The sequence below is a fragment of the Panthera uncia genome, chromosome B1 (assembly GCF_023721935.1).
Source record: "Panthera uncia isolate 11264 chromosome B1, Puncia_PCG_1.0, whole genome shotgun sequence".
NCBI lineage: Eukaryota > Metazoa > Chordata > Mammalia > Carnivora > Felidae > Panthera > Panthera uncia.
In genome coordinates this window covers 54,142,722-54,286,900 of record NC_064811.1, presented here as the reverse complement: position 1 = coordinate 54,286,900, position 144,179 = coordinate 54,142,722, and the positions used below count along the sequence as shown (strand labels likewise).

Below are 144,179 nucleotides of genomic sequence, written 5' to 3'. Positions count from 1 at the left end.
CCTGGAAACTAATAGGATTGGGAGGTCCATAGCTACAGAGATACCTGCCTTCTCATAGAAATCCTAGGATTCCTGTGGGAAGAAGGGAACCAGGAGACCCAAACCTGTCTATTTCCTAAAACTCTCCCATTAAATACTAAAGAAAAAAAACTGAATTCTTTCATTTTATTTCCCAAAAGGGCATTTGCCACATGCAAAGGAGAGGAAAAAATAAGATTCCTTGGAATAACTTTATATGGAATTAAAACCATGATTTTAAACATCCATGATGACAATAATACTTCACGATTGCTTTGATTTATGCCACTTTCAAAGTATTTTTACATATGCCATTCATTTAATAGGACACCCTTGTGAGATCAGAATAGGTACTGTTAACTCCCTTTTTGAAATGAGGAATTTGAGGGAAACAGAAGTTAAGGGGCTTCTTTGGATCTATGGAGCTGTATGATGACAGAGTGCAAGAGCTGCCATCTACAACTTCCAAGTCCAGTATTCCCAGACTCCCGCAGCCTGTCTGGGTGGCAAGGATTCTACCTGGGAAATTTCAGAGAGGAGATCAGCCACTAAGGAAATCAGGAAATTCAGAGATCAGCTGCTGAGTTAGTGAACTCCACTGGGCTTCCTTCCCCACTAATAAAATACACATTTGTATCAGTCCTATAGTGAATTGCTAAAGGGTCTCGGAGATCCTTGGGCAGCGTCTACAAGGCTTCACACATAAGCAGCACTCCATAAATATTTGTTGAACAAATGAATGAGTACACAAATGGAAATGTCTAGCATAATATTTTGCTTATTCATTAAAATTCATTGAATTTGAAAATGCCTATTTCATGTTTGTGGAAGTCATGATATTGTAAAGCAGTAAGTAGTTCCAACCTTTCATATTGCACATCCCCAAAATTATTCTCTTTAAAATATCACGATTATAGACACCAAAAGTCCTCTTTTCTAATGAATATTTGTGGGTTTACAGAAAGTTTTTGGCTTCAGGGAAAAAAATTAGGAGTAATATTGGGGGTCAGTGCTATTGTTCGAGATAGCCATCACATTTGGTAAAGAAAGGAGAAGGTGGGAAACTGTATGTGTATGGTTTCTTTGAGATAACTTCATGGAACGCTCATCCGGGATTTGGAAGATTTTCAGGAGATGGCAGGTCACATTAATAGGCAGGCTTAAGGATTAAAGAAAAGCAAATGCTTAATTACTACTATGACACCCTACATTCCACGTACAGTACTTCTACAATATGTTTTATAGCCATGCTCACCATTCTTCTCTATTAACAAGAAATATAATGTGGACACCTTCTCAAAATATATTTGATCCATATCTTTGCTGTTTTTGCTACATTGAACTTTGGCTACTTCTCTATGTTTCATGACCATCTTCACTGTATTTCAGAGATAGTCCTTAGTGCTCAGACTTCACTGTGAATACCCATCTTCATTTGCCTTTAGCAATATCCATACCCCTACTCCTTCCTATACATGTATTAATTGGGTGATTCATTCACTTAAAAATCTCAATTATTTTTCATATAAAAGATAAAATATCAAATGGCTCATCATATCAACAAACAGGTTACTGTCTTGTTCCCAGAAGTCTGGCATCGTTCTCTTCTTACAGCTCATTGTTTTCAATATTGCTTATTAATAAATGTAAAAATTAGGTTCTTTCTCTTCATTATCATCCTTAAAATTTTTTTTAATGTTTATTTAATTTTGAGAGAGAGAGAGAGAGGGAGAAAGAGACAGAGTGCAAGCAGGGGAGGTGCAGAGAGAGAGAGGGAGACACAGAATCTAAAGCAGGCTCCAGGCTCTGAGCTGTCAGCACAGAGCCCAACACGAGGCTCAAACTCTCATGAACCCTAAGATTATGACCTGAGCTGAAGTCAGATGTTTAACTGACTGAGCCACCCAGGCGCCCCTTCATTATCATCTTTTAGAGAAAAAGGTAGTCCTGGGCAAATCTTTATAAATATTGATGATTTAAAGTTTAATTTCATTTTGAATACTCATGTCAATCAACTTGTTAATTTGCCAAATTTATTCTCTTATTTATTCAAAAACTATATCTTCAGGGTTAAAACCAAAATAACAAAACCTTCATGTTACTTACTGATTACTAAATTGTGTGTAAATTAGTAACTAAATTTTACTGTTTTGTTAGTTTTCAACTACTCATAGTGCCATATGCATGCTATATTATATTAGTTCATTCATTCTCACAATCCTACAATTAGATGCCATTATTATCTCCACTGTATAGATAAAAGTTAACTGGCCCTACATTACAGGCTAAGAGAGCCAGAATCTGAACTTAACTATTAGGATATCCTGCTTTTCTTTCTTTGATAACTTTCAAGAGAAAACAACTTTTTGTTTTTTCATACAAAAACTGAGTAAGAGGGGTGCCTGGGTGGCTCAGTTGGTTAAATGTCTGACTTCAGCTCAGGCCATGATCTCACAGTTCATGAGTTTGAGACCCTCATTGGGCTCTGTGCTGACAGCTCAGAGCCTGGAGCCTGCTTCAATTTCCCTGTGTGTATGTGTGTGTGTGTGTGTGTGTGTGTGTCTATCTCTGCCCCTCCCCCACTTGCTCTGTCTCTCTCAAAAAGAAACATTAAAAAAAATTTTTTTAAACTGAGTATGAAATTCATAGTGCTAAAAATGATTCACTGAGTTGGGTTTTTTCTGTAGTCAATAAATTGAAATATGTGTTCATATCATCAAGATTAAAGGCTAGTATCTTTGTTTTGCTTTCCTACTTTTACACTTGTGTGGCATATAGGGAATAATATACTTATGGATAAAAATAGGCATTCTGGCAGATATGTATATAAAGTACTTGGAAACCAAGATGTTAAGAATTTATGATCAGGTAAGTGTAGAAATCCTTACTGGGTGGTAGTTTATTTGTAATTATTATAATAACATCTGCCATTTAGTATCTATTTACAAAATGTGAATCATTTTGCATACATTGTCTCATTCATTATTTACAGTCCTCATACAAGTTAGCCTATTTTAAAGGAAAAAAAAAAAGCTACCCAAGATCAGAGTTAGTGACTTTAACTCAAGCTGTACACGCCATCCTATATTCCCAATTCATTAACAGCTGGGGCTGTGAAACATCTTGGGCAATGACAAGAAACTGACCTACTGGGGATATAGAAATAAGATAGGCAACATTTGAATAATATACTATGAAAGGCTTCACGTTCATTATCACAGTGGTCTGGTTACAAATGGGACAGACAGCCTTAAAGTCAGACAGTTAAGGACTTCCTTTCCCTTATCTCTGGTACCTGTGTTGTTTGCCTCTCTGATTCTTAGTTTCCTCATTAGTGAGTCGGTGATAAGGTAACAAGGCCTACTCCACAAAGCTGTGTCAACAATTACATGAGATAAGTCACATGAAAACTCCTGAGCCAGAGTAGGAATTTGATATGTGCTAGAGCCTTTCATTTACTCACTTTATTGCCTCACATCTCTGGGTGGTATTTATTATCACCACTTTACAAGTGGAAAAACTGAAATTCAGAGAGGTTTCAAAAACATCTCAAGATATATGTCAAAAAATTAAATGCAAGGACTGAGGCCAAAGTCTTCTGATCCTAAAAGGCAGAGGATGCCTGGAGAGGATTTGTCTGGGCAGGTAAAGACTTAAAGGAAATGTTTTAAATATTTTTCTCAGAAAAACTCCCTGTGTTTTCCTTTACTAAACCACTAAACTCCTTTCCTACGTCACTACTCATACTTATGATACCAGCTGTGTCGGTTTTTGTCAAAGCAATTCTCCAACATCAGCTGGGTATCAATTCAATTTTGACATTAACTGGAGTTAGCACAGACCCCACAGGTTAAGGGCTTGGTCCATAAGACTTCCCCTGGCCCCATTTCAGACAGAAATCCCAAGTCCAGGTTGTTGTTACCTGTGTTCTTAACGACTGGCTATAAATTGGAGCTTCCCACAACTCCCTCCTTTATTTTAATATGCTAGGGTGGCTCACAGAATTCAAGAAAACAGTTTACCTAGTAGATTATCAACTTATTCCAAATTATATTAAAGGATATGAATGAACAGCCAAATGAAGAGATACATATGATGAGGTTCAGAAGGGTCCCCAGTACAGGAGATTTTGTCCTTGTAGAGTTGGTGGTATACCACCCTCCCAGGACAGAGATGCCCAGCACCAACTCAGAAGCTCTCCGAACCCCATACTATTGGGATTTTCATGGAGGCTTCATTGCATAGACATGATAAATTCTGAATGCAATCTTCAGCTTCCAGAGGTTTATATGGAGGTTTATATGGAGGGGTTGGTTGGGGGGGAGAAGGGGAATGAAGCTGAAATTCCAAGCTTGTAACTATAGCTTGGTCTTTCTGGTGACTAGTCCCTATCCTGAAGCTATGTAGGAGCCCACCCAGAGTTACCCCATTGGAACAAAAGACATTGCTATCACCCAGGAAATTCCAAGGGATCTAAGAGCTCTGTGTCAGGAACCAAGGTTAAAGACCAAACAGAACAAATGATGTTCCTGGTGCTCTTATCACTTAGGAAATTATAAGGGATTTAGGAACTCTGTGCCAAGAACTGGGACCAGAGATCAATATATACTTTTTCTATTATATCAAAATTTTTAATGCTCATTTTTGTTACTTTAATGGAAATTTATTATTTGTGTAATTTTAAATATTTATAGAAAAGAAGTTTATAATACTTCATTATTTTCAATCACATGGCACAGATTGAGACAAAAACACTATGGGTTGTACCATGAACTACATAAGGGTAGAATCCATGTTTTATTCATCCATGCCTTTCTAAGCCTTGAATGATGCCTTAAAACAAAATAGAGGCTCAATAAAATATTGTGAAAAAAGAAAGATGGGTGGATAGGTGGACAGATGGACGGATAGTTGAATAGACAGACAAACAAAAGGACAAAGGAGGAATAACACTGTAATAGCTAATCAATTCTTAGAAGTAGTTTGTTAGGGCATATTTATGGTATACAGGCTCTGACCAAGGCATTTGAATACAACTTATTTTTCACACATGCATAGCATCCCAGTGTGGACCTTCACCTCTTATCTGATACACATTTTACAAACGTTAATACGTGGGACTGCATCTTATGCCAAAACATGTCAGGACTATACCAAACACACACATATAATGCACACAAACACACGTGCACATACACCACATAATGTTTGGTGCTATCTTTTCTATAAAGTATAACATTCCATAATAAGTTTCTGTTTTGTTACTCAATCCCTTGTTCCCACATTAATATTGTACTTATAAAACAGCATCTGCATTTTATTGTCACTCTTGGCCAGCCACAGTGGAACATATTTTTTGTGGATTAATACTGCATTAAAAATATCTGGGGTATTTACTAATACCCCTCGTATATAAGGTCTTTCCTGTAGGGCCACTCCAAGATGATCCTAAAATCTAAAATACTACTGGTCTCAATTACCTACCATAAAATTCTCATAGTAAAATGCCCATTGTCTCAGCATGGCTGATTTCTATCAAGTGTGTAATAATAATAACAACAACAATAGTGATACTAATTCACATTTATATAGTATTTACTATGGGCTGGTCACTTTACCTGAATTAATGTACTTAGTGCTTATATAAATCCAATGAGGTAGGTATTAATTTCATTTCCATTTTCCAAATGGGAAGACTAAAACACAAAAGGGCCAAATACCTTGCTTCATATTGCAGAGCCACCAAATGACAGAGCTAGGACGTGAGCTCAGGTAGTCTGGCTCCAGAGACTGGTTTCTTATCATTTAATGCTATACCACTCTCAATTAGAAGTTAGTTCAATGATGGTGCATTAATTTAAACTAACATGTGACTGTGCTCTGCCCCTAATCCAAAGTCTAAGTTCAAAACTATTTAAGAAAGGCTTTGCAGCTATAAGCTAGCACCATGAACCTTCATTTTGCTGTTATCTGAAGATGGAAGGGAGTTAAATGCCTAACCTCTCAGAATACAGCCAAGAAATCCCTCTTACTAAATCAAGACAGAACGATCTAGAAGGGACAAGAATCTGAAATTGATTTCACTCATTAGGGTTGGGTAGTTGCTAAAGACAGAGCTACAAGGCTTTAGAGTAAATCCAGCTTAGCAAGCCAGACATGACTAAGCAGTGAGTAACTGTGCAGGGAAGTGGCAGGAGGTGGGAGTTTCCCTCCATGGGGATGAAGTATCCTCGGGGAATCTAGGAAAGGTGTTCTCAATCCCCTTTAGCTTATGCTTTCCTCTTACAGCCTTAAAATTCTCATTCATGCTCCTTTTTTGCCCCTGTGCCCAATTTCCATCCCTGGGACCAGAGTAAAGACATTTCCTTAGATAGGTGAAGAAATAGTCTTCTCTTTTCTGGGTCCTAATTTTCCTTCCCTGAGACCTCTGAATTCAGCTCAGCTTGAATAATTTCAACATTTTCCACAAAAACTTTTCTTTGCTCTGGACTCACAATGGTATTTTATTCAATTCTGCCCCTCGCCCCATTGTCCCTCCCATATCTGGGAGTTAAACACTGAAGGAATATAAAAGGTTTTCTTCGTTTCTTCTTTTTTAACCTCCTGACAAGCATTCCATGGAGCATCACAGTGGCATAAATATATCTAGAGCTATGTTTTCAAAGCTGTGTTCTGTAGAACATCAGAATCCCACAGGATAGGAGTAGATATGGTGTTTTTTAAAAAAACGTGTATTTGAGGGGCACCTGGGTGACTCAGTCAGTTGAGTGGCCGACTTCAACTCAGGTCATGATATCCTGGTTTGTGAGTTTGAGCTCCACATCAGGCTCACTGCTGTCAGCCTGTCAGCTCATAGCCTGCTTAGGATCCTCTGTCCTCCTCTCTCTGTCCCTCCCCTACTTGCACCCTCCCAAAAATAAATATTGAAAAGGAAAGAAAGAAAGAAAGAAAGAAAGAAAGAAAGAAAGAAAGAAAGAAAATGTAATTTAAAAAACATTTATTTCAGTCCAATTCAATAAATAGTATTCAAGATTCTGCTAAGAATCAGATAATGTATGAGTCACTGGGGTTGTATCAGTGAAAAGAATATATACAAAACCAAGACAGAAATATTGTTCACATTTACTTCCACTTAAAACCAGATTTTGAGACTTCTAGAAGTGAGGATCCTCTCTAATTTTATTTAACCCATTTTTTCCAAACCTGTTTGAATATGGAAAACCTTTCCCCCACCACCTGGAACATTTTTGGAGAAATGTCTCAATGCTGTATATGATGTTTTCACTATCTTCAAGATCTTGCACACTTTGGGGTAAGAGGATATTTATACACATTTCAAGAAATAAAATATATAGAGAACTTGTAGCAGTATGAAACAAAGTGTCAAATTAGATAAAAGCCTTCAAAGTTTACAGATAACCCCCAATATGGTTATCATTCTATCAGCCCTACCTCCCCTCTGCCCACTCCAGGTGACCTCTGCCACTGTTATAGGAGATTCTACGGGGAGGGAGAGAAGCGAATCCTAACTTTTTCAGAGTTCATCAAAGTGTAAAGCCAATAGAAAGGAAAATGTGAAAGCAAAATTAATTTCAGACTTAACCACAATGAGGATGGGTGGCCTCTCTGATCAAACAACCTCTACTTTCACTTCCTAAAACTCTTCACTTGCCTTTCATGCTGCTTGAAATACCACCCATTATTCATCTGAGTTCATAGGAAGCCTGTTCTAAAAAAACGTAAAAATCACTCTCAGAAAGAAGTTTGATATCACAGAGAAAAATGGGCTTTTGAGTCACAGAAGTCCAAGTTAGGTTCTAGTTCTGCATACTGGCTTCATGAATGGAGCACGTTAGTCACCTGTGAAGCAAAGATACATAATTCTACTGACAAGCATGTTTGGAGGATTGGAGGATGAGATAAGACCATATACCAACCAACAACTCCTACAAAGTCAGCATTTACTACATAGTAGCTCTTATTGTCACTCTTAGTATTAAATGGTCACCCTAAAATAGCCACTGTGGAAGACAGTATGGAGGTTCCTTAAATACAAGCATCCTATGATCCAATAATTCCACTATAGGATATTTACCCAAAACATACAAAAACACTAAATTCAAAGGGATACATGCACCTCTATGTTTACTGCAGCATTATTTACAATAGACAAATTATGTAAGTGGCCCAAGTGTCCTTTGATAGATGAAAAGATAAAGAAGAGGTGGGGGTGCCTGGGTGGCTCTGCCAGTTAAGTGTCCAACTATTGATTTTGGCTCAGGTCATGATCTCACAGTTAGTGAAATTGAGCTCCATGTCAGGTTCCACACTGACAGCCTGGAGCCTGTTTGGGATTCTGTCTCCCTCTCTCTCTGCCCCTCCCTTGCTCTCTCTTTCTCTCTCTCTCTCTTTCTCTTTCTTTCAAAATAAATAAACTTTAAAAATAAAAAAAGAGGTGGTATACACACACACACACACACACACACACACACACACACACACACACAATGGTATATTATTCCACCATAGAAAAGAATGAAAACTTGCCATTTGCAACAAGTATGGAGCTAGAAAGTATCATGCTAAGCAAAATAAGTCAGAGAAGGACAAATACCATACAATTTCATTCATATGTGGAATTTAAGAAACGAAAGAGGAAAAAAGAGAGACAGATAAACCAAGAAACAGACTTTTAACTATAGAGAACAAACTGCTGGTTACCAGAGAGGAGATGGGTGGGGGATGGGTGAACAGGTGAAGGGGATTGAGCACATTTACCATGATAAGCACTTAGTAATGTGGAAGTGCTGAATTACTACATACTATGCCTGAAACTAATATACCACTATATGTTAATTATACTGGAACTATAATAAAACACTTAATTAAAAAATTAAATTAAATTAAATAATTAAACAAAAGAGTCCCAGAGTACCCAAACAGATATTCACATGTCAGAGTATATTAGGTTACCACAAAATGTTGCTCTTCTGTAGCAAACATCTGACTTGAGTGACTCAAAGGAAATGATGATTTTCATTGGTAGAAAGAGAATTTGGCACTTTGGCTCTAGAACAACTTTCCTCCAGGGATGGGCACCATGCTAGGGAAAGAAGAGCAAAGTTTTTTGCACCAAATGCCTTCTAGGAATTTGATGCACTTAACACCTTTGTTCAGTTACATTAGAAGTTCAGTAAACTTGTAGGTGGCCTGGGAAGCTAACCAATAATTTATTTTTAAATAAGATTGCATGTTTTAAACTTCAAGAAACTATCTTTATGAAGATTTATGGGAACATAATCTGTCTGCAAATTGGCATTTGAATACTATTCACATGCATTTACGTTTGTATAATGATAACATGCATCTACAAGAAAACAGAAGACTGATCCTGAAAATAGAAAAATTTAGAGTTTATAGATAAAACGATAATGGGCATGTGGTTGACTGTAGAGCAAGCCTAAGTTGCTGCCTTCAGGGAAGGCCTTTCTAGAAAAAGGAAAATCCATGTGGATAAAGAGGTCTATTATGTCTTTTGCTGACTCAAACCTCTTTGAACTCACACATATAAAAGTCCTCAGCTTAGAGTCTGGTTACTGAAGAATACCCCAACTCAGATCATTAACAGTTCAGACTGCCCTATATATTCCTCAAGATGTGTATTTTTCAGTCTGAAAAACTGCAGAAAGCAAAGTCACAAAATTATTCACATTATCACCATGTTTTCATTGACATCTTTGGAAAAATGATGTCATGCATATGCCCTTTTAAACACTGAATACTCAAACTTAATGAAAGTAAATGAATATGATAAATTGGATTTAATACAGATTATAAATTGTGTTACTCTGAATTAAGTATCATCTGTACTTGCCCTTTCCTTTAAGGAATGCAGAATGCCAAATAGGTCTTAAACAGGGATTACTTTTAGCTGCCTTCCCATTTCAAGTTCCAAGAGTTTATTTTGTATTCCCCCAAAATTTTAGTTGAATAAAATATACCTTAGTCTTCTCCTAATTGTACATTCAACATAGAAATTTCCTTTTAATGAAATAGTTTTCTACAACCTCCACAAAAATTAGAAATTTTAAATATCACATGCTTTCTCTGAAGGCTATAGAGATTTCTGTCCATTTTCATGAAAGTTATATTTCCAGCTATGATAAAAAAAATTTTAAATGACCTCTAAGATTCCCATCCCTCAGTGTGCACACTCCTGGACACTCAAACACTAATTTAGGTGCTGCCGTGAGGGAATTTTGCAGATATAATTAAGGTCTCAAATCAGTTGGCTTTAAGATAGGGAAATTGTCCTTGGTGGACCTACTCTAATCAGGTGACACCTTTGAAAAGGACTAGGCTCTACCTGGAGAGATATTCAGGATGTAAGAGATTTGTTGGGAGGGTGATTCTCCATTGCTGGCTGTAGAGATGGAATGGGCCACATGCAAAGAATGTGGTGGAATCTATGAGCTGAGAGAGAGAGGCTTGTGACAGCCAGCAAGAGAACAGGGACCCCAGTTCAACTTCAAAGAACTGAGCTATGCCTAGAACCTAAGTGAGCTTAGAAAATGATCACAAATGTCAGATGAGATAGCTGCCTCAATCAACACCTTGATTTCAACCTTGTGAGATCCTGAGCAGAAAACTCAGCCATGACATGTACAGAACCGTGAGCTAATAAGTTGGTATTGCTTTAAGCTGCTAACTTTGTGGTAATTTGTTGCACAGCAATAGAAAATTAATACATCAGTGTTTGTTTTCTGATGCAAGTAAAGCAGGAAAAAAAATGCATGGGCACAATGGTGCAGTGCATCTCTACTTACAATCAGGCTAGATTCCCAAGGCTTTACTGAGCCTATTTTTCTCCAAATCTGAAGTGATATTATGCAAATCACTAGCAGGACCTCTCCAGAATGGAAAGTCAATGATGCATATTGGCTTTCATGCATCTCTTCATATTATCATATTATTCATAAAAGTTGATACTGAGTTGACAGTTTATTCATACAGGATTAAATAGCTGCAGATTTAGACTATGGCTCCTGCAGCTTTTGTAATGTGGCATTGTACACCTGTTATTCCCAGAGGTTCTCACAAAAGGAGAACCTAACACACCTATTTGTTGGTCGTCATTCCCCCTGCCCAGATGTTCACAGCTCCTTGTATGGGATTTGTAGATATGACTGCCACGGCACTTGAAGCAGTGGGCTATTGGTTGTTGAACAACTCCTCTTCTGAGTCCTACCATTCAGTCTATAACAGTGATCTTCCTGTCATCTACTTTCTCCATTTGCCCTATTCAGAGAAACTCTGATGAGAAGACAGATTTGAAAGCCCTTAAGTCTCCTTAAGTTCTAGCCTTCCTTCTTTGGTTCTCTTATTGATTTTGAATGTCTTGGAAACATACTAAGATTCTCTGAGAAAATGAATGGTCAAATAAATGAAGAAGGAATGAATGAGTGAATAGATGAATATATAAATAATAAATCAATTTAAGAGAATGCACTCAATGGAGTGGAAGTGTGGCACTGCGGGAAAAACAATGGTGCCCTAGGAGTTAGAAGGCATGAGTCTGAGATGACCACTAGTTCTGTTACATCAGAGGTCGTTTAATCATCTCTGGGCATAATTTTCTCACCTGGAAAATGTGTTACATTTTACTAAATAGTTTCCAAGTTATCCTTAACTTCTGAATTTAGGTTTTATTTAAAAAAATTTTTTTTAATGTTTATTTGTTATTGAGAGACAGAGAGAAACAGAGCGTGAACAGGGGAGGGACAGAGAGAGAGGGAGACACAGAATCCAAAGGAGGCTCTGGGCTCTGAGCTGTCAGCACAGAGCCCGACACGGGGCTTGAACTCTCGAACCACGAGATCGTGACCTGAGCTGAAGTTGGTCGCCTAACCCACTGAGCCACTCAGGCACCCCTGAATTTAGGTTTTAAATCATTTAAGAGGCTAAATAATGTTACACTCCACAGAGCTTCTGTTTGTTGTTATATTCTGGCACCTTAATTCTTGTCCATTGGAAGACACACTGCCTCTCCACAGCCAGCTGTCTAGATTCTTTTTAATCAGCCAATGCATACATTGTCAATATTTTCTATACCCAACAGAATTCAAGCCTCTCAAGCTCCACTAGGTTTATTGGGTAAATGTATTGCTTATGCCAAAGCTATTATCTTCTTAATTATTTAGGTCCATATGACTTGTATCTTTTATGCTTTCATTTACATATAAAATATGTCTATATTCAAAAGAAAAATTTCTTGTAAATCAACCAATATTTATTAAAATTACACTCAGTGCAGGGGCGCCTGGGTGACTCTGTCAGTTAAGCATCTGACTTTTAATTTCAGTTCAGGCCATGACTCATTGTTTGTGAAATGGAGCTTCACATCAGGCTCTATGCTGATAGTGTGGAGCCTGCTTGGGATTTGCTCTTTCTCTCTCTCACTCACACTCTCTGTATACCTCAAAATAAATAAATAAACTTAAAAAAATTAATGAAATAAATAATATAAAAAATAAAATTACACTCAGTGCAAAGCATTGGACTAAATCTTGTAAAGGAAAAATACCTTCTGTCCCCAAAGAGGTTGGTTTAGCAACACACACCCACCCAAAGCTAAATTCTAATGAAAGAGGTAAATAAAGTTGATTATAATGGCAAGTTGTAGAGAAGGAGACTACAAAATGAGTTAGAAGACCAGGACCTTTTTAAACCATTTGACTCTAATCAAGTGTCCTCTCTCTCAGCCTCTGTTATTTCATATATAAAGCTGGCATAATATCTTCCTCTTACGGATTTGTAAAATTCCTACTCTTTACCAGGCACCTTATTAAATCTTAATGATAAAAAGATGAACAATACCAGTGTAGCTCATTGAGGAGTTCACAATTAAATTTAGATTAATATACATGCAAACAAATACTTGACACAATGTCGTTAGCACTATTGTTGATAAGAGATGTCAGGACTGACAGCACAGAGAGCCAGTGCCTCTAGAAATAGAAACCACAAGTAATATTGTACATTCCCAGATCCTGATCTTCTTAATACGTCCCTTCACCCCAAGATAACCTTGATGCATATCCAAGACAAATGTATTCTTGCTGGAAAAGGTAGACCAAAGAAACTTGCTGTTATCCAAAGGACAACCAGAAAGCTTGTAACTGTTACAATGTAAGAGTAACCTGCTGAGTTTTCCTTTTTACAGGACAGTAGGATTTGGCACCCAGAGCAGAAGTTTGAAACCATGGATGATTGCCCTTCTCATTGTGTTATTACTGACAGTGGTGGCAGTGACCATTGGTATTCTGGCCCACTTGTTAGTCTCTGGTAGGTAAAGATTGTGAATTTCACTCAGCTTGATTTCATTTTTCTGCAAACCTTCATTTGTATATATGTAAATGTAATTTTATCTAAAAGCATTTTTGTGCTTTTACCAGCATTTAGAATTTAATTTTTTTCAGTCATTTTATAAAAATAATTATTGAATGCCTATTGTATATGAGTACTTTTCTGGATGACTCAAGGTACAACATTATGTAAAGCAGAACAGTTTCCTATCTCCTTGGAGCTCACAAGCTAATATTCTTTTAAGACTACACAGACGATCAAAAATGGTAACTGAAAGAGGCGCCTGGGTGGCTCATTAGGTTGAGCAGCTGACTCCTGATTTCCCAGGGTCATGGGATCAAACCCCACGTTGAGCTCTGTGCTGAGCGTGGAGCCTGCTTAAGATTCTCCCCTCTTGGGGCAGCTGGGTGACTCAGTCGGTTATGTGTCTGACTTTAGCTCAAGTCATGATCTCACAGTTCATGGATTAGAGCCCTGCATCAGGCTCTGTGCTGACAGCTCACAGCCTGGAGCCTGTTTTGGATTCTGTGTCTCCCTCTCTCTCTGACACTCCCCTGTTTATGCTCCGTCTCTCTCTCTCTCTCTCAAAAACAAATACTTAAAAAAATTTTTAAAAAAGATTCTCCCTCTCTCTCTGCCCCTATCCCCCACTCACACACTTTCTCTCACTCTAAAAAGATTTAAAAACTAAAAAAAGTAGCAACTTAAATCTACTGGTAATCATAATAAACAACTCTAACCATTCAAGTGAGAAACTATGATAAATTAGTTATTATATTAGCTATTAAAACTGACTCATTTACTCATCATTATGTCCACCAACATTTCAAGGGCCAAAGAAAAATACATGTCCAACAAAATAATGAATTTTGAAATAATTGGTAAACTATAAATATGACAAATATTGTTACTTATTTTTAGAGAAAATTTTATCCTTTCCTAAATGATATTCACATATTTTTTAATTGCCTGATATATTTATAATCACACAAATAATGCATTTCAGAATTCTTTTTAAATATCATCTTTCTCTGCACAGACTGCAAAGCATTAACATTTGCTGACAAATCTCCACAGGGTCACTCACACAGATGTGTTTGATACAACAACTACCTCAGGCTTCTTACTTGAATGGCCTCACCTATTGTCATCTTCCTCAGACTTGGGGCGGTGGGGGGGGGGGGGGGGGGGGGGGGGGTGAAGACTCTATCATGATCATTAAAGGTTTTAAGAACACACTTCTGGGCTTTTTGTAACAACCCAGCCTGTAGTTTATGCTAATGGCAAAAGATTCTCAGGTCATCTCATTTGACTGCATACGAGCCCCTTTACTAGGAGTATAATGTTTGATAATAATATGGATTGTGCCGATGAGTATCAGGGGGACCAAAAAAAAGCACTACAAAGCCCAGAAACGTACCACCTATAAGATGTACCATTCTGAGATCCCTCTCTCTTTCCTAGGTCCATAGCTGGGAAACCCATTGTGCCCACTGTGTCCTTCCTAGGCCAGGCTCCCTAAGGAGAGATGCTATTCTGTGGCTGCTCCGTTTTTCTATTTTCAACTCTTTGTAGGGTCGCCTGGGTGGCTTAGTCAGTTAAGCATCGACTTCAGCTCAGGTCGCGATCTCATGGTTCATGGGTTTGAGCCCTGCCTTGGGCTGTGTGCTAACAGCTCAGAGCCTGGAGCCTGCTTCAGATTCTGTCTCCTTCTCCCTCTACCCCTCCCCTGCTCACGCTCTGTCTCTGTCTCTCAAAAATAAATAAATGTAAAAAAAAAATTAACTCTTCGTAAATTTCTTGCCCCCCACCCCCAGAAGGCCAGACTCCTAAGATTACTAGATTTCTTAGGAGCCCCCACTGCTCTGTTTTCTTATCTTTCCCAGCAGCCAAGCAGAGATCTGACTGATTCACCCCACTTACACACTGTTCTTATCTCCCACCTCTGACAGTTTGTTCCCTTTCTTTTCCTGTCTTTCTTACTTTGCCTGGCTCTCCCATTATAAATCAAAATTCACAAGGATGTTCATATACATCTACTTTTAGCAGAGTATAAGGTGGTATACATTTTACCTCAGCAAGACCTAATATAGGAATTAAATGTTTCAGCTTTAGAGCTAGTCTCTCTAGGTTTAAACTCAGGCCAACTCACTAGTTGTATCGCATAGAGCAAGTTACTTAACACCTCTGTGCCACACTTTCTTCACCTGTGAAATGGAGGTGACACCAATCTCAGGGAGCTAGAGTGAGAACCAAATGAATTAATACATGTAAAGTGCCCAGAACAGTGTTTGGCAATATAGTAGACACTCAATAAATTCCAGTTATTATTAACATAAAAATTAATTATCTTCATTATATTTATTAAGAAACTAAATTAGAAAAAAGTCTCAATAATAATTCAAGACTCTATACTAACGCCATTATATCTGTGCCTTAGATCCTGAAATCTAATCATGTAATTTCCTACTTTTCCTTTTTATCACAGGACAGAAAACAGAGTATTATCATGGAACATTTAAAATTTCAGATCTACAAGTCAATAGGAATTCTAGACAAAACAATACATACAACCTTAAGGACTTAAAGGAGATGAGTGAGAATTTGGTAAGTCAGATGTATTCTTTCTGTTTTAAAACAATGTTGAAGGAAGAGATTTGTGGATCATTTCCTTGAATATTTCTCAAAAGACTATTTTCAGACCACTTGCATTAAATCACCTTGAAAATTCCTAGGCCCCATCCCAGACGCACTGAATCAGTGTCTAATGGGATGGGTTGGCAGGGATGGGGGAACAAGGAAATCTCCATCCTAATAAACAGTGATTCTGATAAACCACCCTTTGTGGCTCAACCACCTTATCTAAAGGTAAGAGAATTGGGGCATCTAGGTGGCTCAGTTGGTTAAGTGTCTAACTGTTGATTTCAGCTCAAGTCATGGTCCCAAGGTCATGGTATCAAGCTGCATGTTGGGCTCTGCACTGAGCCTGGAGCCTACTTAAGATTTTCTCTCTTTCTCCCTCTGCCCCTCTCTCTTCCTTGCTCTCTCTCTCTAAAAAAAAAAATAAATAAATAATAAAAATAAATAAAATAATAAAAATCCATAAATGGAAGTGAACAAAGGCAGAGTGCATTTATGATAGTAATACTGTGTTTGAAAGTGGACTTTTAAATTTCAATAAATCATGTATTTCTCAGAGTGAAGGAGCTTCATGTGCAAAGACTGAGATAGGTAATGACAGATTACAATCATGAGCACATGCAAGGCCCTTCGCTGGCTGTCATTATTTATTACTCTCATTTTTTCACAAAACGTACTCCCATTCACCTCCCTCAGCAGGCAACCCTTCTTTGTGTCACATGTATTCTTTTGTTTGTATTCATTCTTGTAAAAATGTATTTTGTTGTTTTGTGTGCACATGCTTTTAATTTATTCTTTGTGTTATAAATCATTCATCTTAGTCATTTTGGGCCACTACATCAAACTACCAGATACTGAGTGGCTTGTAATATCAGATATTGATTTCTCAAAGTTCTGGAGGCTGGAGGTCTGAGATCAGGGAACAGCCAGGTCAGATTCTGATAAGGACCCTCTCTCAGGTTGCAGACTGCAGACTTCTCAGTGTATACCCACATAGTGGAGAACAGACCTAAAAAGCTCTCTGGGTCTCATTATAAGGGCACCACCAACCCCACTCATGACCTAATCACCTCTCAAAGGCCCCACCTCCTAACACCATTACATTGAGGGTTAGCGTTTCAACATATGAATTTGGGGGCAGGAGACAAATATTCAGTCCATGGCATCACTTTTTGTTTCATGCCTTTTTACTCAGAACTTTTTTTAAAGCTGTCCATGTTGCTAAATGTACACATAATTCACTGCTATTGGCTACTACAAAATGGTTTATAGTGTGTTTTGCCATATTTTACCTCCTACCTATCATCCCAAGAAATGCTGCACCAAATAGCCTCCTACTTGTCCCCTGTAGACCTGTGCAAGTTCTTCTGTGAGCAGAATTACTGGGTCACTGGGTGTGTACCCACTTAATTTAACTAATTAGTGTGGATTGCTCTTCAGAATGGCTGAACCAGTGTACACGCCCATCTGCAGTGCATAAGGATTCCTCTGTCCCCACATCTTTGCCAACACTTGGTATTATTTGGCTTGCTGACTTCTGCCAGCCTAATAGGCAATAAGTTATGTCTTTTTGTGATTTAATTTACATTTTTTCAATTACTGAGTTTGTGCATTATTAAATATGCTTGTTAGCCTTTTGAGTTTTCATTTTTATAAATTGCTTGTACCTATCCTTTATCGAGTTTTCATTTTTATAAATTGCTTGTACCTATCCTTTACTTGTTTTTCTGTTAGAGTTATTTTGTTTTATTAGTGTTATTTTCTAGAAGTTCCTTATATTTTCTAGATATGAACAGTTTGCTGGTTGAGGAAATTATAATCATCCATTCTATCTTCTATTAATTTGGACCATGTTCTTCATGAAATAGAAATCCATAATTTTGAAATGATGATCTTCATCAATTTTGTCTTATGTTTGTGTTTTTAAAGTTTTTTTAAGAAGGTATTCCCTCTTTCAAGTCATAAAAATATTTTACTTTATTTTCTTCTATTAAGTTCAAAATTTTACCTTTTATATTAAGCCTTCAATGTATCTAAAGTCCACCTTTGTGTGTGATGTTAGGTAGGAACCCAGGTTGTATTCTCCAAATAAATTTTGCCAGTTTAACTAAACAATCTTTCCTCCCAATGGCACGGTTGTTCAGCTCTTTACATTTCTTCGCACGTGAATCTTGCAGAAAAGGAAACATGATCTATCTCCTCAAATTGCTTCATATCTCTTTGGAGATATGAGAGTAATGAGCATGAAACTGAACACCATGACATAATTAAGGACTAAATTGTATGCTGAGGACCATAAGGGCAGAAGAACTTCAAAGAAAAGGAAATTCAGCTAGGTTTCCCATGGTCAGGAAAGGCTTTGTATTATTTAGCCTTGTTTAAATGAAACAAGTGTCCCTTTTCCTCCACTCACCACCCAGTTACCTTCAGAAGTAGTATGTGAATGGTTCATGCCTCATCCTGCCACTCCTGTTTATTGTTGCTGAATCCCAATGAATGAAACCAGATTCTTCTCTCTGCCCTATATGGGTGCTAATTAGACAGCCAAGAAAGACAGGTTGCAGGTCCTGCTCTTCCTCATAATTTGGGATTTACTGATTTGAATGCAAATGGAGATGCAAAAGTAAAATGAGCTCATGCTCAGATACTGCTAAAAAGACTTCAGTAACCAGACACCAGTAATTCATGACACTCCCAAATAGGTAGGTCACTTTCTTCATTATTATAAGTTCGGGTAGGATCACTGTCTGATGTAGTACTTCATTTGAAGAAACATATTTCAGAAATATCAGGAAATACTTTTAAATTACAGGGTCATTACAGATGTGAAAGTCATAACCTTGCAATTCCATAACAATAGCTAGCATGTACTGAGTGCCAAGCACTACGCTAAAGCACCTTACATGTATTTTAGTTAATCCTCAAAAACAACTTTATGAGGTAACTACAATTACTATCACAATTTTACAGATGAGAAAATCAAGGTACAGAAAAGTTAATTTACTCAAGATCATAGAGCTAGCAAATGTAGCTAGTAAATGATTACATATTCTTAATAAACTTCTGTCATCCATAAGAATAATCTGTGTGACTTTACTTCCCACCTACTATGGCACAAAATTCCAGAAATCAAGTAATTATCCCCGGTACATTAGTCTATTTCAATTACACTGTCAACATAGGCCAGTGACCATCATCTCATTAAAAATGGGAACAGTTGGGAATTTTCTTAGGGATGTCTCCCCATAAAAAAACACTCCCCCTGTGCCCAAGGAGCACTCAGGGACACCAGAAAAGGGCTTAAAATGATCCTCCAAATATCCTTAATGCTATGTCTCTAGAACTGTAGAAAAAAAGGAGCTTGGAAACAGAAAGAGATGCAGAGATAAACTAGTTAGAAACACTCTAAAGGAATTAGAAAACAAAAGTGAGAGATTGGGCTCTGATCAACACTGAAGCAGGAAGTGCTTCTACTGAGAAAAATTAGTCGAGATAAATTTAAACTTAGCAAAAGTATTAGTCCTAAAGTTTGGATTTGCAGAAGGTAAAAGAAGTAAAAGATGCTCCATGCTTGGTGTAGGATTGTGGCCCTATGCCTGGAGAGAAGATATTGGATTTGGAAGATTTAAGAAAAAACTAAGCAGACATTATCAAGAAACTTCATGTTCAGAGGTTAGAAAAATTGAATGGAGAGTATGGCCAAGTCCTTTCCTGAGAACACAGACCTACATTTATTTTGAAATTAAAGATTAGGCATGTTTAAAAGAGGAAGATGTGTAACACCTCTACCTTAATTTGAATCCTGGAAGAAAAAGATAATTGTTGTATATTTCATGTCTAATCTGCAATGTAACACTGCAAAGGAGGCATTATTATCCACACTTTAGGGATAAGGGAACTAAACCTCTGAAGTTAAGGTCCATAGCCAGTAAATGACAGCAGAGGGGAGATTTGAAGCCATATAGGTAATTTGAATATGTGCTCTTTCCACTAAATTGTTCAACTTGTCAGGAAGAAACTCAGCTAATATAGGAAGCTCAACTCTGTGTCAATTCTTCTCCCATTTAATATTTAAATTTATAAATCCCATATGCTGGGCTAGGTAATTTAAGCAACACATTGGGTTTACTTGTTATAAAAGTGTGTCCTCCTCCATAGTATCCTCACTTTCCTGTTCAGTTTTTGGTCCAGCTTTATTGAAACACAATTTACAGATAACATTGTGTCAGTTTACAGTGTAAAGCATGTTGATTTGATGTATTGCAAAATGATTATCACTGTAACACTTCCGTCATGTCACATAATTACTATTTTTTTGTGGTGAGAACATTTCAGATCTTATACTGTTAGCAACATTCAAGCAGCATTCAGTATTATTATCTATAATCACCGTGCTGTACATTAGATCCCTAGAACGTATTCATCTTATAATTGGAAGTTTGTACCCTTTGATCAACATCTCCGTGCTTCTCTCACCCCTCCCCCTCAGCCTTGGTAACCACCATTCTATTCTGTTTCTATGAATTCATCTTTTTAGACTCCACATATAAGTGATATCATACAGTATTTGTCTTTGTCTGATTTATTTCACTTAGCATGATGCCCTCAAGGTCCATTCATGTTGTCCTAAATAGCAGGATTTCCTTCTTTCTCATGGTTGAATAATATTCCATATGTATATATACATATATATATGACATATTATTGTATTGTATGATTGTGTGTATATATATATATATACATACATATATACATACATATATACATACACACACACACACACACACACACAACATCACATCTTCTTTATCCATTTATCAATTGACAGGCACTTAGGTTGTTTACATATCTTAACTACTGTGAATAATGATGCAATGAACATGGGAGTACAAATATCTCTTCTGTATGCTTGCTTTCATTTCCTTTGGATATATACCCAGAAGTATGATTACTGGGGCATATTATAGTTCTACTTTTAATTTTTTGAGAAACCTCTATACTATTTATGATAGTGGTTGTACCAATTTACATTCTTCAAAAGAGTGCACATTCTTCAAAAGAGTTGCATCCTCTCCAACACTTGTTATCTCTTGTGTTTTTGATGATAGCCATTCCAAAAGGTGTGAGATGATATTTCATTGGGTTTTAATTTGCATTCCCTGATTATTAGTGATGTTAAGCCCCTATTCATGTACCTGTTGACTATTTTGCTATGTCTTCTGTGGAGAAATGTCTATACAGATCTTATACCCATTTTTAATCAGATTTTTTTTGAGTTGTATAAGTTCTTTATATACTTTGGATATTAACCCTTTATCAGATGTATGATTTGCAAATATTTTCTCCCATTCCACAGGTTGCCTTTTCATTTTGTTGATGACTTCCTTTGACATGCAGAAGCTTTATAGTTTGATGGAGTTCCACTTAGCAATTTTTGCTTTTGTTGCTTATGCTTTTGGAATCATATTCAAATACTTGTTGCCCCAACCAATGTGAAGAAACATTTTGCTCTATTTTCTTCTAGAAGTTTTATGGTTTCAGGCCTCATGTTTAAATCTTTAATCTTTAATTTTGAATGAATTTTTAATTTAATTATTTTCAGTTTAATCTTTAATTTTGAATTATTTTTGAGAAGGAGTAAAGGGGCCCTATTTCATTCTTCTGCATGTGGTTATCCATTTTCCAACACTATGTATTGAAGAGATTATCCTTTCTCCATTGAATATTCTTGGCTGCCTTATTAAATATTAGCTGGTCATATATGTGAGCATTTATTTCTGGGCTCTTGATTCCTTTCCATTGTTCCATGTGCCTTTTTATGTCAATGCCATGCTGTTTTGATTATTATAACTTTGTATTAGACTTTGAAATCAGGAAGTGAAATCAAGAAGTGGCTTTGTTCTTCTTTCTCAAGACTATTTGGCTACTCAGGGTCTTTTGTGGCTCCATACAAATTTTAGGATTTTTTTCTATTTCTGTGAGAAATGCCACTACAATTTTAATAGAGAGTGCATTGTTCTATAGATGCTTTGGGTAGTATACGCATTTTAACAACATTAATTTTTCCAATCCATGAACATGGAATATCTTTCATTTATTTTTGTCTTCTTTGATTTCCTGCATTGAAGTGTTACAGTTTTCACTTCCTTGGTTAAATTTATTCCTAACTATTTTATAATTTTTGATGCTACTGTGAATGGGATTATTTACTTTCTTTTTCAGATATTTCATTGTTAATATATAGAAATGCAGCCATTTTCTGTATGATTTTGTATCTTGCAACTTTACTGAATTCATTGATTACTTATCCGCTTTTTTGTGGGAATCTTTAGGATTTTCTCTATATAAAATCATATATCTGCAAATAAAGACAATTTATTCCTTTTTGATTTAGATACCTTTTATTTCTTTTCCCTGCTTGATTGCTTTGGCTAGAACTTCACTACCATGTTGAATAGGAGTGGTGAGAGTGGGCATCCTAGATATCTTGTTCCTGATCTTAGGAAGATTTCAACATTTCCCTGAGGTATATTGTATAATCTGTGGACTTGCCATAGATGGCCTTTATTATACTGAGGTATGTTCTTTCTATTTACAACTTGCTGAACGTTTTTATCATGAAAGGGTGTTTCATTTGTCAAATGATCTTTCTGCACCTATTGAGATAATCATGTGATCTTTATCTTTCATTCTATTAATGTGTGTATTACATTTATTGATTTGTGTATGTTGAAGCATCCTTACACATCAGGAATAAATACTGCTTGATCATAGTGTGTGATCCTTTTAATATGTTGTTGAATTTGATTCACTAATTTTGTTGAGAATTTTTGCATCTATGTTCATCAGAGATTTTAGCCTATAGTTGTTTTTTTATAATTTTTAAATTTAATTTATTTTTTAAAATTTATATGCAAATTAGTTAGCATATAGTGCAACAATGATTTCAGGAGTAGATTCCTTAGTGCCCCTTACCCATTTAGCCTATCCCCTCTCCCACAACCCCTCCAGTAACCCTCAGTTTTTTCTCCATATTTATGAGTCTCTTCTGTTTTGTCCCCCTCCCTGTTTTTATATTATTTTTGTTTCCCTTCCCTTATGTTCATCTGTTTTGTCTCTTAAAGTCCTCATAGGAGTGAAGTCATATGATTTGTGTCTTTCTCTAACTTCACTTAGCATAATACCCTCCAGTTCCATCCACGTAGTTACAAATGGTAAGATTTCATTCTTTTTGATTGCCGAGTAATACTCCATTGTGTGTGTGTGTGTGTGTGTGTGTGTGTGTGTGTATACACCACATCTTCTTTATCCATTCATCCATCGATGGACATTTGGGCTCTTTCCATACTTTGGCTATTGTTGATAGGCTGCTATAAACACTGGGGTGCATGTGTCCCTTCAAAACAGCACACCTATATCCCGTGGATAAATGCCTAGTAGTGCAATTGCTAGGTAGTAGGGTAGTTCTATTTTTAGTTTTTTGAGGAACCTCCATACTGTTTTCCAGAGGTAGCCTGTAGTTTTCTTATAGTGTCCTTATCTGGCTTTGGTATGAGGATAATGTTTACCTTGTAAAATGAATGTGGGAGTGGTCATTCCTCTTCAATTTTTTGGAAGATTTTGGGAAGAATTGGTGTTAATTCTTTTTTAAATGTTTGGTAGAATTCATTAGTGAAACCATGTGGTCCCGGGGGTTTCTGTATTGAAGGGTTTTGATTACTGATTCAACCTCCTTACTCCTTACTGATGTATTCACATTTTTAATTTCTACATGATTTAGTCTTGGTAGGTGGTATATTTCCAAGAATTTAACCGTTTATTCCAGGTTATCCAATTTGTTAGTATATAAATTTTCACAGTCATCCCTTATCTGTATTTTTGTAGCATCATTTGTAATATTCTTTCATTTTCTGATTTTGAGTCTTCTCTTTTTTTTCCTTAGTTTGCCAAAGGTTTTGTCAATTTTCTTTAACTTTTCAAAAAAACAACTCTTAGGTTTTTTTTAATCTTTTCTGTCTTTTAGTCTCTATCTCATTTATTTCCACTCTGATCTTTGTTATTTCCTTCCTTCTGCTAATGCTAGTTTTTTCTTCTACTTCTTTCTTTAAGTTTTAATTCCAGTTGAGTTAACATAGTGGTATATTAGTTTCAGGTGAACAATAGTTTTTCCTTCTTTTTCTAGTTGCTTGAGGTGTGCAGTTAGATTGTTTATTTAACATCTTTTTTTCTTAATGTAGGCATTCATCACTATGGACTTCTATCTTAGAGCTCTTTTGCAGCATCCCATAGTTTTTGTATGCGTTTGCATTTTCACTTGTTTCAAGATATTTTTTTTTCTTTTGATTTCTCCTCTAACTCATTGGTTGTTGAGAAGTGCATTGCTTAATTTCCACATATTTGTGAATTTTCTAGCTTTCCTCAGTTCTTAACTTCTAGTTTCATACCATTGTGGTCACAGAAGATAGTATTATTTCAATCTTCTTAAATATTTGCTAAGACTTGTTTTGTATCCTATGATGATCTACCCTAAAGAATGTTCTGTGTGTGCTTGAGAAGAATGTGTATTCTCTTGTTGGGTGGACTGTTGTTTATATGTCTGTTAAGTCCATTTGATATAAAAAATGGTTAGGTCCAAGGGTTACTTGTTGCTTTCTGTCTGGATGATCTATCCACTGCTAAAAATGGGATATTAAAGTCCTCTATTATTATTGTATTATTGTCTATTTCTCTCTTCAGATCTGTCAGTTTTTGCTTAATTTATTTAGGTACTCTGATGTTAGGTACAATATTTATAACGGTTCTATCTTCTTGATGAATTGACTCCTTTATCATTATATAATGACATTCTTTGTCTCTTGTTACTAGTTTTGGCTTATGGTTTCTTGTTTGTACCAGTTTTTGAGGAGGAAGACAACAGAAAAACAACTATAATATGGGAAGGAGGTGGATGGAAATATCAGCATATATTTATTTAGCATAAATAATCTATGACTGGAGGGAAAATGTGGATGGTTGTTTTCTGAGAGAAGTTTTTTTGAGAAAGGAAGCAATATGAACCGTCTCAAAACTTCCTGATAAAGTTATGAATATAGCACAGTCTTCACTCTACTGGATAATCTATTTAGGTGATGGCTCATCATTCTGGAACTGTACAAGAGTCTAAGAGTAATAATTCATATCCTCTCTTTCTCACAGATTAATCAAATTTAGAGATTTCAAAGACAACACACCTGGAGAGGACAGGAACCTTCTAAAGAAATAACCTTTCCTTGCCTCAGGCATTCTGGTTTAACTATCTTTAGTGCAACTTTAAATACACACAAATTACATATTTTCCTCTTCTAAAATGGTAATTCAGAGATCTAAGCTTTTGTGGTATACTGAAAGTTAATAATTTATCCTTTATCACCCTTCATTGCAAACATTTTAATTTCTTGAATTTACTTTGCCTCTCAACCTCAGGAATACAAACCAATTTGGGATAAGGTTATCCAATATATTGCTACTTACTATGTGTGATTAAACAGTCAGAGATGTCCATCTGTTTCTCTCTGACATTCTACAAGGAAACACTGAGGAAGGACCAGTATAGTCAAATAAATAACTTTGATAATATCCTATAATGTCACAATCCATTTGCTGATACTATTATCTCATGGTTTAGAGTAATCATACTTCCATAGTACTCCAGTCACACACCCTTATTACACAGGATCCAACTGCCATCTCTAATAGACACAGCACTGGGTTCACAGCTGTGGGAGGTTTTGTTTTTTTTTTTAAAGGATTTTTGTGAACACAAAGTGACATGATACCCAGAAAGCCACCAAAGCTTCAGAATCCTGTAGATACCATCACTGCTCAGGTTGGCCATGCCATACATAGGTTTAGAAAAATTATTCATAGCTGACTTTTTGATTCTTGGGTTGTACCAAAGATCTAGAGTTTTAAATAGATAGAACTTTTAAAAATTGCAATAAGAACTATAAAGATTATAGTCCTAATTTTAATGGACAAAGAAAACAGACTGCCTTTGGAGGGGGATATAACAGTTTCTTGATCTCTTACATGCTGCCTGCTACACATCAGTGAGTAGGAGTTTTATTTATTTATTTATTTATTTATTTATTTATTTATTTATTTTAAGTTTACTTATTTAGTTTGAGAGAGAGAAAGAGAGCGTGTGCAAGTGGTGGGACAGCAGAGAGAGAGAAAGGGAGAGAGAGAATCCCAAGCAGGCTCCACATTGTTAGCACACACCCCAAAAAGGGGCTTCAACCCATGAACCACAAGATCATGACCTCAGCCAAAGTTAGATGCTTAATCGACTGAGCTGCCCAAATGCCCCAATAGGGGCTTTTACTAAAAACACACTTGTGTGCTCATCCCAAGGTCAACTGGCTCATTACTTTTTCACCTTGGGCAAGTCACTTCCTCATCTCTGTAATGCAGATAATAATAGTATTCACCTCAGAGGGTTGAGGAAAAAAGCAAAGGAGCTCATAAATACAGTGGAGTTTGTGCTTGCTGAATAGGTGATCCACAACAGTGATGACTATTCCTACTATAATCTCTATTGTAGTCTCACCTGGGAGGGGCTTTCCACAAGCAATGAAATTACCTGAAAATGTCCATAAGGCAAAAGACTTCCCATCAGTAATTCATAGTCAATTTGCTTTTTTCTCCAGAAGCATTGATCTAAATCTGATGAAAAGCGCATTAAAAACTCTTGCAAGTTTCCTGGCAATTGCAAGGCTTTCTGATAAATTCTCACTTTTTTTCATTCATTCATTCAACAAAAACATGCTACATTTCTACATAGTATGGAATGAGAAAAGATCAATCACCACACTTAACATCAAGGGTTTGCAGTTGAATAAAGGAGATAATATATTTGCATAAATAACTATATTAAGGGAATAGTAGTAAGTATAAGATGGATTAGAAAAATCACAACAGAAAGAGGAAAGATTAAGGAATAACCACAAAGAAGCTTCAAGGAATAACCACAAAGAAGGTATTATCTGTAATAGACATTGAAGGAGAGATATGATTCAGAAAAGCAGAGCCAGCAGAATGGGGGAGGGTGCTATAGTTTCAAGGAATAGCCTGAGAAGGGCAAGTATAAAGGAAACAAGGGCCAGGGCTGACAGGTACACATGGTTGAAGACTGGACAGGATGGAAAATGGGCAGAAGGGGAAGTCCTTGAATATCTGACTCTGTAACCAGAGGCCCAGATGAATTGTGCTTTACTCTTTGTACTTAGAGTTCAGCCCTTGTAGCAAGGCAATCTCAATTAAGACTTATTTAAAGCAAAACAAGTGTTGTTTTTCTAAAGCATCTCTTATACTGTTCTTTGTGTGCTAATCTTATTGTAATTAGGAGAAAGCAACAGGATAGGAAGTTTTCTTCATGGCACATTGGTGAGTCCTTTAATTCTCAGGGCTCATCTGCTGTGACAGTGGAAGAAACTGATTTTATATTCCATTGGCCAATCTTCAGTGGCATATCTATCTTAAGTTTACAGCGTCAACCCTGAAACACCTCCTACGTAACTACCAAGACTGCTGAGGGGAGCCCAGTTGTGGAGCATCTGACAGTGAAAGGCTGGCGACATGTGTAAACAGGGTTCTTTCCGGAATGAGAGCTGAATGGTTGGGCGAGGCTGTGTGTTGGAGTTAACAGCCTCTCCCTCACTCTTTTATTAAACACCCAACTAACCTTCAATTGCCCTTTTAGAACTTAATCTCAGTGCAACTTCCAGCATTACAAAATCATCAAGCATAACGAGGTACTAGCCTGAAAGGGGGAGGGTCTCTGTTAAATTAAGAGACTAATCCCAACTATCAGACTCTGCCAATGCCCCCAGAAGGGAGGTGGGATAAATTTATTAATCACTATCTCTATTAGCTTCTGTGAATAATAAATTTATAACAAACTGGCACGCAGTTAAAAAAAAAAGCGTCCTTTGAAACTTCTACAAATTTAGAATGCCAAATTATTGGCAGAATGTTTCTTATGAGGCAAGCCTTATCTTCTAGGAAAGATTAATCATTATTTTAGGGTCTAAGAAAGCTAGTTCATATGTAAAATCCACTCAGCAATAAAGTTTATGTTCATGTTTTCCCTGATTTTCCCCTGCTGAAAATCCCTTTTTGGTAGAAACCCATTTAGCCAGTCCCTGTGCCCTAGTATTTCTCAAAGTGTTTTCCTCAGGCTACCAGGATCACCCCAGGCTAATCAAAGAGGCTTTATAGGGGCAGGGTTTGAATTTGTATTAGAAAGAAGAAAACTTCTTTATTTCTATGATTACTAAAGTCACTTAAACCAAAGATGGAATTGATGCTGGGTGCAGATATTCTTCTCAGCAGGCATGTGGCCAGATGAATGATGTCATCTAAAGCCAAAAACTTAATCCAATATCTTCACCAACAAGTTATGAACAGCCAGCAGAACAATTGTGGGTGGAATTTCAGAGGATAATTACAAATCAAACTTCTATAAATACGCAACTGCTATTTGCTTTTCTTCCTTTTACTACTTGACACTCCTCTCCCTGTTTTTGTTGTTGTTGTTTTGTTTTGTTTTTACCTTTTCTTTGCTTTTGGATCTCCCCCCAGATACTGAGTAAAAGACTAGCTATGTGTTGTGTAACAAAAAAAGAAATTAAATTTAAAGAGTTCCATTTCTAGCATATGAACCGCACATTTCCTCAGTCCATTTAAGCTTTTCTTATGTAAATACAAATAAATGTATATTTTGGATACTGGCATTTTTTAAAAATTTCTAAATATTGCCTTTGATCTTCAGGTTTATAAATACATTACCAATTATAGCTTGATAAATGTTATACTTTCTTTTTTTTTTTAATTTTTTTTAACGTCTATTTATTTTTGAAACAGAGAGAGACAGAGCATGAATGGGGGAGGGTCAGAGAAAGGGAGACACAGAATCCGAAACAGGCTCCAGGCTCTGAGCTGTCAGCACAGAGCCCGACGCGGGGCTCAAACTCACGGACCGCGAGATCATGACCTGAGCCGAAGTCCGCCGCTTAACCAACTGAGCCACCCAGGCGCCCCTAAATGTTATACTTTCAATCAACCAACTGTTTATTTTATAACTTATTGTTATGGGTTCTGTGAAAGAACCTGAAGCAACATGTACATCATATTTATCAAGGAGGCTGTGTGATTGATAACAAGAGATGAAACTACAAGTAGAAGATCTAAACTTAAGTCCCAGTTTATTATCCACCTGATGCCAGTGAAATTTATATAATGTCTTCAAGTGTCAGCTTCCTCTTCAAATAAACTAAGAATCAAAATAATTTTTATTCCATACCATTATTGTAAGGGTTAAATGCGATTAGGAGTATTTTGTTTCCCAGGTAAGCACTTGTGAATGCCTGATAGTGCTAAGGAAGTCATGACTTGTTCCTTGATCTCTGAAACAGCTTTCCATTTATTCCATTTATTTTTTCCATTTATTCCATTTATTTCCATTTATTTTTCTATTTATATTTGTGTTTTTCAAAATGAGAGTTGGTCTTCTTGCGCCTTAGGGATTTGGGACATTGTTTTTACACATTTGGCTCATCACATTCATCAAACGTGAAATGGAATGCTCAAATTTAGATGACACTGTTGCCACCAAGTGGTCACCAGGAGATATTGCAATCCAGTATCCAGGTGTGCTAAGCCACAGCCACATGATGTCAGATCAGGCAATTAAAATTCTGTGCAATAAGGCTTATCTTCTTCTTCCTTCGTGATATGAAATGAGTGATAAAACTCTAATCTAAATCTTCAACACCATCTTACTCTTTATTCCTCTCTGATTTACCCTAGGGCCCACAATCAAAAACAATTAAAAAATCGTTGGCTCTCCCACATCCCTAATGCCTCTTTATACTTTCCACCAAAGACCTACAAAGAAATCTGAGACCTGAAACACCAGGATGGGGGCTAGGGAACCACCAGAAGTCCATTGCCAAAATATACTTAGCATTTTGTGTGTGTGTTTAATCTTTATAACCCTATGAGCAGTATATCAATATCTCAGTTTGGAAACTGAGGCTCAGGTTGGGTTCGGTAACTTACAAGGTTGCCCAGTTCATGAGCGGCAGGATAGGCTTCAAACCCAGTACTCAACCAAGGTTCTCTCCACCATCTCTCAAGGTTTCCCTGGATGTCCCACCTTGGCTCTATATCTTTTACTTTACCTTCTATATAATTTTAGGAAGATATCTTCTATTCTGGATATCTATGTCAGCACATTAGAATCACCTGGGGAGATTTTTAAAAATATGAATGCCTAGATTCCCTCCAGATCAATTATAACCAAGACTCTGAGATAAGGGCTCCAGCATCTATAATCTTAAGGAAAAAAAATGCCAATGATTCTGCTGCACTGTGAGAGTTAAGAACCACTGGTTTAAATAATATTACTCATGTTAAAACTTCTTTTTATTGTTTTAGCATTTAGTCAGGGGGATATCCTTACTATAAAATATTAACACAGAGTTTCTGTCTTGTAATAACAGGTGGATGAGATATTTATAGATTCGGCCTTGAACAAGCATTATATCAAGAACCAAGTAGTGAGACTGACGTATGTATATTTGGGCAAAGGTGGAGTCACAGCCTGGAGGGACATAGGGCAAAGGAGATAGGAATTCCTCACATATTGTTGCCTCTGTGAGCTTGGCTCTTGCCTAGGATTTCTCATGAATAGCATCTCTACAGTGGTTTGGAGATATACTGCTGGCCACCATTTTTAAAATGTAAAAACTAAGATGCAGGGAGGTTAAGTGATACATTCAAAGTTCCCCAAGTGACAGAACAAGGATTTAAACCCCATGAGCTGATTATAAGGTCTGGGACTAACAGAACCTGTGGCCTTGGGAAAACCCAGCAGCATGTCACTGCATACACCAAGTTCTTTCTTTCAGACATATCATTTCAAAAATAAGAAGGCCAAGTTGGCTACATAATGGGATCATAAGTTTTACTTGTAACAAAGTCCCAGTAACAGGAGGCATGCCCAAACAAAAAGATGTTCCTGTTTTAATAAGTTTTCTGTTTGTTATGGTAGAAGGGGGAAGTTCATATCAATTGCTGAAATAGCTCAGAGGTTTCAATTGTGTTATTTGGAAAGCATGTAGCAGAACACACACATAATAAATACAAATCTATGGACCTGTATGACTCATCTTCTTAAAAATGTATATATTCAAAGAGATTTATATTAAGAAATAATCACTTTTATCACCAATAGACTAATGCCTTATTGGAAGACTTATTCCACGTTCCTTATACCTTTACTAAATAGCCAGTGACCTCCAGAAGAATTTTATAATATTAATTGGATAAATTGTATAATATTTAGGAGATAAAAAGCACATATTTGTTGAAATTTTCTAGAGTTCACATCCTCTATTTTCAAATTCTGATTTGCCATACCATTCTAGCAATATTATTACAGTCTTGTGAACTCATTTGAATTTATAGTCATTATCATTATGTAAGTTTTTGTGTGTGTCCAGAGAAACTCCACCTTGTAAACAAGGTCTTCCCTTTGATTCAAGAGGGAATACATTTGACAATTGGACATAAAATTCTGGTTATTATATCTTCACATTCTAGAGCCTAAATGGACCACAATATATAAAAAGCCTCAAAATCAATATGATTTCCTCTTTTTTTAGTCAAAAGATTTGGGACAATAAGGCCTATAGTGCTTTTCAGAGCTTGGGTCTTTTTAGGTGTAAAAATATGAGATATAACAGATCAATACATAGATTTCAATTTTTTAAAGACCTTTAATTGTTTGGCTTTCCTAATTTAAGAGGAAAAACTGAATACTACAGGTAAAGGGACTTGAACTTGTTCATATGAAGAAAGTTCAAATAACTGGACATGTGTAATCTAGGGAAGACTCAAAACCAAGAATGCTGTTGTCTTCAAATACTTTATGTGGAAGAGAAAATTAAGGTTCTATATATGTCCCAAACTAGACCTAAGCTTAATGTAATGGAAGATATAGGAAGACATATTTCAACTCAAAATGAAGAACTCTCTTAAAATCAGAGCTGACCAAAGAGAAATAGCCTCTTGAGGGAAGTAAATTTCCCATCATTTTAATTACTGTACTGGGATTAGAGGGCCACTTATCACGAATGCTGTAGAGGTGGTTTAGGTATCAGATACATGAGCGATTGGCCAAAGAGACCACCAAAGTTTCTTCCAATTCTCAGACTTTATGATTCTGAGAAAAATATTTTCTGATATCTGAGTCTTACCCAACTGCTATAACAAGCCTTCAAATTAATGGGGGAAATTTACAAAAAACATAATGGAAACTCGAAGAGACAACATATGAAATGACCTTGGGTCAGAGAGTGACATACAGATGAATGTCAATGTGAGAGGATTAGTCCTTGACATTTGCAGCAATTAAGATATAATTTAGGAGCATTAAGTATAGGAAAGAGTATGATATCCAATATATTCTTGGAATAAATACCTTTCTCTTGTATGTTGTAGGCCAGAGGAAGATGGTGTGAAAGTAGATATCATTATGATATTCCAGTTCCCCTCTTCTGAGCAAAGAGCCATGATAAAGGAGAAAATCCATAGCATCTTAAATCAGAAGATAAGGACCACAAGAGCCTTGTCAATAAATGCCTCCTCAGTTCAAGTTAATGGTAAGTAGGTGCACCTTCTGTGGTATGTGAAGTTTTCTACTAGGTCCATTTTATGTCTAATCTTAACCTTACTTGCCATTATTTCCTTTCCAAATAATAGCTAGAATTTAGATGGAAAAAAATTTCAAGTTAAAAATATGACATTTCAAGGCTTTATTTTTCTCTGTTGAAAACATGTCTGAAGTTAGTTGTCAAGTGGTTTATCCTATAGGTATTGACTGGTACTCATCATAAAATAAGGAAACCTTACCACTAACAGAGAATTAATCTGACTCAGCCACTGCCTTCATGACTAAGCAAGTGAAAATACCAAGCATTTAGCAACTACTACTTTTCTAAGTGGGACCTTCCTAAAACATGAGGTCATTTGTTGCCTTTTAAAAATATGGATAGTTTCTGTATATAGTCAAGTTATGAAGTTTCTGTTTTTTCCTATGGGCATTTGGGAATATGATAAACCAACTTTGTAGCCACTAAAGCCATCTTTTAAGTGATGCTTTAAAAATCACTGAGCTGGAAAAAAATCATTAGAACCATTCTACTATACCGTTATCATTTCTCTGAACAGGAAAATCAGTCTTTATCAAGGCCTTCTCTATGCCCTTCACGTGCAGCATCTAATTTCTATATTCTTATGAAATAGGCAAATTTATCTTTTATAGATATAAAAGAGAGATAAAAAAAGTAAGGACTCTAATAATTAAAATGATATAAGATTCAAGTCTAGATCTCTAATTTCTTGAGAGACTCTATATAAAAAGGGTTCTGTGGTCAAACGCATCTTAGAAATTCTGTCTATGATATTCATCTCTTACGTTAGCATATTAAAGGCTCTGAGGAGTCCAGCCAGACAGAAACCTGTTCACCCTTGTACATTAAGCTGCTTCCACAAGCACCTACTTCTGGCAGACAAGTGCAAATTTCCCCTACAAATTCCAATGGACACCAGACTTAAGAGAAGCACAAAGGAAGTGATTAATATCAGAGGTGAAACAGGATGCCCTGCCCTTGTAAGGGTCTGGCTGACTCTTCAAGAGGAAACCTGACCAGGAAGTGAAAATCTGAGGGAATGGGATGGGCAGGAGTCTGCTGAAGTGACAAAGAGTCAGCTACTCCGGGAATAAAGCCTGGGACCTCTCCCAACCCAGGAGGGAAGGGCTTAATCCACCTTCTTTGTTAGGTGGGGAAACAAATGAATCAAGGTTGTGAAATAGTGGCAATTCTGATAAATTATATGATGTGTTACAATTATAATTTCCAATAACCAGTTAATTTGGCAGAAATTTAAAAGCCTGAGCTATCTGAAACCAGAAATGAAGCATGAAATGGTTATCAGTTGCCTACCTTTTGTTTTTTCACAGGATCAGTTTGTGTGCTATAGTTTATTTTAATGACTAAGAAATTATTAAAAGGCAGGGTGTGCTGATTGAGAACCTATTTTGATCCCACTGAGTCACTGCAAGACCACCCAAGTAATTGGCCCATGACTTTACCTCCATTCTCTCAACAGTAAAATTGCACTAATAATGTTTGTTCTTCCTACAACCATAGAAATAGCATGAGGATATATAAGAAAGTAGAACATATGCAACAAATAGGCCATTACCACTTAGAAAGCTAGTAAGTTGCACATGTGCTTTGTACACAATGCATGTGATTAGTAGTAGAATAAGCCAGAACCTTCATGGTTTCAAAATTTCCAAATGTAAAAGGATCAGTGTTTACTAGCACGTAGGAAAACCCATTTAGTGAAAAGCTCAGTATTATCCTCAAGGCAATTTTTACAGGCAAAATCATTGCTCTCTAGGAACACTCAATCTGGGGGATTCCCAATGAATGGAAAACTGCCAAAATTCTAAACCAAGTCTAGAAATAACCCTGCAGCCCAAGATTATCTGTCATTTGTCAAGAATCTGTGTTTTGTTTTGTTTTGTTTTGTTTTCAGGAAAAAACAAAACTACGTGGTGTGGGCCCTTTATGGGATGCAATGTGTCAAAGCAAAGCTAAAATCAACTTCTTTGCATTGCAAACACCATAGTTATGAAAGAGCAGCTCACTGTTCACATTTGGTTCATGTGTGCTCCAGTTCCTCTGATGTTACTTACAGCGTGTAGAGCCCTAATTACTAGATTACTCTCAACTCAAAGTATGTTAGAGGGTCACTCTCATGTCTAAGGTGTTAGTTTATTTCTCTCCTACACATGAAAAGTAAAATCCTTTGGTAAAAATTAGTTATGTTCACTGGTTGAAATAAATAAAATACTTTATCCTCATTCTGCTCATAAGCCTTTTTACCTTGAAAATCATAACAGTTTTCATATAACCTTCCATTGATTTCAATTTAAATGCTCATGTTTCCTTTGTCAGAATCCTAACTGTTGGAAATTGACAGAATTTAACTTTATATTCTCTCCAATAATTGGTCTTTACTAATACTTAGCAGATGTTGGATAAAAATACACAAGTTTATTCTTCAGAAAAAAAATCATTTTGATACTTTAGAAACTGTGTTTTAGAAGTATTATTCAATATAGTTTATTTGGGTGGTTTATTTTTTCATTCCTAAACCCTTTGACCAAAAAAAATGCTTATGCGAAAGCTTAAATAGAAGAAATAAAAGCAGAGTTGTTCTGACTGAGGCTGGATTTGAGCCTGGAGATCCTGTCTACTTGCTGCCTCTTTCCCCATTTCACTTCACCCCTGAAATGAAATCCAAAGAGGTTTTATCCTGCACAATTAGAAAACAACTGTTCTATATTAACACAAACTTTATGAATTTTAATCATCCACTGTTTGTGCCTTAATCACCCACTGCTTGAGGATTTATCCATCTAATTAGAGGTTGCCTACAAATATCTATAAAAATTATATACATATCCTGTTTTATTGGGTAGCCATTCTCCTGAATATTTGTTCAACTGTCTAGAATCCATACATAGTCAATATCCTCTGGCAATTTCTGGTTATTGAGACCAACTGAGAGAATATCATATTATCATTCTATGTTCTCTTTTGTTTTTCAGCAATGAGCTCATCAACAGGAAAGCTAACTGTCCAAGCATGTAAGTCTAGTTAGCTTATTAAGAAAAGTTCAATTTCCACATCAGAAGAGAAAATATCTTCAAATATTAGCTCATAATTTCCCATCCATGTCATACATTTTCTTTGGAAGAGAATAACAATTGGACAATAAACAAGTATTTTTTTTCTAGCTCTGAAACCAATCTTTACATCATGTTCAAGAAAAACATTTTACATGGTAGGAATTTGGGGGCAATTTGAATAAACTATGTATTTCTGGCTTGGAATAAATGGGCTTGCTTTTCTAATTTTGAAAAATGCTATGAAATGTTCTTTCTGTTGAGAAAGGAAGTAATGAGAAAGTGATAAATGGGGAGGAAATAGACTCCATTATTTGTGACTGAGCTATAAAATGTGCTTATTATGTTCATTTTCATGATTGACACCAGCTCCACTCACTCCCTTCATATCACTATGGCCTAAATTTTGAAAGATTTAATCAAAGTGGTGATGACTTTGAGCAAAAGCATTCATGCATTTGTTTCGGTGTCTTACAAACAAACTATATGTATGTATTCATTCATTCATTCATTCATTCATTTATTCGTTCAACAAATATCTTTTTCACATCTACCTAGTGCCAGAAAGTGAATACCACTATGAATAAGACAAGATCCCCCCTCTAAAATTAAGATTTCAAAGGTAGGGGAAAATATAAATAAATCAGGAAATGTTAAAATAGGGTGATAAATGCTACAACAGAGAAAGTGCACAGTGCTATGAGAGTGCAATCACAGAGTCAGCTTAACCTGGTCTCATAGAGTCAGAAAGTGATCCCTAAGACAGGAGAGACCATGAGTCAAGTGACAAGTGGGATGAGTGTCCTTGCCAGGGGGAGCAGTATGTAAAAATGTCATTAGAAACGCAGGAACATGGTCATTTATTGTAATTGAAAAATGTCAGTGTAACTGGAACATAGAATGGGGGGTGGGGAGCATGGGAAATGGATATGATTAATAGTGATCAAGGACCAGAATGATGCTGAAACATTTCAATTTCATTTGGAGGGCAGTGGGAAGTCACTCACTCAGATTTCAGTATAGAGAATGGATTAGAAGAGCAGGACTAGAGGCAGGGCGATGAGCTGGGAAGCTGTTGCAACCCTCCAGATGAGAAAAATGGTTGTCTACACTAGAGTAGTGGCAGAATGGTGGAGATTTCTACAATGACTGGCCACAATGGAGTGTAGTCAGTATCAGTAAAATGAGTTTTCTTTTGTGATACCCAATTAGTTGGAACAAGAATTGAATCTACTATATTTTCCTTATTAGCATCATGTTCTAAACAGGCTTAATTCTTAGGAACTTAAGCAGCAAAGTAATCTCTGATCTGATGCACATAATAGAGTACATATTTAGTCCCACCAATAGTGAATGGGATGTTTGTGTGGAAACATGGAACTCTTCACCCAGAAGAGTAAGAAACTGGTCATTATATGTTAACCCATGCACACCTTAGGAACTAGTCATACAGAAAAATGTATGGGAGAAGGAGTTTCAGCAAATGGGCAATTACTTGTCTGGTGAGTTCTACGGATAAAAACTTGTACTTTTACTGTGTAAAAATGTGTCAAAGTAACACGCTGGATCATCTGAAACTGGGAAGCAAAAATTATAGTAGGAGCTCCCAGGATATCTAGATAATTGATACCATAAGTCTTCAGGAAACATAACTTTGTGATATGTCAACCCTTTGTAGTTTAACATAACTTTAGTAGGCAATATATATATCCACATCTATAAATGCAGGGATGAGCAAAACATCAGCATATCAGGAAACACAGAGGATAGGTGTTAATATTGTACATGTTTACATAATGATAGATGCAAATATTGCATTCTAGTACTCTATTAGGTACTCTGAATCAAAGACTATGGAGATATTTCTTATAACTTAGTGATTTTATCTCTTACAGGTTGTGGTAAACGAGTTGTTCCATTAATAGTCAACAGAATAATGTCTGGAGACATTGCAGCCAAGGCTGCCTGGCCATGGCAAGCTTCCCTTCAGCGAAATAACATACATCAGTGTGGGGCCACCTTGATTAGTAATACATGGCTCATCACCGCAGCACACTGCTTTAAGAAGTAAGTTATTGACTGTAAGTTGGCCCTCACTACTGCTAAAAAACTGAGTGTTATGTTCTGATTAATAACCAACGTCCCCCAATATTACCGAGGTAAATGAGAAAATTTTCTTTCAGGCTTTTTTCTAATGTGTTATAGTTGCATACGTATTTGAAAGTCAGTGAGGGTAGTAGTCCTTATCCTAGCATTCATTTGTCATGTCCTCACAGGTTTTGGTGGTTTTTTTGGAGTATAGTTGACACAAATGTCACATTAATTTCAGGTGTATAACATGGTGATTCAACTTCTTTATGTTATGCTATGCTTACCACAAATGTGGCTACCATCTGGCACCATACAACGCTATTATAATACCATTGGCTATATTTCCTATGCTTGCTTTTATTCCTGTGACTTATTTATTCCATATTTTCTCCATCCCTCAATACCTCTCCCCTCTGGCAACCACCATGTATGCATATATATATATATATATATATATATATATATACACACACACACACATATGTATATATGCATGCATACACACACATACACACACATATATATAAACACACATATGTACATATATGTATATATCAATATATATCAAATCTTTCTTATCTATTCATTTATCAGTGGACACTTAAGTTGCTTCCATATCCTGGCTATTGTAAATAATGTTGCAATAAAACATAGGGGTGTATATACCTTTTTTGTTTTAGTTTCTTCTTTTAAAGTTTTTATTTAAATTCCTGTTAGTTCACATACAGTGTAACATTAGTTTTAACTGTAGAATTTAATGATTCAGCACTTACATACCACATCCAGAGCTCATCACAACAAGTGTACTCCTTAATCTCCATCACCTTTTAAGCACATCCTTCCACCCACCTCCACTCTGGTAACCATCAGTTTGTTCTCTATAGTGAAGAGTCTGTTTCTTGGTTTGCCTCTCTCTTTTTCCCTTTGTTCATTTGTTTTGTTTCTTAAATCCTTCAGATGAGTGAAAACACATGGTATTTGTCCTTCTCTGACTTATTTCACTTAGCATAATACCATCCAGCTCTGGGATGACTGGTGGCTCAGTTGGTTAAGCGTTGGACTCTTGATCTCAGCTTAGGTCTTGAGATCATTGTCATGAATTCAAGCCCAGCACTGGGCTCTGCACTGGGCTTGAAGCCTACTTAAAAAAAAAAAAAGTCTCTAGCTCCATCCATGTTGTTGCAAATGGCAAGATTTGGCTTGAAATTAGCTTGGAAATTGGCAAGATTGGCTTGAAATTTCTTTGGCAAGAAATGGCTAAGTAATATCCCATTACATATATACTATATCTTCTTTGTCCATTCAACAGCCAATGGACATTTGGGCTGTTTCTATAATTTAGCTATTGTAGATAATGCTGCCATAAACATCAGGGTACATGTGTCCCTTTGAATTCATATTTTTGTATCCTTTGGTAAATATCTAGTAGTATGATTGCTGGATCATAAGGTAGTTCTATTTTTAACTTTTTGAGGAAACTCCATACTGTTTTCCAGAGTGGCTGCACCAGTTTGCATTCCCACCAACAATGCAAGAGGGTTCTCCTTTCCTGGCAAGCTCACCAACACCTGCTGGTGCTTATGTTGTTGATTTTAGCCATACTAACAGGTGTGAGGTGATATCTCATTGTAGTTTTCATTTGGGGTGCATAGATCTTTTTGAATTAGTGTTTTTGTTTTCTTTGGATAAATACCCAGTAGTGGAATTACAGGGTCATATATGGTAATTCTGTTTTTATTTATTTATTTTTTTAAAGTTTATTTATTTTGAAAGAGAGAGCCCACACATGGGAGCAGGGGAAGGGCAGAGAGAGAGGGAGAGACAGAATCCCAAGCAGACTCCCCACCATCAGCACTAAGCCTGCCACAGGGCTCAAACTCACAAATTGTGAGATCACGCCCTGAGCCCAAATCAAGAGTCAGATGCTTAACTGATTGAGCCACCCAGGCATCCCAGTAATTCTATTTTTAATTTTTTGAGGAACCACCATATGATTTTTCAAAGTGGCTGTACCAATTTACATTCTCACCAATAGTGCCTAAGGGTTCCTTTTTATCCACAACCTGGCCAACACTTGTTGTTCCTTATCTTTTTAATTTTAGTCATTCTGACACGTATAAGGTGATGTCTCATTTGGTTTTGATTTGCATTTCTCTGATTACCAGTGATGTTGAGAATTTTTTCATGTGTCTGTTGGCCATCTGTATATCCCCTTTGGAAAAATGTCTATTTGGGCCTACTGCCCATTTTTCAATTAGATCACTTGTTTTTTTTGGTGTTGAGTTGTACAAGTTCTTTATATATTTTGATTATTAACCCTTATCAGGTATATCATTTGTAAATATACTCTTCCGTTCAGTAGGCTGCCTTTTTGTTTTGTTTACGGTTTCCTTCACTGTGCAGAAGCCTCCAAATAACCAAAGCCATCTTGAGAAAGAACAGGGCTGAAGGAACCACAATCCCAGATTTCAAGATACACTACAAAGTTGTGGTGATCAAGACAGTATGATATTGATACAAAAATAGACACATAAATCAATAGAACAGAATAAAGATCCCAGAAATAAACCAATAATTATATGGCCCATTAATCTACAACAAAGGAGGCAAGAATATACAATGGGACAAAAGACAGTCTCTTCAACAAATGGTGTTGGGAAAACTCGACAGCTACATGCAAAAGAATGAAACTGGACCACCATCTTACACCATACACAAAAATAAACTCAAAATGGATTAAAGACCTAAATGTGACACCTGAAACTACAAAATTCCTAGAAGAAAACACAGGCAGCAACCTCTTTGACATTAGCTGTAGACATTTTTCTAGACATGTCTCCTCAGGTAAGGGAAACAAAAGCAAAATTAAACTATACCAAAACTATACTACTATTCAAAAACTTTTTCACAGTGAAGGAAACCATCAACAAAATAAAACAAAAAGACAACCCACCAAATGGGAGAAGATATTTGCAAATAAAATTCCGACTTTTGATACCATGGTAATTCTGTCTACCGGAGTCTAAATCTGAATATAGAGACTTAGATTCTTAAAGTTTGAAAGACATCAGAGCTCAACAGGCCAATATGTTAGAATGCAAAGAAATCCCTAGTTTTCTAGTTGGGCATCGAATATCTCAAAGTAAGGAGAACTTACTAGCTCCAAAGTCAGCCAATTTTGTGGTAGATGGATCCACTTTCGCAAATATCCTTATAACAATGAACATCAAATCTGCAACCTAATAACTTTTATCCACTGATATATTTTTTTTTTTTTAATCTGGAACATCAGGGATCAAATTTATTTCCTTCTCCATAGAACCATGGAGAGAACTAATTCCTTATTTTCTCTTTTTCAAGCCAGATAATATAAAATAAATGCGAATCTCAAAACCATATGTGAAAATAAATATCACTACTTTTTCACAACATCAGCTTCAGATATCCTACAATCTTACTTCTTCTCCTCTACATGTTCTTGATTTTGTCAGTGTCTTCCTTAAATCATGCTTCCAAGAACCAAAACACTCTTCAAAATAGATAGTATGATTGGGGTGCCTGGGTGGCTCAGTCAGTTAAGTGTCCAACTCTTGATTTTGGCTCAGGTGATGATTTCACATTTCATGCAATTGAGCCCCACATCAGGGTCTATGCTGACAGCGCAGAGCCTGCTTGGGATTCTCTCCTCTCCACCTCTATGCTGCCCCCTCCCAAATAAATATAAATAAACATAGTAAAAAATTAGCATGACTAATGTCATAATGACAAAGTAAAATGCGAGGGCTTTTGAAAAAATAAAATAACATAAATTGAATGGAAGGTTATAGTTAGCTCAGTAATTGAACAACTCTATCTAAAGGATGATGATTAAGAATTGCTATTGAAAGACTGCAGATGTTTTTTATGGCCCACCAAAGATCTTTATTCTGCACTGTGTCCTAGACAATGTATTTTCTGGGCTTGGTAGGTGATATGGAAGTTACAATCAACAAAGTAGCTGATGATAGATGCTGGAAAGGATAACAAATGTGGGTAAGAAAAACAAATTTCAACAGGACTTTAATTATGTTAGAATCATAAGCAAGAACTAAATGATTAATTTTGGTAAATATAAATGTAAGGCTCTACATTGAGTCAAAAAAATCTAAGTATATCAGTACCAAAGGCATATTTGTGCTTTAACATGTGCAAATTGCTTAAAATTTTTTTCAGAAAATAGCCTACTATGAGTTAGTTGTTCACAAAACTACATTATGATTTAAATTGAATTAAAAGAAATGCAGATTTCAAAATAAAGGAGACATTAGACTCTTTGTTGGTCAAATCCTGACTGGGATAGTGAGTTCTGTCCTGGACAACACACTCAAAGAAAAATTGAGAAAATGAAATGTTCTCAAACTATAGAGTGTTGGATGGTAAAGAAAGGTGATAGTATAATTGTATGGTTTACTTTGCCATTCAAAGCCTATGTCTGAGACACTTTCCTGTGCAAGAGAATTAGGGAATCAAGGAAGAACTTTCAATAGTTAGAGCTGCTCAAACATGCAAGGGATTCCAAGGTGAAGAAAGAGATTCTAAGGGAAAGGCGATGTTCCCATCTGCAGAAGGGTTCAAGCATAGACCATTGCTACCTGAGACTGTGTTCTTACAACAACAACTATTAGCACTTATTAAGCTCCAGTGTGGTACAAATTTTTGATTAGATGCTTAAGATTGGTTTTACATAGGGGCACCTGGGTGACTCAGTTAAGCCTCCTACTATGGCTCAGGTCATGATCTTATCTTATGGTTGGTGAGTTCGAGCCCCACGTTGCATCAGGCTCTTTGCTGACAGCTCAGAGCCTGGAGCCTGCTTCAGATTCAGTGTCTCTATCCCTTTCTGCCCCTCCCTTGCTCATGCTGTCTCTTTCTCTCTCAAAAGTAAATAAACATTTAAAAAAAATTTTTTAAAGGATTGATTTCACATAATTCTTACACTCACCTCATTAAGTAAACAATGCTCAATAAGCTTTTTTTCACTGAGCAAAATAAGAAAAGTTAAGTAACTTGCCCAAGGTCACAATGTTAGGGGAGGGTGGAATTGAACACAAGCATGTATGTCTGCCTCATGCAAAGTTCCATCTTTCAAGCACTGGATCAGTGAGAGGACCAAATGACTTTTTATGGCCTTCCCTAGTTTGAGATTGTTTGATATCATTGCACTCTTATACTGACTGAACACTTTAAGAACTCTTATCACATGGATCGACTTTCAAGCTAATAATCAACAAAATTCCCAGATCCTTTTTATAGGGATGGCTTCCAACCCAGGAATCACACTTTCAATTTTTACAATTTAGTCGGGGATCTAAATTACTGTTTTATACTCATTATCATTATCATTTTTTTTATTTGGGCCCAGTTTAAAATTTTTTTAAGTTTATTTGTAATCTTCACTTGGGATCTTTCATGTCAGGTGTTTCTTTCAGGTTTTCTGTCCACAATGTAACAAATACAAGTTGTATTAAATAGTATCAGGGTTTTGTTTGAAAGTTCTGAAATGATCACTTCCATTTAAGTAAATGCAATTCAAGGTCTGTCCTTTGCACTTCCAAGTTCGAAATACTTGATTTATGTTAAGTTTATCTAGGTATGACTAAGGTGAGGGAGCAGATTTGCACAAATAAAATTCACAAGAGATTTATTTATAAACAAAAATGTCAATATATTTATGCAAATGAACAATTGTGTTCACAAACCATTTTTATTTAGCTTTTCTCATTATTTTTGCACATCAAAACTGTGTATAAAAACACGATTTAAAATTTAAATTTAAGTTCCCGTAAAGATAAAAATAATAATCCCAACATAATTACAGCTGTCAAATTGGACTTAAACCCTATGATATGTTTATATGCTTCTTTCTATGACTAAAGCTACCTATTAGGAAATAATTAGGTTGAGGAACAAGTATCTATATGGGCAGTATCTGTTTCTGCTTATCCCTCATGGACGGTGTTAGTTAAGTACTTAGTTAAGAATACTAATCTTGCTATTAATAAATAGATTTTGATGGGAGACCATGTCCAATAAAGAGAAGAGCAGAGAGAGGCAAGCAGACATGATACGTGGCAAATAGTTTAACCTATCTAGGTTTTATTTTCCTTATGTATAAAACAAAGGCTTTACTAGATGATCTTTTATTACTAAATGACCTTTCCAATCTCCATATGTACCATGATCTGCCAGTTGTGTAAGCCCACAAGCTAAAAGTTGCTCACAAGCTAGAAGTCATCCATACTTGGTCATCTTTCACAAGACTTCTGACAAATTTTTTTCTTAAATGTTTATTTATTTTAGAGAAAGAGGATCCAAAGCAGGCTCTGTGCTTTCAGCACAGAGCCCAATGTGGGGCTCGATCCCAAGAACTGTGAGATCATGACCTGAGCTGAAGTGAGAAGGTTAACTGACTGAGGCATCCAGGCGCTCCTACTTCTGACAACTTTTACCTCATTCACTCTTACCTTCCAACAATCTATTCTCCAGAAAGAACTTACGTGATTTTTTTTAATGTAAATGAGACTACATTACTCTTGTCTTAAAATCATCCAGTGAATTCCCATATCACTTGAATAAAATCTAAACACACTATTCATGACCTATAAGACACTCCAAAATCTGGTTCCTGCCTACCTCGCCAGCCTCATGCCCCACCACTCTTCCCTTGGGTCTCGAACTGCAGCCCATCTGATGTAAGCCTTGGGAAGTTTGTCTGGAAATTTGTCTCCCTGCCTTCTCACAGCTAATTCCTCATAAACCATGTCTCAGCCTAAACATCCTATTCTCAAAAGAGAATTATCTAACTACCCCCCTGTACTCTATTCCACTACCCTATTTTATTTTATTCACAGCCCTTATCACTGCTTGGATTTATTTATCTGTTAATTCATTTTGTTCTTTTTCCTTCACTGGAATTGAATACTGCCACCAGCAGGGACCTTTTCTGTCTGGTTCACTACTTCAAACCCAGCACTTCAAATAAGACTTAGCATACAGAATTTCAACAAATATTTGCTGAAGAGATAAATGAATGATAGCTTATATGCTTTACAGTTCTAGAAATCAATAATTCTTATTTGGATTTCAGCTCTAAGATACTGTTTGTATACAGTTTATCTTTCAAAATAGCAATAGTCTATATTTAAAGGTCAAAGGAAACTATCACTACAACCAAATATTTTTAAGATGGAGTTTTATTAGCCTTCATGCAGTTATTATAGTGCTGCAGTTTATATGTACAGTTTATATGCATTTCTAACCTTTTCCAGTAATGCAAATCCACATCAATGGACTGTTAGTTTTGGAACAACAATCAACCCTCCATTAATGAAAAGAAATATCAGAAGAATTATTGTCCATGAGAGATATCACTCCCCAGCAAGAGAGTATGACATTGCTGTTGTACAGTTCTCTCCCAAGGTCACCTTTACTAATGACATCCGCCGGGTTTGTTTGCCAGAAGCCTCTGCATCCTTCCAACCCAATTCAACTGTTTATATCACAGGATTTGGAGCACTTTTCTACGGTGGTAGGTATCTCAGAAAGGACACAGAGCTCTAAATCCAATTTAGGACAGTGTGATTTAATCTAATCTCCATTAATATATCCTGCCAGCCATTTCCACACAGCTTGATTGGATTAGAGCTCTTACTTTGTCAGTGACAGAAACTCAACTCAAACTAACTAAAGCAAAAATAATAATAAAATGGCAAATTCAGCCCTTGTGATTTGGAAATCAAGACAGAGGAGATGAGTCTTGTTTTAGACATAGCTGGATTCAGGAGTTTGCATGTCATTAAATGCTGAATCTCTGAATCTTCCCATTTCTGGCTCTGTTTTCCCCTAGATTGCCTTCATATGGAGGGATTCTAGTTCATAGTGTCAAAGGTGGCCAACAACATCAAGGTTTACATCATGTTCCCCTAATAGATGCAGAGGGAAGAACATGTCCTTTTCTTTGCCAGAATCTACATTAATCCCTGAAAAGGTTTCCTTTGGCCCCGTTTGTGTCCAGGGCACTTGGGTTGACTCACTAACTCAGGTACTCTCTCCTGTGCCTATACCAAGAAAGGAAGGTGTGTGATAGACAGCCTGGTCAGACTCACATAGAATAGGGAGAGGCAGCTCCAAAGGGGTAGGCTTCAAGGAAGACATAAAAGAAGTGAATGTTCCCTCAGCAACACTAGAGTCTATTTCTATGTGCTGTTGTCTATGCAATGCCAGGTGTGCATCAGATGTGTTGTCATCTTCATGCCCACTTTCCCTCCAACGCTTCCTCCCTTTATGCCTCATCTCTGTGAGCCCCCCTCTACCTTTTTAATCTATTAATCCCCTTGGTTTGCTCCACTACTCATTTTCACTTTCCTGGGTCACTTCACAAGTTTTTCTGTTTCTCAGCTACAATGTCCAATTACAGCCAAATCTGCTTCAGAATTACAGAGGCTAATTTAGAGATCGTCTCTGATAACAAAGCTTCCGTGGCTCTCTCTAAACTGATTTAACTTGATATACTACCTTACACTTCTAATAAGTAAAAATGATTTTGTTTTTGGATGCTTTTTTGGCATAGTCAGATACACTCTGGATTGTAAAATCTGGTCTAGGTACTTACATATAACAACAGCAAGAGAGTTTCCTTAACTCTGGGCATAAGAAGATAAAGAAAAGCCTTTCTGGGAATGACAAAATCCATTCACAGAGCTCTGTACAATTCCTTTATATATAAAAACACTAAAGAATAAACCGTTAATTCTTAGTCTCCACTAAGGAACTAGGAATATCTTTCACTAATGTACCCAAGAATAGTCTTGATGGTCTCTAGATTTTTTCCAGGTGTCTCATACGGTTTCATTTCTATTATACAAACTGAGATATGTATGGCTTTCTTTACAGCCATATTACCAATCACAGAAATTATTCATATCTTACTAATCCCAGGGCAGCTGAGTAGAGCTGTAAGCATAACACCTCTATGTCTGCACTCTCTCTGATGGGTTTTCTTATAATATAGAATTTACACTCCCTGCTTCATGATGATGGGAGGGGCATTTCATTTGCCCTTTGGTTTGGTGGGAAGAATCAGTTCTGGCGTGGAGTTTGAGGTTGGCAGAAATATACCTGCTGTAATACTTTTTGGGTAGCAATGGAATCTAAATGGCATGTATAGAACCCAAAGCTGAACCCATTTTTTTCAAGCATCCATAAAACATTCACCAATACTGACCAAAAGTAGATCATATCTAGCTCCATAATACAATCTTCAACAACTTTAAAGAACTGAAATCATACACAGTATCTGTCTGATCATAATGAAAGCAAACTAGAAACCATTAGCAGAAAGAGAACAGAAAAATCTCTAACTGCTTAGAAATTAAACAATACCCTTCTACAAAAAATTTTTTTTAACGTTTATTTATTTTTGAGACAGAGAGAGACAGAGCATGAACGGGGGAGGGGCAGAGAGAGAGGGAGACACAGAACTGGAAGCAGGCTCCAGGCTCTGAGCCATCAGCCCAGAGCCCGACGCGGGGCTCGAACTCACGGTCGGTGAGATCGTGACCTGAGCTGAAGTCGGACGCTCAACCGACTGAGCTACCCAGGCGCCCCAAACAATACCCTTCTAAATAATACATAGGTTACAGAGGAAGTCTTAAAGAAAATTTTAAGTATACAAAAGACTGAAAATGAAAAAGAAAACAACATCAATATGCGCAGGATGTAGCTAAAACAATGCAGAGAGGGAAATTTATAGCAACTGAAGACATTAGAAAAGAAGAAAATTCTCAAATCAATAATCTAAGTTCTTACTTAAGTCAGAAATAAAGAGCAAAATAAGCCTAAAACAAGCAAAAGGAAGGAAATAATAATAGGTATAAATGAATAAAGTCAAAATTAAGAAAAAATAGAGAAAATTAGTGAAATAAAAGGCTGACTCTTTTAAAAAACAATACTTTGTGAGAAACATCATTAAGCATTCCCACAATAGTTGAGAAATAGTTCAGGGATGCCTGGAATTTATGTGCTGTATTTTTTATAAATTTTGCCAACCAGTTTTCTGAAAAAGTTATAAATTTATATTGTTAGGTACAATATGTAGATTGTCAATTTTACTTTACCATTCCTGACACTGGACATGAATTTTTTTAACTGACAATGTCGTAGGAAAAAAAAAAAAAAGACAAAACACCAGTTCATTCAAAGAACAGAATAACTTAAGCACTTTTTAAACACTTCAGTAATCACCTCTCCAGAAATAAATCCTGAACTGGTATTCTACTAAAATTGGTATGTCTATTAGTTTCCCATTGCTGTGTAACAAATTACCACAAATTTAACAGCTTCAAACAGCAAGCATTTATTATTTCACAGTTTCCATGGGTCAGAATTTCAGACACAGCTTAGCTAGGTCCTCTTTTCAAGGTATCACAAAACAGCAATCAAGGTATCCACTGGAGTTGTGGTCTCCATCTGCAGCTCTGGGTTCTCTTTCAAGGTCACTGGTTGCTATGGAATACAGTTTCTTGCAGCTATAGAACTCATAGCAGCTTGCTTCTTCAAAACCATTAGGAAAAAGTCTCTGAACTCAGGGAAGGCCTAAACCCTTTTGAAAATGAGGTTCACCTCATTAGGTCAGGCCCACCTTGGATAATCTCCCTTTTGATGAACTCAATGTCAAACTGATTACATCCGGAGAATTCCCTTACCTATGCCATGTAACATAACCTAATCATGAGAATGACATCCATTATATTCACAGATCCCATCCACAGTTGGAGGCCGAAGCAGGGGAGGAGATCACATAGGAATCTTGGAAATCATTGTAGATTCTGTCTACCACATGTCAGTTTCCTGACCAGTATGTGGTTTGATATAAAGAATCCCCGAATGCTTGTGATATTCTTTGTTTCCACCAGAGGCAGTTATCTTCCTGTCATAACATTGGTTTCTACAACTCAGGATCTAGTTTATCTGGAGTCCCAAACTTGTAATACATTAGAAAATTAAATCATTGACTTTAAATGTCATTACATATGTAAAAGTTCTTCATAAAATGTAAATGATAAAATAAATGTACACAGTATTTTAGTTATTTTATCAAGCCAAAGGAGGAAGCTATCTAAACCTGACAAGTTTCTAGAAACAATCCGGAATCCACAAATACAAACTGTATTTTTAAAAATGAGTGCTTTCCTACCTATATATATAAATGGATTGGTTTAAAGAAAAAGTATGATGCTAAACCAAATAATTCTGTCAGAGAAAGACGAACACCATATGATTTCACTCATATGTGGGATTTAAGTAAGACACACACAAACAAAGGAGCAAAAGAAAAAAGAAAGAAACAGACCAAGAAACAGACTCTTAACTGATGGTTACCAGAGAGAGGTGGGAGAGGCGATAGATAAAATAAGCAATGGGGATTAAGAAATGCACTTGTTGTGACGAGCACCGGGTGATGCATGGAAGAGGTGAATCACTAAATTGTGCACCTAAAACTAACATAACACTGTGTTAACTATACTAGAATTAAGATAAAATAAAATAGGGGTGCCTGGGTGGCTCAGTCAGTTAGGCATCCGACTTCAGCTCAGGTCATGATCCTGCAGTTTGTGAGTTCGAGCCCCTCATCCGGCTCTGTGCTGACAGCGCAAAGCCTGGAGCCTGCTTTGGATTCTGTGTCTCCCTCTGCCTCTGCCCCTCTCTGCTCATGCTCTGTCTCTCTCTGTCTCTCAATAATAAATAAACATTAAAAAAAGATGAAATAAAATAATAAAAATAAAGTAAATGTACAAAGGTTTTCCAGAAAAAGACACAAATGTTTTTCTTACAAGTATAGGTATTTACAAAAATATGATAAGGGCAATAATTATCATTTAAATGTGCCAGATTTTAAAGACAGATTTATTCTCTAGAAACTGCTTATATTAACTTCATTTTGTATTGACAGCTTCAATATGAAATATGTTCGATTAGGAAAAAAGTCCACTCACTTCTTTCTAGCTAAGGACGTTGATTGTAAACACTAAAATTACTTTGTTTTCCCTTAAGGGGAATCCCAAAATAATCTTCGAGAAGCCAGACTGAAAATCATAAGTGATGATGTGTGCAAACAACCACACATATATGGCCATGATATAAAATTTGGAATGTTTTGTGCTGGATATCTGGAAGGAATTTATGATGCCTGCAGGGTAGGTAGAAATTATTTTGATATCATTAACTCAAAATATTTTTTATCTCTTCCAAGAAATATTCAATGTTCTTTATGTTTGTACCAATATAGATATTTTGTCAGTTCAGGAATTTCTAAATGCATATTTTACAACACAAACATTTTTGGATGTTTTATTAAGCAAAATGATATAAGCAGAGTTTCTTTAAAGCTATCAAACAAACTAACCAACCAAATTAAATTTTCTTAATATCAGAAGTCCAAAGGTTCATACAGCAAAGTCCCTTTTCTTAAAGGGGTCTCATCTAGAAAGGAAATCATCATGAACAATGAGCTATGATGAGATGTTTTAAATGATATAATGGAGAGCAAATATCTTTAGTGTGAAGGGAACAATTTTGCAGCAAATATCAGAGAAATCACACTTAAATGAGGCCTGAAGCATAAATGGCACTTAGAAGTTATACAACAAGAAAATACTATTATTTTTCTATACATAGAGCATAGCAAAAATAATGAAGGTATGAAATTATAATTCATATTTGAGGGAATTCTAAGTAATCTGTTGGCTCTCAGCATAAGGAGAATGAGAGGGCGAGAGGCAGTTAACACTGAGTGAGAAGGTGGATTAGGCCTGGTGCCCTTTCCAGTGCCTTCCTCTGCTGTCTAATAGCTATCCTGTATGTACGTTTTCTGATGAAGGTATAAAGTATGTTTCTTCCTGTAGGTACTTGCTTTATAACATGCGATTCTTGAAAACTTCAAGGAGATGATTGTACATGATGAAATAATGGAAGTTGTTTTGATGTCAGGTGGCAGAAAGCTCTGCCCTGAGTCCCATAAATTACACATGTAAACCTCTGTCAGAAAAGGAACAGGGAGTTTTGTAGCATATAGGCTGGGCAAGAGCAGAATCGGGTACATATCCAGCCTCAGTTGCTGAGAAAGAGGAGAGAGGCAGCTAGAATTCAGAGAATGCACAGAGAGGTCCAAGCCATGATGGAGAAGGGGAAGGTGGTGACAGGAGTCCAGGAGCAGACAGGATATGAGAATCTAGGCAAGTGGTGAGATTCGTGATATGCCTCAGGAAGGAGGTGGTCATAAGGAGATTTCACTAGATTGGGAAGCAGAGGTAAAATTCCTGCTCCATGACTGCGCAAGTGAGTAGTAAAACAAAGCTCTAGACACAGAAAAACTGGGAAAGTTATTGAGAAAAGACTCAAGGACAGGGTCCAAGACATGAATACAGCAATTATAACTGAGGTGCATGATGAGGGGGTTAGTCTGTCTGATAAAACAGAGATCCAAGAACCCTGCTTCGAGCCAGGAGAAAACCAACACCAACTAGACTTTCTGTGTTGTGTATTTGAAATTTGCCAGTAGACCTTAGGCATTCTACACACACACACACACACACACACACACACACACACACAGTAACTATGTGAAATGATAGATGTGTTAATAAAACTGATTGTGGTAATCATTTCACAAATTATGTATATATGTATGTTAAATATCACATTGTACATTTTAACTATATACAATTATATTTGTCAATTACATGTCTATAAATCTGAAAAAATTAAAATGTGGAAACTGAACTTTAAAGCTTTTATAACTTTTGAAATCCATGTTTCAATTAATTGTTCTGTAATTGGTAATCAATAAATATGCTGTCTGTAATAAAATATGTGCTTCATCAGAATATTTTAAGTAATAAGTTCTATATTTAGGTAATTTTATTTCTCTCTTTTATTTTCAGGGTGATTCTGGGGGACCCTTAGTTATAAAGGATTTTAAAGACACCTGGTATCTCATTGGAATCGTGAGCTGGGGAGATAACTGTGGTCAAAAGAACAAACCTGGAGTCTACACAGAAGTGGCTTATTACCGAAACTGGATCACTTCAAAAACAGGCCTCTAATTCTCTATAAAAGTTAAATGTTGACAGCTTTAAGCAAGCTATACGTGTTGAGAATTTAAATGTTTAGTAAATACAGTACAATGAAGTGAAATTAAATGACGTGATTTATTTTAAAATCACTTTAATCAACCCATAGTCAATTTATAAGGGATTTAAATCCTTATAAATTTGTAAAGTAGTGGGTCAATTTATCCTGGCTGGAAGAATACAGCAGGTACTCAACTCTTTACATCATGCAAATTGGAATATAAAAGAGGTGTAATGCAAATTTTTGAAAATAATCTGGATTTTTGGAACATCTTTGTCAAGGGTGTCTCCTTAAGTGAGAAACCTTTTAATCTCTTAAAGAATTCAGGGAAACGTTATATAATTTCTAATCATTTCTCCTGAGCTCACAAATACTTTTTTCTGTTTCTTTATTATTCCAAGTTTTCCAAAGAGATTTTTTTATTTAATACATTTTCTACTTATAAACCCTTTAGAAGGATCCTCGAAAAAAAGTTATATCTAGGAAACAAAATATGGTGATAAAAAATCAGGCCGGAGGGGCGCCTGGGTGGCGCAGTCGGTTAAGCGTCCGACTTCAGCCAGGTCACGATCTCGCGGTCCGTGAGTTCGAGCCCCGCGTCAGGCTCTGGGCTGATGGCTCGGAGCCTGGAGCCTGTTTCCGATTCTGTGTCTGCCTCTCTCTCTGCCCCTCCCCCGTTCATGCTCTGTCTCTCTCTGTCCCAAAAATAAAAAAAAAATAAAAAAAAAAAATCAGGCCGGAGATCTTCTAACCATTTTTACTATGAAACCTCCCTATTTTTGGTGATTTTTTTAACACACACACACACACACACACACACACACACACACAGAAAAAAAGAGAAATATCCCCACCCTTAGATATATCCAAAGAAAGCCTGATTAATAAATGAGTGCACATAATAATTAGCTAGTCACAAATGTATCTTTGTTACAAAACCTGGGGGGAAGGTGATGGTAACTTCATGAGTCATTCCAAAACAATGGCACAAAAATTTGACGTTTCATAGATGCATTTACATGTTTGAACCTCTAGGAGGTAGTTCTTCACATTATTGTAAGGTTAAATGCCTAGAAAAACGAGAATTCCCTAATATGTTGAAGAATCAATGAGTTTGTCTTTCTACATAGAAAGAAACATTTATATCTTTGAATTGATGCAGCTAATTATCTCCTAGGGCTTGTGGCGGTAGCCTAACTATTGCAACCATGAAACACTAGTTAAAAAAAAATGAAATGTAAATTTCAAGGACCTACTGCACAGAACACATAAACAAAGTAATCTGAAAAAAGCCCCTAAGTGTCTCATGAAGACATTAGGAGAGTCAGGCTTGGGTATTTCATGGTACAATTAAATGAAGGCTTTGTGGAAACTGACTCCCTGACAAGGTCAGCGGAATATCAGGCTTGTGGGCAGAGACTGTCATTTATTCATATAAATATAATTTATATTCTATAACTATAAGTCAAATATAAGTCCAAATATAAGCCAAACCATGGAAAAGTTGAGTTACTTTATAATAATGTCTCCCCATGGGCTATTGATAAGGCATGAAACTAATCCTACAATAATCTAAAAGAGACTAACAATTTATTCACACACACACACACACACACACACACACACACACACACACACACAAATCCATAAACTAGACTCAGAGAATTTTAAAGGTTGAAGAAGACTGTGAGTCATTCAGGCCAACACACCTATGGTTCAGATAACTGAAGCCAGGAAATATCAATGACGTGGTAAACCTGTAGGTAGTTTGTACACCCAGTGGGCCTAGAACTGAGGTACCAATTTCACATGCCCTTTTCCTTACAAAGTCTCTTTATGATCACATATATTTATTGGAATAATCAGATCTATAAGAATTTCAGTGACTTCTATTGAATCTATTTTAAATTAGAACTCTTATTTTTCACTTAATGTATGCATTTATGTTCCTATGTGTCTTTTTGTGGCTTGATAGCTCATTATTGCTGAATGATATACCATTGTATGGATGTACCACACAATTTGTTTACCCATTCACCTATTGAAGGACATCTCTGTTGCTTTCAAGTTTTGGCAATTATGACTAAGCTGCTATAAACATTGTGTGCAGGTTTTTGGTAAAAGAATAGATAAATCAATTCAACAGAATAGAGAGCCCAGAAGTAGAGTCATATATATATAACACCAACTGATCTTCGACAAAAGAGCAAACGCAGTTCAGTGGAGAAAGAATAGTCTTTTCAACAAATGGTACTGGAACAACAAGACATCCACAAACCAAAAATGAATCTTGATGCAGACCTTACACCTTTCACAAAATTAACTCAAGATGGGTCATAGACCTAAATGTAAAAGTTTTAAATGATATGATTCACTTGGGCAGCTGACTGCCAATTCTCTGAACTCACTTCAAGATAAAGTTGCTTCTTCATATGTAAAAACATACATAGGCTTATACGTTAGTCAATATTATGGTAGTAGTATATAATTCTGACTTTCGATGTTAAGATTCAAGAAATGATATTAGAGTTACAAACTTTGTATTGCTAAACTGTTTTGGGCAGCATATCATTCTGGCTTACAAATAAGCAAATGTTGTTATATCATTTTAAATTTAATAATAAATAATGATCAGAGGATTCTACAAATAATATCATTGAATCTGTGTTAGGCCAAATCTTAGCATGAATCTTTCAACTGCTTTTACAAATTGCATTTCTTTTAAATAACTAGTTTGAGTGATTCTGAAGCAGAATTTCTCAACCTTGGCACTTTTGACGTTTTGGCCCAGTTCATTCTTTATTGTGAGGGGCTGTCCTGTGCACGGAATACTTAGCAGCTCCCCTGGCCTCTGTCAACTAGATGCCTACAACACACTCCTTCCTCCCAAATTGTGATAACCAAAAATGTCTCCACATGTTGACAAATGTCCCCAAAGGAGAAAAGTGTTCCCTGTTGAGAACTGCTGTTCTGAAGGCATTTGGTCACGTTAGAAACTAAGAGATACCTCAAAATTATGACATTGAGTATTCAAAAATTATGGTCTCCTGATCAAACTGAACATTCACTATCATGTTTCTAAAAGAAATAGCAGAATATGTCAGTGGCTATTTCAAATACAGACTGAGCTCCCCTATACACAATGTGCTTGAAGGATTTCTCTCATACCCCTGCCTAGACTATATTTGTGGAGCCCCATTAACCATTACCATAAAGACAGAATTTTATAAATACAGCCTCTTGTATAGTCTCTCTATCTTGACCACAATCCACAGTAGAAAATATATTTCACATCACAGCTCCATAAATACATACATACATATATATTAAAAATTGACACAGAAGTTTCATAAAATAGTAGTTGCCTTAGTGCAATAAAATCCAATATTTTCTATTCTATTTCAATTTTTTAAAGGGTATGAACATTTAACATTTATTTTATTTTTTAAAATATTTGTTTATTTTCGAGAAAGCTCAAGTGGGGAAGGGGCAGAGAGAGGGGGACAGAGGATCTGAAGCAGGCTCTACCCTGACAGGCTGACAGCAGCAAGCCCCATATGGGGTTCAAATTCATAAACTGTGAGATCATGACCTGACCAAAGTCGGATGCTCAACCAACTGAGCCACCCAAGTGCCCAACATTTTATTTTACTTTAGTTTAAAGTTTATTTATTTTGAGAGAGACAGAGACAGCACAAATGGGGGAGGGGTAGAGAGAGAGGAGACAGAGAATCCCAAGCAGTCTCCACACTGCCAGTGCAGAGCCCAGCGTGGGGCTTGAAGTCATGAAACCATGAGATCATGACCTGAACCAAAATCAAGAGTCGGACTTGCCTGACTGAGCAACCCAGGTGCCCCTCTATTTCAAATTTTTTAATGTTTACCCCACAAAGTAAGTTAATTTTAAAACCTAGCAGGCCATGACCTGCAGTGCCTATAGCACTTTCTAGAATAATAATCCACAATTATTAACATCATATTATTATTATCTCACCTACCCCCACTGCTCTTCCCACCTTCAGTTTCTCCCTACTCTGTCCATTTAGCAAATTGCAGCTCAGTTATGATGCTATTCAATAACATTATTCCCACTCACTCAAATCATCACTGATTTTCTCTTTCCCTGACAGAGTCTAAATCCATATCACCATGGATTTAGATACCTTTTACAATCTGCTAACAACCAACAGACTTTTTGTTTTTCTTGTGTTCAGTGTCCATAACTCTGAATGTTACACTTTATATCCTGAGTACATTCTCCTCTCTGGTCATGCAATGTTCTCTTTGCTCTAGAAGGTCTAACCCAAATATCACTTCTACCAAGAATACTTTTATTATTCCAGATAAAATTACTCTCCATTCAAAAGTTTTTGGCGTTTTTTTGTTCCCCCTCTAAAGCATTTCTCATACTCTACTCTGCATTGCACTTTTAATATACATGTATTATCGCTAAAGTATAGTGCTAGTAGTTCCATAAGACTAAAGACTGATCATTCATTTTTGTATCACTCACAATATTTAGGACATTATTCAGTATATATTATGTTTAGCGAAAGAATAAATTAACAGAGGCAAATTATGATTTCTATGAAGGTAAGAGACCTCAATTCTCAGTTGTTAACTGCTTCCCCCATGTCACTTTCCTGTACACGGCCTTCCAACCTGCGCTGGTCCTGCTTTTATATTCCTGAATGTTCCTAAAGGCTCCCCCCTCCCTGCCTACACCAGAAGTAATCAAAATACAATAAAGCAGGCATAATTGTGGCCTTTCAGGAAGCCCTCTAAATCAAAACTTGTTCTCTATATTCCCTTAAATGAGTACATCCCAAACCCATGGGAATATTTGGAAATGAGGCTAAAAATCTCCCATTCTCTTTCATCATTTTTATTTTACCTACCAGGGACTGTCATTTCTTCCTCTTTCTGCCATCGACCTCACAAATCTGGGTACTTCCCATGGCCCTGTTAGATATCCATGATTATATTCTTCTGATTGAGGTCCTTCTCTGTTGAATCTGCCTAATAGGAAAGAACAGAGATAAAACTAAAACATACACACTATATACTTTTTTAAAGTTCACAGAAATAAAGGAATTTGAATTTTAAAAAATGATATTTTGTTTATTGATTTTAATTATCCATATAAGGTTGCCTTTTTCATGTCCATTAGCAATCAAGATTTAATTGATTAATTTTTTAAAACTGTTTTTGTTGTTTTCCAAGTTCAGAAGACTCCTCCACACCAGTAGTCACTAAATTAAATACAGGAAGGAAAACCCAAAATGCAACAGTGAAATCCAAAAATATGCTTAATGGAAATGATTCTGGGGCTCATACGTTAATGAAGGACTGAGAAGCTCAGCACAGCGAGAGTGTTAAGACCTTTGCTATATAAGTATATGCCAGGAATATCCAAGCTGGAAGAAAAATACCACATTTTAGACTCAGTAACTGAAAAATCACTTGTCTGTAACTGTGGTATTCTGAGCTAAAGTCAGAATTGCTGAGGTACAACTTTAGAGAGAAAGCTGTGTCAAAACCATCTTACAAGATGTTTAACCTGACGATTAAAGCCAGTGGAGAGGGCAATCTAGATACAAAGCCACTTAAATGGAAACAAGAAAAGTCTGAAAGAGTAAGTTCAAAGCAAAGTTTGAAACTTCAGAACCTAATTCTTAGAAGAACTAAAGGCAAAATGAGGCAGATTTTAATAGAGTAACAGTATTGTTATTTGTAAAACTAATGGTAGATGAGTTAAAGGTATCATTTCAATTTTATTCATTGAAAGACCCAAATTGCTTGCTACATTTCTAAGGTGGGAGGTGGGTTACTACAGTAGCATCTTCAGCCTATACACTTCTCAGTAGACAAAAATAGGAGTTAGCTGGCAACCTCTTCATATACTTAGGTTTTCTGCTTCAGGTTAATATAATTGGGATATGTAGATATAAGCTAGAATGGGGTCTTAATTAATTGGCATAGGGGAGAGCTGAGGAAGAAGGAAGTGATGGGGATGAATGGGAAAATTAAAGCTGAAAGTTAGGAGATTAATATTAATAGTTATTATCACCTCAAAAGGGCCCACCAAACCTCTAGACCCTGGCACTGGCCAGTAACGACAGTCAGAGAGTATATTCTACATAGTAGTCTTCCATATGGTTGGAAATTCAGCATCCCTAAGGATGTCACACAGTTGACATACTGTTGGCACCTGATCTTGATACCCCAGAGACAATACTGGTGGTACTTTTGTATGTACAGTTCCCAAGTGCTAAAAAACTTCCAGAGGAATGCAGAATGGTACAACCACTTTGGAAGAAAGTTTGGCAGTTTTCTACAAAACTAAACACATTTTTATCACATGATCTAGTAATGGTGCTCCTTGGTATTTTTACACAAGCAAATTGAAAACTTACGTCAATACAAAAACATGCACGTGGATGTTTATGGCAGCTTTATTCATAATCGCCAAAACTTGTAAGCAATCAAGGCATCCTTCAGTAGGTGAATGGGTAAATAACTGGTACATCCAGATCATGGAATATTACTCAATGATATAAAGAAATGAGCTATCAAGCCATGTAAAGACATGGAGGAAACTTCAGTGCATATTACTAAGTGAAAGGAGCCAATCTGAGAAGGCTGACTACCATATATTTCCAAGTATACGACATTCTGAAAAGGTAAAACTATGGAAACAGTAAAAATACCAGCAGTTTCCAGGGATTAAAGGGAGGGAGGGATGAACAGGTAGAGTATAGAGGATTTTTAAGGTAGTAAAACCATTCTGTATACTATAATGTTTGTCAAAACCCTCAGCATGTCAATGTTGAGAGTGAATCCAAATGTAAACTCTGGGCTTTGAGTGATAATGATGTTTTATAGTTGGCCTACTGGTTGTAACAGATGTACTACTCTGGTTGATAAGAGTGGGGGTGGCTCTGCGTGTCAGGGGCAATGGGTGTATGGGAATTCTGTATTTTCTGCTCAATTTAGCCATAAACCTAAAATTTCTCTACATGTAAAATCAATTTTTTAAAAAAGCCATTGGAGCCTCAGAGGCCCTTGAGATGTGGTTGAATAGTATAGAGGCATCTGAGTTTTAACTCGCAATGTAGTTAGTATAAGGGAATTCTTCTTCTGGAGGTAAATTGTGTTGTTGGCAGAAAATATAAAACATATTCTTCTAACGATCAAGCTTAAACTCTTTTTGTCAGTAGAATTAAGCAGAGAACAAAAACTAAAAGTATTTTTCTTCAATGAATAACTGAATATCATGTAGTCTAAAATTCCACAGAAACTTATGGTAACAGTGTGGAGTGAGGCCCCGCACAGGGACCGACAACCTCATGAGGGTACTGGAGATCTCCAGGGTAGTATTACTACTGTTGGCTGGGAAAATCAAAGATAAAATGCAGGTTTCAGGAACGAGACAAAGAAACAAACAACCATTCCCCAGATCACCCTAATCTCTCCTCAGTCTTAAAATAGGTGTTACAGGTTTAGACATACTAGATGATGTTATGTGGTATGCAGTGTCACTGAAAATCCCTGCATAACCTGTTGAATATTTTGCATGGGCTATAATCATCAACTAGGGTAATATCGTGGTACAGAAAAGGCACTAGGTTGAGCACCTCCCTGACCGAGTTATGCAGCCCTCATAGAGTGGACTACATCTGCACTCTGGGCCTCCCAGGGCCATCTCAGAAGGCTCTGGCATTCAGTTACACTCTTATCCACAGGAATTCTCCTGCTTTCCTTTGAGAGATCATCTGCTTTAGCTGGAAACTGACAGCTAGAGGACTTCAAAATTCTCAAAATCCTCTGTTTACTTCAGCGAACGTAACACATTCAAAGAAAACGGAGGCAGTAACTATGATAGTACAAGACGTGGAAGTCCAGGCACATGGCTCCATGACACTGGTTCCCATCAAAGGAATATTTATAAATCTTAAAACCATGCTTAATGTTGAGGAAATAATATTTCTTCAAGGTATTTGATCTTTGTGTGAATGTTTCCCTGGAGAATTGGATATGAATGGAGATCCCTGAGAAAAGACAGTTTCAGTTTCAGTGATTAAAGGTAGGGTTAGTGTATAAGAGATTGGAGGAATTTCTGTCATTATCTATATGACTATCTATAAACTACACAGCTACCCTGGGGTTCCAAACTAACCTCCTCCAACATGAAGATTTGTTTTACTTTGTTTAAGTAACTAAGACATTAAAGTATGAAATGAATCACTGGGGAAACTTACATGTTTGTTACTAACCTAAACGATTCTCACATACAAAACTGTTGTGTCATTTATCTTTCTGGGATCATGTATAGATGAAGAGATCATTTGCAGTTCCTCTCAGTGCTCTTCTTGAAACTATACTAAAAGTGGGAACAGTCTGGCTTCATCACATATACATGATGGTGGTCCAGCACAAGCCTCTGGCTGAGCCTCCAACTCTCAAAGCCCCTCATGCTTTCCCAGGAGTCTAGACAGGCATTGAGGAGCCCCTTCTAGGATAGGAGTCATGCCCACAGCCTAGAACGGCTCTGTCTCCTTTCTCCCACTGTGTCTGATGCAATGAATATTGATTGCCTTTGGTGCAAAAGCACAAACATTACTCCTGCTTTTCATGAAAACCATTCTAGACACAGTCTTTCCCTCATACTGCCTTTCACTGGGCCATTTTTAAAAAGAACTTAACAACATACTCTGATTATGCCATCTCCTATTTAATCCAAAATCCTTTTTAGATATCTCTAAAAAGATCAGATCAACAGATTAGACATAGGACAAAAAATACACAGACACAAAAATACAGACTAGATTCCAAAGTGAGCTGGATAGCTTCTCCCTGTTCCATAACTATAGACTATTCTTAATCCTAGACAACTATCATAGTATTAAAAGTATTAATTATGGTATTAAATGGCTAAAAGCCTTGGAAAACAAATAAGGATGAATCAGTGGAATTGCATCAGTATCACTGAAAACAAAAACAAAAAAGAAGAACTTGAGTACATCTTCTTCTGACAGTAATTGAGAATTGTTATCTTTGTGTCAGAAGGGTGTTATATTGCACTTTCATGGTTACAAATGACCTCAAGCTCTGTTTAAGTACCTCTCTACAGTCATATTTTTCATAGTTTGGTGAAAGAGTGAAACACCGATACAAAACCTGCCCATTGGTGCTCATTCGAATCAACTGGACTATTGAATAGAGGTTCAAATACTCTTTTAAAACAGTTGTAGGGGCATCTGGGTGGCTCAGTTGGTTAAGCCTCGGACTTCAGCTCCGGTCATAATCTCACAGTTTGTGCATCAGGCTCTGCACTGACAGCGTTTGGATACTCTGTCTCCCTCTCTCTCTGCTGCTCCCCCCTCCTCTGCTCATGTGCTCGTGTGTTCTGTGTCTCTCAAAAATAAATAAATAAACATTTAAAATATTTGTAAAAGATTACATCACCAAATCACACATTTGCTGAATCGTGGATAGTATAACACAGAGGTAAACAATATGAAGTTCAATGGAATGTATTTGAATCCCAGCTCCACAACCCTCCAGCAGAGTGACAATGGGTCTATTATTTGAATTTCATGATGGTTACTTTTATGTGTCATCTTGACTGGGCCACAGTTCCCACATATGTGGTCAAACATTATTTTGGATGATTCTGTGAGGTTGTTTTAGATGATGTTAATATTTTTTTCCAGGTTTAAGATATAACTGACGAATGAAGTTGTATATATTTAAAGTATAAAACATGATGATTTGATAATACACATACATTGTGATATTATTAGCACATTAAGTTAACACATCCATGGGGCACCCGCATGGCTGTCAATTGAGTGTCTGACTTCAGCTCTGGTCACAATCTCATTCGTGGTTTGTGAGTTCAAGCTCCGCATCAGGCTCTCTGCTGTCATCACAGATATTTCAAGTATATAATATATTTCAAGTATACAATACAGTATTATTAACTGTAGTCACTACTGTGTACGTCAGGTTGTCAGGGGCTTAATGGCAAGATGGTGGTTAAAGAGTACAAACTTTCAGTTAGAAGATGAGTAAATTCCAGGATCTAAAGTGCAGCATGGTAACAATACTTAATAATACTGGATTATATACTTCAAAGTTTCTATGAAAGTAGAGCTTTAATGTTCTCATAACAACAACGACAAAACGGTAATTGACATGAAGGACAACATTTCTCAATATCACATTATACACATCAAACTTTCATAATATTATGTGTCAATTATATCTCAATTAACCTAGAGGAAAAATCAGTACATTACCTTGAATTTAGCACTAAACACCTAGAAAAAGAAATGGGAGCTGGAGGAGTGAATATGGCAGAGAAATAAGGGGACCCTGGGCTTTCCTTGTCCCTCAAACACAGCTGTACTGAAGTCAGATCACTTGGAACACCCAGGAAATTGATCTGTGGAGTGGCGGAAGGATCTCCACAGCTGGAGGGAGAGAGCGTAGCAGATGCAAAGTGAGAAGTGAATTAGGGGAGAGAAAAATGGCAGTGCCACGGAGGGGAAGGAACGCTTTCCGTGGAGAGATGAAAGGGAGAGAAAGAGAAGGGTTGAGAAAGTGCAGCATCAAATTTGCACGAGAGGAAAACCTCTCTGGACCACGGACTGGGGAGCAAGAAGTACTTGCAACCTGAATGTCGCAGTTTTTTGTTTTTTGTTTCTTGGGTGTTTTGTTTTTGTTTTGTTTTTTGTTTGTTTGTTTTTGGCAAATAGCATTTGGAGCTCAAACTCTGAGGTTTTGGAAGTGTGCACCTTTCTCCAGAGTGGAGCTGTGGCACGTGCTCCTGAGCAGAAGGGAGCTGGCCCCATAGTGCATAGGGTGGTGTAGGAATCGCCAGGGCATATAGGGAAAGAACATTCCCCTTCCTGGAGTACTTTTGGAGTATATTGCCTCCCCAAGTACAGCAGACCCTGTAGGTGGTCTTTCATCAGCAGGGGACAGAGGTGCACCCAGAGGGAATACAACCTTTGCTGCTCTTAGCAGTGCTACATCATAGATTCCACACACTGTGCATGCCTGAGACTTTTTTTCAGAAACGAAGAATTTCAGACATAGCATGGAGAGGCTCTATTCTGGAGGAGAGGGGTAGGATCTGTGTGGTGCCCGGTCCTTTAAGACTTGAGCTCTGAATCCCAGCCACAGGCCAAAGAATAAACACAGGGCAAGCTGACTGACTGAGCTATTCTGTGAGGGCCCCTAAACAGTGTGAAATGTGAGATCCCCTGTCCAGGGGTTGAGAAATTGGGGTGGTGCCATTTCCCCCTAACACCAACACAGTGTGACTTCAGAGAGCAGTACAGCGGCCCCCAGTAGAAGCGGGACCTGCTTATACCAAACCCTAACCCCTGTGCCTGGCAAATGGTTAATTATTGGGACGAGACTGACCCCTGAGCCAATGCAGCAGGCCCTCTTCCAGGAGAGCAGCACCGCCAGCACCCCACATGGACCAAGTATACTGAAAATCAAGTGCTTCAAAGTGTTACTTACAGTTCTGGTAGAAATAGATTCAGACTTACTTTTTTTTTTTTTTTTTTTTACTTTTTTCTTTATTTTCTTTTTCTTTTGGAATCAGGCTCATAGTTTCTTGTTTGTTTTGTTTTTTATTTCCCTTTCTCTTTTTGGATCAGGATTTTTTTATTATTATTATTTTCTTCTACTTCCTTTTTCTTTTTCTTCTTCATTTTTTCTTTGGAATCAACATTACAGTTTTTTGATTCTCTGGGGTTTTTTTGTTCCCTTTCCTTTTCTCTTTTCTCTTTCCTTTTCTCTTTCCTTTCCTCTTTTCTTGGAATCAGGCTCCCCTCTGCCCTTTTTTCCAGGAATTATTTCAACAAACCAAAGTACACCTAAAGATCCAAACAGTCCCACTGCAAGCAAGGAGGAGCTCTGCACAGGACTGACCAGTGTCAAAGAGCACCCAGAATGCAACATCAGAGTGCATATGTACCAGAAACACTTCCTGAAGTGCCAGACCCTGGACAGTGTATGACCTTTTTTTTAATATAGCAGTACTCTCAGGTGCAGGAAACATAACAAGCTTTAAAAAAATGCAAAAGACAGAAACTTAGTCAAAATGACAAGATGTAGGAATACTCCCCAGAAAAAAATATCCATATTGTAGGAGTTCCAGAAGAAGAGTGGGAAAAAAATGGCAGAAGGTTTATTTGAGCAAATTATAGCTGAGAACTTCCCTAATCTGGGGAAGGAAACAGGCATTCAAGTCCAAGAGGCACAGAGAACTTCCCTCAATATCCAAAAAAAAAAAAAAAAAAAAAAGTCAACACTACAACACATCATAGTGAAACTTACAAAGACAAAGATAAAGAGATTTCTGAAAGCAGTTAGGGACAAAAGGTCCTTAACCTACAAGGGTAGACATATAAGGTTAGCATCAGACCTGTCAACTGAAATTTGCTGGCCATAGGAAATGGCAGAAAATATTCAATGAGCTGAATGGGAAAAATATGCAACCAATCCAGCAAGGCTGTCATCCCGAAAACAAAGAGAGATAAAGAGTTTCCCAAACAAACAAAAACTAAAGCAGTTCATGACCACAAAACCACCCTACAAGAAAATTTAAGGGGTACTCTGAGTGGAGGGAAAAAAAAGACCAAAGCAACAAAAATTACAAAGGACCAGAGAACATCACCAGAACACCAACTCTACAGATAAAACAATGGCACTAAATTTGTATCTTTCAATAATCACTCCTAATATAAATGGACTACTTGCTCCAATCAAAAGACATAGGGTATCAGAATGGATAAAAACCAAGATCCATCTATATGCCGCTTACAAGAGATTCATTTTAGACATAAAGTTACCTGCAGATTGAAGGGAATGAGATGGAGAAACATCTATCATGCTAATGGGCATCAAAAGAAAACTAGAAGTGCCTGGGTGGCTCAGTCAGTTAAACTTCTATGTTGGCTCACGCCATGATCTCCTGGTTTGGGAGTCTGAACCCCACATGAGGCTCTGTGCTGACAGTTTAGAGGCTGGAGTCTGCGTCAGATTCTGTGTCTCCCTCTCTCTCTCTGCCCCCGCCCCTGCCACTCACGCTCGCTTGCTCGCTCTCTCTCTCTCTCTCTCTCTCTCTCAAAAAAAAAAAAAAATAACTACACATTAAAAAAAATTAAAAAAAAGAAAGCTGGAGTATACATACTTATATCAGACAAACTAGATTTTAAAACAAAAACTGTAACAACAGATGAAGAAGGGCATTGTTATCATATTAAGGGGTCTATCCACCAAGAAGATCTAACAATTATATATATTTATGCCCCCAACTTGAAGAACCTAAATATATAAATCAACTAATCACAAACATAAAGAAGCTCATTGAGAATAATACCATAAAGTAGGGGACTTTAATACCTCACTTACAGCAATGGACAGATCATCTAAGAAGAAAATCAACATGAAAAAATGGCTTTGAATGGACTTAACAGATATATTCATAACATTTCATACTAAAGCAGCGAATACACATTCTTCTCAAGTGCACAAGGAACATTCTCCAGAATAGATTACAAACTCAGCGGGTCACAAGAAGCCCTCAAAAGATAGAAAAAGATTGAGATCATAACATGCATATTTTCAGATCACAATGCTATGAAACTTGAAATCAACCACAAGACAAAATTTGAAAACCCTCAAATACATGGAGGTTAGAGAATATCCTACTAAAGAATGAATATGTTAATCAGGAAATTAAAGCAGAAATAAAAAAAATACATGGTGCAAATGAAAATGAAAACACATGAGTACAAAACCTTTGGGATGCAGCAAAGGCAGTCCTCTGAGGAAAGTACATTGCAATTCAGGCCTATTTCAAGAAGCAAGAAAGGTCCCAAATACACAACCTAACTTTACACCTAAAGGAACTAGAGAAGGAGCAGCAAATAAACCCTAAAGTCAGCAGAAAAAAAGGAAATAATAACGATTACAGGGGAAATAAATGATATAGAAAAAAAACAGAACAGCTCAATGAAACTAAATGCTGGTTCTTTAAAAGAATTAACAAAATTGATAAATCCCTAGCCAGACTTGTCACAGAGAAAAAGGTAGACAAAATCATGAATGAAAGAGGAGAGACCACAAACAAAACCAGAGATACAAATAATTATAAAAGAATACTATGAAAATTTATATGCCAACAAACTGAGCAACCTAGAAGACAAATTACCAGAAACTCATGAACTATCAAAACTGAAACAGGAAGAAAGAAATAGAAAATTTGAACAGACACATAACCAGCAAGGAAATTGAATCAGTTATCAAAAATCCCCCAACAGACAAGAGTTCTGGGCCAGATGGCTTCCCAGAGGAATTCTACCAGACATTTAAAGAATTACTTTCTATATGGCACCAACGTACCTTGATCACAAACTCCACTTGCCTCCCACCACAGACCCTTTGCTTACACATACAAGTTAATGATTACTATCTAATTGTTTTCTTCACACTTACCACATGTGCAAGATCTTGTTTTCTTCTCATTCACCATGTGGGTAATATCTTGTGAGCTCAATAAATATGAAGACAAAACCCCTGTTCAAGGCTCTTCTCTCCCCCTAGACATTAGCCTCTCTCATATTCAATTCTATGTTCACTCTCTTGCTGGACAAGAAAGAACTCTAGACTCATAGTCTGCAACAGTTCGAAACCAGAAAAGACCCTGAATAGCCAAAGTAATGTTGAAAAAGAAAACCAAAGCTGGAGGCATCACAATCCCGGACTTCAAGCTGTATTACAAAGCTGTAATCATTAAAACAAATGGTACTGGTACAAAAACAAACACATAGATCAATGAAACAAAAAGGATAACCCAGAAACAGACCCACAAATGCATGACCAACTAATCTTCAACAAAGCAGGAAAGAGTATCCAAGAAAAAACAAGCAGTCTCTTCAGCAAATGGTGCTGGGAGAACTGGACAGCAACATGCAGAAAAATAAACAAGGACCACTTTCTTACACCATATACAAAAATATATTCAAAGTGGATGAAAGACCTAAATGTGAGACAGGAAATCATCAAAATCCTATGGAAGAAAACAGACAACAACCTCTTTACCTCAGCTGCAGCAACTTCTTACTAGACACGTCTCCAGAGGCAAGGGAAACAAAAGCAAAAATGAACTATTGGGACCTCATCAAGATGAAAATTTTTTGCATAGCAAAGGAAACAATCAACAAAACTAAAAGGCAACCAATGGAATGGGAAAAGATATTTGAAAATGTCATATCAGATAAAGGGTTGGTATCCAAAATTTATAAAGAACTTGTCAAACTTAACACCCAAAAAACAAATAGAAGACATGAATATACACTGTTTGAAAGAAGCCATCCAGGTGGCTAACAGACACATGAAAAGATGCTCAACATCACTTATCATCAGCGAAATACAAAATAAAACCAAAATGCATACACACACACACACACACATATATATATATACACACACACACGTCTATATGTTTATATGTATATGTATACATACATACACATACACAATGGAATATTACTCAGTGATCAAAAAGAATGAAGTCTTGCCATTTCCAACAATGTAGATTGGGCTATAGTGTATTATGCTCAGCGAAATAAGTCAGTCAGAAAACGACAAATACCATATGATTTCACTCATATGTGGAATTTAAGAAACAAAGCAGATGAACATAGGGGAAGACAAGGAAAAATAAGATAAAAACAGACAGGGAGACAAACCATAAGAGACTCTTAACTATAGAGAACAAACTGAGAGTTGCTGGAGTGGAGGTGGAAGGGGGGATGGACTAAAATGGGTGCTGGGCATTAAGGAGGGCACTTGTCAGGATAAGAACTGGGTGTTATATGTAAGTGATGAATCAATGGGTTCTACTCCTGAAACCAGTACTATAATGCATATTAACTAACTTGAATTTAAATACATAAATTTTCTTAAAAGAGAGGGAAAAAAAGAAATGGGAAAACTATTCAAAATAACAACAACAAATCCAATAAAAAAAAAATCAAGAAATTTAATTGACAATCCCCAGGGCCAAGGCAGAAAGAAATTCAAGTTGAGTAAAAGGTCTATGTGACTAAAGATCTAGTAGGGCATGTTAGGTATATTATAAGTAAAACAAGAAACAGAGTTTTCAAATCCCAACTGCAAAGTGAGGATAACAAGGACAAACACTTTAAATTACAAGTATTTGATTTGTAATCTATGTAGATGATGCTATGTAGTTTTTTCTAGAAAAGACAGACCCAAGGGGTTATTTATTTACATACAGTTAATAATTCCTCAGAACTAGATTGGTATAATTCTTAGTATTCCTTTAAGATTTTTATTAACCAAGATAATGTCAGCATTATGAAATTCACTGAAAAGCTTTCAGCATGTTCTATACAGCCAAGGGAACAGTTAAGACAGCATAGAAAGAGGAGGAGACAAGATGGCGGAACAGCATGGAAGCTTTTTGTGTGTCTCACATCCATAAAATACAGCCAGACCAACACTAAACCATCCTACACACCTAGAAAACTGATTGGAAGATTGACAAAACAATCTGCACAACCTGAACCACAGAATTCAGCAGGTACGTGACACGAAGAGCTGAACTTGAGGAGCGAGAAGTCGCAAAAGGTAGGGAACCCCTTTTGCGGACAGAGAGAGGATGGAGACTGGGGAGGGGGGAGCCTATGGGAAAAGTACCCCTTCCCAAAAGCAGCTAGAGAGAAAGTGGAAAATTGGAAACAGCCACAGGGACTAAACTAAAAAGGGAGAAAGGAGAAAGGACAAAGGAGAGGCTTTAAATTCCATTAAGACTGTAAACAAGGGGAGCACAAAAGGCAGCAACTCCACAGCTTGATACTTGGCGGTGCTCTGGTGGGAACAGTGAATCCCCAGGAACAGAGTGGGGTCCAGGAGGTTCTCAGGCTACACAGGGAAAAGTGGTTCCACTGCTGGAAGGACATTTGGTAGAAACTGTTGAAGCCACTTGGTCCCAGAAGATCCCAGAAGGCGGCCACATCGCTGGTGCTGGAGCAAGGTCGTTGAGGGTGAAGGCTGGTACCAGATGGGTGTTGTGATTTTCCATAATCCCTGAAACGCTGCTGCTACACTGTCTCGTGAACTTTCTTTGAGGCAGGCTGGCACCTGACCACAGTCTCAGGGCACCAGTAACAGCAGGGTCCAGTGGGCATTCCTGGGAGCAGCCGACATTCGGCCATTGCTCATTCAGCCATTGCTCAGTAAGACCCTCCCACAGAGGGGCAGAACAGGTCAAAGCCGCAGTCCTTCGGAAGTAAGGGGCCAGAGAAAACAGCCTTATCTGAGACAAAATGTGGGAGAGGTACTACCTGGGGCCTGGTCACAAAGAGAGAACAAGCAGGGAATGGACAAGAGTTGAAGACAGAGGACTGGTGTGCAATTGCTGATCTGGGAGAACAGACTGGGTAGCTGGGTGGCGCTATTTTCTCCGCTCCCGCGCATGCGCATACGCACCTACAAGCGCCACAACAATCCACCTCAGTAAGTTAGCAGCGCCATCTTGTGGAGAGCGGAGCTCTTACATCAAGCCCTGCCCAAATGCGCCAACTTAACTCTTTAAGAACACAAGCGTCACCGCCAACTTAATTTATGGACTATAAAGAGCTCAAAGACTGACCTCTAGGGGAAAACAAAGCAATTTCAGTCCTACTTCAATCTGTTAGCAGGTTCATCTATTCATTTTTTTTCATTTTTTGTTTTTTTTCCTTTTTCCTTTTTTCTCTTTTACAATTCTTTTCTTTTTCTTGAATACAGAAAGAGAAAAAATTCATTTTTATTTTAAATTTTTATTAAAAATATCTGTCTTTAATTTTTATTACTATATTTTTTACTTTTGTGTAAATTTTTTCAAATTCTACTTTACTTCCATTATTTTATTTTAGTCTACTTCAGTGTACTCACCTTTTCAAATTTTCAAATAATTTCCTTTTTTTCTTTCTTTTTCTTTTTTAATCTTTTTCATTTCTTTTTTCTTCTTGAATACAGAAAAAGAAAAACTTCATTTTTACTTTCAATTTCTTTTAAAAATATTTTATTTAATTTTTACTACTATATTTTTTGCTTATATGTATTTTTTTTCAAATTCTATTTTACTTCCATCATTTTATTTTAGTCTACTATAGTGGGTTCACTTTTTCATATTTTCAAACGATTTCTTTTTTTTTCTTTTTTCCTTTTTTCTTTTTCCTTTTTTGTTTCTTTTCACTTAAATACAGAAAATGAAAAAATTCATATTTTTAATTTTTATTAAAAATATTTTTCTTTAATTTTTTCTACTATATTCTTTACTTCTGTGTATATTTTTTCAAATTCTATTTTACCCCCAACATATCATTTTAGTCTACTTGAGAGTATTCATTTTCTCGAATTTTCAAACGATTTCTTTTTCTCACCCCCCTTTTTTTCTCTAATCTGTCGAACCACTTTCAACACCCAGACCAAAACACACCTAGGATCTAGCATCATCTATTTTATTTGTGTGCGTGTGTGTGTAATTTTTAATTTTAATATTTTTTTAATTTAATTTTTTTTAATTTCAATTTTTCTACCTCATTAATTCCTTTTCTCCCTTCAAAATGACAAAATGAAGGAATTCACCGCAAAAGAAAGAGCACGAATAAACGACAGCCAGGGATTTAACCAACACAGATACGAGCAAGATGTCTGAACCAGAATTTAGAATCAAAATAATAAGAATACTAGCTGGAGTCGAAAATAGATTAGAATCCCTTTCTGCAGATATAAAAGAAGTAAAAAATAGCCAGAATGAAATTAAAAATGCTATAACTGAGCTGCAATCACAGATGGATGCAGCGGTGGCAAGGATGAACAAGGCAGAGCAGAGAATCAGCGATAGAGAGGACAAACTTATAGAGAAAAACGAATCAGAAAAAAAGGGAGATTAAGGCAAAAGAGCACAATTTAAGAATTAGAGAAATCAGTGACTCATTAAAAAGGAACAACATCAGAATCATAGGGGTCCCAGAGGAGGAAGAGAGAGAAATAGGGGTAGAAGGGTTATGTGAGCAAATCACAGCAGAAAACTTTCTTAACCTGGGGAAAGAAACAGACATCAAAATCCAGGAAGCACAGAGGACCCCCATTAGATTCAACAAAAACCAACCATCAACAAGGCATATCATAGTCAAATTCACAAAATACTCAGTCAAGGAAAGAATCATGAAAGCAGCAAGGGAAAAAAAGTCCCTAACCTACAAGGGAAGACAGATCAGGTTTGCAGCAGACCTATCCACAGAAACCTGGCAGTCCAGAAAGGAATGGCAGGATATATTCAGTGTGCTGAATCAGAAAAATATGCGGCCAAGAATTCTTTATCCAGCAAGGCTGTCATTCAAAATAGAAGGAGAGATAAAAAGTTTCCCAAACAAAAAATAAAGGAATTTGTGACCACTAAACCAGCCCTGCAAGAAATTTTAAGGGGGACTCTCTGAGGGGAGAAAAGATGAAAAAAAAAAATGTGTGTGTATATATATATATATATATATATATATATGTGTGTGTGTGTGTGTGTGTGTATATAGTATATATATATAGAGTATATATATAGTATATATATATATATATATAGTATATAGTATATATATATATAGTATATGTAGTATATATATATATATACTATATATACACACATATATATATATACATACACATATATATATATATATGTGTGTATATATTATATATATATATATATATATATATATATATATGCAACCAAAGGTTAGAAAGGACCAGAGAACACCACCAGAAACTCCAACTCTACAAGCATCATAATGGCAATAAATTCATATCTTTCAGTACTCATTCCAAATGTCAATGGACTCAATGCTCCAATCAAAAGATGTAGGGTAACAGAATGGATAAGAAAACAAGATCCATCTATATGCTGTTTCCAAGAGACCCACTTTAAACCTAAAGACACCTACAGACTGAAAATAAGGGGATGGAGAACCATCTATCATGCTAATGATCAACAAAAGAAAGCCAGAGTAGCCATACTTATATCAGACAACCTAGACTTTAAAATGAAGACTATCAAGAGATGCAGAAGGGCATTATATCATAATCAAGGGGTCTATAGACCAAGAAGACCTAACAATTTTAACATTTATGTGCCAAATGTGAAAGCACCCAAATACATAAATCAATTAATCACAAACATCAAGAAACTCATGGATGGTACTACCATAATAGTAGGAGACTTCAACACCCCACTCACAGCAATGGACAGATCATCTAATCAAAAAATCAACAAGGAAACAATGGCTTTGAATGACACACTGGACCAGATGGACTTAATAGATATATTCAGAATATTTCATCCGAAAGCAGAAGAATATACATTCTTCTCCAGTGCACATGTAACATTCTCCAGAATAGACCATATACTGGGACACAAATCATCCCTCAGCAAGTACAAAAAGATTGAGATCACACCATGTATATTTTCAGACCACAACGCCCTGAAACTCGAAATCAACAGTAAGAAAATATTTGGAAAGGTAACAAATACTCGGAGACTAAAGAACATCCTTCTAAAGAATGAATGGACCAAAAAGAAGTTAAAGAGGAAATTAAAAAGTATATGGAAGCCAATGAAAATGATAACACCACAACCCAAAACCTCTGGGATGCAGCAAAGATGGACATAGGAGGAAAATATATACCAATCCAGGCCTTCCTAAAGAAGGAAGAAAGATCTCAGATACACAACCTAACCTTACACCTTAAGGACCTGGAAAAAGAACAACAAATAAAACCCCAAACCAGCAGAACACGGGAAATAATAAAGATTAGAGCAGAAATTTATGCTATTCAAACCAAAAAAATAGCAGAACAGATCAATGAAAACAGAAGCTGGTTCTTTGGAAGAATTAACAAAATTGATAAACCACTAGCCAGTTGGATCAAAAAGAAAAAGGAAAGGACCCAAATAAGTAAAATCAAGAATGAAAGAGGAGAGATCAAAACAACACAACAGAAATAAAAACAATAATAAGAGAATATTATGAGCAATTATATGCCAATAAAATGGGCAATCTGGAAGAAATGGACAAATTCCTAGAAACAGATACACTACCAAAACTGAAACAGGAAAAAATAGAAAATTTGAGCAGACCCATAACCAGTAAGGAAATCGAATTAGTAATCAAAAATCTGCCAAAAAACAAGAGTCCAGGGCCAGATGGCTTTCCAGGGGAATTCTACCAAACATTTAAGGAAGAGTTAACACCTATTCTCTTGAAACTGTTCCAAAAAATAGAAATGGAAGGAAAACTTCCAAATTCTTTCTATGAAGCCAGCATTACCTTGATTCCAAAACCAGACAGAGACCCCACTAAAAAGGAGAACTATAGACCAATTTCCCTGATGAACATGGATGCAAAAATCCTCAACAAGATATTAGCCAACCGGATCCAACAATACATTAAAAAAATTATTCGCCATGACCACATGGGATTTATACCTAGGATGCAGGGCTGGTTCAATATCTGCAAAACAATCAATGTGATTCATCACATCAATAAAAGAAAGGACAAGAACCATATGATCCTCTCAATAGATGCAGAGAAAGCATTTGACAAAATACAGCATCCTTTCTTGATAAAAATCCTCAAGAAAATAGGGACAGAAGGAGCATACCTCGAGATCATAAAAGCCATATATGAAAGACCCAATGCTAATATTATCCTCAATGGGGAAAAACTGAGAGCTTTCTGCCTAAAGTCAGGAACAAGATAGGGATGTCCACTCTCGCCACTGTTATTCAACATAGTATTGGAAGTCTTGGCCTCAGGAATAAGACAACACAAAGAAATAAAAGGCATCCAAATTGGCCAGGAGGAAGTCAAACTTTCACTCTTCGCAGATGACATGATACTCTATATGGAAAACTCTAAAGATTCCACCAAAAATGTGCTAGAACTGATCTATGAATTCAGCAAAGTGCAGGATATAAAACCAATGCACAGAGCTTGGTTGCATTCCTACACACCAACAATGAAGCAGCATAAAGAGAAATCAAGGAATCAATCCCTTTTAGAACTGCACCAAAAACCATAAAATACCTAGGACTAAATCTAACCAAAGAGGTGAAAAATCTATACACTGAAAACTATAGCAAGCTGATGAAAGAAACTGAAGAAGACACAAAGAAATGGAAAAAGATTCCATGCTCCTGGATAAGAAGAACAAATATTGTTAAAATGTGAATACTACCCAAAGCAATCTACATATTCAATGAAATCCCAATCAAAATAACGCCAGGATTGTTCACAGAGCTAGAACAAATAATCCTAAAATTTGTATAGAACCAGAAAAGACCCTGAATAGCCACAGCAATCATGAAAAAGAAAACCAAAGCAGGAGGCATCACAATCCAGGACTTCAAGCTGTATCACAAAGCTGTAATCACCAAGACAGTATGGTACTGGCACAAGAACAGACACTCTGATCAATGGAACAGAATACAGAACCCAGAAATGGACCCACAAACATATGGCCAACTAATCTTTGACAAAGCAGGAAAGAATATCCAATGGAATAAAGACAGTCTCTTCAGCAAAGAGTGCTGGTGCTGGGGAAACTGGACAGCGACATGCAGAAGAATGAACCTGGACCACTTTCTTACACCATATACAAAAATAAACTCAAAATGGATGAAAGACCTCAATGTAAGACAGGAAGCCATCAAAATCCTCGAGGAGAAAGCAGGCAAAAACCTCTTTGATCTTTCACATAGTAACTTCTTACTCAACACGTCTCTGGAGGCAAGGGAAACAAAAGCAAAAATGAACTACTGGGACCTCATCAAAATAAAAAGCTTCTGCACAGTGAAGGAAACAGTCAGCAAAACTAAAAGGCAACCAACAGAGGGGCGCCTGGGTGGCGCAGTCGGTTAAGCATCCGACTTCAGCCAGGTCACGATCTCGCGGTCCGTGAGTTCGAGCCCCGCGTCGGGCTCTGGGCTGATGGCTCGGAGCCTGGAGCCTGTTTCCGATTCTGTGTCTCCCTCTCTCTCTGCCCCTCCCCCGTTCATGCTCTGTCTCTCTCTGTCCCAAAAATAAATAAAAAACGTTGAAAAAAAAATTAAAAATAAAAGGCAACCAACAGAATGGGAGGAGATATTTGCAAATGACATACCAGATAAAGGGTTAGTATCCAAAATCTATAAAGAACTTATCAAACTCAACACGCAAAAAACAAATAATCCAGTGAAGAAATGGGTGAAAGACATGAATAGACACTTCTCCAAGGAAGACATCCAGATGGCCAACCAACACATGAAAAATGCTCAACTTCACTCATCATCAGGGAAATACAAATCAAAACCACAATGAGATACCACCTTACAACTGTCAGAATGGCTAACATTAACAACTCAGGCAATGACAGATGTTGGCAAGGATGCGGAGAAAAAGGATCTCTTTTGCATTGTTGGTGGCAATGCAAGCTGGTGCAGCCACTCTGGAAAACAGTATGGAGGTTCCTCAAAAAACTGAAAATAGAACTACCTTACTACCCAGCAATTGCACTACTAGGCATTTATCCACGGGATACACGTGTGCCGTTTCAAAGGGACACATGCACCCCAATGTTTATAGCAGCACTATCGATAATAGCCAAAGTATGGAAAGAGCCCAAATGTCCATTGATGGATGAATGGATAAAGAAGGGGTGGTATATATATACAATGGAGTATTACTCGGCAATCAAAAAGAATGAAATCTTGCCATTTGCAACTACGTGGATGGAACTAGAGGGTGTTATGCTAAGTGAAATTAGTCAGTCAGAGAAAGACACAAATCATATGACTTCACTCATATGAGGACTTTAGGAGACAAAACAGATGAACATAAAGGAAGGGAAACAAAAATAATATAAAAACAGGGAGGGGGACAAAACAGAAGAGACTCATAAATATGGAGAACAAACTGAGGGTTACTGGAGGGGTTGTGGGATGAGGGATGGGCTAAATGGGTAAGGGGCATTAAGGAATCTACTCCTGAAATCATTGTTTCACTATATGCTAACTAATTTAGTTGTAAATTTTAAAAAATTAAAAATTAAAAAAAATAATTTGCAAAAAAAAAGCATAAAAAGTAACTGTTTCCTGAAACATTAGGAGTCCAGATCTTTTAGAAAAAAATTTTTTATGTTTTTCATTTATTGTAGAGTTGTTTTCCTGTCCAAGATCCCTAGCTCTTGAATAAATTTCAATAATTTTTTTCAGAAATCTATTTTCTGAAGGCTAAATATTTTTAGTATAGTTTCACATATTATCATTTCTTATCTCTTCAATGTCTGTTATTATTACATTATTGTTCTCAATTTTCTAATTGTGATATATTTGTGTACTTTTTATCAACACAAATTACCTCTTTGCCCTGGTTCCCTTTGTTGCTTTGGATACCTACCCCTACCCACTTTGTATGTTTGCTTGATGATAGTTCTTCTCTTTAAATTTCTTTTCCTTTTAAAACCGTCAGAAGAGACTTTGTTTCATACTATATCTGTTGAAACCACTCATATATATTAGCATAATTTTATGTTTAGTACAACTTCTGTCACCTTTCTCTCTACCACTTTTTTTCTTATATTGCCTGGCTAATTTCTTAATTATATTTTATTCCCCAAATACATGCCCATCCCCAGAACAATAGAAACCTTACTAATATTTCTATGTACTTCCCTCCTTTGGGGAGATTTTCAACATTGTATTCATAATGGTCTAGTCACTGTTTTAAATATACATAAATTTTTTTCTTAAAGCATCTAAAAACAAAAGTAAAAAAAGTTTTAGGCCAATACTTAATGTAATTTCATCTTCCACAACACTCCATCTTTTCCCTCCTCTCCAGTGATATCTCTCCTTTTCCAGAGGACTGGTTTGTGCTTTTCTAGGATGTCATGGTGGTTCCCAACAGGGTTTTAGGAAAGCTACTCACCATGGGAATCCATACCCATAACTTAATAGGTTCTAGGGCCCTTAAATTACAACACTACACAGCTATCGATATATTATTCAAAAATAACTACTTTAAAAATATTACCATATATTCAAGTCAGTATATGATGAGGCATTGTCTCAGACTTAAGATTATAATTAAATTCCTTTTATTTTTTCATCGTCTTTGCTATCTTTCATGTCATTGTTGATATTAGACAAAAATCTTCTAAACAATACTTTCTTAACACTAAACAAGAACCATATACAAATTCTTGTGGGATTTTTATACTGTCTTTGATATAATTTTAATATCAATTTTAAATACCAACAAATGTTCTGTTACTACTCAAGAATCCTTCATTTTAGAAAAGACAGTTACAGGGGCGCCTGGGTGTCTCAGTTGGTTAAGCGCCCGACTTCGGCTCAGGTCATGATCTCACAGTTCATGGGTTCGAGCCCCACATCAGGCTCTGTGCTGACAGCTCAGAGCCTGGAGCCTGTTTCAGATTCTGTTTCTCCCTCTCTCTCTGCCCCTCCCCCACTTGCATTCTTTCTCTGTCTCAAAAATAAACATTAAAGAAAATTAAAAAAAAAAGACAGATACAAAAGATATGACAGAAGAAAAAACAAGTCCACCCATGTCACACCTCAAATTACACTTAGTCATAACCTGAAGAGAACAGATTTCATAGCAAAAAAAAAAAAAAAAAAAAAAAAAAGAACTGAGGCAGGCAGGTGGGAGCAAATGCTGTTTGGGCCCATACAGAGCCCCCATTTCTCCCATAGTGGCCATCTCATTTATGTACCCATCATGCCAAAACTTAGTGATACTGCACTAGAGTGACCATCTGTGCCAGTTTACCTAAGATTGGGTTTCCAGAACGCTAGAGTTTCAGTTTTAAAGCCTGGACAGTTCCGGGAAAAATGGAACAAGTTGATTCCCTACTGGTACCCTTCTCACTAGCACATTCCTGATGGCCTTGGTGAATGATATATTACCTGGGCCTTCCCATGAAACATGATTTTCTAATGAAGCTTTGCATAATATATCCATTCCACCATGCCTACTTCTCTGAGCCTTTTAATCCCTTGACCTCTACTGTCTCCCATTAAAATTCTAGAATTTCAACCTTGTTTAACATGGGCCATTGCTTTTTCTAGACTTCTGGGAGCCACTCCAGCAGCGAATTGACACCATCCCCTGTACCTTGCTTGGCAGGTGTTATGTCCTGTCTACTGAGAGACTGCCCCAAGTCAATCATCCCTTCTTTAACCAGCCTTATGTACCGGAACAGTTGCTCAAGCACCTTCCAAATCCAGTCAAACAGAACATACACCCACAGCACCTGCTAGCACCTGCTGCCAGTTTTTGCAACTTCTTTGTAATATACATACTTTCCTCTCTCTTTAGGCCCAACACATTCCCAGATGTTTATGTTGCAACTTAACCTTGGTAAGAGGCCTAGCATCCAGGAGAGGACATACATGCAGCTCCTGAAGAGGATAGCTATCACCTTGTAGGAAAAAGGCCTCTGCAGTGTCTCTGCAGAATACTAACTCTCAAAGGACAGAGAAGACCCACTTATGAAAATTCAGAAGGCTCAAAAGAAGTCTGCAGAGTCAAAATCTTCAGGGATGTCTAGCCAAATAACTACATTCCATGTGTCAGGTCCCAAGTTTTCCCAGGTAGGACTCTGACTTTGAAATAACAGACCTCTCTCTGTTGAGCATTCAACAATCATGGGAGTTCAGGCACTCTATCCAATCCTGTGCTTGGTATGCAGTTTTTTCCTACTCACTTACTTACCACATGAGATGAGGGTTTCCTAATAATCGACCAAAGAGAAACTTTGGATCTCATACTCAGTTTTCAATTACATTAATGTCCCTCAACTTTCCATTATCGTTACTACTGCATTATGGGGCATACATACAGCCTACCAGCAACCATGCAATTCCACTGTCCTTATGTCTACCCCCCCCCATTCCTTTCAAATACATGAATCAACACACTGCCTATGCATTCACCTCTACTATAATGCTGGCCCAGTTCACCGTTGGTGAGAATTTTAATATCACATCACCACCTGTGCTACAGGCTGTCAGCGTGCCACCTACCACCGAGTCCTCATTACCATCTGGGTGGTGAGTGATCCAGTCCACAAATCTCATCTTATTGCCTGTTTTCCTGGAGCTCTCTCAGTACTACCTTTCACAAGTTGGATTTTCTGGACAACAAACACTGAGACAAAGTACAAAGGCTTATTGAAAAGTAACACCTGTTAAAGGAAAAGGGAGGAAGCTGTATTGTCAGGGGAGTAATGCCTATCCAATAAAATCTCTGCCAGACCAGCTGGGAACTCTGGAGTAAATGTTACTTGTTAGATAAATTTACATTACATGGAAATGGCAGTAATCTTACATCACCCTCTTGCTCAGTCATTGGTTGAGTAACCACTGAGAAGAAAATGCCCTTGCCTTGAAAAATGAGGCAAAACTTGACAAAACTAGCAGTTTCAGGGTGTCGGGTTGTCTTAAGCATATCTTTTTACTCTGGTGCTTTGATATCTGGGGCTTTGCTAACCCTAGAGGGACTGCTGCTCCCAGGGCTAGCTAGTACCTAGAGACAGCAAATGACTCCACCTTGAGGGAGTCCTTCATATGCAAACCAACCAGAGTTCATACCCTAACCACCTCCTTTTGTGAGGCCTTACAAAATCAGGTAATTGGATTTTGTATGTGTGGCCAAGTTTAATTTTACATATTATCACTTGTACATAGTTGGAAGTAAGGGAATAAGTATATCCCACTATGTTTCAAAGGCTTTTGTCTATTCAAATGGCACATTGTGGTAGAAACAGTATACTCTTTGAGGTCAGAATACACCTGGATCAAATCTAGGTTCTTCTGCTTATTCTAAAATTTACATTTATAATAAATGTTAACATGCATATTTAAATAACATTTTACAACTTTCAAAAAGTGGGAAAATTCACTATCTTTCTTTTTGTATCTATGTTACAATTCTGTGAGAGAGTCATGACGCATTCATTACCAACCATAGCCATATGACTGTGCTGCCCTGAACCTAAAGACAAAACAAACTCTAAATTGAAAGAAAACACCAGTGGTCCACACCTTCTTAGATCATCTGCTTTTTGGTTGTTTTCTCTGCTCATATTGTTATGACGGGCTCCATTCAATGATTCATACATCTGTCAGAGCAAGGCTTATTAACACACATTTGCATATTTGGAGATTCTGTCTTTACCAGGATCTCTCTGCCTCAGCCTAGGCAGGCAAAAGAAGCAATCTTGATAGCTCATACACCGCATGATTTCTTCTCCCCTAAAACAAATGATCTCTTCTATTTCCCTGAAGCCTGTTCAGGTCAGTCCTCCTAAGTCAGGTTGTCTTGGTTTTGTAAATGCAAAACTGGAGTAATAAAATCAAGCCAATGACATGGAGGAAGAAGATTCTGATAATTTTTCTATAATGTCAGCCTGTATGTTTTATTCTCGCAATGGCTATTTGTTAAGAATAGAAAAGTCAAGACCTATCCTGCCACTCCCTGAGGATTTGAAGATTAAGATTCAACATCTTTTGACCTAGCCCCTGTTAAGAGCAATTCCTTTGCCTCACAAACCATAATTTCATGCCCCACCTCTTTTTCTGTGTTGAGCTCATCACAAGCAAGCAGGAAGTCACTTTCGGACTGAATGCAATTTTTTTTTTTTTCCTTATGCCGCTCCCCTGACTCACTCCCAAATTCTGCTGTGAATCTGTGATAGGGCACCAGGATCTGCATTAATATATTCAGTTACTGGACATTTAAGTAATATATGTTGACTAAGCACCTACTCACTAAAAAAGGCCTTTGCTAAGTACTCCAGGTGATGCAAAGATAGAGAAAAGCAAGCATGTGCAGTTGGGGGAAAGTACTGTCAACAAAAACCAGAATATTTCATATCCTTGAAAAAAAAATTTTTTTATGTAAATTTTTAAAAGTCCTTAAAATATTTATATAATTTAGTCCAATAAGTTACTTTTCCTTTCCACTTATTTCAAGGAAACATTTAGCAGTGTAGTGAAAAATAAAAAGTATATTGGTGAAGGTGATCATTGAAAGAATCACCTACAGTTAAAACAAAGAAAACATCTAAATACATTGGGAGATGGTTTTAGTATTTTATGATAAATCTATTCAGTATAAGATGATTCACCCTTTAAATTGGAGCCATTAAAATTGGTAATAACTGATGAATCTACGTACTACATCTGCCAAGTTTTCTTTCAGTTTGAAATTACATCAAAATAAAAAATTATAATGTACATTTTATACAACTATTAGGTACATATACAGATACTAAAATAGTATATATAGCTACTAGAAATAAAAACGTAATAACACAGGGATATGCTTATAGAAATAACATTCGGTATAAAGAGCATAATACAAAGTTATATACTGTGATATAACTATATGAAAAAAACTTGTACATGTTAAAAGTACTTAAAGATTAATATGTAAAATGAAATGGTTTGTTTAGATAACTTTGTTCAAAAGTTATAAAAAATTTTGTTTTTACTAAAAAAAAAATTAAAAAAAAAATTAAAAAACCCCCAGAATATCAGACATGAGATATAGGATCCGATGGAAATATGTAAGTGAAGGGTAGAATGGTAGAGAGGAGCCCACTCCTTCCTGTCCCTCTTGTCTTGTCTGATTTGCACATTATATAAAAAAAAAATGTGTAAGAAACTGAACACTTGTCTAGTTGAAGTCCTGGAGTGAATTCATTAGCCATTAGCTATCAGTGATTTACAAGATAAAGGCACAGAATCTGAGTTGAAAAGAATCCTCTAAAACCTTCTGATTTAGCTTTCTTTCTCAGTAAGTTGATGATATTCATAAAGGAATAAGTGATTTTTCTTCTTAGGCTACAGTTAGTTGGCAAAAAAGCTAAGACTAAAATTTAAGTTTTAATACCTGATCTAATTCAATTACACATTCTGATTCTTTAGCATGCAGTATTTCAGTATTTCTCACAAAGTAACATCAGCAAAACCTTCCAGGTATATTTCCTACTCCTTCCCAACACATGTGATAGAAATGTCCTTTATACTTCCATGCTGTTCCTGCCTCTGTGTTTTCATGGGCTCTGCCCTTGCCTGCAAACACTGCCGACATTCTCCATCCTTACCCTCACCCCACACTTACTTTTTCTATGTTTTGCCATCTACTCATCTGCTAGCAGTAGCGAGTTAGAATATTTATTTCAAAACACATACTTGGAAAAAGACAAAGTCAATTTTAGTTCCAACTATTCTGTTTGCCTATCCCACAACTTTTACACCTATTCAATTACTTCTCTGAATCTCTGTTTCATATTCCGCGAGAAAAACAGTATTTTGTAACAGAGATGGGGAATTCGGAGGTAGTACTACCCATTAGTGCTTGGAAAATATTTTCTGATCATCCTCAGCTTGCTGTGGCAAAGAAGGAAGTGTATAACAATATAACACAGGCAAGAGTGTCATAAACTCTTGAATTAAAAATGACTAGAGCGTGTGGAGTAGTCAAAAGCTTTTGCAAAACAAAATACCTATCACCTGTTATCATGTTTAGTCACAATTTACCAGAATAAATAAAATTCTTACTGATTTGTGAAATTCCCTGTTTCTGATTCCATTCTACAAGTCATACTATTGGTTCAAGTTGATTCCTTCAGACTTGTTTAACAAGTTAGATTTTAATTACGTGGGATTTCCTCCTTTGTTTTCAGCTCCTTCATAGATCACACATAATACATAGAGTCATTCATTTGAGTAGAAATCTCAGAGAAGCTGGATAGGCAGAGGAAAGGACCTCTTCATTATTAAGGATTAAAATGTATAGGTAAGTCCCGTTTTTGTCTCTGTAGTTTTAGAAGTTTTATTGTATCTTAGAGCATGTGAAAAACATACAGAAGCTGAAGAAATTTTGGCTGTGTCTAACAATCTTTTCCAGAAACTTCACTGAAACTTATAGATATTGTTTAAATAATATGTTTGATGTTGTTTAAATAAGGTGTTTGGCTGACTGATTTTTTTTTACAAAATTAGTAAACCTAAAGAGACGGCTTAGGATTATGAAAACATATCTTTAAATAAGGAAGTGTTTTTGTTTTCTCATGCTTAACTTTTCAAAAAGTGATGAGTGGATTTTAAAAATGTAATCAGTAAAAAATTCTTCTGTTGTTTTAAAATTTTTCCATGATTCTGTATTTTGACTTCTGTATAGCTACTAGCTATATGTAATGAACCTGAAACCTGAAGTCTTCTTTAAGAAAATAAGATAGTATTTGTTTACTTTTCATAAACTTACCATATCCTTATTTTCAAGTAAATTGTTATTGATACTTAAGAAAAAAATAGTACTTGTTCAGTTTTCTTTTTAATGAATATTTATTTTCATACACATTTACATAAAAGGAGCAACAAACTGGTCTAATCCAAAATCAGATCGTACAATCTCAAAAATCACTATACAATTTGATATGTTTATATGTGTATCTATGATTATACCTATTGTTCATTTTGTTTTTCCATGAACACAGAAAAACCTGATACTAAGCCATTTAAAAAGTCATTTAAAAAATGTGCTAAATAAAAACATTAGGAATAGATTGGCTACATTAAGTGTAGTTGAGTTTACTTTAAATCTACCAAACTTTAGAAAACTCAATGAAAACTTAGATCATTTTAATAAAATATATATACAATTATGTGCATTTGAATATATATAAATACACAAATGAAAAATAGGTAACCATGTAAGTTTCTAACAACAATAAAGAATAATATATAAATAAAATAATTTCATACTCAATGGATATGATGAATTCATTAAAAGGGTTTAAAATCTATGAATTTATACATTGTATCTGTCCTCACTGTATGCAAAAAGTCACAGAGTTGTATTTACTCATCGACTATCACATCACAGAGCTCTACATGTGAGAAAGTCTATTGAGGAATATAAAATGCTAACTACTAATCATGCTTGTTGTATTAAAGTGGTAAGCTTATTAATTACATTTTTCCATTATTTTTAAACTATCTATAACAATGTAACATTGTTTTGGTAATCAAAATACAGTTTGAAGTGCATTTGGCTGAAACATTTTTATTTTAATTTTGTAAAGAAATTTCTTTAATTTTTCAAAAATTGGCCCTTATAAGGAGCTAAAGGTGCATCAAAATATCATTCAAAGGAAAATATAGAAAGATATAAAAACAATGCAAATAATAAAAGAGTGTACAATTTCAGAATACCTCGATCTAATTCCTAAATTGATCCACCCTACGTGAAATACGACACTCAATCAGAACCAAATTTTCCAATCACAAAAGACTCTTCTTTGAAGCCTTGATTTCTACAGATCACAGTCTGAAATATTTTATCTTTTAAATAGCCTGCACTACAAAAAATCAATCTGTGCTCCTTTTTTAACCTAAAATATATATAATTACCAATTAGTTTTGTTCATGGATTGGTTGGGTTCATATATCATGACCCGGGCTGAAATCAAGAGTCAGATGCTCAGCCAGCTGAACCACCCAGGCATCCCATGGATTGGTTGGTTTTTATGAGAATGAGATCATCAGAGTTACCATGCCAAATTGATGAAATTTTGAAAATAGTTTATGGATTCTCATCTACCAATTTGAGGATCCATGCCTAAAAACTAGTGCCTTCTGTCAACCTGAATAAAGAGTAGACTTCTCAGTGGAAAGGTGAAAGAGTATTCAAATGGGCTGGGGAGTTAAAAATTAGGCAAATTTTCACTCTGACAATTTTACTTTAAAGCCAAGACATCTGCCTGAGTTTAACATTACAAGGGATGAATTAAAACATACAGTTTCCTTCTCTGCTAGAATATTCCCATCAGCATAAACTCATGCCATACTATCTCCAATTTAAATCTCAAACTCCACGATTTTCCAATTCCTTCATATGCTCTGAAAAAGCATGGTATCCAAATTGGGCAAAAGAAGGGAAATAAAAGTGTAATATGTTTTTCAGGTAATTGTAGGCAATTTTTAGGGAATTTTTGGTATATTTCTAGGTAAATTCTGTGATATATTTTGGTTGAGAATGGGCTCTCTTGAATGGTTTGATTACTTTTATATATACATTAACCCCCCAGACCCCTCCAGGTTGTCCTTTCCTAAAGGTTGCAAAAATGCTGTGTTCCTATCTTCATCTACCTTGTTCACCCCTCTCCAAAGAAAGAAATCCTACCACAGGGCCCAAGAATCTGTACAGCTATGTTATCATGATATAATAATTATTCATTTTAAATCCTTGGGTATTCCAGATTTTGTCAAGTTTACACAAGGAGTGTCTATCTATGTCCACTAGATTACATAAAAAGTATGAAATACAGTTTGGAAAACAGGATAAAGATTTACAAGCTGGAATTCAGAATGTAGTTTAAGGAAAGACTTAAAGGTAAGGGAGCATATCTCAGCTCAGGAACAGACAAGTCTTAGCAGAAAGCCTTAAACCATAACAGATCCTATTTCCATTTTCTTCCCATTTGTCTGTGCTTGTGATACAATGAACTGTCTAAACAGACATGCCGAAGCCAATCAGGTGCTCTGCCTTCTACCAGCTCAAAACAACATGAGACAAAAGTAGGAGGAAAAAGCCATATCTGTCAAAAACATATTCCAACCTCTGCCTGTTGCTTCAATCCTGCTTTACAAATTGCTATTTTAACTTTCATAAACCATGCTTTAAATTATAAATCATTAGCAAAGAATATATGTCTTAATAGAAATTAGACAAGTGGGTATCAACTTATCTTTACAGACACAGCACCCAAAAATAGTGAACTTAAAGTTCAAGTTTTTGCCCACAAAACCCCCAGGCTGCATACCAAAACACTTGCCACACTTGGCCAGACTTTTTCTAATGGTGGTACATGCTGGGAGGTGGGGACATGGCATTACAATACATAGGAGGTAGGCTACAATTAAGTCACCTAGGATCATATATTCTCCAACAAATTCTCTCATGTCCATTTTCTTAAAAGAAATTTTTTTTAACGTTTTTATTTATTTTTGAGACAGAGAGACACAGAGCATGAATGGGGGAGGGAGAGAGAGAGAGAGGGAGACACAGAATCGGAAGCAGGCTCCAGGCTCTGAGCCATCAGCCCAGAGCCCCACGCGGGGCTCGAACTCGAACTCACGGACTGAGAGATCGTGACCTGAGCTGAAGTCGGACGCTTAACCGACTGAGCCACCCAGGCGCCCCTCTCATGTCCATTTTCAATTTGTCCTCTAGAAGGCACTGCCAAGTTATTTCCTAGAAATTTGTTACTTACCTGATTTTATGCTGCTTCAGCCCCCAACATGGCTACGGTTGATACCCCTAAAATAAGTCATGAATCAACACCTACTATTATAAGGAAATTTAAGATATTCAATCCAATTCCTTAAATCCAATTTCTCCAACTACAAGGATCCCATTCTCTTGAGCAAAGAAAACGTCATAGTTTTTCAAAGTATGCTTTAAGTCTAAATACAGCATATGTTCATGATATGTAAAATAGAAGCACCATTCCAAGTCTAAAGCCATTCATTGGATAACTATCCAAAATGACTGAAAATAAGATTGACTTTGGGGAAGTTTACACATGGATGACTAACTCAGCAGAAAGAAAATGGCAGATTCTATTGAATACTTATAGTATCCATTTGCCAGAGATATGAACAAGTGTTTCAGTGATTAATAAAAGGATAAGTAACCTCAAGCTTTAAGGAAATATATTAAAAACAGCCATCGAACATATTTTTTCTAACCTAGACAAATTTTTACCCAGACAATCTTACTTCTTAGCCAGGATAGCTGCCTGAGTTTAATATTACAAAGAATGAATTAAAGCTTACCATTTGTTTCTCTGCTGGAATACTCCCATACGATTTCCAGTTTAAAAAACAAAAAACAAAAAAATCCTTCCTAGACCTACATTCCCTCTCCAGCTAGTGCTTTATTTCTCATTTCCTCCCTTCAACAGCAAAACTCTGCAAAAGGTTTGTCTAGACACACTGCCTCCATTTCTATTTCCTTCTTCACTACTTTTCTTTTTTTAATTTTTTATTGTGAAATATATTGCATAAAGACTAATTTTTAAAATGAACCTCAAGGCAGTCATCATTTATTAAGAAAAATAGCATCACCAGTATTTTTGAAGACTGTGGCCCCTCCCCAACTGCATCCTGTCTACTGACTGTGTTCTCCCGACCTGGCCCAATCTGTTATCTGGCATGTTATCTAAATGTCCTTGATTTTCTTTGTGATTTTACTGCTCATAGATAGATCCCAAAATAACATATAATTTAGTTCTACCTACATTTAAACTAATATAAATGGAATCAAAATTATGTTTTAATAAAGTAGGTAGTAATAATTTATTCATTCACAAGCGATATGATATTCCATTGTAAGAATATATTCTAACTTACATAGCCACCCTTATGGTATTTTGCCATTACAAATACTGTAGCTTTAAACATTCTCAAATGAATCCTGTGGTACAAGTGTGCAAGAGTTTCTCCTGAAGATGGATTTTCTGGGTCACAGAGTGTGTGCATATTTATCTTTAACCTACTCTCTCTTGTCCCACTGCAAAAAGTTTCTCTTCCCTATGGCTCTGAAATAGCTCTTGTCCAGATCTTCAGAGATTGTCTGCATTGCAAAATCCAATGGTCAGGTCTCAACACTCATTTTTACTTAATAGCTCCAGAGTAGATCATTCCTTCCTTGAAACACGATCTTCATAAAGCTTCCAAAACACCATTGTCTCCTGAATTTAATCCTATCCCATTGGTCAAACTTTCTGAATTTATGTTATTGGATTATTTTCATTTTCCTATTGCCCAAATTCTGAGTAATTTGAGGTACAATTTCTCTTCTGTAGCTATACTTACTTTCTGTATGATTCCAACTAGTTCCATGGTTTTCACTACTATGTAAGCTTATGGTTTCCAAGGGCAAGTACTGTTCCCTCAAGTCCTCAATCATTCATTGGGAAACCCAAAATGTTCTTGCTTGAAAACAAGTTTTAATTCAATGTGGCAAAATAAGCCATTTTGAATCCTACATATCCATGCACTTTATCTTTAAGTCTTTTATGATATTTATACTCCGTAAAGGATACTGCATTCATTCATTCATTATTCATCCATTTAAAAAATACCCACTTTTTCAGTGCCTAATAGTGGCACTGAAACCGTGTGGGGTGCTAGACATACAGAATGGAACTGAAAGGACTTGACCCTGCTTTCATGCTGTTTATTGGTAAGACAGGCACTAAAAAATATAAACAAGCAAGTACCTATCTAATTATAGTTGTGGTAAGTACTACAGAAAAAAGCTTGGGGGTGGCTTTTATTAATTAAGATAAATTGAAGCAATTTTCATTGAACATATTTATTCTATGGAAATCTCAACAGAGCAAAAGGTAGTCTTTGTTGAAAATCACAAACTTTCTGGCCAGGAGACAACCTTTATCAGTGATTGATATGAAAATATGTGGTCTCATTTTTACTTTTTTAATAGGATGATATTAAAATAAGTATTGTAATAGAGGAAACTAGCCATTTATGGAAGGTTTCTCTAAGGGAGTATTATTTAATCAGAAACTTAAGTGCAGGCATGAAACAGATTATGCTAGTCATTAAACACCATAAAAGGGAGTTGGGATTATATCCTGATAGAAATGTAAAACTGTTAAAGATTTGGTGAGGGCAGAGACATTACTATGTTAGGATTTTTAAAAGACCATTCTGGCTGTCTGCAGATAATGATCCTTGGGGAAAGGAGAGACACCCATTGATGAAGGAAGACCAGTTGGAGGCTAGTGCAGTATTTCAGAAAAAAAAAAAAATGAAGATGGAATGGGCAAATGTGGTGGGAATGCCGATAAAACTGGAGACAGACATAAGAAGCAGAAAGGATGGGCACTGGCACTTGACTGGGGATGAGAGAGGTGTTGAGGATGAGCACTGGGTGTTGTATGGAAACCAATTTGACAATGAATTATATAAAAAATAAAAATAAATAAAAAACATGAAAAGGCAAATTTGAAAAAAAAAAAGAGAGAGAGAGAGGTGTTGAGTAGGACTTTCAGTTTTTCTACATGAGTAACTTGAGAGATACTGGTATCATTTACTGAAAAAGAAATGCCAACAATGGGCTGTTTGATGGGGCAGAAACAGATTACAAGTGCTAAAAGGGAGAAGACAATAAATTCAGCTTTAGAAATGCTGAGTTCTAGACACCAAGTGAGAATATGTAAAGGATGTAGTTGAAGACTTTGGCTTGAAAATCATGTGTAGATCAGTGTTTCTCAGAGTGTGTATTTCAGAGTGTATAATCTCTATCTGAATCCCCTAAGGCACTTAAGTGTTATATTTGAGAGATGAATCACTAAATTCTACTCCTGAAATTATTATTATACTATACGTTAACTAACTTGGATTTAAATAAAATTTAAGAATTAAAAAAAAACAATGAAGGTTTCTGAGTAGCAAGACCAGACCCACTGAAACAGTTTACCTGGATATTGGATACAGGAATCTTTTGTTTTTCCAAGCTTTTCAGTTGATTCTCATGCACACAAACACTTGAGAGCTGTTGGTTTAGATGGTAATTGAAGCTGATTGCATGAGATCAGCTAGAGAGAAAAGAGAATACCCAGACAGAGCATGAAGAAACATAAGACACCTAAGGCTGAATACAGGAGAAGCAGCCAACAAGACATTTAAGAGGAGAAACCAGAAAGCTAGAGTGTGAAATCATGGGAGAAAAAAAAAAAGACAGTGTTTCAATAAAAAAAGGAACTGTCAATAGTACCAAACGCTGTTACCAGATATGTCCTAGCCTTCCTCAGAAAGACAGGACTGCCTCGTGGCAAAGACAATTCTTTGGCCATTTTTAAGATGTCCCCAATGCCTAGCAGAAGGGCATTGTAAGTATTCAATAGCTATTGATTTTCCTAACGTTTATTTAATAAACGCTGTTAATAGAGTGCCTACCATGTCCTGGGTTGCAAAAAAAAACAATAAAATAACAAAGAAGGGGCACTGACAAAGTCAAGAGGCTTCATAGCAGCACTTAAACTCTCTGTAGATCAGTTTATTCTTTTGCACAACGGGAAGTCAGAGTGGTTATTCCTGAAATTCTCTTCCATTGTTAACATTCTGTGATTATACAGAATGTTACCACTCTTGAGAAATGCCATAATAAAGAAAATATATTATTTGCAGCTAAAGCTGGGTTCTACCTAAAAGAAGAATGTAGAATTTACCATTTATTGAACACAGGCCAGAGTTCTAAATACTTTTACAAATAGTATCCCATTTAATCTCACAGCCCTCCTTGGCATGTGATTGTCTTCATTTTATAAATGAGGAAAAACTAAGGCCCAGAGAGGTTTTATCACTTGCCAGCCATCAGTTGGTCTGTCTGATTACAAAAGTCATATCACTATTGTACGATATTATCTTACATTGTCTTTTTTTTTTAAATGTTTATTTATTTTTGAGACAGAGACAGAGTGCGAGCAGGGGAGGGGCAGAGAGAGAGGGAGACACAGAATCCGAAGCAGGCTCCAGGCTCTGAGCTGTCAGCACATAGCTCGATGTGGGGCTCAAACCCATGAACTGTGAGATCATGACCTGAGCCGAAGTCAGACGCTCAACCGACTGAGCCACCCAGGCGCCCCTATCTTACATTATCTTATATTACTTGTGTAGCAATTAAAAATACAGGCTTCTGGACAGGGCTAATGCTTCATTGAATACTTATATAAAAATAGAAGAAACGCAGTAAATGGATGCATTGGTTCAGGAGACAGAAAAGAACCCCTATGTGTGTGGCTCTTCATGCCCATGTTAGGAGCCATGTTCACAGAGTAAACAGGGCCTCATCGCTGTACAGCTCCACTTAAACAACAGACCATTAAAAACTTTGAGAGATACAGTGGAGAATTAATTACAAGCAGTGCCTGCCCTCATTTATTTGATTGACCAAGCATCAACACAGGGCCCAATGCCAGATGTAATTCTAGCTGTGTTAACAAATGTTTAACTCATTTGTCCTCACAAGTCTGGAGGTACTATTGGTATCTTCAGTTTGCAGGTAAGGACATTAAGGAGAAATTAGGTGAGTTCCCAGGTTCATATAGTAAGCAAATAGCAGAAGTGGAATTTGTACCCAGTTTGTCCACCTTCAGAACCTATGTTCTTAACTGCTGCCTCTCATGGTGCTTACCGTCTACTAGGAAGCAGGGATATGAAGATGGGAGATGGATAGGACCTTGTAAGCAGACAGACTTTCTTAAGAAATAGTGTTTGGAAAAACAGCGTGGGCAGTAAAGGTAAGGAAACCTACTAATAGAGTGGTCATGGAAATTTAGAAGGAGCCACCCTTGTAAAGGAGGAAAGAACAGTGTGAAGGTAACAAGTAAATTCACTGATTGTTTGTTCAATGACAACAGAGAAAACTGGAGTCCAGAGGAGTGATTTGCCTCACGTCAAGCAGTTTTTCTGACCACTTCAACAATGTTCTACCCCCACTATACATATTGTTTCCCAACATAAACCATATGTCTGCATTTTTCCTAAGCTCCAAGGGACATATTCTATTGTGTAGGCCTCAAAAATATTAGGATCAGTGACCTTGGAATTCTGTTCATTTCATTATGACATAAAACCATCATGGGAAAATAATACTGAGAATGTCAATTCTTTCCTCTGCTTCTGTAGACAAACTGGGCAATAAGCCACTAGAATTAAATTCAGGGGGCGCCTGGGTGGCTCAGTTGCTTAAGCATCCAACTTTAGCTCAGGTCATGATCTCACAGTTCGTGGGTTCAAGCCCCACATCAGGCTCTGTGCTGACCTCTCAGAGTCTGGAGCCTGCTTTGGATTCTGTATCTCCCTCTCTCTCTGCCCCTCCCCTGTTTGCCTTCTCTCTCTCTTTCTCTCTCTCTCTCTCTCTCTCTCAAAAATAAATAAACATTATAAAAAACTTTAAGAAGTACTAAACAGCTCCAACTACAATGAAATTCAACAGCTACGTGGTAGTCTCTCAAGTATCCAAAACAGAGAGAGAGGCACAGCAAGAAGCCTCCTTGTATATTTAAATATGAATAAGCGTGTCTTCTAAGCTGGGAGTGCAATAGTTCCCATGCTCTCCTGCAGAAACACTTAATGCCTTGGGCAAGTTAGAACTCACAGAGCAGCATTTTCTTAACTGAGTGCTGGGAACATTGTGATCCTCAAAATGTTAGGTATTTCAGGAATAAATACTTCTGTGCTCAAATAAGCTTGGGAAAACTCTAATATCTAGTCAGCTTAGGGTGCATATGGGAAGAAAGAATCAGCAGAATTAGGGAATGTGCAAAGAGCAAATGGGTTTTGTCACATCTCAACTTGAATTTAAATATAAGCTTTTTTTTCTGGGATTTCTTGGCCTTTTTTCCCCACCCTGACATATGATAGTAATATGTGTGACACACCCCCAGGGATCTAACCAGGCTTATAAGCAATGCACCATGCACTACTTGTAACTCCACCCAAAAACATAAGAAAACGCAAATCAGTAAGAGGAATGTTATGCCAGAATTATCGACTCTAAATTGTGTAAGAAGTAAATTATTTCAAAACTCCGATGCTTTAACTATTATTTGTAACAAATCACTTGCTATCAACAATAATACACCACTGTATTCCAATACTTCACTGAGAATTGCATGGCAATGACGTTGAAACTTGAACTGAATTGGGGCGCCTGGGTGGCTCAGTCAGTTGAGCGACTGACTTCGGCTCAGGTCTTGATCTCATGGTTCGTGAGTTCAGGCCTTGCATTGGGCTCTGTGCTGGCAGCTCAGAGCCTGGAGCCTGCTTCTGATTCTGTGTCTCCCTCTCTCTCTGCCCCTCCCCCACATGCTTTCTGTCTCTCTTGGCCTCTCAAAAATAAAGAAAACTAATAAAATTTTTTTTAAAAAAAAGAAACTTGAACTGAATGGATTATTGAGAACTTTTCTGCTTCTGTGAGTTTAAGCCACTCTGTCAATTATTCTCTGACAGTTTGGTAATTTTGTTACTGCAATAAGTTAATAATCAATAAAATATGGATATAATTTTTTAACAGCTTTATTGAGATGTAATTCCAGAACATAAATATCACCTGTTTAAGTGTATGATTCAGTGGTTACTGGCATATTTATGGAGTTGTACAACCAGCACCAAAATCCAATTTCGGAACATTTTCATCACTGCAACAGATACATTTAAGTTTAAATTTTTTAAACTACTCATTTCCCAAAGAGCACTTTGACAATAAAATATCACATATGTATACTGCCATGAATATTTCCTTGTAATTTTCAGAAAGTTGGCAAATAATGTTGGTGCCAATAAAGGTTACAGATCTTCAGCCAAAAATAAGGAAAAAAAGGAAAGGAAAAGAAGGGAAAGAAGAGAATGAAGGCAGAAAATAAAACTTGTTTATTGAAAACTCAAACCAGATAGGTAAAAAAATTCTATTTGGAGGGAAATAGACAAGGAAACAAATCTTCAACTAAATAATTGTTTCTTGCTTAGAACCTGCTCTAGGTTCAATAGCTCTGTCAATAATTACACTTTCTAGAACTCAGGAGGAATACTAACATTGAACAGCAGTGCCCTCTATAGTACACTAGGTTCTCCCTAACATTAATTATCAAGGAGATAGGTAACCTGGGTCAGGAATTTCTCTGTCATGACTGTTGGTGAAATACTAGGCGTATATTCTTCTGCAATGATTGACTCCACAAAACATTGCTCCCATAACTTTGTGGATTTGATGATTTCTAGAGAAATACACTTAAAATGTCAGCATCATGAAGTTTGAGAAGAAATACTTCCATCTGTTCTGTTGTTTTCAAATCACCTAGGTAGCTCACCTTTATACACCATGCTACCATCCACCATAATGCCACTGTGCCCATTTGCACACTGAGAAGGCTCCATAATCTCCATGATGGAAGCAAGAACCCACCCTTTGGGCAGCTGTAGAGTTCCAGCAAAGATTACTTTCCTTATAAAAGCGAGTGTATATTAAGTATAGCAGGGCAGTGAACAGAATATGCCTCCAAGTCCTTAACTGACTCTGTAAGTCAGGAGTCTTCAGACATCTTCTATTAATAATTACACAAGACTGATTCTACAGTGTAAATCTGCATGTCTTTTTCCATATTCCCCTTAGAAATCTTTTACAATGAGAGAACTGAACACTATGCTCAGAAGTTTAAAGTCAATTAAAGGAATCTTTCATATCTCAAATCTTCTATTTCAAAAACATGGCTGATGTTAGAACAAAGGAAATCTCACAAAAGAAGAAATAATTTTTAATTACAAAAATTTAAATGCCTGCCTTACTTATTACAGAAACATAAAGTGAACACTATTAACAAAACTGAAAATATTACAAAATTGAAACTATTTTTCAACTTAATTTCAAATAAATTAAGATTTAATACACTATGATGAAGTATAATTTACAATATTTTCTTTCTCTAGTAGTTGTTTAATGCAGCCTCAATCACTAGGACCCAGTGAAATTTTTCTAAATCAGTTAATAATTGTGATAACTTATCTTGAAATACATTTCAATGCTATAATAAAAATAATAAAATGAAAAAAGAATGCCCATGGACTTCCAGTATATGAAAATGAATCCTTCAAGTTTAAGACCAGTTAGACAAAGTATGAATAGAGCACCATTAGGAAAGGCATTTATTTTTTCCCTCAACAGTAAAGGTAGATTTTTCCTCCTGGGGCCACACTCTCTCATGGGATTCATTCTATGACCTCAATTTATTTAAAAGAGGCTGAGTTCCAGAGTATAGCCTGAGTCCCAAGAAAGAAAAAACTTAACAAGCCAGTGAAGGAATTGAGACCACACTCTTAGCTTTATTGGCAGCAGGGTCTTACAAACCATCAACTCCCAACTCCACGACTTCAAACACACACACACACACACACACACACCTCTACCTATTAGTCATTTGTTCATATGAACTTGCAAATTTGGTGAGAAGAATTTGAATCCTGGATTGACTTTCCCTACAAATAACAGATTCCAGGACTTCAGCACATCATTTCAGGTCTGCTATATACAGTTGTGAAGTTTGTGCAATGCACTAAATTGCATGGCTCGGGGGAAGATTGGAAGCTGAGATGGAGGCTGTGCTCCCTGGAAAGCTGTCTGTCCCAGAGTGTTGCTGCATGCAGCCCAAGGAGCAGCTTTCATAATTGTCTCTGTGTCCCAGAAAAGCTGCCTTTTCCTAATTCTCATCAAAGTATTACATAAGTTAGCTCAGGTCCTCCATCACTTGCCCAGCCTCCGTAGCCTCAGGAAGCATAAAGTCATTTATATCTCCAAGGAATATAAACTTATTTCAATGCTACCCAAGAGAAAAATAAATTGGCAAGTAAATCATTGATTTAAAAGAAAGTCATGTAGTGCATTCCAAAGGTACACACACATAAAGTGGTGTGGGTTTGTGATTCAAGGATAAGATTCTTACCTTCCAAATTAACCTAGAGTTTTCAGAATGCACCATGGTTTAATGAAATAAATATATTCAAGAAGTCTTAAAACTGTGTCAATGACTCTGCCATCATCTAGTTGTGTAACGGGAATAATCCTCTTGTGTCTCTCTTTCTTGTGCCTAAGTTTATCAAGAACAGAAAAATTTAAGAAAGAAAGAAAGAAAGAAAGAAAGAAAGAAAGAAAGAAAGAAAGAAAGATAGATAGATGTTGGACTAGATCAGTGAAAATTTACTGGAAATAGGAGCAGGGGATCCTTTTCTCCCATCCCAAATTCAAACAGAAAAGCTATTCCATTTAATCTGTTTCCCATTATTGAACTTGCAAGCAAGACCTTGTTTGAACAAAGTGTTTCTCAACCTAAAAAAATTAAAACGTTGAATTAGATGTCTACTGCCTGCCTAGTGGAACCATTTCAGAGTCTTCATACTCCAATGCATAATGTAAATACACACACATATATATTCAAATATACGTGTTTGTATATCCTGTAACACAAAGTCTATAGATATATTTTGAACTTTCCATTTCTTAGCATCAGCAATAAGGTAGGCGATAGAAATGGATAACAACAACATGATAATTAACATAAAAATCTCCTCCCATCTGATGTGGACATTTGCAGTTTGAGCTTGACAGACCTGGATTCACATTCCAGCTCTGTCATTTACTAGCTGAGTAAGTAAGCCTCTATTTCATCATCTGTAAACTAGGGTTATTTACAAGGATTAAATTCAATGATGTAGAAAAAGTCAATACAGTGCCAGGTACATGGTAAGCACTCATTAGATGGCAGAGATTATTCTCCAATCTACATTTTGTCAGTATTTAAAATAAAAATGCACATCACACAATCCTATATGAAGTCCTTCCAAACTATAAATTATTTTTAAATCCTTCTTTGCAGTGTCACTCATCATTTTTTCCCATAAACAAACCTGATGCCGACTCTGGGATGGGTATTATGTTAGGGATGGGGCATGTCCTGACAGACAAGATGCAGGTCTACTTTTCATGAGATACAGCCTGGAGGTGGGTGCAGGGAAGAAGATCGTTGTTTCCCACATGAAGGGATAAGGACTAGAAGAGGGAAATTCATTGGACATTATGAGATCAGATGAGGGGAAGCTAGGGGAGAAAAAGGCATCTACCTGGAGGGAAAATAAAGATGGTTAAATTATCTTCAGAATAAAAGGGAAATCTGCCAGGAAGTTGAGGTATCACATTTTCTAGACAAAGGGTCATCACACTGACGTGGCTGTCCCATTTGGTCTGGCTGGGGTTAAGCGGGCACATGAGGATACGACAGAAGATGAAGCTGCAGAGGTGACTATGAAGAGCTTTCAATGCCACGTGGAAGGTTTGGATGCCATCCTGAGGAGCTTGACAAACTATAGATAAATTTTCAAATGAGATAGGGGAGGGGGAGAAAGTCAGAACCTAAGATTTAAATTCAAAAATTCCCTGGAAGGATTTTAAAGGGTTGATTGGAAAGAAACAAAAATCCTGAATTCAGTCTAGAGCCCTTCCTTTCCCATATCTCATAAATGAATCATCAGCAAATCCTCTAGGGTCTAAATTAAAAATATATCCAAACTCTGACATTTCTCTTACCACCTCCTCTGCTCCCATGCTTGTCTCAACTACTATCATGCCCACCTCAACTACTGAATGACAAGTTATCTGCCCTCCATCCTATCACCCAGAGTGATCCTATTAAAGAAATAGATCTGATGTCACTCCTTTGCTCAAAACCTCAAAGACTTTTTATTTGACTCAGAAGGCAGACCTAAGGCCTTACATGAAAAGCCCTAAAAGATCGGCCCCACCGCTGACTCCTACTCTTATCTCCCTCTCATGCCCTCTACCTCTGCCTTGCTCATTCCACCCCAGTCCAGCTGCCCCCCCCACCCCTTGCTCTTCTTCAGATTTATCAGGTGAGCTCCTGGCTCAGAGCCTGCTGTTCCCTCCACCAGAATCATTCTTCTCTTGGTTTCTTCTTGCATTAACTAATTAGTGATTGAGCAGTTAATGGAAGAAGGGAGACCAGTTAAGAGGCATTTCAAGCAATATAAGTCAGGTGATAACAGTCAAAATTAAGAACAAAATAGATTAAAATAGGAAAAAAATTTAGGTATAAGATAAGCACTGTTTGGTGATCTCTTGAATGTGGAAAGTGACTAAGAGGGAGCAGGTGCAGCTAATTCCTAGGTCTCCAACTTAGAATACAAGGTAGATAGCAGTGACATTCACCGATTTTAGAAACAGTGCAGAGTAAGTGTAGTGCTGGGGAGAAAATTCAGTTTTGAACTGAACTGCTATATTTAAGGAGGTTTTAAAACATCCATAAGATGTCTGGTGATAATTGGCAGTAATGGCATGGAGCTCAAAAACAGAGGTCTGGGCTAAAGATCTATCCGAGAAAATATTATCCTATAGAACGTTTGCTAAAACCGTGACATAAAGTATGATTACTCAGGAAGAATGCTTCGTAGAAGACAACTGTGGACCAAACCTTTGTTACTAAGATATCTGAAATCTTATTTAAAAGGACACAAAATTGTCTAAAAGTCCTTTATATACATATCATGTGCATCTGAATTTGCAGTTACCCTGTCACTGTTTTCCTCCATTCTTTCAGATAATGGAAATTATTGCCAATGGCTCTATTAATCCCCAGCCCTATAATGTTTGTAAGTATGTGTCAATAGCAAAGATTAATTACTACAGTAGTCCTATATAAATTTGATATATTAATGTAAGACTTACTTTCAAATTAAAATTAAATCAACAATTATTTTATTGCACACTTACTACAGTCCTACCTCTCAGTATATGTTGATCCCCTTTGCTTCCCCCAAGTGAAGTCAGAAGAGACAGAAGTCCCAAAGCTTTCCTATCTCCTGTAGTGTGAGGGAGGAGGTGTATATGAAAGGAAGAGCATGTGCTTTGATTCAAACAAACCTAGTTTCAGTTTTCAGCTCTGCCATTCCTGAGTAATTTTTAGTTATTTACTCTCTGACCCTCAGTTCTCCTATGTTCAAAACAGGGTTCATAATACCTGCTTTACAACTGTGAAGATTGGCAATATACATGTACAATGCCTGACACTTAGACTCTCATGATAAAAGTATGGAATACATTTTCCAACATTAACATAACATTTTCAAGTCAGTAAGAGAGCAAAGAGAGGGGGAAGCTGGTTAAACATGTTACAACTGAATTATCTGTTTTGCTGTTTAAATGCAAGCACTAAAAATCTCACTAATCAGGAACAAGCTTTGAAAGCAAAGTATTTTCTTGCACAGATTTCCATTGCATTGAGTAAAAATTCAGTGTTTACAAACATGTTTTCTCTACTAGTTTACAAAGTAAATATTGTGCACAATTTAGACTGTGTTGGCATAAGCTTTGTAACCAGCCACATACAGAGAGGTTCAATGACAAGGTTCACTATCAACAAGAAAGATATTTCTTCAGCTGTTTCTACAGGGTGGAACAACCCATTCTTATGCAATTAATTATGGCTTGTGAGATTAGATGACTTGAGCTCCACACCCTTTATTTATTGAGTCATATGTTTCATGGTGCTTTTTAGTCATTGAGTTTAACGTGTTTTCCATGAACTGAAGCAAAGTTGGTGCTAAAGTCATTCCCATGGGAGGCTCATCCAAGCTAAAGCATATGCTGACTTGAGCCTTTGGCTTTTCTTTTCAGCCTCCAACCTACTCCTAATCTTTCAGTACTTCTCCCTCCACACTCACAAATCTTAACACATTAGTTCATCTCTGGTTGAGGAGAAGGGTCAATCCATTGGCCCAAAATCCATTAGGTTTTTGGGTTTACCCTAGACTCCAAACCTGTCTCCTTTTGGCTCTGCCACTACTCAGCAGCCACTAACATTTTCTGAAATCACAAATGCCAAACTCTGAATTTGTGATCACATGTCATTGGTACAGTGACCACCTAAGGTAGAAGATGAGTAAATGGAGTCTCAAAAATCAGCAAATGTCAAAGTGACAATTTTCTCCAACTTGAAGTTTACCACAGTAGTGGTTTCCAAATATTGGACTCTGGACCAGCATCAGTGACAGTCAGTTTTCACCAGTATAGCAAAATGAACAAAGGAAGAGCATTAGAGTAAACAGGTATCATAAGGCTAAAGCCAAGTTATTTATTTTCTGATAGCCAGAGATTATGTCCTTCCTACTTCTAGGTACTTCAGTGTCCTTTCTTTAAATGATAAGGTTTGAGCATGGTTATTTTTTTTTAACATGTTTATTCACCAGAATTGAAGGTTGGCAAGTCTAGGTCTGCCTCCAATAATCTTTTGAAATGTTACTGGTCCCAGAACCACAGAATACAATGTGCAGGTGGTACATTGCAAAATAGCAGGAAGTGCCCTTCTGTAAGTTTCTGAGTTATGCAGAGCCCAAACAAGATCAGGCAACCCTGCAATGAAACCTAAATGTCTGGGAATCACTGACCCTCAGAGCATTCTTTTCACACTTATACCAGAATGTTGGCAAAACAAATAGGAAAAATGAAAGACTATATTCTGGCTAAATATAACTGCTTTTCAGCTCTGTTAAGTCTTTTAAATCTGACACATGCTTATAAGTTAACACATGCAACAAATATTTATAAATATCGTATTTATCACCTATTTATGCTAGGCACCCTGCAAAGTGTCTGAAACATAAGCATGCACACTATCTCTTCCCTCCAAAGGCACACAGCCTAGTGGTAACCTATTTAACTAGAAATATATTTCATAACATAACTTCATTGATCTTCAAAATGGCTTGTGAGGCAGATATTATTAATTCCATTTGTCAGACTAGGAAAGTCTCAGATTAATGACAGTGTGATCTCCAAGCACACAAGGGATAAAACAGAAATTCACACTTAGCCCTTCTGGTTACCTCCCTCGTGCAAGTATATGTGGTTGTGGGTAGGTGAAGAAGATAGCATCTGGACTATATACTCAATATAATACCATGTACTCTATTCGTACAAATCTTTTGACTCACACTGAAGTTGACAAATTCATGGGGGAAAAATGATAAATCATGCAAATCTGCTGCTGCTGGTACAGTTCTTCATTTCAGGGGCTTGCTACTCTTCCTGGATCTCAACACTTATCCTCTGTTCACACCCCACTTTTAATAATATGGAGAATATGACAGTGAGGAATGCTACTGTTCTGACTCCCTTCCCCCCACTCCCCACCCAAAATGATTAATCTTCTCTACACCACTGGGATGGTGCCCAGTTATGGGAGGTTACTACAGTAAGTGTCCAACATAGGGTCTTAGAAAAACTTACAGCAAAACAGAACAATTAGCTGTTATTCTTGAGAACTTCATCAACTGACAGAAGAAGGGAAAGTAAGTGCAAAGCATAGGTCAGATTTACTTATTTTTCTATCAACTACCAAAATGTCAACAGTTCTGTGCTGAAAGAAATTTGAAAGAAAAATTATTAAGGAGAATGTTAGTTCAGGTTCATTTCCAGGATTATGTTCTGATCAATAATCACTGCAGTTTCCTATAAATAGAACCACATATAGGCTAAGAGACTTGGGGAGGCAATAATGATCATGAGTACTGAAATCATGGCTTCTCTAAGTGAAAGAATTAGTCTTTGATCATTTTCTCTTGTTCTAAGGCCAGCACGGGTACCATCAGCCTCAAGATTCCTGAATCCCTATGTAGTGGGTTTCGTTGTTGTGGCAGGAGTGGTAATCCTGGCAGTGACCATAGCTCTACTCATCCACTTTTTAGCCTTTGGTAAGTACTAGAAGACTAAAAGTACCACTTTTTAGACCAAATAACTAAATACACCTTCAGATGACAAGTCTGTCATTCTTTTATTGCCACTTTTATTTTCTAATATAACCTAATTGAGGGTCTTCTATATCTCTAAATACATGTTTGTGTCTATATATTCCCTTGATCAGTACTTTTCTCTTCTCTCTCTGTCTCTTTTGTTTTTTTAAAATAAACATTATTACCCAGGTAAGAATTACTCTAGCCAAAGGAAAAACGTCTCTTGATTCTTTTCTGACACTAGAATTTGCTTACTGTGTTTTTTCACTTAATATCATGATTTCCTTCTTCATATAATAACCTGATAAAACTGTAGAAGTGAAATATTGCAAAGAACTTTAAGTTTCAACACCTAAAAATTGGATGTACCTAGTTATTTGTTAATTCATGATCTATTTTCTGATAAAACAGTCTTAGTTAAGAGAAGAGTTATGAAAGATAAGGGAAAAAAACAAATTTTTAAAAAGATCTGTTCTTTTACTTTTCTCTATTATAACAAAAATGTAGAACATATGGACAAGAAACAATATAAAGAACACATATACCCTGCTCATTCATAAACAATGCTCCTTAATATTTCAGTGAACATCCCTTTCAGATGTTTTAACGTAAATATGCCAAATTTCACTAGATAACATAGGCTATAATCTGATTTTATCACTTATAAATGTACTTTGAGGTTATTTTATTTCAGCTACAATTGTGTTAAGTCATTTAAATCATATGTGTGGGTGTAGGTATGTGGGTATCCATGAATATGGAGAGAAAGAGAGAACATAACTTATTGTATGTTCTATTGTAAATGGGCAAAAATGCTTATTTGAGAGTTGAAAAACTCCTAGTGGCACAATAAAATTACCAACATTAGAAAAAACAGTAGTGAGGAATAATATTTCTCAGCCGATCTAATTACAAAGTTGTTGCCACATTTTGCTATCAAATCACCCAGAGTCAACTATGTCTTAGGTGAACTACAGAGGCAGGAAAAAGAAATCTCAAGTTTCCAATTAAATTAATGAATTTTCACTTTTGATGGTACTATATTGTCACACAAACAGAACCTAGGTTAATCCTCTTCAGAGGGTGACCATTTACAGCCCTTGAAAGGCTTGTCCTTCCACTACAAAGGAATACATTACCCTTCCACCAGGATCTCCAACTCTTTCTCCTGATTGAAGTATTTCTCTGCATTAGTTATTGCATATGAATGATCAAAAGAAAGCAGGGATTTTCCTGAGACAGGTTAGGTTATGCCCTTGTTCATAATGTTTCTAAGATGTATACAGTGTGTTTTGGGAGTCTTTATTTTCCTCACACAGCTGAATGTGTCCTCTGGAAGACTTTTTTTGATGAAAACAATTCACACTGGTCAACCAATTAGATATCCTGTTCAAAGGCTTATTTTCTAGTTTTAGTATAAAAAACTAATGACAAGTCAATAATACCCCTAAAAAGATTATTATTTGAAATAATTTTAAAAACTATTCAGAATTATTTTGGGTATTCCTTAGTGATAAATGAATAACAGCATATTATAGACATTCATTAATATTTCTTGAATTAATAAATCTGCAATCACAAATCTCCCAAAAATATAGTAAAAATGAAAATTATGATACTTCTGAGCAGTTTGATTTCACAAATGATGCTGTTCTGATTTTCCTACATCTTTAAATTTTCAGCTTTGTCAATTTAAAAAAGAGAGAGATGAATAATTTTATTATAGTTACATTTATAGTAAGTTTGGAGTTTTAAGAGAAGCAACTTTTTTTAAATTGTGTAAGATAGCCTCCCATAATCCTGAACAAACTAAAGAGTAAAGTACTTAGCAGTGAGATTGATTCTGCCTTTTCTTTGTTTTACAGATCAAAAGTCTTATTTTTATCATAGCAGCTTTCAAATCCTAAATGTCAAATACAGTAATCAGTTAAATTCACCAGCTACACAGGAATATAGAGATTTGAGTGGAAGAATTGAATCTATGGTAAGTTAATATTTCTCTTTGCTCTTTATCCCATCATCAAACAAATTTGATAATAAATCTGATATTTTGTGATATATCTGTAATTGCTAGATGCTCTATATTGTTTTCTTCCCTGAATACTGAAAGATATGTTTCTTTGTGATTTTTTCAAGTTAATTTGCTAGTATACTGGTTCTTTACATTTTTTAAGTCATAAGTGGAAAGTGTTAGAAGAGTCTTGAATAAATTAGTATTTTACATGATTATGACTTCAAAGGGTGGAAGTCTATTGTTTGTACAAGTTGAGCATTTCTTAGTGCTCTCCTTGAGATTGCCTTTCTAAATCCTTTTCATTTTGCCTTCTTTCCTTTTTCTTATCCAACTAAACACACAGGTAGCAGGTGTTAAAAGATATGTTTGCATGTCCATAATAACATAGGTTAGACAACACCCTACTTTGGCTCAATGATATACATAGAAAATATGCAAAGCAAGCTCGGGCTTTCAGTTGAAGAGGCCTTCCAGGAAACCTCACAAGTGGGCCCTTTGCATTCATTTATGACCATGGACCAGTGTGTGACCTTTCACCCAGAGAGTCAGAGTTGACCAGTGTCAAGGTTGCTTACTTACCCTTCCTTTTAAAGAGTCCTAAGAATATAAATTAATCCAGTTGCTCTAAAACTTAAACATTAACAAAATCACCTGGAAGGTTTTTCAAAACACAAATTTCTGGGCCCTGATGTGAGAGTCTCTGATTCAATAGGTCTGGGGTAAACTGAAGAATTTCCATTTCTAAGTTCCCAGGTGATGCTGATGCTAATGGTCCAAGGACCACACTTTGGGAACCACTAAGTTAATCTAAATGAGGACTCTCATGGCTGGGGGACTGAATCACTGGCTTGTCTAACACATTTTTCCCCAGAGGCAAACCTCACTAGAAGCCAACTTATGGGACAACTGCTTAGTTAGCATGGGATTAGAGCAAGGGAAGTTAGGTATATCATTTAAATGTTTAATGAGATCAGAATAACAGCTGAATCAGTGATTTGGGAGGAGAATCTATGACAGATCCTAAGATTTTCCTTGTTTTGAGAACCTTGAGAGTTTTGCAAAGTACTGGGCAGGCATTTTGTAAAATCCCATAACTGGGCTTTCTAAACTATTTCCTCATGCTTAGGGTGGAATTACAGGTTCAGGGGAGGACAACCATAGAGAAAGAGTATCATTTTCACTCCATCACATGAAGGGGGTTCATTAAATTGTCAACATGACTTATCACTGTCAACTTGATCACCCAGCTGAAGTAGTGTTTGTCAGGTTTCTACACTGTAAAGTTACTTCCTCTCTTTTCCATACCATACTCTTTGGAAGAAAGACACTATGTGCAAGCCACACATAAGGAGTAGAGGAGTGAAGCATTAAGCGTTGAATGTTTGAAGACTATTTAAAATTCTTCAGTCAATTCTCCCATGTATTTATCAACCACTTGCTTATATCAATATAGTGGTCTCTGCATTTTTAAGATTAATTTTTATTTGTTTATTTTTAACTGTACCTATTTTTTTAAATTTTTTTTAAGTGTTTATTTTTGAGACAGAGAGAGACAGAGTGCAAGTGGGGGAGGGTCAGAGAGAGAGGGAGACACAAAATCTGAAACAGGCTCCAGGCTCCGAGCTGTCAGCACAGAGCCCGACGCGGGGCTCAAACCCACGAACCGTGAGATCATGACCTGAGCTGAAGTCGGATGCTTAACAGACTGAGCCACCCAGACGCCCCAAACTGTACCTGTTTGTTTTATTTTTTGTTTTTTTTTTAAATATAATTTATTATCAAATTGGTTTCCATACAACACCTAGTGCTCATCGCAACAAGTGCCCTCCTCCACTCCCAATGTTTATAGCAGCACTTTCAACAACAGCCTAAATGTCCATCAACTGACAAATGGATAAAGAAGATGTGGTTTATATATACAATAAGAATAATTTTTAGGCTGCACTCCAGAAATGCTCCAGTTTACATTTTCACCAGCAGCACATAAGTATGCACAAGTATGCTTATTTCCCCACAGCATTAACCCTCAACGTTGTAAATCATTTTATTTGTTGCTAATCTAGTAGGTGAGAAGTGATATCTCACTATTATTTGGATTTTCATTTCTTTGACTACTAAGATTTAATCTGTTTTCATATAGTAATAGGTCATTTTTATGACTTCATTTGTCAATTGCCTGATCATGACTTTGCCCATGTTCTTACTGGAGCATTTGTCTATTCTATATGGATTCGAAAAAAACAAAAACAAAAACAAAAAAAACACCACTTATCCTTATTAGCATATTAAAGTTTGCCTGTCATTCACATTGCATATATTTCTCTAATAATGTGATTTGACTCTCAATCCTATTTATGATGTAGGGATTTTTTAATGTTAAACATTTAATTTTTTATATATTTCATATGTATTGCATATATTTCATATATATTTTACATGTTTATAGAGCTAAATTATCAATCCCTTTTATGATTTCTCATTTTTTGTCATGTTAAAAATGGCTTTATTCATTCTAAATACTCTTTAAAATATTAACCCTCATTTTCTTTTTATAATTTTATTATTTCAGTTTTTAGTATCAAGCTATTGAGAGTACTGTGGTTTTATAATATATTTAAACACCTGGCAGGAAAAGATTTCACTTGAAATTCTTCTGATGTATGATTTCCATAATCTCATTTATTTATCCTTCTGTAAAACCACTTTGAACATTTAAAACATTGTATGAATGATACTCTAATAAGGTGCTAATCTATAGTTTACAAAGCACTTTCACATGTATTATACAGTCATATAAATTGACAAATCATTTTTATAGATGCATAAAATAAAGGTTGTGAGTTTAGGAAACATGTCAAAGGCCATTCAACTGGAGTGTAGTAGAACCAGAATTCAAACCAAGGTCTCCTGACTCCAAATCCAAGTATCATACCATTTCCCAATGGTAACATGAGTATCATCATTGTCCTTGTCCCACAGACAACATTGTTTTCCTTCATGAGCAATAGAATAGTCTCAGAAACTTCTATGAGGCAATTCATCTCTCTTTTCTAGCTCTCAGTTTACTCATCAGTGAAATAAAGTCATTGGACCAGATAATTTTCACAGTACATTCTAACTCAAAAAGCCTATGATTTTATGACTTTCATGCAATATATTCATTCATCTGTTTTTCCTATCCTGCCTCTCTGGCCACTCCTCTCTGTCTCTATAGGCTCACCTTCCTTTATACTGTCATTAAATTTTGAAATTCCCCAAGGCTTTGACTTATGCTCTCCTCTTTTCTCACACTGGTTTTTTTCTATCCTTAGATGTTCTCTTTGATGAGTGTTACTTCAACCAACACTTGCACACTAATGACTCATTCTGTCTCCAGCCCAGACTTTTCTTCTGTACTTCAGATCTGTTCACCACACTGCCAGCCTAATGTCTCCACTTGGCTGTTTTTTTATTAATCTTAAATTTATTCTGCCCCAAATCAAACTCATGATTTCCCCAGAGCCTCCTAGCCTCCTTCCAATAATCCTGTCCCCATTAACAACATTTATTCAGTTTTCCAAACCCAAACCCTGGAATTCATCTTTGAATTACTGCCCTCTATCATTCCAAATACCCAATCCATTACCAACCTCTGCAGGTTTTATCTTCTTTATTTCCCTCAAATCCATTCATTTCTCTTCATACCTACTAACACCATGTCCATCCAAACCATCACCTCTACTCTGAACTACTAAAATAGCATTAACTGATTTGCATTTCTTCCCCAAAACTAAATATCCATAGGCAGCAAAAGAAATTATTCTCAAATTGCAAATCTGATTGTATTATCCTTTTGTTTAAAACACTTCAGCAACTTCCCATTATTTATGATAAAGACCACTAACAAGACATGCATGGTCTGGCCATTCTGGCTCCCTAGCCTCCTTGCTCTCTATGCTACAGCTGCACTGGCCTTCTTTCATTCCTGAAACACACCTGTGTGTTCCCACCTCAGGACTTTGCATGTGCCATTCACTTCACTTGTGAGGCTTTTTCCTTCCTCTTCAACTAGCTAACTTTGATTCTTCCTAACAATCTCAACTCCACCAGCATTTCCTCCAAGAAACCTCTCTAATATTGATTGGATCAAATTCCTCTACTGTATTTCTGTACTTATCAGTTGTATTTTACTTAAATGTGGATGATAACTTGATTGGTGCTTGTCTGCTGCCATTAAATGTAAGCTCCATAATGGCAAGGACTGTTTATTTTCTCTCACCATTGTACCCAGTGCTTGATAGAAGGGGTGTGCAGCAAAAAAGTTACTGAAAACCTGTTGTTGAATGAGTGAAAAAAAAATGAATAAGGCCATCTAGAAATATTGAAAGCACCAGTTTGCAATATATATATATATATCAAAACCATGAGCACATTCTGACTAAATGGGATGGGTCTCTGTCAATAAAACAAAAGATTTCAGTCAGGATTCATACCTGGGATCAACTGAACTGTTGAATCTCCCCTTTGTTATCAGGTGTGATAATGCAATAAATTCTGCAAACAATTGCCACTTTTTCCAAAATATATCTAATTATAGTCCCATGAACAAACTAGTTCATAGGAAGAGAAAGAAAACAATACCCATTTGAGATTAATTTTATATCACTTAAACCATCAGGGCTTCTGGGTAAAATTCATTTCAGTTACGTCCATTTAACAAGCATTAATTATTGGGGTGCCTGGGTGGCTCAGTCAGCTAAGCATCTGTCTCTTGATTTCAGCTCAGGTCATGATTTCATAGTTCATGAGATTGAGCCCAAAGATGGACTCTATGCTAACAGCACAGAGCTTGCTTGGGATTCTCTCTCCCTCTCTCTGCCCTTCCCCTGCTTATGCACAGGCCCTCTCTCTTAAAATAAATAAGTAAGCTTAAAAAAAAAGCATTGATCATTACTTAATGCCAAAAAAAACCCAATTTGATAACATACTTGACAATGAAATGTTCTTTGAATGAATAAATAAAAGATGCATTCTATCTGTTGGTTCCTGTGCCAAGTCTTAGGGATACAAAATAAAGACATCATTGTAGTCAGAGGCTCACAGTGGTCTCCAAAATGGGGTTGTGCATTCCAGGGAGGGATTCACAGTAATTAATTGTGAATACTCAAATACTTGGATATCACTCTACATGTTTTCTTCTCATAAAGAGTATTTTTTAGAAGGAAGTGTTTTGTTACTATTTAATAAATGGATTGGCATTGGTACCTTGTTTGGTTTTATGTCAGCTGGTCCCACACACACATTGTTTGTAAAGGTATCTTGAGGGAAGAGGGGAAGGGCAGTAACACTTTTACTTCCTCTGAGTAGATTTCAAAAATGTGCAGTTTCAACTGGATTTAAAGATTTTATTATCTAGTCCTAAAACTAAACAAAGCCTCCCAGAAATCACTAAAGGAACTGAGAAGAATCCTGCAAAACACAAATTTTAAAACCACAATTCGGAGATAACTCTAATATGCCAAGGACAGTAATGACCAAGTAAAGGAAGAGTAAGGTAATAACAGAACTGACACTTCACTGCTACTGACTAAAGCAAATTTACCAAGTGAAGCATAAACAGTATCTTTCTTAGAAGATATTTAATACACACAAACACACATACATACCCTGTCTCTTCAAAGTGTAAGAAATTAGGCGCTTTTTAAATAAAGTTCATACCATGGAGAGAAGACTTTGAAAATATGTTTAGCAACGGGTCCATCATGAGGTGTTTGGATTTTCTTGTGTTTTACTGAAAATGTTGCATCTTACCTATAAAAGTGCTTAGACATGCACACATAAAAACTGGGGGGGGGGGAGGATTAACTATCATGTTTGGTTGATTTTGAACATACTTCTTTTAATGTTTTTTAAATGTTTATTTATTTTTTAGAGAGAGAGAGCACAAGCAGGAAAGGGGCAGAGAGAGGGGGATAGAGTATCTGAAGTGGGTCTGCATTGTCAGCACAGAACCCAAGGTGGGGCTCAAACCCACAAACCTTGAGATCATGACCTGAGCTGAAATCATACGCCTAACCAACTGAGCCACCCAGGTGTCCCTAAACACACTTCTTTAAAAAAAACATATAAAATGAAACACATTCCATTTGGTTTGCAAGGATAACCAATTGAAATCAGGGAAGACGGAAAGTCACGTGTTAAATTTCAACAAAACCTTTGCACAATGGTTGGGAGGGACTGACAACTTTGTGTCATGATTTATTAAATTCTGCCAATGAGGCACTTTATACATTTAGTGCCATGTAATGGTGTGGAAATATCTTCAGCATTCCAAACCAAGTATTTAAATTAAACTTAGATCATAACTTTGAATCATTTTATTACAAAGTATTTCAAAAATTATAAATTCTATCCACATTACCAATGAAAATATTATTACTAAATATAAAGGGGATAAAATGACTAAATGTTTGCTCTGTTAATTTGGTCTTTTTAATTTCTAATTTCGTCAATGTTTTATAGTATATATTATTAGCAGTACAGTGTTACTGCATATATATAATTTATAAATAAATATACATGTTTGTGCTACTCATGCATAAAATATTTTATCCATAGGAATGCATAATCAAAAATTTTTGCAGACCACTATAATAACAGATCATATTGCCACATATTTTATCTTTTTCTTGAAAACTGAACTTTCCATATCTGGTTAAACAGAAAAGAAACTGATAACTGGAGGGTGGTTGAAATCACAAAAACAACATTATTTCCATTATTCAGCTCATGAATAATATGAACAAAACCATACCTATCAAGTAAGAAGACACTAAAAATAAGGTGATTTATCTTCATGGGTAGCTAATAAGATCTTTCTTCTCTAATGATGGAAATGTGTGATAACTGCAAACATTCTATATGTAATTGTCTTACACTTTAATGGCTGGTCTATTAACAAATTTAATGATTCACTTTGTTAGAATTTAAATAATCCACATCTCACTTGAGTTCTTATCAACTATGAACATTACTGAGGTATGAGAATTCTAGACTATTCTAGAATACAAAGATAATACTGACACCCTCAATCAGTGAAGAAATATAAAATAGTACTCTGTTTTTCATTGTTTACTTGATTTTTGTCCAACACCCTTGGGAAGAGCCACCAAATCACACTGAGTACAACATCTGATGTTTAGATGCCTTCTAGTGAAGATGCATCCTATCCATTATCATGTTTGTATCATAAGTGAAGAAATAGGCACTGCATCAAAAGGCTGTTTCCCCAGACTAAATCAATCCTATGTGTTGAGATGAAATTGAACTAAAATGAACTGAACTGAAAACTCCAGTCCCTATTCCTCATTAACTTAAGTCCTGTGTTGCAAAGTTGGGAGGAAGGAGAACAACTGGAAGCATAAAAACATTTTCCCCTTTCTTTCTATAGATTACTAAAACATTCCAAGAATCAAATTTAAGAAATCAATTCATCAGAGCTCATGTTGTCAAACTGAGGTAAGTGGAACTATATAAAAATATATATAAGCTTAGGGGCGCCTGGGTGGCTCAGTTGGTTAAGTGTCAGACTTCAGCTCAGGTCATGATCTCATGGTTCGTGGGTTCGAGCCCCACGTCAGGCTCTGTGCTGACAGCTCAGAGCCTGGAGCCTGCTTCGGATTCTGTGTCTCCCTCTCTCTGTCCCTCCCCAGTGTACGCGCGCTCTCTCTCTCTCTCAAAAATAAACATTAAAGCTTTAATGTTTATTAAATAGTAATATTACTAGTAATATATTAAGCTTACATTAAGCAATATGGCCCATTTGACTTTTGTTCACAGCATAGATAATGAGACATTCACACAATTTGTTGCAATATTATGAAAGTAGTATTATGGGCAGCTTAAAAAACAATGCAAATAAACAAAAACAAAACATGCCACATTTTGATCTATTACTAATGTAAGTAAGCATATCACTTGAATACATGGTAGAAAAAAAAGAAAGGTTAAAGAGAGTTGGGTAAGGGTACAGTAACGAGGCCATCCTACTGTATAAATCCAGTGGATACCATTCACAATACAGTCTATGTAAACAGTGCCCCCTTGGAGTTGTGCAATTCTGTGGTCCTGGGCATATTCAGCCAAGATCAGAACACTATGACCAACATCAAGCTTTTTGGTTTGTATCTGCCTGGAATGCTATAACACAAAGGACCTTGTGGTCAAATCCAAGCATGTGTGGCATGAATTAACAATAAGGGGAGTAGCAGCATGCATTCTAGTTATTTGACATTCCTACCTTAGTTGAATATATACTTATCTGTGTGATGTGATGAGACAGGCCCTCCCAGCTAAAATACTGACCCTTACTGACCTTACCACAAATGCCTCAAATGCCCACATTACCCAATCCTTCAAATAATATGCAAAAGTCCTTTGAAAGGGAGGTGTTTCCCAAATACCACCACCACAAGAAAATTAATAGTTCTTATTTGCTGTAGAAATACTTAGTAAGTCCAGAGCATGAACATCTGGTCAGATACATTTTGTTGAGAAATGAGAGGGGAAGGAAGAATCCATGGGAAGAGTACTACCAAATCAATTTTAGTCAGTTCAGCACACTTTCGCCTTAGCACTGTCTTGTGAAAATCTCTGTACTAGCCACTGGCTTTCAAAACTTGTAGGATTGAATGAGTCATCTGTACTTTTTTACTTCCCACTTACTGCTCAATCCCCTGAAATCTTACTTCTGATGCCACCACAAAATGCTAATCGCCTTTGCCAAATTCAACAAGGACATTCAAATCACAAGCTCCAAGCAAATTATATCATCTTCTGTTTGGACCTCTCAGTGATATTTGGTACTGTTGTATTTTTAATCCTTCTTAAAATAGTACCATCCTGTAGTTTCTATGACCCTACACACCCTATTTTCCTCTTACCTCTCCATTCACTCCTCAATTTTCTTCACCAGCTCTTATTCCTTCTCTGCACATCCTTCAAATGTTGGACATTAGGCTGTGCTATAAGCCTCTCACCTTCTCAGTTCACATTCTTGACTTTCAGTGGCTTAACTGACCCCTATATGTTCATCATTCTCAAAGTTGCATCTCTGGGCCAGTCCTCTCTTCTCATCTCCAGTCATGAATGTACACAGCCATCTCCTTAATGTCATCATACAGGTATCTCACAGACAATTCAACTTACTAAATCCAGACCTGAACCTATCATCTCTCTCCCACCAAATGTTACCTCAAATTAAGTGAGGTGTCACTTTCAACCTAGTTGCTCAAGAAATATGTAAGTCATCTTTAATTCCTCCTCTCCCTCAACCCATACATCCAATCATCTAATCTTTCAGTTCTATTTTCTAAATATCCCTAAGATCCGTAACTTTTATTCAAACAGTGCCCTCAACCATCTCTCTCCTGGACTATGAACGGCCTCCTAATGAGTCTCCTTTCCTCCAGTCTTGCTCCACTCCACATTCTACAAAGCAGTCAGAAAGACTTTTTGAAACAAAATTCTAAACATATTACTCCCCTGGTTAAAATCCTTCCATCCTTCCATTGGCCTCTCCTGGGCTTATCTTTCACTATCATCCAACTAGACTTCTTTCAGTTCTTCACTGGCCCTAACCTCAAGACCTTCATATAAGCTATTCTCTCTGCTGGAAATGTACACACACTTTGCCCCCTTTCCCTTCAGTTTTAAACACAGTATATAAATAGAAAGCTTGAGGTATGGTAAGTCAAAAAAAAAATCAGGAAAGGATTACCCTTAAAAAGATAGTTTGTTATAGTTCACAAGAGGAGGGTACATGCCTCTTTGGTAGAGTTGTTATAAAGATCAAATAAATTAGTGTAAAACACATGGTCCTGTTTGGGTATCTTATTCAAAGTTTGTCATTCACTAAAGATACCTCTTCTTTGAATTGGTTCTTCTACTTTTTGTTAGTCTTTTCTTGTTGACTTGTAGGAATTCTGTATTTATAGTAGGTAGCAATCATTTGTCACTTTCTGTGTTGCAAATATATTCTTCCTGTCCATAGCATATCTTCAAACCTTATGGCATCTTTTATTGTGAAAAGTCAGTTGCAAGTAGTCTTATTTAAGAAATTCTTTCTACTCATGTATGTAAAGACATTCATATTTTCTCATAAGTTGTAAACATTTTTGCTCATATTTAGACACTTTGTATATGATATGAGAAATAGATTTAAATTTTTCCATATGAGTCATTTTCCTTCCATTTGTGATACCACTTCTGCAATACATTGTTTACATATGTCAAAGAATCAATTTCTGGTCATTAATTCTGTTCCTTCCTATTAAGCTTAATACTTGTCATTCAAATAAAATCTACCACTATAGATTTATCTATTTCTCCTTATGCAATATATTTTAAGACATAGTGTCAAGTATATATATGTTTAGAATTGCTATATCTTCCTTGGGAATTAGTTCTATCAAGATATTAATCTTTTTTATCCCTAATTTTTTTTAATCTTAAGATCTCTTTTTTTAATGTGTATTTATTTTTGATGAGAGAGAAAGAGTGTGCAAGGTGGGGAGGGGCAGAGAGAGAGAGAGAGACAGAGGATCCAAAGCAGATTCGGTACTGACAGCAGCAAGTCCGATATAGAACTCAAACTTTAGGGCTCACAAAGCATGAGATCATGACCTGAGCTGAAGTCGACCACTCAACCAACTGAGCCACCCAAGCACCTCAGTCTTAAAATCTCTTGTGTCTGATACCATTATAGCTACATTGACGTTCTTGTGGCTATCATTTTTCAATATATTTATCTATCCTTTTATTTTTATTATTTACATATTCTTATAGGTTAGACATTTCTCCTAAAACAGAAAGTTAGATAATATTTTCTAATGCATTCTAATCATCTTTGCCTTATTTTAGTGATTATCCTTAAAATTTAAATAAGGAGAGTTGGCTTAATCCATTACCCTTCTTCTACTTGGAACTCTTATTCATGTTATTATGAATGATATTTTAGCTCCACCTTATTTATAATGACACGAAATCAGTCATTGTAATGATAGATTACCAGTTTGTCACTTTCTCTGTTCCCTATTTCTTATTGTACCTCAACTCTCCTATGTTCAATCTCTTTCTTACTGAAGTACTTCATTTATAAATTTTCACAAGAGTCAGGGCATCTGGGTGGCTCAGTTGGTTAAGCATCCAACTCTTAATTTCGGCTCATGTCATGATCTCACAGTCATGAAATCGAGCCCTGCTTTGGGTTCCATGCCAAGCATGGAGTCTGCTTAAAATTCTCTCTCTCCCTCTGCCCCTCTCCCCTGTTCACGCTCTCTTTCTAAAATAAAATAAATAAATTTTCACAAGAGTAAATGATCTGTAAAGTATCCTTTTTAATTTTTCTTTGGTCTACAAAAAGTCCTATTTTATTTTCATTCTTGAATAAGACTTTAGTATGGATATAAAATTCCAAATTAATAGCTATTGTGTCTCAGTGCTATTGTGCTCTAAGTGTATATATACAATTATATATCACCTTTTTCATTGCTATTAAAGAACCTGTCCTTCAGTCAAAATGTTCTTTGGTAGCTAATCTCTTCTCCATTGTCTGAATATCTTCCATTTGTCTGTGGAGTTCACAGTTTTTTAATGATGTATTCGTATGTGTGGGGTTTTTTTTTATTTAGTATGCCTCAGACTCATTGTGATCTAAGCCTTCATGCCTTCATCAATTCTGGATAATTCTCATCATCTCTTGTAATATTGCTGCTCCTTTGTTTTTGTTATTCTTTAGTTTTGCATTAGGTAAACATTGAGCCTTCTCTAGTCTCTTAGCCTCTATTTGATCTGTTTCATCTCTTTATCTGTTACGTTTTGTGTGATGTCTTTATGTTCATCTTTCAGTTCACCAATTTCTCTTCAGCTTTGTCATATTCTATGTAACCCACCCATTAAGTTTTTACTTTCAGGGAAAAGTTATGATTATGTATTCCTGTCTGCAAGCTCTGTTTGTTTCTTTTGTGAACCTGTCTGGTCTGTTTTGATAAAGTCCTATACTTTTCTCATATTTATGATTCCCCTTTTATGTCATTAGTCATTTCAAGTATAGTTATCTATCTGTTAATTTTATTATGTGACGCTTTTGAGGATGCTCTCCTTTTTCTGCTGAATCTAGCTCATGATATGTTGTTTGCCATTGGGATCGTATGCTTATATTTAATCCCACTTCATAAATAAGACACTATGCAGCCTGGATTTAACATTCAATATTACAGAGCATTTGTTACTCTAGGAGGATCAGCAGCATATGGACCTTTTTTGTTTGTTGGTTTGTTAATTTCTTTAAGTTTCTGGAACCATGAAGGTGGTGGTACTATAAATCCAAAACTTTCAGGTAGCTAGGCTCTTGATCATGAATTATCAGGAGAATCTTCTTTTTTCTGTCTAGACCTGGAACCCTAAGACCCATAGACCTACAGACCTTTTTTTTTTTTTTTTAATGACATGATGAGCGCGTTTTTTTCTTTCCAATCCATGCTTTCATTGAGGGTTTAGTTCTTTGAGAATCCTGGTCTTATTTAGAAACCTAATGTTCATCTCCCTATTTAGCACTAGCCCAAAGAGTCCTCTCCAGCAACCATGTAAATGCTAAAAGTCAAGCCTGTTGGATACTCTAGTGCTTATCACATATTATTCATTTTCCTTATTTTTGGCTTTCCAAGATTTCCCTTCCTTTAATGTGACTTTAGCTTTGCATTCCAAATGAAATGTATTGTATTTTATCAAACACTTCTGGTTATTTTATATGGAGAAGGTTTTTTTTTTAATTATTTGGGCTTTTGAGATGTTAGAAATGGATATAAATTATTTCTTCAGTGTCTGCCCCTCCATCTAAACTGCAAAATCCATGAGAATAGCAACTGTGAATCTTGGTCACAGCTAATTTCTGAAACCAAGAACAGTGCCTACTGCAAGAAGGTACCTATTTAATATTGCTAAGTAAATATTAAATTAATATCTGGAATAAATATTATGGCAGAAATGACTATTGAGAGGAGAGGAGGAGGCCTAGAATGAATAGGAGAGACAAATTTGTCTAAAGCACCTTTTCAGGAGAGAAGATGGCCAATGTTAGGTGAAGGAAATGATTTACATGGTAATTTACACAGAAAGAAGTGGAAATTATATCAATTTTTGATAATTATAGCCTACAGTCAAATTATTAAGGCTCACTGTGAGAACTATCTGCGGTTAGCTGATAACAGAGGTAAAATTTTAACATATGACTACAAAAGTTAAATTTTGCTTTTGTAGCCACATTAATGGGTTTAGGTAATAGAAAATTAACCTGAGGCTTTAAGTCACATAAATTTGGAACCTCTCTCCTTACAAGTTTGTTTAATGAGATAAGGGTGTTTTGTTTTATTTTTTAAGATATGTGAAGTCTAATAAAAGCTAATATGTACTGTATACTATTCACTCTTCCCAAAAGTTTTGCATATATTAATGGACATAATCTTCATAACAACCCATTTTGATGTGAGGAGACTTAAATACAGAAAGATTAAGAAACAAATAACTTACCAAAGTCAAACCATAAATGGCAGAGCTAGTATTATTCAAATTCTGGCATTCTGACTTCAAAGCAAGCTATACCAAATAGTGGATACAACATACTATGCATCAAAATCAAATATTTGTGGAACAGCATTGTGCGATAGATCATTAAGTATGCAAACACTGTTATGTGACCAGTTAAATTCTAAAGTTGAATTGCCCAAATGAATCTTTTTAATGTTTAATCAATAAGAGTATATAAACAGAACAACTGAAAATTACAATTATCTATTTAATATATTTATGGTTTTCAGGCAAGAGGGTAATGGTGTGATAGCAGATGTTGTCATGAAATTTAAATTCACTAGAAACAACAATGGAGCATCAATGAAAAGGAGAATTGAGTCTGTTTTACACCACATGCTGAATAACTCTGGAAACTTGGAAATAAACCCTTCAACTGAGATAACATGCAAGTACCATTTTTATATACCATTTTATCCCAATATATCAACTAAACCAGTTTTAATTCATATTTTAATTTAATGAGACTGACTTTTCTTTCCTTGGAATTAAACTTTATGAAAACTATATATTATAAAGCTAGACATAATACATAGTTCTCTAATAGAAAACATTCTAAAATTTAAAGAATCATTTAGCATTCATATAATAAATTTTATTTCCTAAACATTCTTTATTACTTTTCCCTCTCAACACTCCTTATCTCTCAACAGGAGAGACATTACTGTCAGATCTTCAATCTGTAGGTGTGCTATAGGAATGGCAAATAGCTGCTCAAGGTCAAAGAACAATTGAATTAACACTCCACCTCACCCAGAACCCAGCATGCAATCGGGAGGTGTGTGATTAATACTCCTAGAATAAAGAAGAAAATTAGAAGATTTAGCAACATCCCTAACTCCTCTCTGAAAATATCTGTACCTCTTCTTGTCTTGAATCTATTTTCATTTTTTCCCATCCCAATTGCTACCACTCTGGTCCAAGCCCACATCATTTCTGACTTGAACTATTTGCACTAGCCTCCATACTACCCGTTTTATTTACTGTTGGCCCCTTCCAAACTATTGTCCACATAGTGATGAAGTTATGTTTTATATTTTAAAACATAATCTCATCATTATTTAAAAGCTTCCCATGACTTCCCACAAAAACACAAAACAAGCAAACAAAAAAAGACCTGTAACTGGGATACCCAGCCTTACCCAGGACAGTCCCAGTTCATGTCAATTGTCCAAGAACCATTATTAATATTAATCCCTAAGTATCTTGGTTTGGACAATAAATGATATGACCATCTCATTTAAAGCACTGCATGATCTGGTTCAAACTTACCCCTTCAGCTACTTATTATACCACTCTTCCTTATTCACCATAACCTGGACACACTTTCATTTCCTCCACCTGCCAAACTCTTCTCCTCCTGACTCAGGGCCTTTGTATATACATTGTTTCAATTTCTTATAATACTCTCTAGTTCATCCCTTTACATCCATCAGGTCTCATCTGGGTCACTGGTTTCTAATGTAAGCCTTTTCTAACTTCTTTTTTTTTTTTTAATTTTTTTTTCAACGTTTTTTATTTATTTTTGGGACAGAGAGAGACAGAGCATGAACGGGGGAGGGGCAGAGAGAGAGGGAGACACAGAATCAGAAACAGGCTCCAGGCTCCGAGCCATCAGCCCAGAGCCTGACGCGGGGCTCGAACTCACGGACCGCGAGATCGTGACCCGGCTGAAGTCGGACGCTTAACCGACTGCGCCACCCAGGCGCCCCAAGCCTTTTCTAACTTCTATTACTCAATTATTTACCTGTGTCATGGACTCCATTTTCCTTCATAACATTTATCACAATCAAAACTACAAAATTATTTGTGTGATATTTCTGTTGATTGTCTTCATCCTACTCTGTAAGTTTCCTAAAAGGCAAGAACAAGTCTTTCTTGTTCATCCCAGTGTGCTTCTACTACCATCTACTACATAATAGATGCTCCATTAATATTTCTTGCAGGACTAAAAAAAAAGACTTGATATGTACATAGAATTTAAGGACACTCCTCCAACTCTGTCATGCACTATTAATAAACCATGATTCCCTTAATATAAGCTCAGGATTAAAGGATTTTGGTAGTCCCCACATTGGACTGGTATTCAATTACTATATGCCTGTTATAGCTGTACTAAATGTTACGATATTGAAATGCTTTCCTATCTATCGGTAAACCACCACTGTACCAAGCCCACAAAGATGTCTCCCCAGCCTCTTCAAATCCTCCCATCCCTACCCCCAGACTCTCAGTTCATCCCCCTGCAATTGAAGAGTTAATGCTTAGGGACTTCCAAGACACTGCTCTAGCTCCATGGTTTATTACATCCTTCTGACTGGCTGGCTGATGCTCATCCATTACAATTTGTTTAATCCCCACAACAACCATAGACTCTACTTTTATTGTTCCCACTCAGAAACGATGGACAATTGCCCAGAGTCCTGCAATCTTCATGTAGGGGAGGCAGGATTTGAACTCAAGTCTCTCTCATTCAAAGAATAAAAAGGAGTGGTCAGTTCTTTTTATTCCTGGCATCCAAAAGGATATGTGGACTCCCCTGACACAAAGCAGATATGATACCCAAACCCTGTGAAAGTTCTGGCAGGAAATAAGTTTGCAAAAATTGATTTTAGAAAGCATGAAAACTTGCCTAAGAAGTTTACATATCTTTTATAGGAAAAAAGAAACTGGTTTCTCATTAGAAGCTTTCAAGCAAGGAAGGATATGATCGGACATAGATTTTTAGGGGGGAAAAAAACAGCCTGGTAAAGTAGAGGCAGACACGTTTTAAAGTGCAAAGGTGGAGGCATCAAACGCAGACTGAAGGTTGTTATAATAGTACAGATGTTAAATGATGAAAGCATGAACTAAAGTAGTAGCCAAAGGGATGGGGAGGATAGGCCTGATTCAAAGGATAGTTAGAGGCTAGAAGATATAAAATCTGAAAGCAAATAAAATGTGAAAATGACAGGAAGGGAGGGAACTGGAGACTGATTCAGAATTCTAGCCACTGGTAGAAGTGGAATCATTTCCTAAAGGAGGAAATATAACAAAAGTAGCAAATCTGGGGTAAAATTTGGTGACCTTGAGTTTGAGAGGGCTGTAGCATGTGCAGACCTTAAACTAGAATAGACAGACCTTCACTATCTACTATCAACATAGTTTTCTGTCTGAGCCCTCCTCCCATTTTCCCACGTCACACTTTCACTCCTAGCTCTACTGACTTCATTGTTCCACAAACATCATACATCTCCATGCACTTGTGCCCACTACACCTTCCACCTGGAATACACTTTCACTGCTTGTCTACCTAGAAAATTCCTTTCAGGTCTTCAGAACACAGCTCGTATGTTTTTCTCACCATGATAACTTGGTGAATATCTCAAGTAGCATGACCACCCTCTCCTTTCTCCTCTCTACTTCATACTTAAATTTATTTGAATGATTTTTTTAATAATTTCTAAACTGTAAGTCATGTGAGGGCAGACCTCCTGTATTTTTCTCACTGTTACACCTGCAGTACTAAGAATTGTATCAGTTGAGTAATACAGATGTATCAATATATACCTACATATATATTCAGGTAAATGAAAACTTAACTTCTCTTATACGACTTATCACATCATATCTCAACAACTTGCTTATGTTTCTCTTTTCCCAACTAAACTGAGTGAATTGAAAGCAGGAATATCTTTTAAATATCTTTTAAATATCTTTTAAGTATCTTTTAGTGTTTGATGAGAAAAAAGCACAAACTTAAGTATAGATAACAATAAATTGGGGGAAGACTGTAAACACACATTTCTAGGACTTATGACTCAGAGATTCTTTCAGCAGATCCGAGATGAAGCCTAGAAATCTGTATGTATCTTATCAGGCCCTAAGTGATTCTGATGGTGGTTGTCTGAAGACTACATTTAAGAAATTAAGACTACATGTAATAATATACAGTCCTTATTGTATTCATCTTACTCTCACTTTTTTTTTTAACACCAGCAATTACTGACCAGGATACAGTGCATATGTTCACTCAAGGTAAGTTTCAAAATTACCTTATAAAAATGGTTTCCAAAATATAAATAGTAAACATTCAAGTATTTGCACTCTTTGTCAAGGTAGTTTCTATTTAGGTGTTATCTTTATTCTTACTTCACTCCTGTGGTCTGAGATAAGACATTGCTGATTCCAACGGCCAGTGGAGTGATGTGTAAGTTTTCCCCTCCTTTTAGAGGAAGGTGCTGGCAGCAATGGCATTCTGTGTCAAGTCTGGCCTCAGGAAAAGTTTTTTTTGCAGCTTTGGGAAGCTTTTCCTGCCCCAGTTCTATGGTGGCACTCCCTTAGACTTATAAATTATGTTTAGTGACACCATTTATATGGCTTCTCCTAATCACCAGAATAGCTTGCTTTGTTGTGGATTTAGGTTAATCGAATAGTAAAAAAAAAAAAAAAATTATAAAAAGTGATGTTAGTTTTAGGTCTCAAATCTTAAGGAAAAGTCACTACTTTCCAATGTCATTCTGTATACTCTCAGGCTAGGATAGCAGAAATATAATCCCTAGAAAACAGCTGTTTACTTCTCTGGCTGATGAAATATAGTTAGAAATTAGTTCAATGTACCTCAATAGCTGGCCTATCTCAGATACTTAAGTGATGTTACAAGGTAATGGTACCTTTTTCAACTTCATTTTATATTTAATTCATGCTTATTTTTAATGAAAATGTGCTTAAGTAATTTACTAGGGAATTTGGTTGAAGGATGCAGCAGAGGAACTTATGTTCTATGTATATTCTTTTTTTTTTTTAAGTGTATTTATTTACTTTGTGAAAGACGGGGACAGGGGAGAGAGACAATTCCAAGCAGGCTCCATACTGCCAGGGCCCAGGTGGACACAGGGCTCAATCTCAGAACCGTGAGAGCATGACCTCAGCAGAAATCTAGCTGACTGAGCCAACCAGGTGCCCCGTTCTTTGTATATTCTTAATGAAAGTCTGGAGGTCTGTAAGAAAAAAAAAATGCCTTTGGATGGATGTTCTATTGAAGTAGTGTCACTATTTTAGAGCAATAGAAGTTGTTGCTGATGATTTACTTCTTATTTCTTAGTAATAGACTAAACAAAAGGAAATAAATCATGGGAATGAGGATGAAGAGGGCTTGAATGATCATTTCAGCTTTGGCCATTGGAGTGTTCATGGGCTTTCTCCTTTAAGGCACTTAAATAAACCTCATCTAGATGCTTAGAAACCCTCAGTTACCCTCAAGAATATTCTGTGAAATATGCCCTTGAAAAATGGCACATTTGGTAATACAGAGTCAGTTACAGAGGTAGAGTGGAACTTCCACGATGAGCTGGATTACCACTATGGAGATTTCTTGATGAAAGCAGTTTTCCTCCAACTTCAATGTGGACATGAATCACTCATAAGAATGTAGCTTCTAATAAGTTCTGAGGATCTAACATGCAGCATGGTGACTACAGTTAATAATACGGTATTGTATGCTTGGAAGTTGCTAAGTAGATCTTAAGCACTCTCATCACACACACAAGAAGAGTTAACTATGTAATGTGATGGAGGTGTTGGTTATCTTGATCTTGGTAATCAACAATGTATATGGATATCAACTCATCACACTGTACACTTTAAATATATACAATTATATTTGTCAATTACTCCACAAATTTGGGGAGAGGGGGAATGCAGCTTCTGATTTTTTTTTCCTGGTGTGGGTCTTAGAGTCAAGTTTTTTCAGCTTTGAGGTATAATTGACAAAATTGTAAGATATTTAAAGTATACAACATTATGATTTGTTATACATATGCATTATGAAAAGATTCTCCCATCTAGTTAACATATTCATCACCTCACATATTTATTCCCACCCTTTTTTTGGTGAGAACATTTAAGTTCTACACTCCTAGCAAATTTCAATTATACAATAATGTTATCAACTATAATCATTATGTTTTGCACTAGATCCTCAGCAGAACTTATTCATCTTATAGCTGAAAGTTTGTCCCTTTTTACCACATTCTCCACATTTCCCCCATCCTCCAAGCCCCTGGAAACTACTTTCTATTCTTTCTTTCTAGGAGTTTGACTTTTTTTTTTTTTTTTTTTAAGATTCCACATATAAATGGTATCAGGCCGTTTTTGTCTGGATTTGTTTTTGTCTGGATTATTTTACTTAGCATGATACCCTCCAGGTTCATCCATATTCTTGCAAACAACAGGATTTCCTTCCTTTTCAAGGCTGAATAATATCCCTGTATGCATGTATGTATATACAAATATATATGTATACATCCCTTTGTGTGTGTATACACACACACACACACACACACACACACACACACACATTCTCTTGACCTATTCATTCATTGATAGACCCATAGGTTATTCTACACAGTGCCAACATGTCAACATCTTTAATAAACTTCCAGGGTATACCCATACTGCAGGTCCACAGATCATACTTTGGAGTAGCAAAGCTATATGGAAATTTCCTAGTGAACTTGTGGCCTGAGCTGGTATATCCAGCACTAACCTATCTTAACCCCCTTTGATGAGGAATTTCAGAGAACTCTAAAGTTGCTCTAGAATTTGAAGTCTCTATGTCAATTAAGTTCAGAAATATTCTCTAAAATTCAGTCTATAGGCAATAGTAGTCACAAAGGTACTGTAAAAAAAACAACACATTAATCTTGCTTTTGGAAAGGCTAGCCTGTTCTAAGGACAAATACACAAAAGACAGAAAAGCTGTAAAAAGATGGAGAGACTCGAACAGCATCTCCCAAATGTAAATGAATCATAATCTTCCCAGCACATTAATGCCTTTTTCTTATTAGGATGTGGGGCCCGTACAGACCTAATAACTCTGTCTGCGGAGAGGATCCTAGGAGGCACTAAGGCTGAGGAAGGAGACTGGCCATGGCAAGTCAGTCTACAGACGAATAATGTTCACCACTGCGGAGGCATCCTGATCAGTAGCATGTGGATCTTGACAGCAGCTCACTGCTTCAGAAGGTAAGGCTATAGCTTATCTACCCACCTGGGAACAACTAGGAGAGACAGATACAGGACTCCACCCTGGACTGAACATGATTGGATTATGCTAGAAATAATTGCATGTGGAAAAAAATTAATGAGTCTTTTCTGCATATTCGTGATAGCAAAAACATTTTTTTTTCCTCCTTCAGCTGGCTAATTTAAAACTATTTTTCTCTTTCAGGTAATAGTGTGCCATCATGGTAAAGAACAATGATCTATATGTAAGAGTGTTTAATTTAAATCCTAGCTATGAAAACTTGAGAAATTTACTGAACCTTTATAAGCCTTTTTTTTTCCCTAAATTAGGAAGATACTATTATCTGTGTCTTAGCCTTATTGATAGGATTAGATACACTAATGCAAACATGTTAAGTGTTAGCAAAATTAATTGCTGTAGGAAATTTGCACATTACATCATATAAGCTGATCAGCAGGCTCATGGCTGATCTGAGACTGCCTTATGCCATTAACTAATTCTTTCAAAACAATTATTGAGTATCTATTATGAGCACAGTATTATCACAGAAGGTAATTAAACTGCCTATACTTTAAGTGAGCCTACATTCTAGTGTTGGAGATAGACATACACAAAAATAATGATCAATAACAGTGAGTAGCATAAATAAAATGAATTTAAACAACTTCTAGAAAATTCTTCACTGATGTGACTAAAGGATAGTGCTAACATGAGGGTAATAAACTGCCAGTGGATAGTAGGATGCATAAACTTACTCATGATAAAACTTTAGACCTAGATGACTCAAATCTGTGAGGTTCAGACACACCTTATTATTGGAGCATCCTAGACCCTAACAGTTGCTGGGAATTAATCTCAAAACATTCACTAAGTGAAGACATCTAAACTCAAATGTGCCTCTGACCATATCTACTCTTTTCTCAGACTCACTCAATATCCATAGTCTAAAATCCAATTTACTACACACCCATAGCCCTCCTATTGAAACAATCCAAATTTCTTTCTCAAAGCATGAACCTTGAGCTCCAGCCAAACTGCATTATTCTCTTCCCCTGGATTCTGCCTACTTTTTCAGGTTTAAGAGCATTGTGCGCTAGTCTTGTTAAACTTTACTCCCTCTTAATTTAATAGTTTTGTAACAGGCACTATATTATGCAGCAGTACCCTCAAATCTGCAAAGGACTTCTTAGAAATAGTGAAGATTTTTCAGAATTCCAATACGAAGAAATGGAGGAAGGGATATTAACATTTTAGGGAGAAGAAGAAGATTGAGAAAATGCTCTTAAACCTGAAAAATAGTAAGAGAATAATGCAATCTGGCTGGAGCTAAAGGTTCAATCTTTATTTCCACTTGAAAGGCCAAAGAAGAACTATGGAACTAATTGATTTTAATCACTTCTGAGTGTGGGAACCAGAAATGCAAATGCTTGGATTTAGTATAACGAAGGATATAATACATAAACAGTCTGCATTCTAAGCCCTATGCAGACCCAACTACCAAAAGCTAAGTAAAGGATATCACTATAATGAAAGTCACCATTATAAATATCATCAATGTTTACCAAAGTAATTCATGATTTTAACTTTTTAAATTTATTTATTTGGAGAGACAAAGAGTGAGCAGGGAAGGGGCAGAGAGATGGGGAGATAAAGAATCCCAAGCAGGCTCTGCGCTGTCAGCACAAATCCCACAGACGGCGAGATCACGACCTGAGCTGAGATCAAGAGCCAGACACTTAACTGACTGAGCCACTGAGGCACCCCATAATTCATGATTTTAAATGCTTGGAACATCTTTGAATTATGCCTCCCCAATCCTTCTACTCACTACTAAATTGATCCAGGAAAGCTAACAAACTATGTGAACCTTATATTGGCACACTTCCAGTAGGCCTGATTGTCACTGAGAACCCATCAACGAGGATTTCTGGGGACACGGCCAGCCTTACATCAAGATATATAGATGTGATAAGGCCCTCCAAGAGTCCAAGAGAAGATTTTTGAGTTATCACTTCCCCTATGAAGTCTTCCCTGATGCTTTCTTCTTCCCCCATGGTACTCTCACAGAAATCTGCTCAATTATCTTTAGCAGTAGTCCCTGTGATTTATGATACTTAATTGTCTCATGTGGAGCTGCTCATCAACAGAGACCATAGTTATTTATATATTTTTAAGATTTTAAATTCCAGAAAGTTAGCATACAGTGTAATACTAGTTTCAGGTGTACAATATAGTGATTCAACACTTTCATACAACACCTGGTGCTTTTTAATCCTCATCATCTATTTAACCCATCCCCCCACCCACTTCCTCTCTGGTAACTATCAGTTTGTTCTCTATAGTTAAGCCTCTGTTTCTTAGATTGTTTCTTTTTCTCTCCTTTTTCCCCTTTGTTTGGTTGTTTTGCTTCTTAAATTCCACATATAAGTGAAATCATATAGTGTTTGTCTTTCTCTGACTGATTTATTTCACTTAGCAGAATACTCTCTAGCTCTATTCACATCATTGCAAAGGGCAAGATTTCATTCTTTTCATGGCTAATATTCCAGTGTGTGTGTGTGTGTGTGTGTGTGTGTACCACCTCTTCTTTATCCATTCATCAGTTGATGGACACTTCGGCTTTTTCCACAATTTGGATATTGTAGATAATGCTGCTGTAAACATTAGGGTGCATGTATCCCTTTGAATTAGTATTTTTGTACTCTTTGGGTAAATACCTGGTAGTGTGATTGCTAGATCATAGGATAGTCCTATTTTTTAAAAATTTTTTAATGTTTATTTTTGAGAGGAGAGAGACAAAGTATGAGAAGGGGAGGAGCAGAGAGAGAGGGAGACACAGAATCTGATGCAAGCTCCAGGCTCTGAGCTGTCAGTACAGAATTTGCAACAGGGCTTGAACTCATGAACCTTGAGATCATGACATGAACCGAAGTAGGATGCTTAACCAACTGAGCCATCCAGGTGCCCCAGGGTAATCCTACTCTTTAACTTTTTGAGGAAACCAGAGTAGCTGCACTAATTTGTATTCCCACCAACAATGCAAGAGGGTTCCCCTTTCTTCATATCCTCACCAACACCTGTTTCTTGTGTTGTTGATTTTAGCCATTCTGACAGGTGTGAGGTGGTATCTTATAGTTTTGATTTGTATTTCCCTGATGATCAGTGATGTTGAGCATCTTTTCACGTGTCTGCTGAATGTATGTCTTCTTCGGAAAAATGTTCACGTCTTCTCCTCATTTTTTAATTGGATTATTTGTTTTTTGGGTGTTGAGATTTATTAGTTCTTTATATGTTTTGGCTAATAAACCTTCTACACTTTATCAAATATATCATTTGCAGATATCTTCTCCCATTCTGAAGGTTGCCTTTTAGCTTTGTTGATTGTTTCCTTCACTGTGCAGAAGTAATCCCAATAGTTTATTTTTGCTTTTGTTTCCCTTGCCTCAGGAAACATGTCTAGAAAGAAGTTGCTATGGCTGATATCAAAGAAGTTACCACCTGAGTTCTCTTCTAGGATTTTTATGGTTTCAGGTGTCACATTTAAGTCTTTCATCCATTTTGAATTTACTTTTGGCTATAGTGTAAGAAAGTGGTCTAGGTTCATTCTTCTGCATGTTGCTGTCCAGTTTTTCCAACAGCAACTGTTGAAGAGATAGTCTTTTTTCCCATTGGACATTCTTTCCTGCTTTGTGGAAGATTAGTTGGCCATACATTTGTGGGCCCATTTCTGGGTTCTCTATTCTGTTCCATTTATCTAGGTGTCTGTTTTTGTGCCAGTACCATACTGTCTTGATGAATACAGCTTTGTAATACAGCTTGAAATCCAGAATTGTGATGCCTCCAGTTTTGTTTTTCATTTTCAACATAACTTTGGCTATTCTGGGTCTTTTCTGGTTCCATACAAATTTTAGAATTGCTTGTTCTAGCTCTGTGAAGCATGCTGGTATTATTTCAATAGGGATTGCATTGAATATGTAGGTCGCTTTGGGTAATATAGACATTTTAATAATATTTGTTCTTCTAATCCATGAGCATGGAATTTTTCTCCATTTCTCTGTGTCTTCTTCAATTTCTTTCATAAGCTTTCCATAGTTTTCAGTGTACAGATTCTTTACCTCTTTGGTTAGGTTTATTCCTAGGTATCTTATTGGTTTTGGTGCAATTGTAAATGGGATTGATTCCTAATTTCTCTTTTTTCCTGTTTCATTACTGGTGTATAGAAATGCAACATATTTCTGTATGTTGATTTTGTATCCTGGGACTTTATTGAATTTGTTTATTAATTCCAGCAGTTTTTTTGTGGAGTCTTTAAGGTTTTCTACATATAGTATCATGTCAGCTGCAAATAATGAAAGTTATACTTCCTCCTTGCCAAACTGGATACTTTTTACGTCTTTTCGTTGCCTGATTCCTACAGCATAGTTATTTATTTATATTTTTATTCCCAGAGACTCATACTGTTTCTTATACAAAGTAAACATGTAGTAATGACTTGTTCAACTATAACTAATGAAAATAATAGTTATTTCCACTGAGTGCTTACCTTGTATGCCAAACATTGTTTCAATACTTACAACTGAGTGAGGGCATATAATCAGTCACATTTTGTGCAAAAATAAACTGAGAATTAAAGATATGAAGTAAGTTGCCCTAAATAACACAGTTAATATATGGCATAGCCAAGATTTAAGTCTATTTTTTTTTATTTAACGTTTATTTATTTTTGAGACAGAGAGAGACAGAGCATGAATGGGGGAGGGTCAGAGAGAGGGAGACACAGAATCTGAAACAGGCTCCAGGCTCTGAGCTGTCAGCACAGAGCCTGACGCGGGGCTCGAACTCACAGACCGCGAGATCATGACCTGAGCCAAAGTCGGCCACTTAACCGACTGAGCCACCCAGGCACCCCTAATTCTGATTCCAAAATCATGCTCTTATTCGTTTGCTGGAAGAAAGAAAAGGAAGGGAGGGAAAGAAGAGAACAATACCTTTAAAATTTTCTCCGTACAGAGACTGATCAAAAGAAGTTCAATATGAAAAATTCATGTATTCGGTGGTTGTAAACTACTTTTTTCTTTAGAATTTTTAACTAGCATTCACTCTTACATAAGCTATTGTACATTATAAGATTATTTCCTGGACATATAATTTTTATTTCTGTATCACCTATATCTAAACTCCACAAAACTCTTAAATTGTTGTTGTGTGGATACATTTTATTTTTATTCAAGCTTAGGAGCAACACTGAGTTAATCAACTCTTCAATTCACAGACCCTTTAGACAAATTATCATTCATTTACTAACTATGTAATCCAGAAAATATATACCAAAGAGATACTGATCAAATAGTTGCTAGCCAGGAAAGGGATGGCAAACGCAAAATTCAAATATTTGAAATGCTCATAAATTCACAATTCAAAACACATTCTCGTATTTTTTTAGCTACCCTAATCCTCGTCAGTGGACTGTCACTTTCGGTGTTTCAACAACATTTCCTAAACAGAGAAGAGGAGTAAGGACTATTTTAATCCATAGCAATTATAACCCTGCAACTCATGAAAATGATATTGCAGCTATACAACTTGACAGAGGCATCACCTTTACCAAAGATATCCATAGGGTGTGTCTCCCGGAGGCTACCCAGAATATTCCACCTGGGTCTACTGCTTATGTAACAGGATGGGGATCTCAAGAATATGGCGGTAAGTGTCTCAGGAAAAATCAAATAACAACAACAACAACAACAACAACAACAAAATCTCCTGGGACTTGCTGTTATGTAATTAGGGAACACCTGAAGGACATGTTCTGTGGAAGGAACGATCCCATATTCTGATGAGTCCAACCTCTAGTTATTACTACATATCCTCAGCAAAGCAAAGCAGTGTCCCTAGAAATCACGGGGGATTCTCAAACACAGTAATAGGGAAACGTAAAATAAAAGTGGTGAAGAAACATGAGTTCTTCAATGAACAAGGGACTCTATAGGTCTCAAATGTCTCTCATATAAAGAAAATTTTTAATTTTGAAAAGAAGATTTTGATAGGTATTCTCTAAGGGTTTTAACACCCTCTAAGGTGTTAACAATCATTAAGGTGTTCTGAGATGAAATGAATTCTACCTCTAGAGCAAGAAACTCTACATACATAAGCATTGCTCACTCTTTGTTTACTGAATGAATAATGAGGGCAATGTAAAAGAACAAATAGGGCCATGGTGAAGAGAATATCAACCAGGGCGTGGAAGGACATAGCATTAACAATTTCCACATGCTTCAGCTCATGCTGTAGATTGTATCTCCAAGAAATAATATGAAGACTTAATTGTCCTAGAAAATACCTCATTGTGTTTTCACCACTGAAAGTAATTTGGTGTAATAGATAAAATGTGTGCCAATCATAAAAATGGCAGTGCCATTCTGAAGGAACATCAATACAAGTAAAATAAATTATTTCTTTAGCCTTGAAACCAGACTGGTTTCTCTTTCATTGGTAAATTAAAGTTTACTCAATATGTAATTTTCCAATTCAAAGTCAGTCAGTGAATAACTTAAATGCTACTAGTCAGTATTAAAATAGCAGATATGTTTTGCTCTTAAGGTCCAAGGGGCGCTGCATCACAAAGTAAGGCAAAAAAATAAAATTGATCTGTGTAGAGGGTTTATTCTTCTCTACTATGGGCATCTTTGCTGAAAAGAAACTCCCAATATATCTTCAATAGCCTGCTTTGCTAAATAAGATAGTGTTTTGGAGTACAGTTATTCCTTCCCATATTGGACATAGAATCATTAATTTACCCATTCCATTTCTGCTTTATACTTCACAGGTAGCACAGTTTCAGATCTACAGCAAGCACGGGTCAGAATAATAAGTAATGATGCATGTAATGCACCAACTAGTTATAATGGAGCTGTTTTGTCGGGAATGCTATGTGCTGGACTACCTCAAGGTGGAGTGGATGCATGCCGAGTAAGTTCAAAATAATGTTATCATGTCATCATCCAAGTTCATAAGCACTTACTGGCATGTGATACTGTGATAAGCATAGAGGTAACATAATTAGAATACACAGCCCTGATCCTCCAAAAAATTGTTATATAGATTTTACAGTTAAAATTCTCTTATGAAATTGATCCAATGTTAATTTTAAGAACTTTCTTTGTGATTTTTAATCTAAATAACACCTGAATATCAGCACCCTGAAGATAAAAAATGTACACAAAAAGCTTAGTTATTTCAGTCACAACAGTTTCTATAATTGTAAAACAGCACAAATGAGGGAGGGGGGAACTATTTAGATCGGTCCTGTCTTTTTTAACCAAACATAAAAATGAAAATAACTATGAAATTCTTACTTTAAAATAATTACAATAGGATTTTAATGCTAACGTTTTTAATTAAATTATCTAAGCAATTAATGTGGTTATATCCTTTAATAGATTTTGATCCTATGTCTGAAATCCAACCTCATATAGTAACAGGAATAACTACTTAGTATCCAAAATTACATTTCTGGAATTAAGAAAAATTAATCTTTTCTTGGGGAATCTGCTGCTGTTTTGGGGGTGGGGGGAAATTGTATGCAGAAAAATCAAGTTTATTCTTTCCTCAAACAATGCTGACAGTTTTTTATTTCAATTTTTTTATTTCACTTTTTTATTTCAACTTAAATTCTAATTAACATATATGGTAAAATTGGTTTCAGGTGTAGAATTAAGTGACTTATCACTTACAGACAACACCCAGTGCTTATCACAAGTGCCCTCCTTAGTGCCCTCCTTAGTACCTATCACCCATCTAGCACATCCCCCACCCACCTCCCTCCATCAAACCTCAGTTTGTTCTCTATCTTTAAGAGTCTCTTATGATTTTCAAACATTACTGACTTTTAAATTTTAGTTCTCACATTCTTGAAAAAAATGGGTAAGAAGTAGCTCTTCCACAGTTTTTTTCACATTTTGGGCATTTTCCCCTAAATGAAACATTTTTATTGACCACAAGTTGTGTATAAATGGAGAGGAACTGTTTATCAGTTTTCAAGAAACCATTAATTACCCATTAGCCTTTTGTTCCCTTTAAGTGGAGATGTCTTTGTGATAGGAAACACTTCTTGTTCCACTTCCTATTTTTTTATTGCTAGTTCTGTAACAACAAATTCTCAAACTTCATAGTTTTCAAAAAAAATTCACCAAATAAGTAACACACATCTACATTGACAATTCAGCATTAATTAGAACCGACTTAGGGAAACACATGAAATATAAAAGGGCATTACTCAAAATGCCCCTTTCCTTCTGCATACACAATTTCCACTCTTCCCCTCAAGCCCGGATCAAGTCATCATGAAATTCCCCCTATGTGTTCCACTCTGGACCTCACTAATTTTCAGCTGAAATACTACAATACATAGAGTTTGTGCATCAGAAAGAACTAGCACTTTACAAAGGAGATTATGAGATCATACTTGTTTCAGTTCATTTATTCATAGAAATTGTATGTTTTCTGTGCACCGGATACAGTGCTTAGCACAACTATGTGTTCCCTGCACTCATCAAGGCTATAGTCTAGAAGAGGGAACACAAGTTAAAATGCCTGCACAACCAGGCAGTGAAGCTGTCCAGATACAGGATAAATTACATGTCCCTCTTAGTTTAACATCTGCTTGTCCACTCTTAGATATTATGCAGAGAAATTCCTTACTAGAAAGAATAGCAGCAGAAGCACAACGATGAAAAAGAACTGGGTAGCTGGAGCATGAACACATAACCTGAAGGAGGCAGGTGCCAATCAGCTGCATGCAGTGCTTGCCATGCGATTGGTGATTCACACACTGACCCTTCTCCCCATCTAAACCAGTAATTAGAAGAGCTAGCTACAAAGAGCAGTCAAATGAATAGCAAACCATTCTAAAAGCACACTTGATAATAGTTGGCTTTTATTAGTAGTACAGACTGTATGCCAGGCTATACTGGAAGTGTTACATGTATAAAACTCATTTAAACATATAGAAACATTACTCATAGATGAGGAAACTGAGATCAGAAAAGCTATTAAATAGTATACTGAAGGTCATATGGCTGAGAAGTGGAGAATTCTTCTTACCCAGTCTATCTAACTCCAGAACCCACAGACTCAATCTATCATGCAGCATGTAAAATGGACTAAATTTGTCTCCCCAGGTAGATTATTGCATGTACAAATATTTGTTGGTTGGGTTATTATAATTGGCCAGTATTTCATAAGGAGTGTTTTACTCATTGCCTTATAAATTTCTTTGTGATTATTCACCAAAGAATACTTTTTGATGATATATTATTATGCATCAGACACCATGCAGGTACTATGAATAGGAAGATAAATGAAACTTCATCCATTCAACAAATATTTGCTTAGCATCTCCTGTGAGTTAGAAGCTTAGGATATAGCAGGGTCCAGAATAAGTATGCCTTCCCTGGCAGACCTTACAGAATAACCAGAAAAACAGACACTGAACAAGTATCCTAAATGCTGTGAGTTTTGCAGCAATGTGTGGCTGTCACAAGGGGAATTGGTGCAAGGGAATAAGTTCAAACAGGCATACAATGTGTTTGCATAAAATAATATAGAAGTGGTGAAAGAGATACACACAAGATGTGGAACACAGGAAGTAAAAAACTAACCCAACCCAAAGCTAGAAGCGGTGGCGGTGGGAAAGAACAGCCCTGGGAAGGCTTCCTGGAGGAGGTAAAGTCTGGGATGGGAAGCTGTCCACCAGGTGACTGAGGACAGTCTGGGAAACATGCACCTCATCTTCTCACACCTGAGGAAGGAACAGTGTGTGTTCTTAAAGGATTTTGGTAATTTTCACATGAAATTGGTACACTATTTCAACTTGCTGTAACATTTCACAAGAAATGTCAGATTATTTTTATTGTCATACTGGGTGTGACTTCTACTGACAGAAATAAACTCCTTAATACTTCAGGGTGGTCTCACACTTAAATTCAATCATTGTGTTTCTTTCAGGGTGACTCTGGTGGCCCACTAGTTCAAGAGGACTCACGGCGGCTTTGGTTCCTTGTGGGGATAGTAAGCTGGGGGGATCAATGTGGTCTGCCAGATAAGCCAGGAGTATATACGCGAGTGACAGCCTACCGTGCTTGGATAACCGAAAAAACTGGGGTCTAGAGCAATAAAGGCATCTCTGTGGCAAAGTCTGTATGCAGGTGTATGTCTAAAATTCCAAAACCTTGCCTTTCAGCTGCAAAAGAACCCGAAGTTGCCCTATTTTAACCTCCTGTCACATAAATATTGTTTCGCAAACACAATTTGTTCTTTATTACTACAGATTTTGTTTTCTCAAGAAAGCTATATGAATGTTGCATAGTATTGTGGCTGTGTGCCAGGGGAAAGGTGTAAACTAGTTACAGAGGTAACAATTTTATTACAGTTGTGATAAGAGCTCATAGTGAGAAAAACATACCCTGAGAGAAGATATTAGAGGAATCTGGACAAGTCTGCAGCATTGGAGGAGTCTTCCCTGAAAAGTCTCACTGAAGCTGATAATGGTAGAATAATAGTCAAGGCAGCAAGAATAGCATGAGGAAATAAAAATCCTATTTATTTGAAATTTCTGGTTACTCAATAGGCGGTGTAAGTCCTAAAATTAAATATGTGAAGTCGTACAGCAATCTTAATTACCCTATAAGAACACACTCCCAAAGAAACTGAGGAATTTCAGGTATTTAAGATCAAAGCTAAAATAGTCACTGCTCAACTGAGACCCAAAGATTTATAATTTTTATGATGAATTTTATTAAAAATATCTTGGGGCACCTCGGTGGCTCAGTCAGTTAAGTGCCTGACTCTTGGTTTCAGCTCAGGTTATGATCTCCACACTTCGTTGAGATCAAGCCCTGCATCAGGCTCTAAGTTGACAACATGGAGACTGCTTGGGATTCTATTTTTCTCCACCCCTCCCCACTCTCTTTCTCAAAATAAATAAATAAACTTTAAAAATATCTCTCATCTATGTGAAAGAGAGAATTTACTTCCTCTGTAAACTGATGAAATACACCTGTGCAACCTTCTTAAGTAACTTCCAACTATACAGTGCTTTTGAACAACTAAGTAGGAATAATCTTAAGAACTAAAGATCACCCCAGTGGTGGTCATTTTTGAGAATATAAGGACCCTCAATAGCTAAATCCAAGTAATGAATTTAAAGTCCATGTGAAGTTATTTTGCAAAGAGAAGGGTTAAACAGTTTAATTTCAATAAAACTGTCTTGGGGTGCCTGGGTGGCTCAGTTGGTTGAGCGTCCGACTTTGGCTCAGGTCATGATCTCATGGTCTGTGGGTTCTAGCCCCGCGTCAGGCTCTGTGCTGAGGCTCAGAGCCTGTGCCCAGAGCCTGGAGCCTGCTTCAGAGTCTGTGTCTCCCTCTCTCTCTGAGCCTCCCCCGTTCATGCTCTGTCTCTCTCTGTCTCAAAAATAAACAAACATTAAAAAAAAATTAAAAAAAATAAAACTGTCTTAGAAAAGAAATGTCTCTGTCCTTTTTTTCTCCCTTTCTCTTCCTTACACACACATTACCAATGAACGTAAATAAAATCCATTAAAATTTAATGGCACAGTAATTTATGTAGTTTGAATCATGAATGTAACTGAATTTTTATGGGATCCTGATATTAATTAAAGCTTGGTTACGCATGACCATCTATGTGTCAGGGCTTCCTCCTTCTAAAAGCTAACTCACAACACCTGGGCATCAGAACTACAACATGCATTGTGATAAAAACTTCTTGTATTTCCTCATGTAAATTGTGAAGAGACCTACAGTGGAGTCATTTACTTTTAAGGAAAAGAAGTTGAAAATTTAACTAACTTGGTGAAATGTACAAATTATTGATACATGTCATTTCAAATAAACTCTTTTAAAACTATTTCCCTGCCTAAGAATTTATGGAAGTTATGATTTATGAATGGCAATCCAAACCATTTATTTAATTGGTTCTCCAACAAGAGAATTGCCAAGCCAACTCTAAAGGCTTGGTACTTTCTGCTGCCTTATAATCAAGCTCTATAACTGAGGCAAGCGTCCAGCCTGACACTCCCTGGCTTCACCTGGTGAGGACAATGTTAAATTGGTAATTTAGTGTAAGCCTAAAGGGGAGCATGTTTTTGTGTATAGGTGTGTTGGTGTGTACATGTTTGTGTGTGTGTGTGTGTGTGTGTGTGTGTACATGCCCCCACATATTCATAAACATTTTTATTTATTCCTATGTATTGAAAGCTATATAAAGTACTTATTTAGCAGAAAACAGAACAAATTCCATTTATTGAAAATAAAATATTATTTAGCAAATATGTTTATTTATAAGAGAAGGAATATCTGAGGACCTTCTTTATTTATTTTTAACGTACTAATGGGTTCCATGTTACTGACAGCTAAGTAACTCCATGAAAGCAATTTTAATATTTATGGGAGGTCCTAGAAGATTCAGGGGAAATATTTTATAATATCAAAAGGAGTCTTCCAGAGTACCACTTTGCCATGAATAATAATTACTCTCGTTTAAATGGGAATGGAACAAAGAACTTCTTAGATTATTTATCTAAATCTGTCATAGATTCTAATTTACACAATTCAATTTCTATTTTCCAGTTTGCTAAACATTAAATGGTTCAAACAGATCCAAAATAGTTGTTTTCTTTCCATTTTTCATATGTCTATGTAATCCAGATCTCAAAACACAGCCCTTTTCATTTCTAATCAATCAGTTTGATTAATCTCCTATGGGGAAAACAGATCTTTTCCCTGCATATTTCAAGTGATTCATTTCTATAAGCATCAGTTGTCTTTTTAAGGACAGGTCCCTTGTCAAGGGAGATACTTAAGCAAAATCTGGATGATCACCTGCAGAAATGTTTTAAAGGATTTCTGCAAAAGGTCAGGCTTAAAAATAGATTATTTCCATGGTCCCCTCCAGGCTAAGACTCTACTCACAATTAGGAAATAGTTTCGGGGAAGCATAAGATCTCTGAGAGAGAGAGGAATTTCAGAGTATTGGGACATTGTTTAAGCTGGTGCACCACGATAAAACATACATCATCTAGAGTAAATAAATCAAACTGATCAAAATTCAAATAAAGTAGAAATCCATTTTGGAGGGGGAAAAAAAAGCAACTGAATGAAACTAAGGAATTCAAAAAGCAAACAACTCTCAGGGCGTTTTCCAGGGTGGCCTCTACCTTTAACCTCCAATCATACAAATTAGACTGAAAGTACTAATGCAATAAAAATCAGGGAATACATTAATAAAAGGGTTTTTCCCTACAAAATTCATCCATCTAACCAGTCATTCATTGTTTTACCCATCATTTGTTTATCAATAGCTTTTGAGCACTTATAATGTGCCAAGCTTTATTCTGATCTAGTCAAGACAACTTCTAGGAAAGAACAAGCCAGGCAGAGAAACAAGCAAGTATAACTTGCCCTGAGATGACAAGTTTGTGAGTTCGAGGAACAGTAAGAAGTCAATGTGGTTGGAGTAAAACTACTGAAGAAAAACATGTGTTAGAGGAGGTTGAAGAAATAGGTACATGGGCCAAAGAAGTTTTGATTTTATTCTAAATTTGAGGGCAAGATTTTGGAGGAGAATCACAACACCTGAGTTTCAGAACAACTACATTCACTGTGATGAAATCTTATACTTCCTCATGTAAATTGTGAAGTGACCTACGCTGAAGTCATTTACTTCATGGAAAAGAAGTGCAAATTTAACCAACTTGGTGAAATATATACACAAATTGTTGGTATACCTTATTACAAATAAACTCCTTTAAAATCATTTCCCTGCCTGAGTATTTATGAACATTATGATTTATAAAAAAAAAAAAAATCTAAAACAATTGATGTAATTGCTTCTCCAAAAAGAGGACTGCCAAGTAGACTCTAAAGGCTTTGCACTTTCTGCTGCCTTATATGATCAATTTTCTGTTTCCTAAAGATTAATATGACTACTCTAAGAGAAACAACTACAATACAAAAGTAGAAGGGAGAGGAGTCAGAAGACTATTGCAGGAACCCGGGGAAATGATGGGACTGACTTGGATTGAGGAGCTAATAGTGAAGATGGTGAAAAATACTTGAATTCAGGAAATATTTGCAGAAAAAAAACAGCAGAAATTTCCGATAGACTAGATTTAGGGGCTGAGGGTAAGGGAGAAATCAAGGTTGACTCAAATTTTGAGCCTGAACAACTGAAAGGAAAATTTGGGAAGGGGATCCAGTTTGAGGATGGGGAATCAAGAGTTTCTTTCTGAATCTGTTACATTTGAAATGTACAAGCAATCAGGTCAGGAAAACAACTGTAAATTCATATCTGTCGCTCAGAGAAGGGATTGAACTGCAAATACGAATTTGATGGCATTTACACTTTTAGGCAAGTAGAAGCAAAAGCCATTTTGCGTGACTAAAAGAGAGAATGCGAAATACATCTTTTAGAAAATAAGGAAATGTCTGATGACCTCTATAAATATCCTGATGTCCTAAGATGAAAAAAGTTATTTTAGTATCGCACAAAAAAAGACTTAAAGAAAAAGTGTTCAATTTGATTTTATTAAAATTAAGAATTTTTTATTATTCAAAAGACCCTATTAAAGAATAAAAAGGGGAAATGACAGAATGAGGGAAGATACTTACAATACACGTAACTAAACTGGTTAATACCTAAAATGCATAGGGAATTGTTACAAATCAATAAGGAAAATATAGGTAACTTGGTAAAAAAAAAAATGGACAAAAGATTAGAACAGGTACATCAGAAAAAAGAAATCTGAATGGCCAATAAATACAATAAAAGGGGCTCAACCTCATTAGAAATAAAGAAAATAAAAAATAAAAGCATTATACCACAACTACACACCAACAGACAAAAATTGAAAGTCTGATAATATCAAGAACTGGCAAGGATGGAGTGGAGTAAATTGCTTTAATAAACTTGGGGAACTAGCAATTCCACTCCAAAGTGAATACACTAGAAATGGGCCCACATGAGCAGGAATATACAAAGCAGCATTACTCATAACAGCCAAAATAGTGACAACAAAACGACCATCAACAGTAGACTGGATAAGTAAATTCTGTTATATTCACACAAGGGATTGTCACAGACTCTGGGTCTAGAGTTCTCTCTTGTCTAGCAAGAAAGCAGGACCCAAGATTAAAATGTCAGAGATGGCTAATGTCCAGGAGAAGACAAGAGCCCCAATTAAGGGTCCTTGCTCCATTTTTATTAGGATCAGAAGGCTTACAAACATGGTGATGGACGTGCACAAAGAGACAGTGAAACTGTGAACATTAACTCATGGACGTGAAGGAAAGGGGGTTTTGAAGATATGCCAGGTTAGGGGGTTTGGGTTTAATACAAAAGAAAATCCTGGTGCTGGGCAGTTGGGTGGTAAGCTTGTTCACAGCAGACACGAGGCACCACCTCTGTTTACCTAAACTGCTGGGGGCAAGAAAGACAGAACCTGTTCCATCAGGGTCAATAAGGCACCTTTCTTTTGCTAATTAGCTCCTCTTTGGGCAACTCTGCCCTGCAGCAGTCTAGAGCCCTATTTATTTGTTTACCTAATTTGGTCCTTCCCTCCTATGAAAGCAGCTTTCTGCTACAGTACTATATTGGGGGACGTTTCCTCCCTGAATACCTAATCTTTACTTCATATACCTTTGTTCTATATTGGGGCCTTTGCCCTACCCTCTCTATACCTATTTACTTAATCTTGTTTACCCAAACTTGGGTGTAAGCATCCTATGGCTTTCTAATTCTTTATGCCTTGTTAACCCATCAGTGCAGGCTCAGGGAATTCCTAAGCTTATTCCCCACAATGGATGATCATACAGCCACAAATATGAATAAACTAGAGCCACATTTAACAAAGTTGAACCTTAAAAACACAAAGTTAAACAAAAGAAACCAGCTGTTAAAAAATACATACTACTCCATTGATAGGTTTTTAAACTATATTGTTTAAGAATTTATTTTACTCATGAAAAACTATTTTCAAAAAAGCAAGACATCTATTACCAAAAAATATAAAACAATATTTACCTTTAGGGGACAGGGTAGAACTGTACCTAAGAAAAGAAAGGCAGAGAGCTGCTGGCTGGTTAGCATACCTATATGGATATTTGCTTTATGGTAAGTCATTAAGTTGTACATTTATGTTTTATGTGCTTTCCTGTATGTATATTATTTTTTTCATCTCTGATAAAGAACAGTTATCAGCATCCTCAGGCATAGTGAGGGAAAACAAAAATTCTCAGGTCATTCAGAAAAGAGCGCTTGAAGGAAATATATAAAACTGTTTAAAAAGTATATATCATTGTAGATAGCAGAAAAAGCATTTTCCTATTGATGATCCACATTAATATTTTGATATTGCTTTCATTTGAATTTTTATAGATCTAGCAGGATTGTCTATCAATGTTAACATTGTTAAGAAACATTTCTAGTGTGCATGGTACTATTTCTTATGCAATTAGGAATTTTCCTAATATATAAATTTGGGGATAAAATTTAAAAAAATATATAATCTCATTTTTTAATAATAAAAGCTCAAATGATTCAGAGATTGTTAAATAATTGCATTTGCAATAATAAAAAAGTAAAACTGTTTTAAGTTAAAAAAGCCTGTATTTTTTCTATGTGTTTGTAAATAGAATATTTGTAATAGTCCTTAGAAAAGTACTTTAAGTGATTCATTGACCCCAAGTTTTTTTTGTTGGTAATTTTCTACCTTACCATTTTTAGTCTTCTCTAAAAAAAGCTTACAAAATCAGAAAGAGCATTTTATAGCCTTTATCATTTTCAGGGCTTTCATAGAAAAAGTCTTGAAATAAGCATCCTTTAATATTCTAACCATTTCCATTTTAATGGTTATTTCAATTTATTTTCCTGCTTTTGTTCTACTAGTCAAGGAAAATGGTCAGGGTTTCCCATCAATCTTTACTTGATTTGCAACAGGGAAAGAAACTATCAAATATAGTAGCTGAGTCTGACTTTAAGACACTAATATATGCTCAGAAGAGATAAATTCAGTAAGTCCCCTGGATATAGCTATATATTTAGATGTTTGTACTCATGGCAGGGAAAATCGCCTAAACCTGTTTCATCTAACTTTCTAAACTATCATAAACTTATAATTTTTAACAGTAGTTTTCATTGCAGGAATCCAAACTAAAGAGAAGCTTTATTGTGGTAGAGTCTTATATATACATTTTTATTTATTTATTTTTTTTAATTTTTTTTTTAACGTTTATTTATTTTTGAGACAGAGACAGAGCATGAACAGGGGAGGGTCAGAGAGAGGGAGACACAGAATCTGAAACAGGCTCCAGGCTCTGAGCTGTCAGCACAGAGCCCGACGCGGGGCTTGAACTCACGGACCGCGAGACCATGACCTGAGCCGAAGTCAGCCGCTCACCCAACTGAGCCACCCAGGTGCCCCTTATATATATATTTTTAGATGACAACAATATAAGATAAATTTGATAAACAGCTGTGATACTATTAGTCTAACTATTATGGTCCAACGTTGGATATTAGACATTATCAGACATTTTTGCATATTGTTATTTTTAGAAAAAGATAAGGAAATAAATTCAACCCATAAGATGATCTGATGGTCACATTAAGTTGAAGAAGCAGGGGTTCAAACTCCAGATAAAATGTCAGAAGTCAATTGAAGTGACCAAGCCCACACAGTAGGAAAAGGCAGAGGCTGCTCAACTGCTGGTTCTGTGACTCAGACCAATGCTCTCCATCTGTGTGCACCACCTCTCACCATCCACTTACACTATTCTTCCACTCACATTGGTCTACTAAACGACCATGGTAGGTCATAGGCAGTGTTTCCATTTCCTTATCTGTAAGGCTTCAACAATAATTTTCCCTACTTCATAGCGTTTTACTTCGGGTAAAGTGAGCATTTTAATAAATTGTATGAAACAAACCATATAAAACTTATTAAGAAAAAAAGATTTAAAAATAGAGTTAAAAATAACTCTGAGCCAAAAAGAAATTTTTAAGTGGGAATTTTTGCTCTAAAGTTATACAATCAAGTAATACATTGCACCACCAGGTATATATTTTAAAAAACTATTTTTTATTAATCCTTGATTTTAATTTTAAGCAAGACCTCTTTTTCTAAAGATCTAATCACACTCAAAAAAGAAATGTCCTTCTTTAGCAGGAAGCGCAAAATCCTTTTATTTTTGCAGTTTCTAATCCTATTAGGTGAAAGATTTCAGTTCCCTCCAGTATGGTTGGGTAATTAAATAAAGGCTATCTCTTTTTGAGCAGAATGCACTGAGCTCCTTTTCAGAATTCATGCCAGACAAAACCAGGAAAAATTAAAGTGTGAAAGCTTCAAAGTTCACACTCTGCTGTTACCAACCATTTACATTTTCTCATTAAGTGAAATTAACGTCAAATCTCCCCTTTTACACACACAGATCAGGCAAAGTGCTTTCCTTAAGTTAGTGTGGAAGAAAATAAGTTCTCATAAAAATACCTTCTGGATCGCTTTCTTTGATTAAAGAAATAAAGCCAGAAATATTATGAAATGAGCTTCTGTTACATTACAATACTCATTTGGGTAGAATTCATGAAGTAAAGACAATTTCTCTGAATTCTAACATAAATATATTGGAAGTGTGGTCGTTAACATATTAGGCCTGCCCTACCACTAAAGCCTATAGATAATCCAAAAGGGCCTCGATTCTGTTAAAACTTGCTCCAGATGAAAGTTTTATAAAGATAGCTGTTTTTACTGGCAGTAGTTTTGTAAGGAAATTCCCACATAAGCAGATTTGCTGGGTTACCCCAGTTAAACACATGTATTCACAGTCTTGACCAATTTTGAGGTTGCTTCAGCTAAGAAGATTTATTTTATTCTAGGATTCACACATATTTCTCACCAGCTGCTCTACTTCGTTAGAGGCATTTGTCTGTGATAAGTAGAAACGATAGGAGCAAAAATTCATTTTTTTCCAGGAATTTTTTGGAAAATAATGTATGACAATGGAACAAGCAAAGGTGACTGATACTCTACTCATTGGAAGGATGAACTGAAATAATAAGAGTAATGGTAACAGTGGTAGTTATAATAGCTGATTTTGCTTCCATAGCTGACGTAGCAGTTGGTAGCTACTCCCATCTACTAACCACCAGGTCTCACATATAACAAACCCAGGAGAGGTATTATTATTACAACTGTGTATAAGAAGCTAAGGTTCAGAGAAGTTCAGTAAAATGTCTGAGATCACAGAACTGTTATATTGCAGAGTTAGGATCTCAAGGCAGTTTTTCAGATTCTAAAGCCTATATATTTATCCTTTAGAAACTAATCGTTAGCATGATTTGAATTTCACGTTATTTTTATTTTCCAAACTCTGATTTTTAACCTAGGAATCAGAATATCTAAATACAATTTCCTCTACACTGTGATAGTCATCTTCTCACCAGTGCCCTCCACATTACGAGAGTCACCATGTTTTGATAATTTAGATTTTTCTGAAGTTTTTATGTATTCACATCTGTTATCATCAACAAACATACCCTAGCTGTAATTCAAATTGGTACCTTCAAAATCATTACACTCAGAAGGCTTAGCGAATTTCTTTGTTCTTCCTCATGTGTCTCTCTCTAAACATATTCTCACTCTCAGTGTGATGATATAACACATATGCCTCTTTTTGGAACCATGCAGCTTCCATCTGTAAGCATCCATTAAAGCTGGCCCGTTTTCCTCTTTCCCAGGCTCAAATATGCCCACAGTGCCCTTGAAGCCATTCATAAGCCTCACCACTATGACACCTATCTTCACATGGAGGCCACAAATCTCTGGAGATTA

General features: G+C 36.4%; 2 protein-coding genes across 2 annotated transcripts in view; both read left to right on the top strand.

The window, feature by feature from the left end:
• The window catches only part of LOC125922357 (transmembrane protease serine 11A-like), a 52,687-nt gene extending 426 nt beyond the window's left edge, over positions 1–52,261 (top strand). The window contains exons 2-10 of the mRNA XM_049630020.1: positions 13,241–13,362; positions 15,872–15,990; positions 30,567–30,634; positions 32,569–32,729; positions 35,753–35,791; positions 37,726–37,897; positions 45,229–45,488; positions 50,012–50,154; positions 51,901–52,261. Coding sequence (XP_049485977.1) covers positions 13,241–13,362; positions 15,872–15,990; positions 30,567–30,634; positions 32,569–32,729; positions 35,753–35,791; positions 37,726–37,897; positions 45,229–45,488; positions 50,012–50,154; positions 51,901–52,062 — 1,246 coding nt within the window. The 3' untranslated portion in view covers positions 52,063–52,261. The remainder of the gene's footprint in view (positions 1–13,240; positions 13,363–15,871; positions 15,991–30,566; positions 30,635–32,568; positions 32,730–35,752; positions 35,792–37,725; positions 37,898–45,228; positions 45,489–50,011; positions 50,155–51,900) is intronic.
• A 26,927-nt stretch (positions 52,262–79,188) lies between these two features.
• Positions 79,189–134,623, top strand: TMPRSS11D (transmembrane serine protease 11D). The gene is made up of 10 exons (XM_049630019.1): positions 79,189–79,295; positions 101,464–101,597; positions 103,502–103,620; positions 111,080–111,147; positions 117,504–117,711; positions 123,904–123,928; positions 124,101–124,278; positions 129,723–129,986; positions 131,110–131,248; positions 134,285–134,623. Exons 1-10 carry the CDS (start codon positions 79,189–79,191, stop codon positions 134,444–134,446), a joined length of 1,404 nt encoding a protein of 467 aa, XP_049485976.1. The 3' UTR covers positions 134,447–134,623.
• The last annotated feature ends 9,556 nt before the right edge of the window (positions 134,624–144,179 follow it).

Bases quoted from the DNA above. Each gene is read 5' to 3' on its own strand.
- TMPRSS11D (XM_049630019.1), top strand. From the start codon at position 79,189: ATGCTGGCCCAGTTCACCGTTGGTGAGAATTTTAATATCACATCACCA. The intron at 111,148-117,503 runs GTAAGTGGAACT...TATGGTTTTCAG, and splicing joins GCTCATGTTGTCAAACTGAG to GCAAGAGGGTAATGGTGTGA. The intron at 129,987-131,109 runs GTGTCTCAGGAA...CTTCACAGGTAG, and splicing joins TCTCAAGAATATGGCGGTAA to CACAGTTTCAGATCTACAGC.